Raw genomic sequence first — 141,351 nt, forward strand, 5'->3', positions numbered from 1 at the left:
GATGAAATTGTGACCCCGGGGCTTAGGGATTTTTCAGAAAAATCTTTTTCTGCCGGTTCAGTTGTTGAGGGCTGATTTCTTGTCCTGTGATAAAAAGCCTTCTGTTTCGATCGCCAAACCTCTCAGGGGAGCATTTACAACCGTTTGGCACCATTTTTGAGTGAATGGCCGAAAGTCATATTTTTGATGAAATTGTGACCCCGGGGCTTAGGGATTTTTCAAAAAAATCTTTTTCTGCCGGTTAAGTTGTTGAGGGCTGATTTCTTGTCCTGTGATAAAAAGCCTTCTGTTTTGACTGCCAAACCTTTCAGAGGAGCATTTGCAATCGTTTGGCACCATTTTTGAGTGAATGGCCGAAAGTCAGATTTTTGATGAAATTGTGACCCCGGGGCTTAGGGATTTTTCAAAAAAATCTTTTTCTGCCGGTTAAGTTGTTGAGGGCTGATTTCTTGTCCTGTGATAAAAAGCCTTCTGTTTTGACTGCCAAACCTTTCAGAGGAGCATTTGCAATCGTTTGGCACCATTTTTGAGTGAATGGCCGAAAGTCAGATTTTTGATGAAATTGTGACCCCGGGGCTTAGGGATTTTTCAGAAAAATCTTTTTCTGCCGGTTAAGTTGTTGAGGGCTGATTTCTTGTCCTGTGATAAAAAGCCTTCTGTTTCGATCGCCAAACCTCTCAGGGGAGCATTTACAACCGTTTGGCACCATTTTTGAGTGAATGGCCGAAAGTCAGATTTTTGATGAAATTGTGACCCCGGGGCTTAGGGATTTTTCAGAAAAATCTTTTTCCGCCGGTTAAGTTGTTGAGGGCTGATTTCTTGTCCTGTGATAAAAAGCCTTCTGTTTTGACTGCCAAACCTTTCAGAGGAGCATTTGCAATCGTTTGGCACCATTTTTGAGTGAATGGCCGAAAGTCAGATTTTTGATGAAATTGTGACCCCGGGGCTTAGGGATTTTTCAAAAAAATCTTTTTCTGCCGGTTAAGTTGTTGAGGGCTGATTTCTTGTCCTGTGATAAAAAGCCTTCTGTTTCGATCGCCAAACCTCTCAGGGGAGCATTTACAACCGTTTGGCACCATTTTTGAGTGAATGGCCGAAAGTCAGATTTTTGATGAAATTGTGACCCCGGGGCTTAGGGATTTTTCAGAAAAATCTTTTTCCGCCGGTTAAGTTGTTGAGGGCTGATTTCTTGTCCTGTGATAAAAAGCCTTCTGTTTTGACTGCCAAAGCTTTCAGAGGAGCATTTGCAATCGTTTGGCACCATTTTTGAGTGAATGGCCGAAAGTCAGATTTTTGATGAAATTGTGACCCCGGGGCTTAGGGATTTTTCAAAAAAATCTTTTTCTGCCGGTTAAGTTGTTGAGGGCTGATTTCTTGTCCTGTGATAAAAAGCCTTCTGTTTTGACTGCCAAACCTTTCAGAGGAGCATTTGCAATCGTTTGGCACCATTTTTGAGTGAATGGCCGAAAGTCAGATTTTTGATGAAATTGTGACCCCGGGGCTTAGGGATTTTTCAGAAAAATCTTTTTCTGCCGGTTAAGTTGTTGAGGGCTGATTTCTTGTCCTGTGATTAAAAGCCTTCCGTTTCGATCGCCAAACCTCTCAGGGGAGCATTTACAACCGTTTGGCACCATTTTTGAGTGAATGGCCGAAAGTCAGATTTTTGATGAAATTGTGACCCCGGGAATTAGGGATTTTTCAAAAAAATCTTTTCCTGCCGGTTAAGTTGTTGAGGGCTGATTTCTTGTCCTGTGATAAAAAGCCTTCTGTTTTGACTGCCAAACCTTTCAGAGGAGCATTTGCAATCGTTTGGCACCATTTTTGAGTGAATGGCCGAAAGTCAGATGTTTGATGAAATTGTGACCCCGGGGCTTAGGGATTTTTCAAAAAAATCTTTTTCTGCCGGTTAAGTTGTTGAGGGCTGATTTCTTTTCCTGTGATAAAAAGCCTTGTGTTTCGATCGCCAAACCTCTCAGGGGAGCATTTACAACCGTTTGGCACCATTTTTGAGTGAATGGCCGAAAGTCAGATTTTTGATGAAATTGTGACCCCGGGGATTAGGGATTTTTCAAAAAAATCTTTTTCTGCCGGTTAAGTTGTTGAGGGCTGATTTCTTGTCCTGTGATAAAAAGCCTTCTGTTTTGACTGCCAAACCTTTCAGAGGAGCATTTGCAATCGTTTGGCACCATTTTTGAGTGAATGGCCGAAAGTCATATTTTTGATGAAATTGTGACCCCGGGGCTTAGGGATTTTTCAAAAAAATCTTTTTCTGCCGGTTAAGTTGTTGAGGGCTGATTTCTTTTCCTGTGATAAAAAGCCTTCTGTTTCGATCGCCAAACATCTCAGGGGAGCATTTGCATCCGTTTGGCACCATTTTTGAGTGAATGGCCGAAAGTCAGATTTTTGATGAAATTGTGACCCCGGGGCTTAGGGATTTTTCAAAAAAATCTTTTTCTGCCGGTTAAGTTGTTGAGGGCTCATTTCTTGTCCTGTGATAAAAAGCCTTCTGTTTTGACTGCCAAACCTTTCAGAGGAGCATTTGCAATCGTTTGGCACCATTTTTGAGTGAATGGCCGAAAGTCAGATTTTTGATGAAATTGTGACCCCGGGGCTTAGGGATTTTTCAGAAAAATCTTTTTCTGCCGGTTAAGTTGTTGAGGGCTGATTTCTTGTCCTGTGATAAAAAGCCTTCCGTTTCGATCGCCAAACCTTTCAGAGGAGCATTTGCAACCGTTTGGCACCATTTTTGAGTGAATGGCCGAAACTCAGATTTTTGATGAAATTGTGACCCCGGGGCTTAGGGATTTTTTCAAAAAAATCTTTTTCTGCCGATTAAGTTGTTGAGGGCTGATTTCTTGTCCTGTGATAAAAAGCCTTCTGTTTCGACCACCAAACCTTTCAGGGGAGCATTTGCAACTCTTTGGCACCATTTTTGAGTGAATGGCCGAAAGTCAGATTTTTGATGAAATTGTGACCCCGGGGCTTAGGGATTTTTCAGAAAAATCTTTTTCTGCCGGTTAAGTTGTTGAGGGCTGATTTCTTGTCCTGTGATAAAAAGCCTTCTGTTTTGACTGCCAAACCTTTCAGAGGAGCATTTGCAATCGTTTGGCACCATTTTTGAGTGAATGGCCGAAAGTCAGATTTTTGATGAAATTGTGACCCCGGGGCTTAGGGATTTTTCAAAAAAATCTTTTTCTGCCGGTTAAGTTGTTGAGGGCTGATTTCTTGTCCTGTGATAAAAAGCCTTCTGTTTTGACTGCCAAACCTTTCAGAGGAGCATTTGCAATCGTTTGGCACCATTTTTGAGTGAATGGCCGAAAGTCAGATTTTTGATGAAATTGTGACCCCGGGGCTTAGGGATTTTTCAAAAAAATCTTTTTCTGCCGGTTAAGTTGTTGAGGGCTGATTTCTTGTCCTGTGATTAAAAGCCTTCTGTTTCGACCACTATACCTTTCAGGGGAGCATTTGCAAGCGTTTGGCACCATTTTTGAGTGAATGGCCGAAAGTCAGATTTTTGATGAAATTGTGACCCCGGGGCTTAGGGATTTTTCAAAAAAATCTTTTTCTGCCGGTTAAGTTGTTGAGGGCTGATTTCTTGTCCTGTGATAAAAAGCCTTCTGTTTTGACTGCCAAACCTTTCAGAGGAGCATTTGCAATCGTTTGGCACCATTTTTGAGTGAATGGCCGAAAGTCAGATTTTTGATGAAATTGTGACCCCGGGGCTTAGGGATTTTTCAAAAAAATCTTTTTCTGCCGGTTAAGTTGTTGAGGGCTGATTTCTTGTCCTGTGATAAAAAGCCTTCCGTTTCGATCGCCAAACCTCTCAGGGGAGCATTTACAACCGTTTGGCACCATTTTTGAGTGAATGGCCGAAAGTCAGATTTTTGATGAAATTGTGACCCCGGGGATTAGGGATTTTTCAAAAAAATCTTTTCCTGCCGGTTAAGTTGTTGAGGGCTGATTTCTTGTCCTGTGATAAAAAGCCTTCTGTTTTGACTGCCAAACCTTTCAGAGGAGCATTTGCAATCGTTTGGCACCATTTTTGAGTGAATGGCCGAAAGTCAGATTTTTGATGAAATTGTGACCCCGGGGCTTAGGGATTTTTCAAAAAAATCTTTTTCTGCCGGTTAAGTTGTTGAGGGCTGATTTCTTGTCCTGTGATAAAAAGCCTTCTGTTTCGATCGCCAAACCTCTCAGGGGAGCATTTACAACCGTTTGGCACCATTTTTGAGTGAATGGCCGAAAGTCAGATTTTTGATGAAATTGTGACCCCGGGGCTTAGGGATTTTTTCAAAAAAATCTTTTTCTGCCGATTAAGTTGTCGAGGGCTGATTTCTTGTCCTGTGATTAAAAGCCTTCTGTTTCGACCACCAAACCTCTCAGAGGAGCATTTGCAATCGTTTGGCACCATTTTTGAGTGAATGGCCGAAAGTCAGATTTTTGATGAAATTGTGACCCCGGGTCTTAGGGATTTTTCAAAAAAATCTTTTTCTGCCGGTTAAGTTGTTGAGGGCTGATTTCTTGTCCTGTGATTAAAAGCCTTCTGTTTTCACCGCCAAACCTTTCAGAGGAGCATTTGCAACCGTTTGGCACCATTTTTGAGTGAATGGCCGAAACTCAGATTTTTGATGAAATTGTGACCCCGGGGCTTAGGGATTTTTTCAAAAAAATCTTTTTCTGCCGATTAAGTTGTTGAGGGCTGATTTCTTGTCCTGTGATTAAAAGCCTTCTGTTTCGACCACCAAACCTTTCAGGGGAGCATTTGCAACTCTTTGGCACCATTTTTGAGTGAATGGCCGAAAGTCAGATTTTTGATGAAATTGTGACCCCGGGGCTTAGGGATTTTTCAGAAAAATCTTTTTCTGCCGGTTAAGTTGTTGAGGGCTGATTTCTTGTCCTGTGATAAAAAGCCTTCTGTTTTGACTGCCAAACCTTTCAGAGGAGCATTTGCAATCGTTTGGCACCATTTTTGAGTGAATGGCCGAAAGTCAGATTTTTGATGAAATTGTGACCCCGGGGCTTAGGGATTTTTCAAAAAAATCTTTTTCTGCAGGTTAAGTTGTTGAGGGCTGATTTCTTTTCCTGTGATAAAAAGCCTTCTGTTTCGATCGCCAAACCTCTCAGGGGAGCATTTACAACCGTTTGGCACCATTTTTGAGTGAATGGCCGAAAGTCAGATTTTTGATGAAATTGTGACCCCGGGGATTAGGGATTTTTCAAAAAAATCTTTTCCTGCCGGTTAAGTTGTTGAGGGCTGATTTCTTGTCCTGTGATAAAAAGCCTTCTGTTTTGACTGCCAAACCTTTCAGAGGAGCATTTGCAATCGTTTGGCACCATTTTTGAGTGAATGGCCGAAAGTCAGATTTTTGATGAAATTGTGACCCCGGGGCTTAGGGATTTTTCAGAAAAATCTTTTTCTGCCGGTTAAGTTGTTGAGGGCTGATTTCTTCTCCTGTGATAAAAAGCCTTCTGTTTCGATCGCCAAACCTCTCAGGGGAGCATTTACAACCGTTTGGCACCATTTTTGAGTGAATGGCCGAAAGTCAGATTTTTGATGAAATTGTGACCCCGGGGCTTAGGGATTTTTCAAAAAAATCTTTTTCTGCCGGTTAAGTTGTTGAGGGCTGATTTCTTGTCCTGTGATAAAAAGCCTTCTGTTTTGACTGCCAAACCTTTCAGAGGAGCATTTGCAATCGTTTGGCACCATTTTTGAGTGAATGGCCGAAAGTCAGATTTTTGATGAAATTGTGACCCCGGGGCTTAGGGATTTTTCAGAAAAATCTTTTTCTGCCGGTTAAGTTGTTGAGGGCTGATTTCTTGTCCTGTGATAAAAAGCCTTCTGTTTCGATCGCCAAACCTCTCAGGGGAGCATTTACAACCGTTTGGCACCATTTTTGAGTGAATGGCCGAAAGTCAGATTTTTGATGAAATTGTGACCCCGGGGCTTAGGGATTTTTTCAAAAAAATCTTTTTCTGCCGATTAAGTTGTCGAGGGCTGATTTCTTGTCCTGTGATTAAAAGCCTTCTGTTTCGACCACCAAACCTCTCAGGGGAGCATTTGCAATCCTTTGGCACCATTTTTGAGTGAATGGCCGAAAGTCAGATTTTTGATGAAATTGTGACCCCGGGGCTTAGGGATTTTTTCAAAAAAATCTTTTTCTGCCGATTAAGTTGTTGAGGGCTGATTTCTTGTCCTGTGATTAAAAGCCTTCTGTTTCGACCACCAAACCTTTCAGGGGAGCATTTGCAACTCTTTGGCACCATTTTTGAGTGAATGGCCGAAAGTCAGATTTTTGATGAAATTGTGACCCCGGGGCTTAGGGATTTTTCAGAAAAATCTTTTTCTGCCGGTTAAGTTGTTGAGGGCTGATTTCTTGTCCTGTGATAAAAAGCCTTCTGTTTTGACTGCCAAACCTTTCAGAGGAGCATTTGCAATCGTTTGGCACCATTTTTGAGTGAATGGCCGAAAGTCAGATTTTTGATGAAATTGTGACCCCGGGGCTTAGGGATTTTTCAAAAAAATCTTTTTCTGCAGGTTAAGTTGTTGAGGGCTGATTTCTTTTCCTGTGATAAAAAGCCTTCTGTTTCGATCGCCAAACCTCTCAGGGGAGCATTTACAACCGTTTGGCACCATTTTTGAGTGAATGGCCGAAAGTCAGATTTTTGATGAAATTGTGACCCCGGGGATTAGGGATTTTTCAAAAAAATCTTTTCCTGCCGGTTAAGTTGTTGAGGGCTGATTTCTTGTCCTGTGATAAAAAGCCTTCTGTTTTGACTGCCAAACCTTTCAGAGGAGCATTTGCAATCGTTTGGCACCATTTTTGAGTGAATGGCCGAAAGTCAGATTTTTGATGAAATTGTGACCCCGGGGCTTAGGGATTTTTCAGAAAAATCTTTTTCTGCCGGTTCAGTTGTTGAGGGCTGATTTCTTGTCCTGTGATAAAAAGCCTTCTGTTTCGATCGCCAAACCTCTCAGGGGAGCATTTACAACCGTTTGGCACCATTTTTGAGTGAATGGCCGAAAGTCAGATTTTTGATGAAATTGTGACCCCGGGGCTTAGGGATTTTTCAAAAAAATCTTTTTCTGCCGGTTAAGTTGTTGAGGGCTGATTTCTTGTCCTGTGATAAAAAGCCTTCTGTTTTGACTGCCAAACCTTTCAGAGGAGCATTTGCAATCGTTTGGCACCATTTTTGAGTGAATGGCCGAAAGTCAGATTTTTGATGAAATTGTGACCCCGGGGCTTAGGGATTTTTCAGAAAAATCTTTTTCTGCCGGTTAAGTTGTTGAGGGCTGATTTCTTGTCCTGTGATAAAAAGCCTTCTGTTTCGATCGCCAAACCTCTCAGGGGAGCATTTACAACCGTTTGGCACCATTTTTGAGTGAATGGCCGAAAGTCAGATTTTTGATGAAATTGTGACCCCGGGGCTTAGGGATTTTTTCAAAAAAATCTTTTTCTGCCGATTAAGTTGTCGAGGGCTGATTTCTTGTCCTGTGATTAAAAGCCTTCTGTTTCGACCACCAAACCTCTCAGGGGAGCATTTGCAATCCTTTGGCACCATTTTTGAGTGAATGGCCGAAAGTCAGATTTTTGATGAAATTGTGACCCCGGGGCTTAGGGATTTTTTCAAAAAAATCTTTTTCTGCCGGTTAAGTTGTTGAGGGCTGATTTCTTGTCCTGTGATAAAAAGCCTTCTGTTTTCACCGCCAAACCTTTCAGAGGAGCATTTGCAACCGTTTGGCACCATTTTTGAGTGAATGGCCGAAAGTCAGATTTTTGATGAAATTGTGACCCCGGGGCTTAGGGATTTTTTCAAAAAAATCTTTTTCTGCCGGTTAAGTTGTTGAGGGCTGATTTCTTTTCCTGTGATAAAAAGCCTTGTGTTTCGATCGCCAAACCTCTCAGGGGAGCATTTACAACTCTTTGGCACCATTTTTGAGTGAATGGCCGAAAGTCAGATTTTTGATGAAATTGTGACCCCGGGGCTTAGGGATTTTTCAAAAAAATCTTTTTCTGCCGGTTAAGTTGTTGAGGGCTGATTTCTTGTCCTGTGATAAAAAGCCTTCTGTTTTGACTTCCAAACCTTTCAGAGGAGCATTTGCAATCGTTTGGCACCATTTTTGAGTGAATGGCCGAAAGTCAGATTTTTGATGAAATTGTGACCCCGGGGCTTAGGGATTTTTCAGAAAAATCTTTTTCTGCCGGTTAAGTTGTTGAGGGCTGATTTCTTGTCCTGTGATAAAAAGCCTTCTGTTTCGATCGCCAAACCTCTCAGGGGAGCATTTACAACCGTTTGGCACCATTTTTGAGTGAATGGCCGAAAGTCAGATTTTTGATGAAATTGTGACCCCGGGGCTTAGGGATTTTTTCAAAAAAATCTTTTTCTGCCGATTAAGTTGTCGAGGGCTGATTTCTTGTCCTGTGATTAAAAGCCTTCTGTTTCGACCACCAAACCTCTCAGGGGAGCATTTACAACCGTTTGGCACCATTTTTGAGTGAATGGCCGAAAGTCAGATTTTTGATGAAATTGTGACCCCGGGGCTTAGGGATTTTTCAAAAAAATCTTTTTCTGCCGGTTAAGTTGTTGAGGGCTGATTTCTTGTCCTGTGATTAAAAGCCTTCTGTTTCGACCACCAAACCTTTCAGGGGAGCATTTGCAAGCGTTTGGCACCATTTTTGAGTGAATGGCCGAAAGTCAGATTTTTGATGAAATTGTGACCCCGGGGCTTATGGATTTTTCAGAAAAATCTTTTTCTGCCGGTTAAGTTGTTGAGGGCTGATTTCTTTTCCTGTGATAAAAAGCCTTGTGTTTCGATCGCCAAACCTCTCAGGGGAGCATTTACAACTCTTTGGCACCATTTTTGAGTGAATGGCCGAAAGTCAGATTTTTGATGAAATTGTGACCCCGGGGCTTAGGGATTTTTCAAAAAAATCTTTTTCTGCCGGTTAAGTTGTTGAGGGCTGATTTCTTGTCCTGTGTAAAAAGCCTTCTGTTTTCACAGCCAAACCTTTCAGAGGAGCATTTGCAACCGTTTGGCACCATTTTTGAGTGAATGGCCGAAACTCAGATTTTTGATGAAATTGTGACCCCGGGGCTTAGGGATTTTTTCAAAAAAATCTTTTTCTGCCGGTTAAGTTGTTGAGGGCTGATTTCTTGTCCTGTGATTAAAAGCCTTCTGTTTCGACCACCAAACCTTTCAGGGGAGCATTTGCAACTCTTTGGCACCATTTTTGAGTGAATGGCCGAAAGTCAGATTTTTGATGAAATTGTGACCCCGGGGCTTAGGGATTTTTCAGAAAAATCTTTTTCTGCCGGTTAAGTTGTTGAGGGCTGATTTCTTGTCCTGTGATAAAAAGCCTTCTGTTTTGACTGCCAAACTTTTCAGAGGAGCATTTGCAATCGTTTGGCACCATTTTTGAGTGAATGGCCGAAAGTCAGATTTTTGATGAAATTGTGACCCCGGGGCTTAGGGATTTTTCAAAAAAATCTTTTTCTGCCGGTTAAGTTGTTGAGGGCTGATTTCTTTTCCTGTGATAAAAAGCCTTGTGTTTCGATCGCCAAACCTCTCAGGGGAGCATTTACAACCGTTTGGCACCATTTTTGAGTGAATGGCCGAAAGTCAGATTTTTGATGAAATTGTGACCCCGGGGCTTAGGGATTTTTCAAAAAAATCTTTTTCTGCCGGTTAAGTTGTTGAGGGCTGATTTCTTGTCCTGTGATTAAAAGCCTTCTGTTTCGACCACCAAACCTTTCAGGGGAGCATTTGCAATCGTTTGGCACCATTTTTGAGTGAATGGCCGAAAGTCAGATTTTTGATGAAATTGTGACTCTGGGGCTTAGGGATTTTTCAAAAAAATCTTTTTCTGCCGGTTAAGTTGTTGAGGGCTGATTTCTTGTCCTGTGATAAAAAGCCTTCTGTTTTGACTGCCAAACCTTTTAGAGGAGTATTTGCAATCGTTTGGCACCATTTTTGAGTGAATGGCCGAAAGTCAGATTTTTGATGAAATTGTGACCCCGGGGCTTTGGGATTTTTCAAAAAAAATTTTTTCTGCCGGTTAAGTTGTTGAGGGCTGATTTCTTGTCCTGTGATAAAAAGCCTTCTGTTTTGACTGCCAAACCGTTTAGAGGAGTATTTGCAATCGTTTGGCACCATTTTTGAGTGAATGGCCGAAAGTCAGATTTTTGATGAAATTGTGACCCCAGGGCTTAGGGATTTTTGAAAAAAAATCTTTTTCTGCCGGTTAAGTTGTTGAGGGCTGATTTCTTGTCCTGTGATTAAAATCCTTCTGTTTTGACTGCCAAACCTTTCAGGGGAGCATTTGCAACCATTTGGCACCATTTTTGAGCGAATGGCCGAAAGTCAGATTTTTGATGAAATTGTGACCCCGGGGCTTAGGGATTTTTCAGAAAAATCTTTTTCTGCCGGTTAAGTTGTTGAGGGCTGATTTCTTGTCCTGTGATAAAAAGCCTTCTGTTTCGACCACCAAACCTTTCAGGGGAGCGTTTACAACCGTTTGGCACCATTTTTGAGTGAATGGCCGAAAGTCAGATTTTTGATGAATTTTGACCCCGGGGCTTAGGGATTTTTCAGAAATATCTTTTTCTGCCGGTTAAGTTGTTGAGGGCTGATTTCTTGTCCTGTGATTAAAAGCCTTCTGTTTCGACCACCAAACCTTTCAGAGGAGCATTTGCAATCGTTTGGCACCATTTTTGAGTGAATGGCCGAAAGTCAGATTTTTGATGAAATTGTGACCCCGGGGCTTAGGGATTTTTCAGAAAAATCTTTTTCTGCCGGTTAAGTTGTTGAGGGCTGATTTCTTGTCCTGTGATAAAAAGCCTTCTGTTTTCACCGCCAAACCTTTCAGAGGAGCATTTGCAACCGTTTGGCACCATTTTTGAGTGAATGGCAGAAAGTCAGATTTTTGATGAAATTGTGACCCCAGGGCTTAGGGATTTTTCAGAAAAATCTTTTTCTGCCGGTTAAGTTGTTGAGGGCTGATTTCTTGTCCTGTGATAAAAAGCCTTCTGTTTCGACCACCAAACCTTTCAGGGGAGCATTTGCAACCGTTTGGCACCATTTTTGAGTGAATGGCCGAAAGTCAGATTTTTGATGAAATTGTGACCCCGGGGCTTAGGGATTTTTCAAAAAAATCTTTTTCTGCCGGTTAAGTTGTTGAGGGCTGATTTCTTTTCCTGTGATAAAAAGCCTTGTGTTTCGATCGCCAAACCTCTCAGAGGAGCATTTGCAATCGTTTGGCACCATTTTTGAGTGAATGGCCGAAAGTCAGATTTTTGATGAAATTGTGACCCCGGGGCTTAGGGATTTTTCAGAAAAATCTTTTTCTGCCGGTTAAGTTGTTGAGGGCTGATTTCTTGTCCTGTGATAAAAAGCCTTCTGTTTCGATCGCCAAACCTCTCAGGGTAGCATTTACAACCGTTTGGCACCATTTTTGAGTGAATGGCCGAAAGTCAGATTTTTGATGAAATTGTGACCCCGGGGCTTAGGGATTTTTCAGAAAAATCTTTTTCTGCCGGTTAAGTTGTTGAGGGCTGATTTCTTGTCCTGTGATAAAAAGCCTTCTGTTTTGACTGCCAAACCTTTCAGAGGAGCATTTGCAATCGTTTGGCACCATTTTTGAGTGAATGGCCGAAAGTCATATTTTTGATGAAATTGTGACCCCGGGGCTTAGGGATTTTTCAAAAAAATCTTTTTCTGCCGGTTAAGTTGTTGAGGGCTGATTTCTTGTCCTGTGATAAAAAGCCTTCTTTTTTCACCGCCAAACCTTTCAGAGGAGCATTTGCAACCGTTTGGCACCATTTTTGAGTGAATGGCCGAAACTCAGATTTTTGATGAAATTGTGACCCCGGGGCTTAGGGATTTTTCAAAAAAATCTTTTTCTGCCGGTTAAGTTGTTGAGGGCTGATTTCTTGTCCTGTGATTAAAAGCCTTCTGTTTCGACCACCAAACCTTTCAGGGGAGCATTTGCAAGCGTTTGGCACCATTTTTGAGTGAATGGCCGAAAGTCAGATTTTTGATGAAATTGTGACCCCGGGGCTTAGGCATTTTTCAAAAAAATCTTTTTCTGCCGGTTAAGTTGTTGAGGGCTGATTTCTTGTCCTGTGATAAAAAGCCTTCTGTTTTGACTGCCAAACCTTTCAGAGGAGCATTTGCAATCGTTTGGCACCATTTTTGAGTGAATGGCCGAAAGTCAGATTTTTGATGAAATTGTGACCCCGGGGCTTAGGGATTTTTCAAAAAAATCTTTTTCTGCCGGTTAAGTTGTTGAGGGCTGATTTCTTTTCCTGTGATAAAAAGCCTTCTGTTTCGATCTCCAAACCTCTCAGGGGAGCATTTACAACCGTTTGGCACCATTTTTGAGTGAATGGCCGAAAGTCAGATTTTGGATGAAATTGTGACCCCGGGGCTTAGGGATTTTTCAAAAAAATCTTTTTCTGCCGGTTAAGTTGTTGAGGGCTGATTTCTTGTCCTGTGATAAAAAGCCTTCTGTTTCGACCACCAAACCTTTCAGGGGAGCATTTACAACCGTTTGGCACCATTTTTGAGTGAATGGCCGAAAGTCAGATTTTTGATGAAATTGTGACCCCGGGGCTTAGGGATTTTTCAAAAAAATCTTTTTCTGCCGGTTAAGTTGTTGAGGGCTGATTTCTTGTCCTGTGATAAAAAGCCTTCTGTTTTCACCGCCAAACCTTTCAGAGGAGCATTTGCAACCGTTTGGCACCATTTTTGAGTGAATGGCAGAAAGTCAGATTTTTGATGAAATTGTGACCCCAGGGCTTAGGGATTTTTTCAAAAAAATCTTTTTCTGCCGATTAAGTTGTTGAGGGCTGATTTCTTTTCCTGTGATAAAAAGCCTTGTGTTTCGATCGCCAAACCTTTCAGGGGAGCATTTACAACCGTTTGGCACCATTTTTGAGTGAATGGCCGAAAGTCAGATTTTTGATGAAATTGTGACCCCGGGGCTTAGGGATTTTTCAGAAAAATCTTTTTCTGCCGGTTAAGTTGTTGAGGGCTGATTTCTTGTCCTGTGATAAAAAGCCTTCTGTTTTGACTGCCAAACCTTTCAGAGGAGCATTTGCAATCGTTTGGCACCATTTTTGAGTGAATGGCCGAAAGTCAGATTTTTGATGAAATTGTGACCCCGGGGCTTAGGGATTTTTCAAAAAAATCTTTTTCTGCCGGTTAAGTTGTTGAGAGCTGATTTCTTGTCCTGTGATTAAAAGCCTTCTGTTTCGACCACCAAACCTTTCAGGGGAGCATTTGCAAGCGTTTGGCACCATTTTTGAGTGAATGGCCGAAAGTCAGATTTTTGATGAAATTGTGACCCCGGGGCTTAGGGATTTTTCAAAAAAATCTTTTTCTGCCGGTTAAGTTGTTGAGGGCTGATTTCTTGTCCTGTGATAAAAAGCCTTCTGTTTCGATCGTCAAACCTCTCAGGGGAGCATTTACAACCGTTTGGCACCATTTTTGAGTGAATGGCCGAAAGTCAGATTTTTGATGAAATTGTGACCCCGGGGCTTAGGGATTTTTGAAAAAAAATCTTTTTCTGCCGGTTAAGTTGTTGAGGGCTGATTTCTTGTCCTGTGATTAAAAGCCTTCTGTTTCGACCACCAAACCTTTCAGGGGAGCATTTGCAAGCGTTTGGCACCATTTTTGAGTGAATGGCCGAAAGTCAGATTTTTGATGAAATTGTGACCCCGGGGCTTAGGGATTTTTCAAAAAAAATCTTTTTCTGCCGGTTAAGTTGTTGAGGGCTGATTTCTTGTCCTGTGATTAAAAGCCTTCTGTTTCGACCACCAAACCTTTCAGGGGAGCATTTGCAAGCGTTTGGCACCATTTTTGAGTGAATGGCCGAAAGTCAGATTTTTGATGAAATTGTGACCCCGGGGCTTAGGGATTTTTCAGAAAAATCTTTTTCTGCCGGTTAAGTTGTTGAGAGCTGATTTCTTGTCCTGTGATTAAAAGCCTTCTGTTTCAACCACTAAACCCTTCAGGGGAGCATTTGCAAGCGTTTGGCACCATTTTTGAGTGAATGGCCGAAAGTCAGATTTTTGATGAAATTGTGACCCCGGGGCTTAGGGATTTTTCAGAAAAATCTTTTTCTGCCGGTTAAGTTGTTGAGGGCTGATTTCTTGTCCTGTGATAAAAAGCCTTCTGTTTCGATCGCCAAACCTCTCAGGGGAGCATTTACAACCGTTTGGCACCATTTTTGAGTGAATGGCCGAAAGTCAGATTTTTGATGAAATTGTGACCCCGGGGCTTAGGGATTTTTCAGAAAAATCTTTTTCCGCCGGTTAAGTTGTTGAGGGCTGATTTCTTGTCCTGTGATAAAAAGCCTTCTGTTTTGACTGCCAAACCTTTCAGAGGAGCATTTGCAATCGTTTGGCACCATTTTTGAGTGAATGGCCGAAAGTCAGATTTTTGATGAAATTGTGACCCCGGGGCTTAGGGATTTTTCAAAAAAATCTTTTTCTGCCGGTTAAGTTGTTGAGGGCTGATTTCTTGTCCTGTGATAAAAAGCCTTCTGTTTCGATCGCCAAACCTCTCAGGGGAGCATTTACAACCGTTTGGCACCATTTTTGAGTGAATGGCCGAAAGTCAGATTTTTGATGAAATTGTGACCCCGGGGCTTAGGGATTTTTCAGAAAAATCTTTTTCCGCCGGTTAAGTTGTTGAGGGCTGATTTCTTGTCCTGTGATAAAAAGCCTTCTGTTTTGACTGCCAAACCTTTCAGAGGAGCATTTGCAATCGTTTGGCACCATTTTTGAGTGAATGGCCGAAAGTCAGATTTTTGATGAAATTGTGACCCCGGGGCTTAGGGATTTTTCAGAAAAATCTTTTTCCGCCGGTTAAGTTGTTGAGGGCTGATTTCTTGTCCTGTGATAAAAAGCCTTCTGTTTTGACTGCCAAACCTTTCAGAGGAGCATTTGCAATCGTTTGGCACCATTTTTGAGTGAATGGCCGAAAGTCAGATTTTTGATGAAATTGTGACCCCGGGGCTTAGGGATTTTTCAAAAAAATCTTTTTCTGCCGGTTAAGTTGTTGAGGGCTGATTTCTTGTCCTGTGATAAAAAGCCTTCTGTTTTGACTGCCAAACCTTTCAGAGGAGCATTTGCAATCGTTTGGCACCATTTTTGAGTGAATGGCCGAAAGTCAGATTTTTGATGAAATTGTGACCCCGGGGCTTAGGGATTTTTCAGAAAAATCTTTTTCTGCCGGTTAAGTTGTTGAGGGCTGATTTCTTGTCCTGTGATTAAAAGCCTTCCGTTTCGATCGCCAAACCTCTCAGGGGAGCATTTACAACCGTTTGGCACCATTTTTGAGTGAATGGCCGAAAGTCAGATTTTTGATGAAATTGTGACCCCGGGAATTAGGGATTTTTCAAAAAAATCTTTTCCTGCCGGTTAAGTTGTTGAGGGCTGATTTCTTGTCCTGTGATAAAAAGCCTTCTGTTTTGACTGCCAAACCTTTCAGAGGAGCATTTGCAATCGTTTGGCACCATTTTTGAGTGAATGGCCGAAAGTCAGATGTTTGATGAAATTGTGACCCCGGGGCTTAGGGATTTTTCAAAAAAATCTTTTTCTGCCGGTTAAGTTGTTGAGGGCTGATTTCTTTTCCTGTGATAAAAAGCCTTGTGTTTCGATCGCCAAACCTCTCAGGGGAGCATTTACAACCGTTTGGCACCATTTTTGAGTGAATGGCCGAAAGTCAGATTTTTGATGAAATTGTGACCCCGGGGATTAGGGATTTTTCAAAAAAATCTTTTTCTGCCGGTTAAGTTGTTGAGGGCTGATTTCTTGTCCTGTGATAAAAAGCCTTCTGTTTTGACTGCCAAACCTTTCAGAGGAGCATTTGCAATCGTTTGGCACCATTTTTGAGTGAATGGCCGAAAGTCATATTTTTGATGAAATTGTGACCCCGGGGCTTAGGGATTTTTCAAAAAAATCTTTTTCTGCCGGTTAAGTTGTTGAGGGCTGATTTCTTTTCCTGTGATAAAAAGCCTTCTGTTTCGATCGCCAAACATCTCAGGGGAGCATTTGCATCCGTTTGGCACCATTTTTGAGTGAATGGCCGAAAGTCAGATTTTTGATGAAATTGTGACCCCGGGGCTTAGGGATTTTTCAAAAAAATCTTTTTCTGCCGGTTAAGTTGTTGAGGGCTCATTTCTTGTCCTGTGATAAAAAGCCTTCTGTTTTGACTGCCAAACCTTTCAGAGGAGCATTTGCAATCGTTTGGCACCATTTTTGAGTGAATGGCCGAAAGTCAGATTTTTGATGAAATTGTGACCCCGGGGCTTAGGGATTTTTCAGAAAAATCTTTTTCTGCCGGTTAAGTTGTTGAGGGCTGATTTCTTGTTCTGTGATAAAAAGCCTTCCGTTTCGATCGCCAAACCTTTCAGAGGAGCATTTGCAACCGTTTGGCACCATTTTTGAGTGAATGGCCGAAACTCAGATTTTTGATGAAATTGTGACCCCGGGGCTTAGGGATTTTTTCAAAAAAATCTTTTTCTGCCGATTAAGTTGTTGAGGGCTGATTTCTTGTCCTGTGATAAAAAGCCTTCTGTTTCGACCACCAAACCTTTCAGGGGAGCATTTGCAACTCTTTGGCACCATTTTTGAGTGAATGGCCGAAAGTCAGATTTTTGATGAAATTGTGACCCCGGGGCTTAGGGATTTTTCAGAAAAATCTTTTTCTGCCGGTTAAGTTGTTGAGGGCTGATTTCTTGTCCTGTGATAAAAAGCCTTCTGTTTTGACTGCCAAACCTTTCAGAGGAGCATTTGCAATCGTTTGGCACCATTTTTGAGTGAATGGCCGAAAGTCAGATTTTTGATGAAATTGTGACCCCGGGGCTTAGGGATTTTTCAAAAAAATCTTTTTCTGCCGGTTAAGTTGTTGAGGGCTGATTTCTTGTCCTGTGATAAAAAGCCTTCTGTTTTGACTGCCAAACCTTTCAGAGGAGCATTTGCAATCGTTTGGCACCATTTTTGAGTGAATGGCCGAAAGTCAGATTTTTGATGAAATTGTGACCCCGGGGCTTAGGGATTTTTCAAAAAAATCTTTTTCTGCCGGTTAAGTTGTTGAGGGCTGATTTCTTGTCCTGTGATTAAAAGCCTTCTGTTTCGACCACTATACCTTTCAGGGGAGCATTTGCAAGCGTTTGGCACCATTTTTGAGTGAATGGCCGAAAGTCAGATTTTTGATGAAATTGTGACCCCGGGGCTTAGGGATTTTTCAAAAAAATCTTTTTCTGCCGGTTAAGTTGTTGAGGGCTGATTTCTTGTCCTGTGATAAAAAGCCTTCTGTTTTGACTGCCAAACCTTTCAGAGGAGCATTTGCAATCGTTTGGCACCATTTTTGAGTGAATGGCCGAAAGTCAGATTTTTGATGAAATTGTGACCCCGGGGCTTAGGGATTTTTCAAAAAAATCTTTTTCTGCCGGTTAAGTTGTTGAGGGCTGATTTCTTGTCCTGTGATAAAAAGCCTTCCGTTTCGATCGCCAAACCTCTCAGGGGAGCATTTACAACCGTTTGGCACCATTTTTGAGTGAATGGCCGAAAGTCAGATTTTTGATGAAATTGTGACCCCGGGGATTAGGGATTTTTCAAAAAAATCTTTTCCTGCCGGTTAAGTTGTTGAGGGCTGATTTCTTGTCCTGTGATAAAAAGCCTTCTGTTTTGACTGCCAAACCTTTCAGAGGAGCATTTGCAATCGTTTGGCACCATTTTTGAGTGAATGGCCGAAAGTCAGATTTTTGATGAAATTGTGACCCCGGGGCTTAGGGATTTTTCAAAAAAATCTTTTTCTGCCGGTTAAGTTGTTGAGGGCTGATTTCTTGTCCTGTGATAAAAAGCCTTCTGTTTCGATCGCCAAACCTCTCAGGGGAGCATTTACAACCGTTTGGCACCATTTTTGAGTGAATGGCCGAAAGTCAGATTTTTGATGAAATTGTGACCCCGGGGCTTAGGGATTTTTTCAAAAAAATCTTTTTCTGCCGATTAAGTTGTCGAGGGCTGATTTCTTGTCCTGTGATTAAAAGCCTTCTGTTTCGACCACCAAACCTCTCAGAGGAGCATTTGCAATCGTTTGGCACCATTTTTGAGTGAATGGCCGAAAGTCAGATTTTTGATGAAATTGTGACCCCGGGTCTTAGGGATTTTTCAAAAAAATCTTTTTCTGCCGGTTAAGTTGTTGAGGGCTGATTTCTTGTCCTGTGATTAAAAGCCTTCTGTTTTCACCGCCAAACCTTTCAGAGGAGCATTTGCAACCGTTTGGCACCATTTTTGAGTGAATGGCCGAAACTCAGATTTTTGATGAAATTGTGACCCCGGGGCTTAGGGATTTTTTCAAAAAAATCTTTTTCTGCCGATTAAGTTGTTGAGGGCTGATTTCTTGTCCTGTGATTAAAAGCCTTCTGTTTCGACCACCAAACCTTTCAGGGGAGCATTTGCAACTCTTTGGCACCATTTTTGAGTGAATGGCCGAAAGTCAGATTTTTGATGAAATTGTGACCCCGGGGCTTAGGGATTTTTCAGAAAAATCTTTTTCTGCCGGTTAAGTTGTTGAGGGCTGATTTCTTGTCCTGTGATAAAAAGCCTTCTGTTTTGACTGCCAAACCTTTCAGAGGAGCATTTGCAATCGTTTGGCACCATTTTTGAGTGAATGGCCGAAAGTCAGATTTTTGATGAAATTGTGACCCCGGGGCTTAGGGATTTTTCAAAAAAATCTTTTTCTGCAGGTTAAGTTGTTGAGGGCTGATTTCTTTTCCTGTGATAAAAAGCCTTCTGTTTCGATCGCCAAACCTCTCAGGGGAGCATTTACAACCGTTTGGCACCATTTTTGAGTGAATGGCCGAAAGTCAGATTTTTGATGAAATTGTGACCCCGGGGATTAGGGATTTTTCAAAAAAATCTTTTCCTGCCGGTTAAGTTGTTGAGGGCTGATTTCTTGTCCTGTGATAAAAAGCCTTCTGTTTTGACTGCCAAACCTTTCAGAGGAGCATTTGCAATCGTTTGGCACCATTTTTGAGTGAATGGCCGAAAGTCAGATTTTTGATGAAATTGTGACCCCGGGGCTTAGGGATTTTTCAGAAAAATCTTTTTCTGCCGGTTAAGTTGTTGAGGGCTGATTTCTTGTCCTGTGATAAAAAGCCTTCTGTTTCGATCGCCAAACCTCTCAGGGGAGCATTTACAACCGTTTGGCACCATTTTTGAGTGAATGGCCGAAAGTCAGATTTTTGATGAAATTGTGACCCCGGGGCTTAGGGATTTTTTCAAAAAAATCTTTTTCTGCCGATTAAGTTGTCGAGGGCTGATTTCTTGTCCTGTGATTAAAAGCCTTCTGTTTCGACCACCAAACCTCTCAGGGGAGCATTTGCAACTCTTTGGCACCATTTTTGAGTGAATGGCCGAAAGTCAGATTTTTGATGAAATTGTGACCCCGGGGCTTAGGGATTTTTCAGAAAAATCTTTTTCTGCCGGTTAAGTTGTTGAGGGCTGATTTCTTGTCCTGTGATAAAAAGCCTTCTGTTTTGACTGCCAAACCTTTCAGAGGAGCATTTGCAATCGTTTGGCACCATTTTTGAGTGAATGGCCGAAAGTCAGATTTTTGATGAAATTGTGACCCCGGGGCTTAGGGATTTTTCAAAAAAATCTTTTTCTGCCGGTTAAGTTGTTGAGGGCTGATTTCTTGTCCTGTGATAAAAAGCCTTCTGTTTCGATCGCCAAACCTCTCAGGGTAGCATTTACAACCGTTTGGCACCATTTTTGAGTGAATGGCCGAAAGTCAGATTTTTGATGAAATTGTGACCCCGGGGCTTAGGGATTTTTTCAAAAAAATCTTTTCCTGCCGGTTAAGTTGTTGAGGGCTGATTTCTTGTCCTGTGATTAAAAGCCTTCTGTTTTCACCGCCAAACCTTTCAGAGGAGCATTTGCAACCGTTTGGCACCATTTTTGAGTGAATGGCCGAAAGTCAGATTTTTGATGAAATTGTGACCCCGGGGCTTAGGGATTTTTTCAAAAAAATCTTTTTCTGCCGGTTAAGTTGTTGAGGGCTGATTTCTTTTCCTGTGATAAAAAGCCTTGTGTTTCGATCGCCAAACCTCTCAGGGGAGCATTTACAACTCTTTGGCACCATTTTTGAGTGAATGGCCGAAAGTCAGATTTTTGATGAAATTGTGACCCCGGGGCTTAGGGATTTTTCAAAAAAATCTTTTTCTGCCGGTTAAGTTGTTGAGGGCTGATTTCTTGTCCTGTGATAAAAAGCCTTCTGTTTTGACTTCCAAACCTTTCAGAGGAGCATTTGCAATCGTTTGGCACCATTTTTGAGTGAATGGCCGAAAGTCAGATTTTTGATGAAATTGTGACCCCGGGGCTTAGGGATTTTTCAGAAAAATCTTTTTCTGCCGGTTAAGTTGTTGAGGGCTGATTTCTTGTCCTGTGATAAAAAGCCTTCTGTTTCGATCGCCAAACCTCTCAGGGGAGCATTTACAACCGTTTGGCACCATTTTTGAGTGAATGGCCGAAAGTCAGATTTTTGATGAAATTGTGACCCCGGGGCTTAGGGATTTTTTCAAAAAAATCTTTTTCTGCCGATTAAGTTGTCGAGGGCTGATTTCTTGTCCTGTGATTAAAAGCCTTCTGTTTCGACCACCAAACCTCTCAGGGGAGCATTTACAACCGTTTGGCACCATTTTTGAGTGAATGGCCGAAAGTCAGATTTTTGATGAAATTGTGACCCCGGGGCTTAGGGATTTTTCAAAAAAATCTTTTTCTGCCGGTTAAGTTGTTGAGGGCTGATTTCTTGTCCTGTGTAAAAAGCCTTCTGTTTTCACAGCCAAACCTTTCAGAGGAGCATTTGCAACCGTTTGGCACCATTTTTGAGTGAATGGCCGAAACTCAGATTTTTGATGAAATTGTGACCCCGGGGCTTAGGGATTTTTTCAAAAAAATCTTTTTCTGCCGGTTAAGTTGTTGAGGGCTGATTTCTTGTCCTGTGATTAAAAGCCTTCTGTTTCGACCACCAAACCTTTCAGGGGAGCATTTGCAACTCTTTGGCACCATTTTTGAGTGAATGGCCGAAAGTCAGATTTTTGATGAAATTGTGACCCCGGGGCTTAGGGATTTTTCAGAAAAATCTTTTTCTGCCGGTTAAGTTGTTGAGGGCTGATTTCTTGTCCTGTGATAAAAAGCCTTCTGTTTTGACTGCCAAACTTTTCAGAGGAGCATTTGCAATCGTTTGGCACCATTTTTGAGTGAATGGCCGAAAGTCAGATTTTTGATGAAATTGTGACCCCGGGGCTTAGGGATTTTTCAAAAAAATCTTTTTCTGCCGGTTAAGTTGTTGAGGGCTGATTTCTTTTCCTGTGATAAAAAGCCTTGTGTTTCGATCGCCAAACCTCTCAGGGGAGCATTTACAACCGTTTGGCACCATTTTTGAGTGAATGGCCGAAAGTCAGATTTTTGATGAAATTGTGACCCCGGGGCTTAGGGATTTTTCAAAAAAATCTTTTTCTGCCGGTTAAGTTGTTGAGGGCTGATTTCTTGTCCTGTGATTAAAAGCCTTCTGTTTCGACCACCAAACCTTTCAGGGGAGCATTTGCAATCGTTTGGCACCATTTTTGAGTGAATGGCCGAAAGTCAGATTTTTGATGAAATTGTGACTCTGGGGCTTAGGGATTTTTCAAAAAAATCTTTTTTCTGCCGGTTAAGTTGTTGAGGGCTGATTTCTTGTCCTGTGATAAAAAGCCTTCTGTTTTGACTGCCAAACCTTTTAGAGGAGTATTTGCAATCGTTTGGCACCATTTTTGAGTGAATGGCCGAAAGTCAGATTTTTGATGAAATTGTGACCCCGGGGCTTTGGGATTTTTCAAAAAAATCTTTTTCTGCCGGTTAAGTTGTTGAGGGCTGATTTCTTGTCCTGTGATAAAAAGCCTTCTGTTTTGACTGCCAAACCTTTTAGAGGAGTATTTGCAATCGTTTGGCACCATTTTTGAGTGAATGGCCGAAAGTCAGATTTTTGATGAAATTGTGACCCCAGGGCTTAGGGATTTTTTCAAAAAAATCTTTTTCTGCCGGTTAAGTTGTTGAGGGCTGATTTCTTGTCCTGTGATTAAAATCCTTCTGTTTTGACTGCCAAACCTTTCAGGGGAGCATTTGCAACCATTTGGCACCATTTTTGAGCGAATGGCCGAAAGTCAGATTTTTGATGAAATTGTGACCCCGGGGCTTAGGGATTTTTCAGAAAAATCTTTTTCTGCCGGTTAAGTTGTTGAGGGCTGATTTCTTGTCCTGTGATAAAAAGCCTTCTGTTTCGACCACCAAACCTTTCAGGGGAGCGTTTACAACCGTTTGGCACCATTTTTGAGTGAATGGCCGAAAGTCAGATTTTTGATGAATTTTGACCCCGGGGCTTAGGGATTTTTCAGAAATATCTTTTTCTGCCGGTTAAGTTGTTGAGGGCTGATTTCTTGTCCTGTGATTAAAAGCCTTCTGTTTCGACCACCAAACCTTTCAGAGGAGCATTTGCAATCGTTTGGCACCATTTTTGAGTGAATGGCCGAAAGTCAGATTTTTGATGAAATTGTGACCCCGGGGCTTAGGGATTTTTCAGAAAAATCTTTTTCTGCCGGTTAAGTTGTTGAGGGCTGATTTCTTGTCCTGTGATAAAAAGCCTTCTGTTTCGATCGCCAAACCTCTCAGGGTAGCATTTACAACCGTTTGGCACCATTTTTGAGTGAATGGCCGAAAGTCAGATTTTTGATGAAATTGTGACCCCGGGGCTTAGGGATTTTTCAGAAAAATCTTTTTCTGCCGGTTAAGTTGTTGAGGGCTGATTTCTTGTCCTGTGATAAAAAGCCTTCTGTTTTGACTGCCAAACCTTTCAGAGGAGCATTTGCAATCGTTTGGCACCATTTTTGAGTGAATGGCCGAAAGTCATATTTTTGATGAAATTGTGACCCCGGGGCTTAGGGATTTTTCAAAAAAATCTTTTTCTGCCGGTTAAGTTGTTGAGGGCTGATTTCTTGTCCTGTGATAAAAAGCCTTCTTTTTTCACCGCCAAACCTTTCAGAGGAGCATTTGCAACCGTTTGGCACCATTTTTGAGTGAATGGCCGAAACTCAGATTTTTGATGAAATTGTGACCCCGGGGCTTAGGGATTTTTCAAAAAAATCTTTTTCTGCCGGTTAAGTTGTTGAGGGCTGATTTCTTGTCCTGTGATTAAAAGCCTTCTGTTTCGACCACCAAACCTTTCAGGGGAGCATTTGCAAGCGTTTGGCACCATTTTTGAGTGAATGGCCGAAAGTCAGATTTTTGATGAAATTGTGACCCCGGGGCTTAGGCATTTTTCAAAAAAATCTTTTTCTGCCGGTTAAGTTGTTGAGGGCTGATTTCTTGTCCTGTGATAAAAAGCCTTCTGTTTTGACTGCCAAACCTTTCAGAGGAGCATTTGCAATCGTTTGGCACCATTTTTGAGTGAATGGCCGAAAGTCAGATTTTTGATGAAATTGTGACCCCGGGGCTTAGGGATTTTTCAAAAAAATCTTTTTCTGCCGGTTAAGTTGTTGAGGGCTGATTTCTTTTCCTGTGATAAAAAGCCTTCTGTTTCGATCTTCAAACCTCTCAGGGGAGCATTTACAACCGTTTGGCACCATTTTTGAGTGAATGGCCGAAAGTCAGATTTTGGATGAAATTGTGACCCCGGGGCTTAGGGATTTTTCAAAAAAATCTTTTTCTGCCGGTTAAGTTGTTGAGGGCTGATTTCTTGTCCTGTGATAAAAAGCCTTCTGTTTCGACCACCAAACCTTTCAGGGGAGCATTTACAACCGTTTGGCACCATTTTTGAGTGAATGGCCGAAAGTCAGATTTTTGATGAAATTGTGACCCCGGGGCTTAGGGATTTTTCAAAAAAATCTTTTTCTGCCGGTTAAGTTGTTGAGGGCTGATTTCTTGTCCTGTGATAAAAAGCCTTCTGTTTTCACCGCCAAACCTTTCAGAGGAGCATTTGCAACCGTTTGGCACCATTTTTGAGTGAATGGCAGAAAGTCAGATTTTTGATGAAATTGTGACCCCAGGGCTTAGGGATTTTTTCAAAAAAATCTTTTTCTGCCGGTTAAGTTGTTGAGGGCTGATTTCTTGTCCTGTGATTAAAAGCCTTCTGTTTCGACCACCAAACCTTTCAGGGGAGCATTTGCAAGCGTTTGGCACCATTTTTGAGTGAATGGCCGAAAGTCAGATTTTTGATGAAATTGTGACCCCGGGGCTTAGGGATTTTTCAAAAAAATCTTTTTCTGCCGGTTAAGTTGTTGAGGGCTGATTTCTTGTCCTGTGATAAAAAGCCTTCTGTTTCGATCGTCAAACCTCTCAGGGGAGCATTTACAACCGTTTGGCACCATTTTTGAGTGAATGGCCGAAAGTCAGATTTTTGATGAAATTGTGACCCCGGGGCTTAGGGATTTTTGAAAAAAAATCTTTTTCTGCCGGTTAAGTTGTTGAGGGCTGATTTCTTGTCCTGTGATTAAAAGCCTTCTGTTTCGACCACCAAACCTTTCAGGGGAGCATTTGCAAGCGTTTGGCACCATTTTTGAGTGAATGGCCGAAAGTCAGATTTTTGATGAAATTGTGACCCCGGGGCTTAGGGATTTTTCAAAAAAAATCTTTTTCTGCCGGTTAAGTTGTTGAGGGCTGATTTCTTGTCCTGTGATTAAAAGCCTTCTGTTTCGACCACCAAACCTTTCAGGGGAGCATTTGCAAGCGTTTGGCACCATTTTTGAGTGAATGGCCGAAAGTCAGATTTTTGATGAAATTGTGACCCCGGGGCTTAGGGATTTTTCAGAAAAATCTTTTTCTGCCGGTTAAGTTGTTGAGAGCTGATTTCTTGTCCTGTGATTAAAAGCCTTCTGTTTCAACCACTAAACCCTTCAGGGGAGCATTTGCAAGCGTTTGGCACCATTTTTGAGTGAATGGCCGAAAGTCAGATTTTTGATGAAATTGTGACCCCGGGGCTTAGGGATTTTTCAGAAATATCGTTTTCTGCCGGTTAAGTTGTTGAGGGCTGATTTCTTGTCCTGTGATAAAAAGCCTTCTGTTTTGACTGCCAAAGCTTTCAGAGGAGCATTTGCAATCGTTTGGCACCATTTTTGATTGAATGGCCGAAAGTCAGATTTTTGATGAAATTGTGACCCCGGGGCTTAGGGATTTTTCAAAAAAAACTTTTTTCTGCCGGTTAAGTTGTTGAGGGCTGATTTCTTGTCCTGCGATAAAAAGCCTTCTGTTTTGACTGCCAAACCTTTCAGTTGAGCATTTGCAATCGTTTGGCACCATTTTTGAGTGAATGGCCGAAAGTCAGATTTTTGATGAAATTGTGACCCCGGGGCTTAGGGGTTTTTGAAAAAAAATCTTTTTCTGCCGGTTAAGTTGTTGAGGGCTGATTTCTTGTCCTGTGATTAAAAGCCTTCTGTTTCGATCGCCAAACCTCTCAGGCGAGCATTTACAACTCTTTGGCACCATTTTTGAGTGAATGGCCGAAAGTCAGATTTTTGATGAAATTGTGACCCCGGGGCTTAGGGATTTTTCAAAAACATCTTTTTCTGCCGGTTAAGTTGTTGAGGGCTGATTTCTTTTCCTGTGATAAAAAGTCTTGAGTTTCGATCGCCAAACCTCTCAGGGGAGCATTTACAACTCTTTGGCACCATTTTTGAGTGAATGGCCGAAAGTCAGATTTTTGATGAAATTGTGACCCCGGGGCTTAGGGATTTTTCAGAAAAATCTTTTTCTGCCGCTTAGGTTGTTGAGGGCTGATTTCTTGTCCTGTGATAAAAAGCCTTCTGTTTTGACTGCCAAAGCTTTCAGAGGAGCATTTGCAATCGTTTGCACCATTTTTGAGTGAATGGCCGAAAGTCAGATTTTTGATGAAATTGTGATCCCGGGGCTTAGGGATTTTTCAGAAAAATCTTTTTCTGCCGGTTAAGTTGTTGAGGGCTGATTTCTTGTCCTGTGATAAAAAGCCTTCTGTTTTGACTGCCAAAGCTTTCAGAGGAGCATTTGCAATCGTTTTGCACCATTTTTGAGTGAATGGCCGAAAGTCAGATTTTTGATGAAATTGTGACCCCGGGGCTTAGGGATTTTTCAAAAAAATCTTTTTCTGCCGGTTAAGTTGTTGAGGGCTGATTTCTTTTCCTGTGATAAAAAGCCTTCTGTTTCGATCGCCAAACCTCTCAGGGGAGCATTTAAAACCGTTTGGCACCATTTTTGATTGAATGGCCGAAAGTCAGATTTTTGATGAAATTGTGACCCCGGGGCTTAGGGATTTTTGAAAAAAAATCTTTTTCTGCCGGTTAAGTTGTTGAGGGCTGATTTCTTGTCCTGTGATTAAAAGCCTTCTGTTTCGACCACCAAACCTTTCAGGGGAGCATTTGCAAGCGTTTGGCACCATTTTTGAGTGAATGGCCGAAAGTCAGATTTTTGATGAAATTGTGACCCCGGGGCTTAGGGATTTTTCAAAAAAATCTTTTTCTGCCGGTTAAGTTGTTGAGGGCTGATTTCTTTTCCTGTGATAAAAAGCCTTGTGTTTCGATCGCCAAACCTCTCAGAGGAGCATTTGCAATCGTTTGGCACCATTTTTGAGTGAATGGCCGAAAGTCAGATTTTTGATGAAATTGTGACCCCGGGGCTTAGGGATTTTTCAGAAAAATCTTTTTCTGCCGGTTAAGTTGTTGAGGGCTGATTTCTTGTCCTGTGATAAAAAGCCTTCTGTTTCGATCGCCAAACCTCTCAGGGTAGCATTTACAACCGTTTGGCACCATTTTTGAGTGAATGGCCGAAAGTCAGATTTTTGATGAAATTGTGACCCCGGGAATTAGGGATTTTTCAAAAAAATCTTTTCCTGCCGGTTAAGTTGTTGAGGGCTGATTTCTTGTCCTGTGATAAAAAGCCTTCTGTTTTGACTGCCAAACCTTTCAGAGGAGCATTTGCAATCGTTTGGCACCATTTTTGAGTGAATGGCCGAAAGTCAGATTTTTGATGAAATTGTGACCCCGGGGCTTAGGGATTTTTGAAAAAAAATCTTTTTCTGCCGGTTAAGTTGTTGAGGGCTGATTTCTTTTCCTGTGATAAAAAGCCTTCTGTTTCGATCGCCAAACCTCTCAGGGGAGCATTTACAACCGTTTGGCACCATTTTTGAGTGAATGGCCGAAAGTCAGATTTTGGATGAAATTGTGACCCCGGGGCTTAGGGATTTTTCAAAAAAAATCTTTTTCTGCCGGTTAAGTTGTTGAGGGCTGATTTCTTGTCCTGTGATTAAAAGCCTTCTGTTTCAACCACTAAACCCTTCATGGGAGCATTTGCAAGCGTTTGGCACCATTTTTGAGTGAATGGCCGAAAGTCAGATTTTTGATGAAATTGTGACCCCGGGGCTTAGGGATTTTTCAGAAATATCGTTTTCTGCCGGTTAAGTTGTTGAGGGCTGATTTCTTGTCCTGTGATAAAAAGCCTTCTGTTTTGACTGCCAAAGCTTTCAGAGGAGCATTTGCAATCGTTTGGCACCATTTTTGAGTGAATGGCCGAAAGTCAGATTTTTGATGAAATTGTGACCCCGGGGCTTAGGGATTTTTCAAAAAAAACTTTTTCTGCCGGTTAAGTTGTTGAGGGCTGATTTCTGGCCTGCGATAAAAAGCCTTCTGTTTTGACTGCCAAACCTTTCAGAGGAGCATTTGCAATCGTTTGGCACCATTTTTGAGTGAATGGCCGAAAGTCAGATTTTTGATGAAATTGTGACCCCGGGGCTTAGGGGTTTTTGAAAAAAAATCTTTTTCTGCCGGTTAAGTTGTTGAGGGCTGATTTCTTGTCCTGTGATTAAAAGCCTTCTGTTTCGATCGCCAAACCTCTCAGGCGAGCATTTACAACTCTTTGGCACCATTTTTGAGTGAATGGCCGAAAGTCAGATTTTTGATGAAATTGTGACCCCGGGGCTTAGGGATTTTTCAAAAACATCTTTTTCTGCCGGTTAAGTTGTTGAGGGCTGATTTCTTTTCCTGTGATAAAAAGTCTTGAGTTTCGATCGCCAAACCTCTCAGGGGAGCATTTACAACTCTTTGGCACCATTTTCGAGTGAATGGCCGAAAGTCAGATTTTTGATGAAATTGTGACCCCGGGGCTTAGGGATTTTTCAGAAAAATCTTTTTCTGCCGGTTAGGTTGTTGAGGGCTGATTTCTTGTCCTGTGATAAAAAGCCTTCTGTTTTGACTGCCAAAGCTTTCAGAGGAGCATTTGCAATCGTTTGGCACCATTTTTGAGTGAATGGCCGAAAGTCAGATTTTTGATGAAATTGTGACCCCGGGGCTTAGGGATTTTTCAGAAAAATCTTTTTCTGCCGGTTAAGTTGTTGAGGGCTGATTTCTTGTCCTGTGATAAAAAGCCTTCTGTTTTGACTGCCAAAGCTTTCAGAGGAGCATTTGCAATCGTTTGGCACCATTTTTGAGTGAATGGCCGAAAGTCAGATTTTTGATGAAATTGTGACCCCGGGGCTTAGGGATTTTTCAAAAAAATCTTTTTCTGCCGGTTAAGTTGTTGAGGGCTGATTTCTTTTCCTGTGATAAAAAGCTTTCTGTTTCGATCGCCAAACCTCTCAGGGGAGCATTTAAAACCGTTTGGCACCATTTTTGATTGAATGGCCGAAAGTCATATTTTTGATGAAATTGTGACCCCGGGGCTTAGGGATTTTTGAAAAAAAATCTTTTTCTGCCGGTTAAGTTGTTGAGGGCTGATTTCTTGTCCTGTGATTAAAAGCCTTCTGTTTCGACCACCAAACCTTTCAGGGGAGCATTTGCAAGCACCATTTTTGAGTGAATGGCCGAAAGTCAGATTTTTGATGAAATTGTGACCCCGGGGCTTAGGGATTTTTCAAAAAAATCTTTTTCTGCCGATTAAGTTGTCGAGGGCTGATTTCTTGTCCTGTGATTAAAAGCCTTCTGTTTCGACCACCAAACCACTCAGAGGAGCATTTGCAATCGTTTGGCACCATTTTTGAGTGAATGGCCGAAAGTCATATTTTTGATGAAATTGTGACCCCGGGGCTTAGGGATTTTTCAGAAAAATCTTTTTCTGCCGGTTAAGTTGTTGAGGGCTGATTTCTTGTCCTGTGATAAAAAGCCTTCTGTTTTGACTGCCAAACCTTTCAGAGGAGCATTTGCAATCGTTTGGCACCATTTTTGAGTGAATGGCCGAAAGTCAGATTTTTGATGAAATTGTGACCCCGGGGCTTAGGAATTTTTGAAAAAAAATCTTTTTCTGCCGGTTAAGTTGTTGAGGGCTGATTTCTTTTCCTGTGATAAAAAGCCTTCTGTTTCGATCGCCAAACCTTTCAGGGGAGCATTTACAACTCTTTGGCACCATTTTTGAGTGAATGGCCGAAAGTCAGATTTTTGATGAAATTGTGACCCCGGGGCTTAGGGATTTTTCAGAAAAATCTTTTTCTGCCGGTTAGGTTGTTGAGGGCTGATTTCTTGTCCTGTGATAAAAAGCCTTCTGTTTTGACTGCCAAAGCTTTCAGAGGAGCATTTGCAATCGTTTGGCACCATTTTTGAGTGAATGGCCGAAAGTCAGATTTTTGATGAAATTGTGACCCCGGGGCTTAGGGATTTTTCAAAAAAATCTTTTTCTGCCGGTTAAGTTGTTGAGGGCTGATTTCTTTTCCTGTGATAAAAAGCCTTGTGTTTCGATCGCCAAACCTCTCAGAGGAGCATTTGCAATCGTTTGGCACCATTTTTGAGTGAATGGCCGAAAGTCAGATTTTTGATGAAATTGTGACCCCGGGGCTTAGGGATTTTTCAGAAAAATCTTTTTCTGCCGGTTAAGTTGTTGAGGGCTGATTTCTTGTCCTGTGATAAAAAGCCTTCTGTTTCGATCGCCAAACCTTTCAGGGGAGCATTTGCAACTCTTTGGCACCATTTTTGAGTGAATGGCCGAAAGTCAGATTTTTGATGAAATTGTGACCCCGGGGCTTAGGGATTTTTCAGAAAAATCTTTTTCTGCCGGTTAAGTTGTTGAGGGCTGATTTCTTGTCCTGTGATAAAAAGCCTTCTGTTTTGACTGCCAAACCTTTCAGAGGAGCATTTGCAATCGTTTGGCACCATTTTTGAGTGAATGGCCGAAAGTCATATTTTTGATGAAATTGTGACCCCGGGGCTTAGGGATTTTTCAAAAAAATCTTTTTCTGCCGGTTAAGTTGTTGAGGGCTGATTTCTTGTCCTGTGATAAAAAGCCTTCTTTTTTCACCGCCAAACCTTTCAGAGGAGCATTTGCAACCGTTTGGCACCATTTTTGAGTGAATGGCCGAAACTCAGATTTTTGATGAAATTGTGACCCCGGGGCTTAGGGATTTTTCAAAAAAATCTTTTTCTGCCGGTTAAGTTGTTGAGGGCTGATTTCTTGTCCTGTGATTAAAAGCCTTCTGTTTCGACCACCAAACCTTTCAGGGGAGCATTTGCAAGCGTTTGGCACCATTTTTGAGTGAATGGCCGAAAGTCAGATTTTTGATGAAATTGTGACCCCGGGGCTTAGGGATTTTTCAAAAAAATCTTTTTCTGCCGGTTAAGTTGTTGAGGGCTGATTTCTTTTCCTGTGATAAAAATTCTTCTGTTTCGATCTCCAAACCTCTCAGGGGAGCATTTACAACCGTTTGGCACCATTTTTGAGTGAATGGCCGAAAGTCAGATTTTGGATGAAATTGTGACCCCGGGGCTTAGGGATTTTTCAAAAAAATCTTTTTCTGCCGGTTAAGTTGTTGAGGGCTGATTTCTTGTCCTGTGATAAAAAGCCTTCTGTTTCGACCACCAAACCTTTCAGGGGAGCATTTACAACCGTTTGGCACCATTTTTGAGTGAATGGCCGAAAGTCAGATTTTTGATGAAATTGTGACCCCGGGGCTTAGGGATTTTTCAAAAAAATCTTTTTCTGCCGGTTAAGTTGTTGAGGGCTGATTTCTTGTCCTGTGATAAAAAGCCTTCTGTTTTCACCGCCAAACCTTTCAGAGGAGCATTTGCAACCGTTTGGCACCATTTTTGAGTGAATGGCAGAAAGTCAGATTTTTGATGAAATTGTGACCCCAGGGCTTAGGGATTTTTTCAAAAAAATCTTTTTCTGCCGATTAAGTTGTTGAGGGCTGATTTCTTTTCCTGTGATAAAAAGCCTTGTGTTTCGATCGCCAAACCTTTCAGGGGAGCATTTACAACTCTTTGGCACCATTTTTGAGTGAATGGCCGAAAGTCAGATTTTTGATGAAATTGTGACCCCGGGGCTTAGGGATTTTTCAGAAAAATCTTTTTCTGCCGGTTAAGTTGTTGAGGGCTGATTTCTTGTCCTGTGATAAAAAGCCTTCTGTTTTGACTGCCAAACCTTTCAGAGGAGCATTTGCAATCGTTTGGCACCATTTTTGAGTGAATGGCCGAAAGTCAGATTTTTGATGAAATTGTGACCCCGGGGCTTAGGGATTTTTCAAAAAAATCTTTTTCTGCCGGTTAAGTTGTTGAGAGCTGATTTCTTGTCCTGTGATTAAAAGCCTTCTGTTTCAACCACTAAACCCTTCAGGGGAGCATTTGCAAGCGTTTGGCACCATTTTTGAGTGAATGGCCGAAAGTCAGATTTTTGATGAAATTGTGACCCCGGGGCTTAGGGATTTTTCAGAAATATCGTTTTCTGCCGGTTAAGTTGTTGAGGGCTGATTTCTTGTCCTGTGATAAAAAGCCTTCTGTTTTGACTGCCAAAGCTTTCAGAGGAGCATTTGCAATCGTTTGGCACCATTTTTGATTGAATGGCCGAAAGTCAGATTTTTGATGAAATTGTGACCCCGGGGCTTAGGGATTTTTCAAAAAAAACTTTTTCTGCCGGTTAAGTTGTTGAGGGCTGATTTCTTGTCCTGCGATAAAAAGCCTTCTGTTTTGACTGCCAAACCTTTCAGAGGAGCATTTGCAATCGTTTGGCACCATTTTTGAGTGAATGGCCGAAAGTCAGATTTTTGATGAAATTGTGACCCCGGGGCTTAGGGGTTTTTGAAAAAAAATCTTTTTCTGCCGGTTAAGTTGTTGAGGGCTGATTTCTTGTCCTGTGATTAAAAGCCTTCTGTTTCGATCGCCAAACCTCTCAGGCGAGCATTTACAACTCTTTGGCACCATTTTTGAGTGAATGGCCGAAAGTCAGATTTTTGATGAAATTGTGACCCCGGGGCTTAGGGATTTTTCAAAAACATCTTTTTCTGCCGGTTAAGTTGTTGAGGGCTGATTTCTTTTCCTGTGATAAAAAGTCTTGAGTTTCGATCGCCAAACCTCTCAGGGGAGCATTTACAACTCTTTGGCACCATTTTTGAGTGAATGGCCGAAAGTCAGATTTTTGATGAAATTGTGACCCCGGGGATTAGGGATTTTTCAGAAAAATCTTTTTCTGCCGGTTAAGTTGTTGAGGGCTGATTTCTTTTCCTGTGATAAAAAGCCTTCTGTTTCGATCGCCAAACCTCTCAGGGGAGCATTTAAAACCGTTTGGCACCATTTTTGATTGAATGGCCGAAAGTCAGATTTTTGATGAAATTGTGACCCCGGGGCTTAGGGATTTTTGAAAAAAAATCTTTTTCTGCCGGTTAAGTTGTTGAGGGCTGATTTCTTGTCCTGTGATTAAAAGCCTTCTGTTTCGACCACCAAACCTTTCAGGGGAGCATTTGCAAGCGTTTGGCACCATTTTTGAGTGAATGGCCGAAAGTCAGATTTTTGATGAAATTGTGACCCCGGGGCTTAGGGATTTTTCAAAAAAATCTTTTTCTGCCGGTTAAGTTGTTGAGGGCTGATTTCTTTTCCTGTGATAAAAAGCCTTGTGTTTCGATCGCCAAACCTCTCAGAGGAGCATTTGCAATCGTTTGGCACCATTTTTGAGTGAATGGCCGAAAGTCAGATTTTTGATGAAATTGTGACCCCGGGGCTTAGGGATTTTTCAGAAAAATCTTTTTCTGCCGGTTAAGTTGTTGAGGGCTGATTTCTTGTCCTGTGATAAAAAGCCTTCTGTTTCGATCGCCAAACCTCTCAGGGTAGCATTTACAACCGTTTGGCACCATTTTTGAGTGAATGGCCGAAAGTCAGATTTTTGATGAAATTGTGACCCCGGGGCTTAGGGATTTTTTCAAAAAAATCTTTTTCTGCCGATTAAGTTGTCGAGGGCTGATTTCTTGTCCTGTGATTAAAAGCCTTCTGTTTCGACCACCAAACCTCTCAGAGGAGCATTTGCAATCGTTTGGCACCATTTTTGAGTGAATGGCCGAAAGTCATATTTTTGATGAAATTGTGACCCCGGGGCTTAGGGATTTTTCAAAAAAATCTTTTTCTGCCGGTTAAGTTGTTGAGGGCTGATTTCTTGTCCTGTGATAAAAAGCCTTCTGTTTTCACCGCCAAACCCTTCAGAGGAGCATTTGCAACCGTTTGGCACCATTTTTGAGTGAATGGCCGAAACTCAGATTTTTGATGAAATTGTGACCCCGGGGCTTAGGGATTGTTTCAAAAAAATCTTTTTCTGCCGATTAAGTTGTTGAGGGCTGATTTCTTGTCCTGTGATTAAAAGACTTCTGTTTCGACCACCAAACCTTTCAGGGGAGCATTTGCAACTCTTTGGCACCATTTTTGAGTGAATGGCCGAAAGTCAGATTTTTGATGAAATTGTGACCCCGGGGATTAGGGATTTTTCAGAAAAATCTTTTTCTGCCGGTTAAGTTGTTGAGGGCTGATTTCTTGTCCTGTGATAAAAAGCCTTCTGTTTTGACTGCCAAACCTTTCAGAGGAGCATTTGCAATCGTTTGGCACCATTTTTGAGTGAATGGCCGAAAGTCAGATTTTTGATGAAATTGTGACCCCGGGGCTTAGGAAATTTTGAAAAAAAATCTTTTTCTGCCGGTTAAGTTGTTGAGGGCTGATTTCTTTTCCTGTGATAAAAAGCCTTCTGTTTCGATCGCCAAACCTCTCAGGGTAGCATTTACAACCGTTTGGCACCATTTTTGAGTGAATGGCCGAAAGTCAGATTTTTGATGAAATTGTGACCCCGGGGCTTAGGGATTTTTTCAAAAAAATCTTTTTCTGCCGATTAAGTTGTCGAAGGCTGATTTCTTGTCCTGTGATTAAAAGCCTTCTGTTTCGACCACCAAACCTCTCAGAGGAGCATTTGCAATCGTTTGGCACCATTTTTGAGTGAATGGCCGAAAGTCATATTTTTGATGAAATTGTGACCCCGGGGCTTAGGGATTTTTCAGAAAAATCTTTTTCTGCCGGTTAAGTTGTTGAGGGCTGATTTCTTGTCCTGTGATAAAAAGCCTTCTGTTTTGACTGCCAAACCTTTCAGAGGAGCATTTGCAATCGTTTGGCACCATTTTTGAGTGAATGGCCGAAAGTCAGATTTTTGATGAAATTGTGACCCCGGGGCTTAGGAAATTTTGAAAAAAAATCTTTTTCTGCCGGTTAAGTTGTTGAGGGCTGATTTCTTTTCCTGTGATAAAAAGCCTTCTGTTTCGATCGCCAAACCTCTCAGGGTAGCATTTACAACCGTTTGGCACCATTTTTGAGTGAATGGCCGAAAGTCAGATTTTTGATGAAATTGTGACCCCGGGGCTTAGGGATTTTTTCAAAAAAATCTTTTTCTGCCGATTAAGTTGTCGAAGGCTGATTTCTTGTCCTGTGATTAAAAGCCTTCTGTTTCGACCACCAAACCTCTCAGAGGAGCATTTGCAATCGTTTGGCACCATTTTTGAGTGAATGGCCGAAAGTCATATTTTTGATGAAATTGTGACCCCGGGGCTTAGGGATTTTTCAAAAAAATCTTTTTCTGCCGGTTAAGTTGTTGAGGGCTGATTTCTTGTCCTGTGATAAAAAGCCTTCTGTTTTCACCGCCAAACCTTTCAGAGGAGCATTTGCAACCGTTTGGCACCATTTTTGAGTGAATGGCCGAAACTCAGATTTTTGATGAAATTGTGACCCCGGGGCTTAGGGATTTTTTCAAAAAAATCTTTTTCTGCCGATTAAGTTGTTGAGGGCTGATTTCTTGTCCTGTGATTAAAAGCCTTCTGTTTCGACCACCAAACCTTTCAGGGGAGCATTTGCAACTCTTTGGCACCATTTTTGAGTGAATGGCCGAAAGTCAGATTTTTGATGAAATTGTGACCCCGGGGCTTAGGGATTTTTCAGAAAAATCTTTTTCTGCCGGTTAAGTTGTTGAGGGCTGATTTCTTGTCCTGTGATAAAAAGCCTTCTGTTTTGACTGCCAAACCTTTCAGAGGAGCATTTGCAATCGTTTGGCACCATTTTTGAGTGAATGGCCGAAAGTCAGATTTTTGATGAAATTGTGACCCCGGGGCTTAGGGATTTTTCAAAAAAATCTTTTTCTGCCGGTTAAATTGTTGAGGGCTGATTTCTTGTCCTGTGATTAAAAGCCTTCTGTTTCGACCACCAAACCTTTCAGGGGAGCATTTGCAAGCGTTTGGCACCATTTTTGAGTGAATGGCCGAGAGTCAGATTTTTGATGAAATTGTGACTCCGGGGCTTAGGGATTTTTCAAAAAAATCTTTTTCTGCCGGTTAAGTTGTTGAGGGCTGATTTCTTGTCCTGTGATAAAAAGCCTTCTGTTTCGACCACCAAACCTTTCAGGGGAGCATTTGCAACCGTTTGGCACCATTTTTGAGTGAATGGCCGAAAGTCAGATTTTTGATGAAATTGTGACCCCGGAGCTTAGGGATTTTTCAAAAAAATCTTTTTCTGCCGCTTAAGTTGTTGAGGGCTGATTTCTTGTCCTGTGATTAAAAGCCTTCTGTTTCGATCGCCAAACCTCTCAGGGGAGCATTTACAACTCTTTGGCACCATTTTTGAGTGAATGGCCGAAATTCAGATTTTTGATGAAATTGTGACCCCGGGGCTTAGGGATTTTTCAAAAAAATCTTTTTCTGCCGGTTAAGTTGTTGAGGGCTGATTTCTTGTCCTGTGATAAAAAGCCTTCTGTTTCGACCACCAAACCTTTCAGGGGAGCATTTGCAACCGTTTGGCACCATTTTTGAGTGAATGGCCGAGAGTCAGATTTTTGATGAAATTGTGACCCCGGGGCTTAGGGATTTTTCAAAAAAATCTTTTTCTGCCGGTTAAGTTGTTGAGGGCTGATTTCTTGTCCTGTGATAAAAAGCCTTCTGTTTTGACTGCCAAAGCTTTCAGAGGAGCATTTGCAATCGTTTGGCACCATTTTTGAGTGAATGGCCGAAAGTCAGATTTTTGATGAAATTGTGACCCCGGGGCTTAGGGATTTTTCAAAAAAAATCTTTTTCTGCCGGTTAAGTTGTTGAGGGCTGATTTTTTGTCCTGTGATTAAAAGCCTTCTGTTTCGACCACCAAACCTTTCAGGGGAGCATTTGCAAGCGTTTGGCACCATTTTTGAGTGAATGGCCGAAAGTCAGATTTTTGATGAAATTGTGACCCCGGGGCTTAGGGATTTTTCAGAAATATCGTTTTCTGCCGGTTAAGTTGTTGAGGGCTGATTTCTTGTCCTGTGATAAAAAGCCTTCTGTTTTGACTGCCAAAGCTTTCAGAGGAGCATTTGCAATCGTTTGGCACCATTTTTGAGTGAATGGCCGAAAGTCAGATTTTTGATGAAATTGTGACCCCGGGGCTTAGGGATTTTTGAAAAAAAATCTTTTTCTGCCGGTTAAGTTGTTGAGGGCTGATTTCTTGTCCTGTGATTAAAAGCCTTCTGTTTGGACCACCAAACCTTTCAGGGGAGTATTTGCAAGCGTTTGGCACCATTTTTGAGTGAATGGCCGAAAGTCAGATTTTTGATGAAATTGTGACCCCGGGGCTTAGGGATTTTTCAAAAAAAATCTTTTTCTGCCGGTTAAGTTGTTGAGGGCTGATTTCTTGTCCTGTGATTAAAAGCCTTCTGTTTCAACCACTAAACCCTTCAGGGGAGCATTTGCAAGCGTTTGGCACCATTTTTGAGTGAATGGCCGAAAGTCAGATTTTGGATGAAATTGTGACCCCGGGGCTTAGGGATTTTTCAAAAAAATCTTTTTCTGCCGGTTAAGTTGTTGAGGGCTGATTTCTTTTCCTGTGATAAAAAGCCTTGTGTTTCGATCGCCAAACCTCTCAGAGGAGCATTTGCAATCGTTTGGCACCATTTTTGAGTGAATGGCCGAAAGTCATATTTTTGATGAAATTGTGACCCCGGGGCTTAGGGATTTTTCAGAAAAATCTTTTTCTGCCGGTTAAGTTGTTGAGGGCTGATTTCTTGTCCTGTGATAAAAAGCCTTCTGTTTTGACTGCCAAACCTTTCAGAGGAGCATTTGCAATCGTTTGGCACCATTTTTGAGTGAATGGCCGAAAGTCAGATTTTTGATGAAATTGTGACCCCGGGGCTTAGGAATTTTTGAAAAAAAATCTTTTTCTGCCGGTTAAGTTGTTGAGGGCTGATTTCTTTTCCTGTGATAAAAAGCCTTCTGTTTCGATCGCCAAACCTTTCAGGGGAGCATTTACAACTCTTTGGCACCATTTTTGAGTGAATGGCCGAAAGTCAGATTTTTGATGAAATTGTGACCCCGGGGCTTAGGGATTTTTCAGAAAAATCTTTTTCTGCCGGTTAGGTTGTTGAGGGCTGATTTCTTGTCCTGTGATAAAAAGCCTTCTGTTTTGACTGCCAAAGCTTTCAGAGGAGCATTTGCAATCGTTTGGCACCATTTTTGAGTGAATGGCCGAAAGTCAGATTTTTGATGAAATTGTGACCCCGGGGCTTAGGGATTTTTCAAAAAAATCTTTTTCTGCCGGTTAAGTTGTTGAGGGCTCATTTCTTTTCCTGTGATAAAAAGCCTTGTGTTTCGATCGCCAAACCTCTCAGAGGAGCATTTGCAATCGTTTGGCACCATTTTTGAGTGAATGGCCGAAAGTCAGATTTTTGATGAAATTGTGACCCCGGGGCTTAGGGATTTTTCAGAAAAATCTTTTTCTGCCGGTTAAGTTGTTGAGGGCTGATTTCTTGTCCTGTGATAAAAAGCCTTCTGTTTCGATCGCCAAACCTTTCAGGGGAGCATTTGCAACTCTTTGGCACCATTTTTGAGTGAATGGCCGAAAGTCAGATTTTTGATGAAATTGTGACCCCGGGGCTTAGGGATTTTTCAGAAAAATCTTTTTCTGCCGGTTAAGTTGTTGAGGGCTGATTTCTTGTCCTGTGATAAAAAGCCTTCTGTTTTGACTGCCAAAGCTTTCAGAGGAGCATTTGCAATCGTTTGGCACCATTTTTGAGTGAATGGCCGAAAGTCAGATTTTTGATGAAATTGTGACCCCGGGGCTTAGGGATTTTTCAAAAAAAATCTTTTTCTGCCGGTTAAGTTGTTGAGGGCTGATTTTTTGTCCTGTGATTAAAAGCCTTCTGTTTCGACCACCAAACCTTTCAGGGGAGCATTTGCAAGCGTTTGGCACCATTTTTGAGTGAATGGCCGAAAGTCAGATTTTTGATGAAATTGTGACCCCGGGGCTTAGGGATTTTTCAGAAATATCGTTTTCTGCCGGTTAAGTTGTTGAGGGCTGATTTCTTGTCCTGTGATAAAAAGCCTTCTGTTTTGACTGCCAAAGCTTTCAGAGGAGCATTTGCAATCGTTTGGCACCATTTTTGAGTGAATGGCCGAAAGTCAGATTTTTGATGAAATTGTGACCCCGGGGCTTAGGGATTTTTGAAAAAAAATCTTTTTCTGCCGGTTAAGTTGTTGAGGGCTGATTTCTTGTCCTGTGATTAAAAGCCTTCTGTTTGGACCACCAAACCTTTCAGGGGAGTATTTGCAAGCGTTTGGCACCATTTTTGAGTGAATGGCCGAAAGTCAGATTTTTGATGAAATTGTGACCCCGGGGCTTAGGGATTTTTCAAAAAAAATCTTTTTCTGCCGGTTAAGTTGTTGAGGGCTGATTTCTTGTCCTGTGATTAAAAGCCTTCTGTTTCAACCACTAAACCCTTCAGGGGAGCATTTGCAAGCGTTTGGCACCATTTTTGAGTGAATGGCCGAAAGTCAGATTTTGGATGAAATTGTGACCCCGGGGCTTAGGGATTTTTCAAAAAAATCTTTTTCTGCCGGTTAAGTTGTTGAGGGCTGATTTCTTTTCCTGTGATAAAAAGCCTTGTGTTTCGATCGCCAAACCTCTCAGAGGAGCATTTGCAATCGTTTGGCACCATTTTTGAGTGAATGGCCGAAAGTCATATTTTTGATGAAATTGTGACCCCGGGGCTTAGGGATTTTTCAGAAAAATCTTTTTCTGCCGGTTAAGTTGTTGAGGGCTGATTTCTTGTCCTGTGATAAAAAGCCTTCTGTTTTGACTGCCAAACCTTTCAGAGGAGCATTTGCAATCGTTTGGCACCATTTTTGAGTGAATGGCCGAAAGTCAGATTTTTGATGAAATTGTGACCCCGGGGCTTAGGAATTTTTGAAAAAAAATCTTTTTCTGCCGGTTAAGTTGTTGAGGGCTGATTTCTTTTCCTGTGATAAAAAGCCTTCTGTTTCGATCGCCAAACCTTTCAGGGGAGCATTTACAACTCTTTGGCACCATTTTTGAGTGAATGGCCGAAAGTCAGATTTTTGATGAAATTGTGACCCCGGGGCTTAGGGATTTTTCAGAAAAATCTTTTTCTGCCGGTTAGGTTGTTGAGGGCTGATTTCTTGTCCTGTGATAAAAAGCCTTCTGTTTTGACTGCCAAAGCTTTCAGAGGAGCATTTGCAATCGTTTGGCACCATTTTTGAGTGAATGGCCGAAAGTCAGATTTTTGATGAAATTGTGACCCCGGGGCTTAGGGATTTTTCAAAAAAATCTTTTTCTGCCGGTTAAGTTGTTGAGGGCTCATTTCTTTTCCTGTGATAAAAAGCCTTGTGTTTCGATCGCCAAACCTCTCAGAGGAGCATTTGCAATCGTTTGGCACCATTTTTGAGTGAATGGCCGAAAGTCAGATTTTTGATGAAATTGTGACCCCGGGGCTTAGGGATTTTTCAGAAAAATCTTTTTCTGCCGGTTAAGTTGTTGAGGGCTGATTTCTTGTCCTGTGATAAAAAGCCTTCTGTTTCGATCGCCAAACCTTTCAGGGGAGCATTTGCAACTCTTTGGCACCATTTTTGAGTGAATGGCCGAAAGTCAGATTTTTGATGAAATTGTGACCCCGGGGCTTAGGGATTTTTCAGAAAAATCTTTTTCTGCCGGTTAAGTTGTTGAGGGCTGATTTCTTGTCCTGTGATAAAAAGCCTTCTGTTTTGACTGCCAAACCTTTCAGAGGAGCATTTGCAATCGTTTGGCACCATTTTTGAGTGAATGGCCGAAAGTCATATTTTTGATGAAATTGTGACCCCGGGGCTTAGGGATTTTTCAAAAAAATCTTTTTCTGCCGGTTAAGTTGTTGAGGGCTGATTTCTTGTCCTGTGATAAAAAGCCTTCTTTTTTCACCGCCAAACCTTTCAGAGGAGCATTTGCAACCGTTTGGCACCATTTTTGAGTGAATGGCCGAAACTCAGATTTTTGATGAAATTGTGACCCCGGGGCTTAGGGATTTTTCAAAAAAATCTTTTTCTGCCGGTTAAGTTGTTGAGGGCTGATTTCTTGTCCTGTGATTAAAAGCCTTCTGTTTCGACCACCAAACCTTTCAGGGGAGCATTTGCAAGCGTTTGGCACCATTTTTGAGTGAATGGCCGAAAGTCAGATTTTTGATGAAATTGTGACCCCGGGGCTTAGGGATTTTTCAAAAAAATCTTTTTCTGCCGGTTAAGTTGTTGAGGGCTGATTTCTTTTCCTGTGATAAAAAGCCTTCTGTTTCGATCTCCAAACCTCTCAGGGGAGCATTTACAACCGTTTGGCACCATTTTTGAGTGAATGGCCGAAAGTCAGATTTTGGATGAAATTGTGACCCCGGGGCTTAGGGATTTTTCAAAAAAATCTTTTTCTGCCGGTTAAGTTGTTGAGGGCTGATTTCTTGTCCTGTGATAAAAAGCCTTCTGTTTCGACCACCAAACCTTTCAGGGGAGCATTTACAACCGTTTGGCACCATTTTTGAGTGAATGGCCGAAAGTCAGATTTTTGATGAAATTGTGACCCCGGGGCTTAGGGATTTTTCAAAAAAATCTTTTTCTGCCGGTTAAGTTGTTGAGGGCTGATTTCTTGTCCTGTGATAAAAAGCCTTCTGTTTTCACCGCCAAACCTTTCAGAGGAGCATTTGCAACCGTTTGGCACCATTTTTGAGTGAATGGCAGAAAGTCAGATTTTTGATGAAATTGTGACCCCAGGGCTTAGGGATTTTTTCAAAAAAATCTTTTTCTGCCGATTAAGTTGTTGAGGGCTGATTTCTTTTCCTGTGATAAAAAGCCTTGTGTTTCGATCGCCAAACCTTTCAGGGGAGCATTTACAACTCTTTGGCACCATTTTTGAGTGAATGGCCGAAAGTCAGATTTTTGATGAAATTGTGACCCCGGGGCTTAGGGATTTTTCAGAAAAATCTTTTTCTGCCGGTTAAGTTGTTGAGGGCTGATTTCTTGTCCTGTGATAAAAAGCCTTCTGTTTTGACTGCCAAACCTTTCAGAGGAGCATTTGCAATCGTTTGGCACCATTTTTGAGTGAATGGCCGAAAGTCAGATTTTTGATGAAATTGTGACCCCGGGGCTTAGGGATTTTTCAAAAAAATCTTTTTCTGCCGGTTAAGTTGTTGAGAGCTGATTTCTTGTCCTGTGATTAAAAGCCTTCTGTTTCAACCACTAAACCCTTCAGGGGAGCATTTGCAAGCGTTTGGCACCATTTTTGAGTGAATGGCCGAAAGTCAGATTTTTGATGAAATTGTGACCCCGGGGCTTAGGGATTTTTCAGAAATATCGTTTTCTGCCGGTTAAGTTGTTGAGGGCTGATTTCTTGTCCTGTGATAAAAAGCCTTCTGTTTTGACTGCCAAAGCTTTCAGAGGAGCATTTGCAATCGTTTGGCACCATTTTTGATTGAATGGCCGAAAGTCAGATTTTTGATGAAATTGTGACCCCGGGGCTTAGGGATTTTTCAAAAAAAACTTTTTCTGCCGGTTAAGTTGTTGAGGGCTGATTTCTTGTCCTGCGATAAAAAGCCTTCTGTTTTGACTGCCAAACCTTTCAGAGGAGCATTTGCAATCGTTTGGCACCATTTTTGAGTGAATGGCCGAAAGTCAGATTTTTGATGAAATTGTGACCCCGGGGCTTAGGGGTTTTTGAAAAAAAATCTTTTTCTGCCGGTTAAGTTGTTGAGGGCTGATTTCTTGTCCTGTGATTAAAAGCCTTCTGTTTCGATCGCCAAACCTCTCAGGCGAGCATTTACAACTCTTTGGCACCATTTTTGAGTGAATGGCCGAAAGTCAGATTTTTGATGAAATTGTGACCCCGGGGCTTAGGGATTTTTCAAAAACATCTTTTTCTGCCGGTTAAGTTGTTGAGGGCTGATTTCTTTTCCTGTGATAAAAAGTCTTGAGTTTCGATCGCCAAACCTCTCAGGGGAGCATTTACAACTCTTTGGCACCATTTTTGAGTGAATGGCCGAAAGTCAGATTTTTGATGAAATTGTGACCCCGGGGATTAGGGATTTTTCAGAAAAATCTTTTTCTGCCGGTTAAGTTGTTGAGGGCTGATTTCTTTTCCTGTGATAAAAAGCCTTCTGTTTCGATCGCCAAACCTCTCAGGGGAGCATTTAAAACCGTTTGGCACCATTTTTGATTGAATGGCCGAAAGTCAGATTTTTGATGAAATTGTGACCCCGGGGCTTAGGGATTTTTGAAAAAAAATCTTTTTCTGCCGGTTAAGTTGTTGAGGGCTGATTTCTTGTCCTGTGATTAAAAGCCTTCTGTTTCGACCACCAAACCTTTCAGGGGAGCATTTGCAAGCGTTTGGCACCATTTTTGAGTGAATGGCCGAAAGTCAGATTTTTGATGAAATTGTGACCCCGGGGCTTAGGGATTTTTCAGAAAAATCTTTTTCTGCCGGTTAAGTTGTTGAGGGCTGATTTCTTGTCCTGTGATAAAAAGCCTTCTGTTTCGATCGCCAAACCTCTCAGGGTAGCATTTACAACCGTTTGGCACCATTTTTGAGTGAATGGCCGAAAGTCAGATTTTTGATGAAATTGTGACCCCGGGGCTTAGGGATTTTTTCAAAAAAATCTTTTTCTGCCGATTAAGTTGTCGAGGGCTGATTTCTTGTCCTGTGATTAAAAGCCTTCTGTTTCGACCACCAAACCTCTCAGAGGAGCATTTGCAATCGTTTGGCACCATTTTTGAGTGAATGGCCGAAAGTCATATTTTTGATGAAATTGTGACCCCGGGGCTTAGGGATTTTTCAAAAAAATCTTTTTCTGCCGGTTAAGTTGTTGAGGGCTGATTTCTTGTCCTGTGATAAAAAGCCTTCTGTTTTCACCGCCAAACCCTTCAGAGGAGCATTTGCAACCGTTTGGCACCATTTTTGAGTGAATGGCCGAAACTCAGATTTTTGATGAAATTGTGACCCCGGGGCTTAGGGATTGTTTCAAAAAAATCTTTTTCTGCCGATTAAGTTGTTGAGGGCTGATTTCTTGTCCTGTGATTAAAAGACTTCTGTTTCGACCACCAAACCTTTCAGGGGAGCATTTGCAACTCTTTGGCACCATTTTTGAGTGAATGGCCGAAAGTCAGATTTTTGATGAAATTGTGACCCCGGGGATTAGGGATTTTTCAGAAAAATCTTTTTCTGCCGGTTAAGTTGTTGAGGGCTGATTTCTTGTCCTGTGATAAAAAGCCTTCTGTTTTGACTGCCAAACCTTTCAGAGGAGCATTTGCAATCGTTTGGCACCATTTTTGAGTGAATGGCCGAAAGTCAGATTTTTGATGAAATTGTGACCCCGGGGCTTAGGAAATTTTGAAAAAAAATCTTTTTCTGCCGGTTAAGTTGTTGAGGGCTGATTTCTTTTCCTGTGATAAAAAGCCTTCTGTTTCGATCGCCAAACCTCTCAGGGTAGCATTTACAACCGTTTGGCACCATTTTTGAGTGAATGGCCGAAAGTCAGATTTTTGATGAAATTGTGACCCCGGGGCTTAGGGATTTTTTCAAAAAAATCTTTTTCTGCCGATTAAGTTGTCGAAGGCTGATTTCTTGTCCTGTGATTAAAAGCCTTCTGTTTCGACCACCAAACCTCTCAGAGGAGCATTTGCAATCGTTTGGCACCATTTTTGAGTGAATGGCCGAAAGTCAGATTTTTGATGAAATTGTGACCCCGGGGATTAGGGATTTTTCAGAAAAATCTTTTTCTGCCGGTTAAGTTGTTGAGGGCTGATTTCTTGTCCTGTGATAAAAAGCCTTCTGTTTTGACTGCCAAACCTTTCAGAGGAGCATTTGCAATCGTTTGGCACCATTTTTGAGTGAATGGCCGAAAGTCAGATTTTTGATGAAATTGTGACCCCGGGGCTTAGGAAATTTTGAAAAAAAATCTTTTTCTGCCGGTTAAGTTGTTGAGGGCTGATTTCTTTTCCTGTGATAAAAAGCCTTCTGTTTCGATCGCCAAACCTCTCAGGGTAGCATTTACAACCGTTTGGCACCATTTTTGAGTGAATGGCCGAAAGTCAGATTTTTGATGAAATTGTGACCCCGGGGCTTAGGGATTTTTTCAAAAAAATCTTTTTCTGCCGATTAAGTTGTCGAAGGCTGATTTCTTGTCCTGTGATTAAAAGCCTTCTGTTTCGACCACCAAACCTCTCAGAGGAGCATTTGCAATCGTTTGGCACCATTTTTGAGTGAATGGCCGAAAGTCATATTTTTGATGAAATTGTGACCCCGGGGCTTAGGGATTTTTCAAAAAAATCTTTTTCTGCCGGTTAAGTTGTTGAGGGCTGATTTCTTGTCCTGTGATAAAAAGCCTTCTGTTTTCACCGCCAAACCTTTCAGAGGAGCATTTGCAACCGTTTGGCACCATTTTTGAGTGAATGGCCGAAACTCAGATTTTTGATGAAATTGTGACCCCGGGGCTTAGGGATTTTTTCAAAAAAATCTTTTTCTGCCGATTAAGTTGTTGAGGGCTGATTTCTTGTCCTGTGATTAAAAGCCTTCTGTTTCGACCACCAAACCTTTCAGGGGAGCATTTGCAACTCTTTGGCACCATTTTTGAGTGAATGGCCGAAAGTCAGATTTTTGATGAAATTGTGACCCCGGGGCTTAGGGATTTTTCAGAAAAATCTTTTTCTGCCGGTTAAGTTGTTGAGGGCTGATTTCTTGTCCTGTGATAAAAAGCCTTCTGTTTTGACTGCCAAACCTTTCAGAGGAGCATTTGCAATCGTTTGGCACCATTTTTGAGTGAATGGCCGAAAGTCAGATTTTTGATGAAATTGTGACCCCGGGGCTTAGGGATTTTTCAAAAAAATCTTTTTCTGCCGGTTAAGTTGTTGAGGGCTGATTTCTTTTCCTGTGATAAAAAGCCTTCTGTTTCGATCGCCAAACCTCTCAGGGGAGCATTTACAACCGTTTGGCACCATTTTTGAGTGAATGGCCGAAAGTCAGATTTTGGATGAAATTGTGACCCCGGGGCTTAGGGATTTTTCAAAAAAATCTTTTTCTGCCGGTTAAATTGTTGAGGGCTGATTTCTTGTCCTGTGATTAAAAGCCTTCTGTTTCGACCACCAAACCTTTCAGGGGAGCATTTGCAAGCGTTTGGCACCATTTTTGAGTGAATGGCCGAGAGTCAGATTTTTGATGAAATTGTGACTCCGGGGCTTAGGGATTTTTCAAAAAAATCTTTTTCTGCCGGTTAAGTTGTTGAGGGCTGATTTCTTGTCCTGTGATAAAAAGCCTTCTGTTTCGACCACCAAACCTTTCAGGGGAGCATTTGCAACCGTTTGGCACCATTTTTGAGTGAATGGCCGAAAGTCAGATTTTTGATGAAATTGTGACCCCGGAGCTTAGGGATTTTTCAAAAAAATCTTTTTCTGCCGCTTAAGTTGTTGAGGGCTGATTTCTTGTCCTGTGATTAAAAGCCTTCTGTTTCGATCGCCAAACCTCTCAGGGGAGCATTTACAACTCTTTGGCACCATTTTTGAGTGAATGGCCGAAATTCAGATTTTTGATGAAATTGTGACCCCGGGGCTTAGGGATTTTTCAAAAAAATCTTTTTCTGCCGGTTAAGTTGTTGAGGGCTGATTTCTTGTCCTGTGATAAAAAGCCTTCTGTTTCGACCACCAAACCTTTCAGGGGAGCATTTGCAACCGTTTGGCACCATTTTTGAGTGAATGGCCGAGAGTCAGATTTTTGATGAAATTGTGACCCCGGGGCTTAGGGATTTTTCAAAAAAATCTTTTTCTGCCGGTTAAGTTGTTGAGGGCTGATTTCTTGTCCTGTGATAAAAAGCCTTCTGTTTTGACTGCCAAAGCTTTCAGAGGAGCATTTGCAATCGTTTGGCACCATTTTTGAGTGAATGGCCGAAAGTCAGATTTTTGATGAAATTGTGACCCCGGGGCTTAGGGATTTTTCAAAAAAAATCTTTTTCTGCCGGTTAAGTTGTTGAGGGCTGATTTTTTGTCCTGTGATTAAAAGCCTTCTGTTTCGACCACCAAACCTTTCAGGGGAGCATTTGCAAGCGTTTGGCACCATTTTTGAGTGAATGGCCGAAAGTCAGATTTTTGATGAAATTGTGACCCCGGGGCTTAGGGATTTTTCAGAAATATCGTTTTCTGCCGGTTAAGTTGTTGAGGGCTGATTTCTTGTCCTGTGATAAAAAGCCTTCTGTTTTGACTGCCAAAGCTTTCAGAGGAGCATTTGCAATCGTTTGGCACCATTTTTGAGTGAATGGCCGAAAGTCAGATTTTTGATGAAATTGTGACCCCGGGGCTTAGGGATTTTTGAAAAAAAATCTTTTTCTGCCGGTTAAGTTGTTGAGGGCTGATTTCTTGTCCTGTGATTAAAAGCCTTCTGTTTGGACCACCAAACCTTTCAGGGGAGCATTTGCAAGCACCATTTTTGAGTGAATGGCCGAAAGTCAGATTTTTGATGAAATTGTGACCCCGGGGCTTAGGGATTTTTCAAAAAAATCTTTTTCTGCCGATTAAGTTGTCGAGGGCTGATTTCTTGTCCTGTGATTAAAAGCCTTCTGTTTCGACCACCAAACCACTCAGAGGAGCATTTGCAATCGTTTGGCACCATTTTTGAGTGAATGGCCGAAAGTCATATTTTTGATGAAATTGTGACCCCGGGGCTTAGGGATTTTTCAGAAAAATCTTTTTCTGCCGGTTAAGTTGTTGAGGGCTGATTTCTTGTCCTGTGATAAAAAGCCTTCTGTTTTGACTGCCAAACCTTTCAGAGGAGCATTTGCAATCGTTTGGCACCATTTTTGAGTGAATGGCCGAAAGTCAGATTTTTGATGAAATTGTGACCCCGGGGCTTAGGAATTTTTGAAAAAAAATCTTTTTCTGCCGGTTAAGTTGTTGAGGGCTGATTTCTTTTCCTGTGATAAAAAGCCTTCTGTTTCGATCGCCAAACCTTTCAGGGGAGCATTTACAACTCTTTGGCACCATTTTTGAGTGAATGGCCGAAAGTCAGATTTTTGATGAAATTGTGACCCCGGGGCTTAGGGATTTTTCAGAAAAATCTTTTTCTGCCGGTTAGGTTGTTGAGGGCTGATTTCTTGTCCTGTGATAAAAAGCCTTCTGTTTTGACTGCCAAAGCTTTCAGAGGAGCATTTGCAATCGTTTGGCACCATTTTTGAGTGAATGGCCGAAAGTCAGATTTTTGATGAAATTGTGACCCCGGGGCTTAGGGATTTTTCAAAAAAATCTTTTTCTGCCGGTTAAGTTGTTGAGGGCTGATTTCTTTTCCTGTGATAAAAAGCCTTGTGTTTCGATCGCCAAACCTCTCAGAGGAGCATTTGCAATCGTTTGGCACCATTTTTGAGTGAATGGCCGAAAGTCAGATTTTTGATGAAATTGTGACCCCGGGGCTTAGGGATTTTTCAGAAAAATCTTTTTCTGCCGGTTAAGTTGTTGAGGGCTGATTTCTTGTCCTGTGATAAAAAGCCTTCTGTTTCGATCGCCAAACCTTTCAGGGGAGCATTTGCAACTCTTTGGCACCATTTTTGAGTGAATGGCCGAAAGTCAGATTTTTGATGAAATTGTGACCCCGGGGCTTAGGGATTTTTCAGAAAAATCTTTTTCTGCCGGTTAAGTTGTTGAGGGCTGATTTCTTGTCCTGTGATAAAAAGCCTTCTGTTTTGACTGCCAAACCTTTCAGAGGAGCATTTGCAATCGTTTGGCACCATTTTTGAGTGAATGGCCGAAAGTCATATTTTTGATGAAATTGTGACCCCGGGGCTTAGGGATTTTTCAAAAAAATCTTTTTCTGCCGGTTAAGTTGTTGAGGGCTGATTTCTTGTCCTGTGATAAAAAGCCTTCTTTTTTCACCGCCAAACCTTTCAGAGGAGCATTTGCAACCGTTTGGCACCATTTTTGAGTGAATGGCCGAAACTCAGATTTTTGATGAAATTGTGACCCCGGGGCTTAGGGATTTTTCAAAAAAATCTTTTTCTGCCGGTTAAGTTGTTGAGGGCTGATTTCTTGTCCTGTGATTAAAAGCCTTCTGTTTCGACCACCAAACCTTTCAGGGGAGCATTTGCAAGCGTTTGGCACCATTTTTGAGTGAATGGCCGAAAGTCAGATTTTTGATGAAATTGTGACCCCGGGGCTTAGGGATTTTTCAAAAAAATCTTTTTCTGCCGGTTAAGTTGTTGAGGGCTGATTTCTTTTCCTGTGATAAAAAGCCTTCTGTTTCGATCTCCAAACCTCTCAGGGGAGCATTTACAACCGTTTGGCACCATTTTTGAGTGAATGGCCGAAAGTCAGATTTTGGATGAAATTGTGACCCCGGGGCTTAGGGATTTTTCAAAAAAATCTTTTTCTGCCGGTTAAGTTGTTGAGGGCTGATTTCTTGTCCTGTGATAAAAAGCCTTCTGTTTCGACCACCAAACCTTTCAGGGGAGCATTTACAACCGTTTGGCACCATTTTTGAGTGAATGGCCGAAAGTCAGATTTTTGATGAAATTGTGACCCCGGGGCTTAGGGATTTTTCAAAAAAATCTTTTTCTGCCGGTTAAGTTGTTGAGGGCTGATTTCTTGTCCTGTGATAAAAAGCCTTCTGTTTTCACCGCCAAACCTTTCAGAGGAGCATTTGCAACCGTTTGGCACCATTTTTGAGTGAATGGCAGAAAGTCAGATTTTTGATGAAATTGTGACCCCAGGGCTTAGGGATTTTTTCAAAAAAATCTTTTTCTGCCGATTAAGTTGTTGAGGGCTGATTTCTTTTCCTGTGATAAAAAGCCTTGTGTTTCGATCGCCAAACCTTTCAGGGGAGCATTTACAACTCTTTGGCACCATTTTTGAGTGAATGGCCGAAAGTCAGATTTTTGATGAAATTGTGACCCCGGGGCTTAGGGATTTTTCAGAAAAATCTTTTTCTGCCGGTTAAGTTGTTGAGGGCTGATTTCTTGTCCTGTGATAAAAAGCCTTCTGTTTTGACTGCCAAACCTTTCAGAGGAGCATTTGCAATCGTTTGGCACCATTTTTGAGTGAATGGCCGAAAGTCAGATTTTTGATGAAATTGTGACCCCGGGGCTTAGGGATTTTTCAAAAAAATCTTTTTCTGCCGGTTAAGTTGTTGAGAGCTGATTTCTTGTCCTGTGATTAAAAGCCTTCTGTTTCAACCACTAAACCCTTCAGGGGAGCATTTGCAAGCGTTTGGCACCATTTTTGAGTGAATGGCCGAAAGTCAGATTTTTGATGAAATTGTGACCCCGGGGCTTAGGGATTTTTCAGAAATATCGTTTTCTGCCGGTTAAGTTGTTGAGGGCTGATTTCTTGTCCTGTGATAAAAAGCCTTCTGTTTTGACTGCCAAAGCTTTCAGAGGAGCATTTGCAATCGTTTGGCACCATTTTTGATTGAATGGCCGAAAGTCAGATTTTTGATGAAATTGTGACCCCGGGGCTTAGGGATTTTTCAAAAAAAACTTTTTCTGCCGGTTAAGTTGTTGAGGGCTGATTTCTTGTCCTGCGATAAAAAGCCTTCTGTTTTGACTGCCAAACCTTTCAGAGGAGCATTTGCAATCGTTTGGCACCATTTTTGAGTGAATGGCCGAAAGTCAGATTTTTGATGAAATTGTGACCCCGGGGCTTAGGGGTTTTTGAAAAAAAATCTTTTTCTGCCGGTTAAGTTGTTGAGGGCTGATTTCTTGTCCTGTGATTAAAAGCCTTCTGTTTCGATCGCCAAACCTCTCAGGCGAGCATTTACAACTCTTTGGCACCATTTTTGAGTGAATGGCCGAAAGTCAGATTTTTGATGAAATTGTGACCCCGGGGCTTAGGGATTTTTCAAAAACATCTTTTTCTGCCGGTTAAGTTGTTGAGGGCTGATTTCTTTTCCTGTGATAAAAAGTCTTGAGTTTCGATCGCCAAACCTCTCAGGGGAGCATTTACAACTCTTTGGCACCATTTTTGAGTGAATGGCCGAAAGTCAGATTTTTGATGAAATTGTGACCCCGGGGATTAGGGATTTTTCAGAAAAATCTTTTTCTGCCGGTTAAGTTGTTGAGGGCTGATTTCTTTTCCTGTGATAAAAAGCCTTCTGTTTCGATCGCCAAACCTCTCAGGGGAGCATTTAAAACCGTTTGGCACCATTTTTGATTGAATGGCCGAAAGTCAGATTTTTGATGAAATTGTGACCCCGGGGCTTAGGGATTTTTGAAAAAAAATCTTTTTCTGCCGGTTAAGTTGTTGAGGGCTGATTTCTTGTCCTGTGATTAAAAGCCTTCTGTTTCGACCACCAAACCTTTCAGGGGAGCATTTGCAAGCGTTTGGCACCATTTTTGAGTGAATGGCCGAAAGTCAGATTTTTGATGAAATTGTGACCCCGGGGCTTAGGGATTTTTCAAAAAAATCTTTTTCTGCCGGTTAAGTTGTTGAGGGCTGATTTCTTTTCCTGTGATAAAAAGCCTTGTGTTTCGATCGCCAAACCTCTCAGAGGAGCATTTGCAATCGTTTGGCACCATTTTTGAGTGAATGGCCGAAAGTCAGATTTTTGATGAAATTGTGACCCCGGGGCTTAGGGATTTTTCAGAAAAATCTTTTTCTGCCGGTTAAGTTGTTGAGGGCTGATTTCTTGTCCTGTGATAAAAAGCCTTCTGTTTCGATCGCCAAACCTCTCAGGGTAGCATTTACAACCGTTTGGCACCATTTTTGAGTGAATGGCCGAAAGTCAGATTTTTGATGAAATTGTGACCCCGGGGCTTAGGGATTTTTTCAAAAAAATCTTTTTCTGCCGATTAAGTTGTCGAGGGCTGATTTCTTGTCCTGTGATTAAAAGCCTTCTGTTTCGACCACCAAACCTCTCAGAGGAGCATTTGCAGTCGTTTGGCACCATTTTTGAGTGAATGGCCGAAAGTCATATTTTTGATGAAATTGTGACCCCGGGGCTTAGGGATTTTTCAAAAAAATCTTTTTCTGCCGGTTAAGTTGTTGAGGGCTGATTTCTTGTCCTGTGATAAAAAGCCTTCTGTTTTCACCGCCAAACCCTTCAGAGGAGCATTTGCAACCGTTTGGCACCATTTTTGAGTGAATGGCCGAAACTCAGATTTTTGATGAAATTGTGACCCCGGGGCTTAGGGATTGTTTCAAAAAAATCTTTTTCTGCCGATTAAGTTGTTGAGGGCTGATTTCTTGTCCTGTGATTAAAAGACTTCTGTTTCGACCACCAAACCTTTCAGGGGAGCATTTGCAACTCTTTGGCACCATTTTTGAGTGAATGGCCGAAAGTCAGATTTTTGATGAAATTGTGACCCCGGGGATTAGGGATTTTTCAGAAAAATCTTTTTCTGCCGGTTAAGTTGTTGAGGGCTGATTTCTTGTCCTGTGATAAAAAGCCTTCTGTTTTGACTGCCAAACCTTTCAGAGGAGCATTTGCAATCGTTTGGCACCATTTTTGAGTGAATGGCCGAAAGTCAGATTTTTGATGAAATTGTGACCCCGGGGCTTAGGAAATTTTGAAAAAAAATCTTTTTCTGCCGGTTAAGTTGTTGAGGGCTGATTTCTTTTCCTGTGATAAAAAGCCTTCTGTTTCGATCGCCAAACCTCTCAGGGTAGCATTTACAACCGTTTGGCACCATTTTTGAGTGAATGGCCGAAAGTCAGATTTTTGATGAAATTGTGACCCCGGGGCTTAGGGATTTTTTCAAAAAAATCTTTTTCTGCCGATTAAGTTGTCGAAGGCTGATTTCTTGTCCTGTGATTAAAAGCCTTCTGTTTCGACCACCAAACCTCTCAGAGGAGCATTTGCAATCGTTTGGCACCATTTTTGAGTGAATGGCCGAAAGTCAGATTTTTGATGAAATTGTGACCCCGGGGATTAGGGATTTTTCAGAAAAATCTTTTTCTGCCGGTTAAGTTGTTGAGGGCTGATTTCTTGTCCTGTGATAAAAAGCCTTCTGTTTTGACTGCCAAACCTTTCAGAGGAGCATTTGCAATCGTTTGGCACCATTTTTGAGTGAATGGCCGAAAGTCAGATTTTTGATGAAATTGTGACCCCGGGGCTTAGGAAATTTTGAAAAAAAATCTTTTTCTGCCGGTTAAGTTGTTGAGGGCTGATTTCTTTTCCTGTGATAAAAAGCCTTCTGTTTCGATCGCCAAACCTCTCAGGGTAGCATTTACAACCGTTTGGCACCATTTTTGAGTGAATGGCCGAAAGTCAGATTTTTGATGAAATTGTGACCCCGGGGCTTAGGGATTTTTTCAAAAAAATCTTTTTCTGCCGATTAAGTTGTCGAAGGCTGATTTCTTGTCCTGTGATTAAAAGCCTTCTGTTTCGACCACCAAACCTCTCAGAGGAGCATTTGCAATCGTTTGGCACCATTTTTGAGTGAATGGCCGAAAGTCATATTTTTGATGAAATTGTGACCCCGGGGCTTAGGGATTTTTCAAAAAATCTTTTTCTGCCGGTTAAGTTGTTGAGGGCTGATTTCTTGTCCTGTGATAAAAAGCCTTCTGTTTTCACCGCCAAACCTTTCAGAGGAGCATTTGCAACCGTTTGGCACCATTTTTGAGTGAATGGCCGAAACTCAGATTTTTGATGAAATTGTGACCCCGGGGCTTAGGGATTTTTTCAAAAAAATCTTTTTCTGCCGATTAAGTTGTTGAGGGCTGATTTCTTGTCCTGTGATTAAAAGCCTTCTGTTTCGACCACCAAACCTTTCAGGGGAGCATTTGCAACTCTTTGGCACCATTTTTGAGTGAATGGCCGAAAGTCAGATTTTTGATGAAATTGTGACCCCGGGGCTTAGGGATTTTTCAGAAAAATCTTTTTCTGCCGGTTAAGTTGTTGAGGGCTGATTTCTTGTCCTGTGATAAAAAGCCTTCTGTTTTGACTGCCAAACCTTTCAGAGGAGCATTTGCAATCGTTTGGCACCATTTTTGAGTGAATGGCCGAAAGTCAGATTTTTGATGAAATTGTGACCCCGGGGCTTAGGGATTTTTCAAAAAAATCTTTTTCTGCCGGTTAAGTTGTTGAGGGCTGATTTCTTTTCCTGTGATAAAAAGCCTTCTGTTTCGATCGCCAAACCTCTCAGGGGAGCATTTACAACCGTTTGGCACCATTTTTGAGTGAATGGCCGAAAGTCAGATTTTGGATGAAATTGTGACCCCGGGGCTTAGGGATTTTTCAAAAAAATCTTTTTCTGCCGGTTAAATTGTTGAGGGCTGATTACTTGTCCTGTGATTAAAAGCCTTCTGTTTCGACCACCAAACCTTTCAGGGGAGCATTTGCAAGCGTTTGGCACCATTTTTGAGTGAATGGCCGAGAGTCAGATTTTTGATGAAATTGTGACTCCGGGGCTTAGGGATTTTTCAAAAAAATCTTTTTCTGCCGGTTAAGTTGTTGAGGGCTGATTTCTTGTCCTGTGATAAAAAGCCTTCTGTTTCGACCACCAAACCTTTCAGGGGAGCATTTGCAACCGTTTGGCACCATTTTTGAGTGAATGGCCGAAAGTCAGATTTTTGATGAAATTGTGACCCCGGAGCTTAGGGATTTTTCAAAAAAATCTTTTTCTGCCGCTTAAGTTGTTGAGGGCTGATTTCTTGTCCTGTGATTAAAAGCCTTCTGTTTCGATCGCCAAACCTCTCAGGGGAGCATTTACAACTCTTTGGCACCATTTTTGAGTGAATGGCCGAAATTCAGATTTTTGATGAAATTGTGACCCCGGGGCTTAGGGATTTTTCAAAAAAATCTTTTTCTGCCGGTTAAGTTGTTGAGGGCTGATTTCTTGTCCTGTGATAAAAAGCCTTCTGTTTCGACCACCAAACCTTTCAGGGGAGCATTTGCAACCGTTTGGCACCATTTTTGAGTGAATGGCCGAGAGTCAGATTTTTGATGAAATTGTGACCCCGGGGCTTAGGGATTTTTCAAAAAAATCTTTTTCTGCCGGTTAAGTTGTTGAGGGCTGATTTCTTGTCCTGTGATAAAAAGCCTTCTGTTTTGACTGCCAAAGCTTTCAGAGGAGCATTTGCAATCGTTTGGCACCATTTTTGAGTGAATGGCCGAAAGTCAGATTTTTGATGAAATTGTGACCCCGGGGCTTAGGGATTTTTCAAAAAAAATCTTTTTCTGCCGGTTAAGTTGTTGAGGGCTGATTTTTTGTCCTGTGATTAAAAGCCTTCTGTTTCGACCACCAAACCTTTCAGGGGAGCATTTGCAAGCGTTTGGCACCATTTTTGAGTGAATGGCCGAAAGTCAGATTTTTGATGAAATTGTGACCCCGGGGCTTAGGGATTTTTCAGAAATATCGTTTTCTGCCGGTTAAGTTGTTGAGGGCTGATTTCTTGTCCTGTGATAAAAAGCCTTCTGTTTTGACTGCCAAAGCTTTCAGAGGAGCATTTGCAATCGTTTGGCACCATTTTTGAGTGAATGGCCGAAAGTCAGATTTTTGATGAAATTGTGACCCCGGGGCTTAGGGATTTTTGAAAAAAAATCTTTTTCTGCCGGTTAAGTTGTTGAGGGCTGATTTCTTGTCCTGTGATTAAAAGCCTTCTGTTTGGACCACCAAACCTTTCAGGGGAGTATTTGCAAGCGTTTGGCACCATTTTTGAGTGAATGGCCGAAAGTCAGATTTTTGATGAAATTGTGACCCCGGGGCTTAGGGATTTTTCAAAAAAAATCTTTTTCTGCCGGTTAAGTTGTTGAGGGCTGATTTCTTGTCCTGTGATTAAAAGCCTTCTGTTTCAACCACTAAACCCTTCAGGGGAGCATTTGCAAGCGTTTGGCACCATTTTTGAGTGAATGGCCGAAAGTCAGATTTTGGATGAAATTGTGACCCCGGGGCTTAGGGATTTTTCAAAAAAATCTTTTTCTGCCGGTTAAGTTGTTGAGGGCTGATTTCTTTTCCTGTGATAAAAAGCCTTGTGTTTCGATCGCCAAACCTCTCAGAGGAGCATTTGCAATCGTTTGGCACCATTTTTGAGTGAATGGCCGAAAGTCATATTTTTGATGAAATTGTGACCCCGGGGCTTAGGGATTTTTCAGAAAAATCTTTTTCTGCCGGTTAAGTTGTTGAGGGCTGATTTCTTGTCCTGTGATAAAAAGCCTTCTGTTTTGACTGCCAAACCTTTCAGAGGAGCATTTGCAATCGTTTGGCACCATTTTTGAGTGAATGGCCGAAAGTCAGATTTTTGATGAAATTGTGACCCCGGGGCTTAGGAATTTTTGAAAAAAAATCTTTTTCTGCCGGTTAAGTTATTGAGGGCTGATTTCTTTTCCTGTGATAAAAAGCCTTCTGTTTCGATCGCCAAACCTTTCAGGGGAGCATTTACAACTCTTTGGCACCATTTTTGAGTGAATGGCCGAAAGTCAGATTTTTGATGAAATTGTGACCCCGGGGCTTAGGGATTTTTCAGAAAAATCTTTTTCTGCCGGTTAGGTTGTTGAGGGCTGATTTCTTGTCCTGTGATAAAAAGCCTTCTGTTTTGACTGCCAAAGCTTTCAGAGGAGCATTTGCAATCGTTTGGCACCATTTTTGAGTGAATGGCCGAAAGTCAGATTTTTGATGAAATTGTGACCCCGGGGCTTAGGGATTTTTCAAAAAAATCTTTTTCTGCCGGTTAAGTTGTTGAGGGCTGATTTCTTTTCCTGTGATAAAAAGCCTTGTGTTTCGATCGCCAAACCTCTCAGAGGAGCATTTGCAATCGTTTGGCACCATTTTTGAGTGAATGGCCGAAAGTCAGATTTTTGATGAAATTGTGACCCCGGGGCTTAGGGATTTTTCAGAAAAATCTTTTTCTGCCGGTTAAGTTGTTGAGGGCTGATTTCTTGTCCTGTGATAAAAAGCCTTCTGTTTCGATCGCCAAACCTTTCAGGGGAGCATTTGCAACTCTTTGGCACCATTTTTGAGTGAATGGCCGAAAGTCAGATTTTTGATGAAATTGTGACCCCGGGGCTTAGGGATTTTTCAGAAAAATCTTTTTCTGCCGGTTAAGTTGTTGAGGGCTGATTTCTTGTCCTGTGATAAAAAGCCTTCTGTTTTGACTGCCAAACCTTTCAGAGGAGCATTTGCAATCGTTTGGCACCATTTTTGAGTGAATGGCCGAAAGTCATATTTTTGATGAAATTGTGACCCCGGGGCTTAGGGATTTTTCAAAAAAATCTTTTTCTGCCGGTTAAGTTGTTGAGGGCTGATTTCTTGTCCTGTGATAAAAAGCCTTCTTTTTTCACCGCCAAACCTTTCAGAGGAGCATTTGCAACCGTTTGGCACCATTTTTGAGTGAATGGCCGAAACTCAGATTTTTGATGAAATTGTGACCCCGGGGCTTAGGGATTTTTCAGAAAAATCTTTTTCTGCCGGTTAAGTTGTTGAGGGCTGATTTCTTGTCCTGTGATAAAAAGCCTTCTGTTTCGATCGCCAAACCTCTCAGGGTAGCATTTACAACCGTTTGGCACCATTTTTGAGTGAATGGCCGAAAGTCAGATTTTTGATGAAATTGTGACCCCGGGGCTTAGGGATTTTTTCAAAAAAATCTTTTTCTGCCGATTAAGTTGTCGAGGGCTGATTTCTTGACCTGTGATTAAAAGCCTTCTGTTTCGACCACCAAACCTCTCAGAGGAGCATTTGCAATCGTTTGGCACCATTTTTGAGTGAATGGCCGAAAGTCATATTTTTGATGAAATTGTGACCCCGGGGCTTAGGGATTTTTCAAAAAAATCTTTTTCTGCCGGTTAAGTTGTTGAGGGCTGATTTCTTGTCCTGTGATAAAAAGCCTTCTGTTTCGACCACCAAACCTTTCAGGGGAGCATTTACAACCGTTTGGCACCATTTTTGAGTGAATGGCCGAAAGTCAGATTTTTGATGAAATTGTGACCCCGGGGCTTAGGGATTTTTCAAAAAAATCTTTTTCTGCCGGTTAAGTTGTTGAGGGCTGATTTCTTGTCCTGTGATAAAAAGCCTTCTGTTTTCACCGCCAAACCTTTCAGAGGAGCATTTGCAACCATTTGGCACCATTTTTGAGTGAATGGCAGAAAGTCAGATTTTTGATGAAATTGTGACCCCAGGGCTTAGGGATTTTTTCAAAAAAATCTTTTTCTGCCGATTAAGTTGTTGAGGGCTGATTTCTTTTCCTGTGATAAAAAGCCTTGTGTTTCGATCGCCAAACCTTTCAGGGGAGCATTTACAACTCTTTGGCACCATTTTTGAGTGAATGGCCGAAAGTCAGATTTTTGATGAAATTGTGACCCCGGGGCTTAGGGATTTTTCAGAAAAATCTTTTTCTGCCGGTTAAGTTGTTGAGGGCTGATTTCTTGTCCTGTGATAAAAAGCCTTCTGTTTTGACTGCCAAACCTTTCAGAGGAGCATTTGCAATCGTTTGGCACCATTTTTGAGTGAATGGCCGAAAGTCAGATTTTTGATGAAATTGTGACCCCGGGGCTTAGGGATTTTTCAAAAAAATCTTTTTCTGCCGGTTAAGTTGTTGAGAGCTGATTTCTTGTCCTGTGATTAAAAGCCTTCTGTTTCAACCACTAAACCCTTCAGGGGAGCATTTGCAAGCGTTTGGCACCATTTTTGAGTGAATGGCCGAAAGTCAGATTTTTGATGAAATTGTGACCCCGGGGCTTAGGGATTTTTCAGAAATATCGTTTTCTGCCGGTTAAGTTGTTGAGGGCTGATTTCTTGTCCTGTGATAAAAAGCCTTCTGTTTTGACTGCCAAACCTTTCAGAGGAGCATTTGCAATCGTTTGGCACCATTTTTGATTGAATGGCCGAAAGTCAGATTTTTGATGAAATTGTGACCCCGGGGCTTAGGGGTTTTTGAAAAAAAATCTTTTTCTGCCGGTTAAGTTGTTGAGGGCTGATTTCTTGTCCTGTGATTAAAAGCCTTCTGTTTCGATCGCCAAACCTCTCAGGCGAGCATTTACAACTCTTTGGCACCATTTTTGAGTGAATGGCCGAAAGTCAGATTTTTGATGAAATTGTGACCCCGGGGCTTAGGGATTTTTCAAAAACATCTTTTTCTGCCGGTTAAGTTGTTGAGGGCTGATTTCTTTTCCTGTGATAAAAAGTCTTGAGTTTCGATCGCCAAACCTCTCAGGGGAGCATTTACAACTCTTTGGCACCATTTTTGAGTGAATGGCCGAAAGTCAGATTTTTGATGAAATTGTGACCCCGGGGATTAGGGATTTTTCAGAAAAATCTTTTTCTGCCGGTTAAGTTGTTGAGGGCTGATTTCTTTTCCTGTGATAAAAAGCCTTCTGTTTCGATCGCCAAACCTCTCAGGGGAGCATTTAAAACCGTTTGGCACCATTTTTGATTGAATGGCCGAAAGTCAGATTTTTGATGAAATTGTGACCCCGGGGCTTAGGGATTTTTGAAAAAAAATCTTTTTCTGCCGGTTAAGTTGTTGAGGGCTGATTTCTTGTCCTGTGATTAAAAGCCTTCTGTTTCGACCACCAAACCTTTCAGGGGAGCATTTGCAAGCGTTTGGCACCATTTTTGAGTGAATGGCCGAAAGTCAGATTTTTGATGAAATTGTGACCCCGGGGCTTAGGGATTTTTCAAAAAAATCTTTTTCTGCCGGTTAAGTTGTTGAGGGCTGATTTCTTTTCCTGTGATAAAAAGCCTTGTGTTTCGATCGCCAAACCTCTCAGAGGAGCATTTGCAATCGTTTGGCACCATTTTTGAGTGAATGGCCGAAAGTCAGATTTTTGATGAAATTGTGACCCCGGGGCTTAGGGATTTTTCAGAAAAATCTTTTTCTGCCGGTTAAGTTGTTGAGGGCTGATTTCTTGTCCTGTGATAAAAAGCCTTCTGTTTCGATCGCCAAACCTCTCAGGGTAGCATTTACAACCGTTTGGCACCATTTTTGAGTGAATGGCCGAAAGTCAGATTTTTGATGAAATTGTGACCCCGGGGCTTAGGGATTTTTTCAAAAAAATCTTTTTCTGCCGATTAAGTTGTCGAGGGCTGATTTCTTGTCCTGTGATTAAAAGCCTTCTGTTTCGACCACCAAACCTCTCAGAGGAGCATTTGCAATCGTTTGGCACCATTTTTGAGTGAATGGCCGAAAGTCATATTTTTGATGAAATTGTGACCCCGGGGCTTAGGGATTTTTCAAAAAAATCTTTTTCTGCCGGTTAAGTTGTTGAGGGCTGATTTCTTGTCCTGTGATAAAAAGCCTTCTGTTTTCACCGCCAAACCCTTCAGAGGAGCATTTGCAACCGTTTGGCACCATTTTTGAGTGAATGGCCGAAACTCAGATTTTTGATGAAATTGTGACCCCGGGGCTTAGGGATTGTTTCAAAAAAATCTTTTTCTGCCGATTAAGTTGTTGAGGGCTGATTTCTTGTCCTGTGATTAAAAGACTTCTGTTTCGACCACCAAACCTTTCAGGGGAGCATTTGCAACTCTTTGGCACCATTTTTGAGTGAATGGCCGAAAGTCAGATTTTTGATGAAATTGTGACCCCGGGGATTAGGGATTTTTCAGAAAAATCTTTTTCTGCCGGTTAAGTTGTTGAGGGCTGATTTCTTGTCCTGTGATAAAAAGCCTTCTGTTTTGACTGCCAAACCTTTCAGAGGAGCATTTGCAATCGTTTGGCACCATTTTTGAGTGAATGGCCGAAAGTCAGATTTTTGATGAAATTGTGACCCCGGGGCTTAGGAAATTTTGAAAAAAAATCTTTTTCTGCCGGTTAAGTTGTTGAGGGCTGATTTCTTTTCCTGTGATAAAAAGCCTTCTGTTTCGATCGCCAAACCTCTCAGGGTAGCATTTACAACCGTTTGGCACCATTTTTGAGTGAATGGCCGAAAGTCAGATTTTTGATGAAATTGTGACCCCGGGGCTTAGGGATTTTTTCAAAAAAATCTTTTTCTGCCGATTAAGTTGTTGAGGGCTGATTTCTTGTCCTGTGATTAAAAGCCTTCTGTTTCGACCACCAAACCTCTCAGAGGAGCATTTGCAATCGTTTGGCACCATTTTTGAGTGAATGGCCGAAAGTCAGATTTTTGATGAAATTGTGACCCCGGGGATTAGGGATTTTTCAGAAAAATCTTTTTCTGCCGGTTAAGTTGTTGAGGGCTGATTTCTTGTCCTGTGATAAAAAGCCTTCTGTTTTGACTGCCAAACCTTTCAGAGGAGCATTTGCAATCGTTTGGCACCATTTTTGAGTGAATGGCCGAAAGTCAGATTTTTGATGAAATTGTGACCCCGGGGCTTAGGAAATTTTGAAAAAAAATCTTTTTCTGCCGGTTAAGTTGTTGAGGGCTGATTTCTTTTCCTGTGATAAAAAGCCTTCTGTTTCGATCGCCAAACCTCTCAGGGTAGCATTTACAACCGTTTGGCACCATTTTTGAGTGAATGGCCGAAAGTCAGATTTTTGATGAAATTGTGACCCCGGGGCTTAGGGATTTTTTCAAAAAAATCTTTTTCTGCCGATTAAGTTGTCGAAGGCTGATTTCTTGTCCTGTGATTAAAAGCCTTCTGTTTCGACCACCAAACCTCTCAGAGGAGCATTTGCAATCGTTTGGCACCATTTTTGAGTGAATGGCCGAAAGTCATATTTTTGATGAAATTGTGACCCCGGGGCTTAGGGATTTTTCAAAAAAATCTTTTTCTGCCGGTTAAGTTGTTGAGGGCTGATTTCTTGTCCTGTGATAAAAAGCCTTCTGTTTTCACCGCCAAACCTTTCAGAGGAGCATTTGCAACCGTTTGGCACCATTTTTGAGTGAATGGCCGAAACTCAGATTTTTGATGAAATTGTGACCCCGGGGCTTAGGGATTTTTTCAAAAAAATCTTTTTCTGCCGATTAAGTTGTTGAGGGCTGATTTCTTGTCCTGTGATTAAAAGCCTTCTGTTTCGACCACCAAACCTTTCAGGGGAGCATTTGCAACTCTTTGGCACCATTTTTGAGTGAATGGCCGAAAGTCAGATTTTTGATGAAATTGTGACCCCGGGGCTTAGGGATTTTTCAGAAAAATCTTTTTCTGCCGGTTAAGTTGTTGAGGGCTGATTTCTTGTCCTGTGATAAAAAGCCTTCTGTTTTGACTGCCAAACCTTTCAGAGGAGCATTTGCAATCGTTTGGCACCATTTTTGAGTGAATGGCCGAAAGTCAGATTTTTGATGAAATTGTGACCCCGGGGCTTAGGGATTTTTCAAAAAAATCTTTTTCTGCCGGTTAAGTTGTTGAGGGCTGATTTCTTTTCCTGTGATAAAAAGCCTTCTGTTTCGATCGCCAAACCTCTCAGGGGAGCATTTACAACCGTTTGGCACCATTTTTGAGTGAATGGCCGAAAGTCAGATTTTGGATGAAATTGTGACCCCGGGGCTTAGGGATTTTTCAAAAAAATCTTTTTCTGCCGGTTAAATTGTTGAGGGCTGATTTCTTGTCCTGTGATTAAAAGCCTTCTGTTTCGACCACCAAACCTTTCAGGGGAGCATTTGCAAGCGTTTGGCACCATTTTTGAGTGAATGGCCGAGAGTCAGATTTTTGATGAAATTGTGACTCCGGGGCTTAGGGATTTTTCAAAAAAATCTTTTTCTGCCGGTTAAGTTGTTGAGGGCTGATTTCTTGTCCTGTGATAAAAAGCCTTCTGTTTCGACCACCAAACCTTTCAGGGGAGCATTTGCAACCGTTTGGCACCATTTTTGAGTGAATGGCCGAAAGTCAGATTTTTGATGAAATTGTGACCCCGGAGCTTAGGGATTTTTCAAAAAAATCTTTTTCTGCCGCTTAAGTTGTTGAGGGCTGATTTCTTGTCCTGTGATTAAAAGCCTTCTGTTTCGATCGCCAAACCTCTCAGGGGAGCATTTACAACTCTTTGGCACCATTTTTGAGTGAATGGCCGAAATTCAGATTTTTGATGAAATTGTGACCCCGGGGCTTAGGGATTTTTCAAAAAAATCTTTTTCTGCCGGTTAAGTTGTTGAGGGCTGATTTCTTGTCCTGTGATAAAAAGCCTTCTGTTTCGACCACCAAACCTTTCAGGGGAGCATTTGCAACCGTTTGGCACCATTTTTGAGTGAATGGCCGAGAGTCAGATTTTTGATGAAATTGTGACCCCGGGGCTTAGGGATTTTTCAAAAAAATCTTTTTCTGCCGGTTAAGTTGTTGAGGGCTGATTTCTTGTCCTGTGATAAAAAGCCTTCTGTTTTGACTGCCAAAGCTTTCAGAGGAGCATTTGCAATCGTTTGGCACCATTTTTGAGTGAATGGCCGAAAGTCAGATTTTTGATGAAATTGTGACCCCGGGGCTTAGGGATTTTTCAAAAAAAATCTTTTTCTGCCGGTTAAGTTGTTGAGGGCTGATTTTTTGTCCTGTGATTAAAAGCCTTCTGTTTCGACCACCAAACCTTTCAGGGGAGCATTTGCAAGCGTTTGGCACCATTTTTGAGTGAATGGCCGAAAGTCAGATTTTTGATGAAATTGTGACCCCGGGGCTTAGGGATTTTTCAGAAATATCGTTTTCTGCCGGTTAAGTTGTTGAGGGCTGATTTCTTGTCCTGTGATAAAAAGCCTTCTGTTTTGACTGCCAAAGCTTTCAGAGGAGCATTTGCAATCGTTTGGCACCATTTTTGAGTGAATGGCCGAAAGTCAGATTTTTGATGAAATTGTGACCCCGGGGCTTAGGGATTTTTGAAAAAAAATCTTTTTCTGCCGGTTAAGTTGTTGAGGGCTGATTTCTTGTCCTGTGATTAAAAGCCTTCTGTTTGGACCACCAAACCTTTCAGGGGAGTATTTGCAAGCGTTTGGCACCATTTTTGAGTGAATGGCCGAAAGTCAGATTTTTGATGAAATTGTGACCCCGGGGCTTAGGGATTTTTCAAAAAAAATCTTTTTCTGCCGGTTAAGTTGTTGAGGGCTGATTTCTTGTCCTGTGATTAAAAGCCTTCTGTTTCAACCACTAAACCCTTCAGGGGAGCATTTGCAAGCGTTTGGCACCATTTTTGAGTGAATGGCCGAAAGTCAGATTTTTGATGAAATTGTGACCCCGGGGCTTAGGGATTTTTCAGAAATATCGTTTTCTGCCGGTTAAGTTGTTGAGGGCTGATTTCTTGTCCTGTGATAAAAAGCCTTCTGTTTTGACTGCCAAAGCTTTCAGAGGAGCATTTGCAATCGTTTGGCACCATTTTTGAGTGAATGGCCGAAAGTCAGATTTTTGATGAAATTGTGACCCCGGGGCTTAGGGATTTTTCAAAAAAAACTTTTTCTGCCGGTTAAGTTGTTGAGGGCTGATTTCTGGCCTGCGATAAAAAGCCTTCTGTTTTGACTGCCAAACCTTTCAGAGGAGCATTTGCAATTGTTTGGCACCATTTTTGAGTGAATGGCCGAAAGTCAGATTTTTGATGAAATTGTGACCCCGGGGCTTAGGGGTTTTTGAAAAAAAATCTTTTTCTGCCGGTTAAGTTGTTGAGGGCTGATTTCTTGTCCTGTGATTAAAAGCCTTCTGTTTCGATCGCCAAACCTCTCAGGCGAGCATTTACAACTCTTTGGCACCATTTTTGAGTGAATGGCCGAAAGTCAGATTTTTGATGAAATTGTGACCCCGGGGCTTAGGGATTTTTCAAAAACATCTTTTTCTGCCGGTTAAGTTGTTGAGGGCTGATTTCTTTTCCTGTGATAAAAAGTCTTGAGTTTCGATCGCCAAACCTCTCAGGGGAGCATTTACAACTCTTTGGCACCATTTTCGAGTGAATGGCCGAAAGTCAGATTTTTGATGAAATTGTGACCCCGGGGCTTAGGGATTTTTCAGAAAAATCTTTTTCTGCCGGTTAGGTTGTTGAGGGCTGATTTCTTGTCCTGTGATAAAAAGCCTTCTGTTTTGACTGCCAAAGCTTTCAGAGGAGCATTTGCAATCGTTTGGCACCATTTTTGAGTGAATGGCCGAAAGTCAGATTTTTGATGAAATTGTGACCCCGGGGCTTAGGGATTTTTCAGAAAAATCTTTTTCTGCCGGTTAAGTTGTTGAGGGCTGATTTCTTGTCCTGTGATAAAAAGCCTTCTGTTTTGACTGCCAAAGCTTTCAGAGGAGCATTTGCAATCGTTTGGCACCATTTTTGAGTGAATGGCCGAAAGTCAGATTTTTGATGAAATTGTGACCCCGGGGCTTAGGGATTTTTCAAAAAAATCTTTTTCTGCCGGTTAAGTTGTTGAGGGCTGATTTCTTTTCCTGTGATAAAAAGCTTTCTGTTTCGATCGCCAAACCTCTCAGGGGAGCATTTAAAACCGTTTGGCACCATTTTTGATTGAATGGCCGAAAGTCATATTTTTGATGAAATTGTGACCCCGGGGCTTAGGGATTTTTGAAAAAAAATCTTTTTCTGCCGGTTAAGTTGTTGAGGGCTGATTTCTTGTCCTGTGATTAAAAGCCTTCTGTTTCGACCACCAAACCTTTCAGGGGAGCATTTGCAAGCGTTTGGCACCATTTTTGAGTGAATGGCCGAAAGTCAGATTTTTGATGAAATTGTGACCCCGGGGCTTAGGGATTTTTCAAAAAAATCTTTTTCTGCCGATTAAGTTGTCGAGGGCTGATTTCTTGTCCTGTGATTAAAAGCCTTCTGTTTCGACCACCAAACCACTCAGAGGAGCATTTGCAATCGTTTGGCACCATTTTTGAGTGAATGGCCGAAAGTCATATTTTTGATGAAATTGTGACCCCGGGGCTTAGGGATTTTTCAGAAAAATCTTTTTCTGCCGGTTAAGTTGTTGAGGGCTGATTTCTTGTCCTGTGATAAAAAGCCTTCTGTTTTGACTGCCAAACCTTTCAGAGGAGCATTTGCAATCGTTTGGCACCATTTTTGAGTGAATGGCCGAAAGTCAGATTTTTGATGAAATTGTGACCCCGGGGCTTAGGAATTTTTGAAAAAAAATCTTTTTCTGCCGGTTAAGTTGTTGAGGGCTGATTTCTTTTCCTGTGATAAAAAGCCTTCTGTTTCGATCGCCAAACCTTTCAGGGGAGCATTTACAACTCTTTGGCACCATTTTTGAGTGAATGGCCGAAAGTCAGATTTTTGATGAAATTGTGACCCCGGGGCTTAGGGATTTTTCAGAAAAATCTTTTTCTGCCGGTTAGGTTGTTGAGGGCTGATTTCTTGTCCTGTGATAAAAAGCCTTCTGTTTTGACTGCCAAAGCTTTCAGAGGAGCATTTGCAATCGTTTGGCACCATTTTTGAGTGAATGGCCGAAAGTCAGATTTTTGATGAAATTGTGACCCCGGGGCTTAGGGATTTTTCAGAAAAATCTTTTTCTGCCGGTTAAGTTGTTGAGGGCTGATTTCTTGTCCTGTGATAAAAAGCCTTCTGTTTTGACTGCCAAAGCTTTCAGAGGAGCATTTGCAATCGTTTGGCACCATTTTTGAGTGAATGGCCGAAAGTCAGATTTTTGATGAAATTGTGACCCCGGGGCTTAGGGATTTTTCAAAAAAATCTTTTTCTGCCGGTTAAGTTGTTGAGGGCTGATTTCTTTTCCTGTGATAAAAAGCCTTCTGTTTCGATCACCAAACCTCTCAGGGGAGCATTTAAAACCGTTTGGCACATTTTTGATTGAATGGCCGAAAGTCAGATTTTTGATGAAATTGTGACCCCGGGGCTTAGGGATTTTTCAAAAAAATCTTTTTCTGCCGGTTAAGTTGTTGAGGGCTGATTTCTTTTCCTGTGATAAAAAGCCTTGTGTTTCGATCGCCAAACCTCTCAGAGGAGCATTTGCAATCGTTTGGCACCATTTTTGAGTGAATGGCCGAAAGTCAGATTTTTGATGAAATTGTGACCCCGGGGCTTAGGGATTTTTCAGAAAAATCTTTTTCTGCCGGTTAAGTTGTTGAGGGCTGATTTCTTGTCCTGTGATAAAAAGCCTTCTGTTTCGATCGCCAAACCTCTCAGGGTAGCATTTACAACCGTTTGGCACCATTTTTGAGTGAATGGCCGAAAGTCATATTTTTGATGAAATTGTGACCCCGGGGCTTAGGGATTTTTTCAAAAAAATCTTTTTCTGCCGATTAAGTTGTCGAGGGCTGATTTCTTGTCCTGTGATTAAAAGCCTTCTGTTTCGACCACCAAACCTCTCAGAGGAGCATTTGCAATCGTTTGGCACCATTTTTGAGTGAATGGCCGAAAGTCATATTTTTGATGAAATTGTGACCCCGGGGCTTAGGGATTTTTCAAAAAAATCTTTTTCTGCCGGTTAAGTTGTTGAGGGCTGATTTCTTGTCCTGTGATAAAAAGCCTTCTGTTTTCACCGCCAAACCTTTCAGAGGAGCATTTGCAACCGTTTGGCACCATTTTTGAGTGAATGGCCGAAACTCAGATTTTTGATGAAATTGTGACCCCGGGGCTTAGGAATTTTTGAAAAAAAATCTTTTTCTGCCGGTTAAGTTGTTGAGGGCTGATTTCTTTTCCTGTGATAAAAAGCCTTCTGTTTCGATCGCCAAACCTTTCAGGGGAGCATTTACAACTCTTTGGCACCATTTTTGAGTGAATGGCCGAAAGTCAGATTTTTGATGAAATTGTGACCCCGGGGCTTAGGGATTTTTCAGAAAAATCTTTTTCTGCCGGTTAGGTTGTTGAGGGCTGATTTCTTGTCCTGTGATAAAAAGCCTTCTGTTTTGACTGCCAAAGCTTTCAGAGGAGCATTTGCAATCGTTTGGCACCATTTTTGAGTGAATGGCCGAAAGTCAGATTTTTGATGAAATTGTGACCCCGGGGCTTAGGGATTTTTCAGAAAAATCTTTTTCTGCCGGTTAAGTTGTTGAGGGCTGATTTCTTGTCCTGTGATAAAAAGCCTTCTGTTTTGACTGCCAAAGCTTTCAGAGGAGCATTTGCAATCGTTTGGCACCATTTTTGAGTGAATGGCCGAAAGTCAGATTTTTGATGAAATTGTGACCCCGGGGCTTAGGGATTTTTCAAAAAAATCTTTTTCTGCCGGTTAAGTTGTTGAGGGCTGATTTCTTTTCCTGTGATAAAAAGCCTTCTGTTTCGATCACCAAACCTCTCAGGGGAGCATTTAAAACCGTTTGGCACATTTTTGATTGAATGGCCGAAAGTCAGATTTTTGATGAAATTGTGACCCCGGGGCTTAGGGATTTTTCAAAAAAATCTTTTTCTGCCGGTTAAGTTGTTGAGGGCTGATTTCTTTTCCTGTGATAAAAAGCCTTGTGTTTCGATCGCCAAACCTCTCAGAGGAGCATTTGCAATCGTTTGGCACCATTTTTGAGTGAATGGCCGAAAGTCAGATTTTTGATGAAATTGTGACCCCGGGGCTTAGGGATTTTTCAGAAAAATCTTTTTCTGCCGGTTAAGTTGTTGAGGGCTGATTTCTTGTCCTGTGATAAAAAGCCTTCTGTTTCGATCGCCAAACCTCTCAGGGTAGCATTTACAACCGTTTGGCACCATTTTTGAGTGAATGGCCGAAAGTCATATTTTTGATGAAATTGTGACCCCGGGGCTTAGGGATTTTTTCAAAAAAATCTTTTTCTGCCGATTAAGTTGTCGAGGGCTGATTTCTTGTCCTGTGATTAAAAGCCTTCTGTTTCGACCACCAAACCTCTCAGAGGAGCATTTGCAATCGTTTGGCACCATTTTTGAGTGAATGGCCGAAAGTCATATTTTTGATGAAATTGTGACCCCGGGGCTTAGGGATTTTTCAAAAAAATCTTTTTCTGCCGGTTAAGTTGTTGAGGGCTGATTTCTTGTCCTGTGATAAAAAGCCTTCTGTTTTCACCGCCAAACCTTTCAGAGGAGCATTTGCAACCGTTTGGCACCATTTTTGAGTGAATGGCCGAAACTCAGATTTTTGATGAAATTGTGACCCCGGGGCTTAGGGATTGTTTCAAAAAAATCTTTTTCTGCCGATTAAGTTGTTGAGGGCTGATTTCTTGTCCTGTGATTAAAAGACTTCTGTTTCGACCACCAAACCTTTCAGGGGAGCATTTGCAACTCTTTGGCACCATTTTTGAGTGAATGGCCGAAAGTCAGATTTTTGATGAAATTGTGACCCCGGGGCTTAGGGATTTTTCAGAAAAATCTTTTTCTGCCGGTTAAGTTGTTGAGGGCTGATTTCTTTTCCTGTGATAAAAAGCCTTCTGTTTCGATCGCCAAACCTCTCAGGGGAGCATTTACAACCGTTTGGCACCATTTTTGAGTGAATGGCCGAAAGTCAGATTTTGGATGAAATTGTGACCCCGGGGCTTAGGGATTTTTCAAAAAAATCTTTTTCTGCCGGTTAAGTTGTTGAGGGCTGATTTCTTGTCCTGTGATTAAAAGCCTTCTGTTTCGACCACCAAACCTTTCAGGGGAGCATTTGCAAGCGTTTGGCACCATTTTTGAGTGAATGGCCGAGAGTCAGATTTTTGATGAAATTGTGACTCCGGGGCTTAGGGATTTTTCAAAAAAATCTTTTTCTGCCGGTTAAGTTGTTGAGGGCTGATTTCTTGTCCTGTGATAAAAAGCCTTCTGTTTCGACCACCAAACCTTTCAGGGGAGCATTTGCAACCGTTTGGCACCATTTTTGAGTGAATGGCCGAAAGTCAGATTTTTGATGAAATTGTGACCCCGGGGCTTAGGGATTTTTCAAAAAAATCTTTTTCTGCCGCTTAAGTTGTTGAGGGCTGATTTCTTGTCCTGTGATTAAAAGCCTTCTGTTTCGATCGCCAAACCTCTCAGGGGAGCATTTACAACTCTTTGGCACCATTTTTGAGTGAATGGCCGAAAGTCAGATTTTGGATGAAATTGTGACCCCGGGGCTTAGGGATTTTTCAAAAAAATCTTTTTCTGCCGGTTAAGTTGTTGAGGGCTGATTTCTTGTCCTGTGATAAAAAGCCTTCTGTTTCGACCACCAAACCTTTCAGGGGAGCATTTGCAACCGTTTGGCACCATTTTTGAGTGAATGGCCGAAAGTCAGATTTTGGATGAAATTGTGACCCCGGGGCTTAGGGATTTTTCAGAAAAATCTTTTTCTGCCGGTTAAGTTGTTGAGGGCTGATTTCTTTTCCTGTGATAAAAAGTCTTGAGTTTCGATCGCCAAACCTCTCAGGGGAGCATTTGCAAGCGTTTGGCACCATTTTTGAGTGAATGGCCGAAAGTCAGATTTTGGATGAAATTGTGACCCCGGGGCTTAGGGATTTTTCAAAAAAAATCTTTTTCTGCCGGTTAAGTTGTTGAGGGCTGATTTCTTGTCCTGTGATTAAAAGCCTTCTGTTTCGACCATCAAACCTTTCAGGGGAGCATTTGCAAGCGTTTGGCACCATTTTTGAGTGAATGGCCGAAAGTCAGATTTTTGATGAAATTGTGACCCCGGGGCTTAGGGATTTTTCAAAAAAATCTTTTTCTGCCGGTTAAGTTGTTGAGGGCTGATTTCTTGTCCTGTGATAAAAAGCCTTCTGTTTCGATCGTCAAACCTCTCAGGGGAGCATTTACAACCGTTTGGCACCATTTTTGAGTGAATGGCCGAAAGTCAGATTTTTGATGAAATTGTGACCCCGGGGCTTAGGGATTTTTGAAAAAAAATCTTTTTCTGCCGGTTAAGTTGTTGAGGGCTGATTTCTTGTCCTGTGATTAAAAGCCTTCTGTTTCGACCACCAAACCTTTCAGGGGAGCATTTGCAAGCGTTTGGCACCATTTTTGAGTGAATGGCCGAAAGTCAGATTTTTGATGAAATTGTGACCCCGGGGCTTAGGGATTTTTCAAAAAAAATCTTTTTCTGCCGGTTAAGTTGTTGAGGGCTGATTTCTTGTCCTGTGATTAAAAGCCTTCTGTTTCGACCACCAAACCTTTCAGGGGAGCATTTGCAAGCGTTTGGCACCATTTTTGAGTGAATGGCCGAAAGTCAGATTTTTGATGAAATTGTGACCCCGGGGCTTAGGGATTTTTCAGAAAAATCTTTTTCTGCCGGTTAAGTTGTTGAGAGCTCATTTCTTGTCCTGTGATTAAAAGCCTTCTGTTTCAACCACTAAACCCTTCAGGGGAGCATTTGCAAGCGTTTGGCACCATTTTTGAGTGAATGGCCGAAAGTCAGATTTTTGATGAAATTGTGACCCCGGGGCTTAGGGATTTTTCAGAAATATCGTTTTCTGGCGGTTAAGTTGTTGAGGGCTGATTTCTTGTCCTGTGATAAAAAGCCTTCTGTTTTGACTGCCAAAGCTTTCAGAGGAGCATTTGCAATCGTTTGGCACCATTTTTGATTGAATGGCCGAAAGTCAGATTTTTGATGAAATTGTGACCCCGGGGCTTAGGGATTTTTCAAAAAAAACTTTTTCTGCCGGTTAAGTTGTTGAGGGCTGATTTCTTGTCCTGCGATAAAAAGCCTTCTGTTTTGACTGCCAAACCTTTCAGAGGAGCATTTGCAATCGTTTGGCACCATTTTTGAGTGAATGGCCGAAAGTCAGATTTTTGATGAAATTGTGACCCCGGGGCTTAGGGATTTTTGAAAAAAAATCTTTTTCTGCCGGTTAAGTTGTTGAGGGCTGATTTCTTGTCCTGTGATTAAAAGCCTTCTGTTTCGACCACCAAACCTTTCAGGGGAGCATTTGCAAGCGTTTGGCACCATTTTTGAGTGAATGGCCGAAAGTCAGATTTTTGATGAAATTGTGACCCCGGGGCTTAGGGATTTTTCAAAAAAATCTTTTTCTGCCGGTTAAGTTGTTGAGGGCTGATTTGTTTTCCTGTGATAAAAAGCCTTGTGTTTCGATCGCCAAACCTCTCAGAGGAGCATTTGCAATCGTTTGGCACCATTTTTGAGTGAATGGCCGAAAGTCAGATTTTTGATGAAATTGTGACCCCGGGGCTTAGGGATTTTTTCAAAAAAATCTTTTTCTGCCGATTAAGTTGTCGAGGGCTGATTTCTTGTCCTGTGATTAAAAGCCTTCTGTTTCGACCACCAAACCTCTCACAGGGGCATTTGCAATCGTTTGGCACCATTTTTGATTGAATGGCCGAAAGTCATATTTTTGATGAAATTGTGACCCCGGGGCTTAGGGATTTTTGAAAAAAAATCTTTTTCTGCCGGTTAAGTTGTTGAGGGCTGATTTCTTGTCCTGTGATTAAAAGCCTTCTGTTTCGACCACCAAACCTTTCAGGGGAGCATTTGCAAGCGTTTGGCACCATTTTTGAGTGAATGGCCGAAAGTCAGATTTTGGATGAAATTGTGACCCCGGGGCTTAGGGATTTTTCAAAAAAATCTTTTTCTGCCGGTTAAGTTGTTGAGGGCTGATTTCTTTTCCTGTGATAAAAAGCCTTCTGTTTTGACTGCCAAACCTTTCAGAGGAGCATTTGCAATCGTTTGGCACCATTTTTGAGTGAATGGCCGAAAGTCAGATTTTTGATGAAATTAAGACCCCGGGGCTTAGGAATTTTTTCAAAAAAATCTTTTTCTGCCGATTAAGTTGTTGAGGGCTGATTTCTTTTCCTGTGATAAAAAGCCTTCTGTTTCGATCGCCAAACCTTTCAGGGGAGCATTTACAACTCTTTGGCACCATTTTTGAGTGAATGGCCGAAAGTCAGATTTTTGATGAAATTGTGACCCCGGGGCTTAGGGATTTTTCAGAAAAATCTTTTTCTGCCGGTTAGGTTGTTGAGGGCTGATTTCTTGTCCTGTGATAAAAAGCCTTCTGTTTTGACTGCCAAAGCTTTCAGAGGAGCATTTGCAATCGTTTGGCACCATTTTTGAGTGAATGGCCGAAAGTCAGATTTTTGATGAAATTGTGACCCCGGGGCTTAGGGATTTTTCAGAAAAATCTTTTTCTGCCGGTTAAGTTGTTGAGGGCTGATTTCTTGTCCTGTGATAAAAAGCCTTCTGTTTTGACTGCCAAAGCTTTCAGAGGAGCATTTGCAATCGTTTGGCACCATTTTTGAGTGAATGGCCGAAAGTCAGATTTTTGATGAAATTGTGACCCCGGGGCTTAGGGATTTTTCAAAAAAATCTTTTTCTGCCGGTTAAGTTGTTGAGGGCTGATTTCTTTTCCTGTGATAAAAAGCCTTCTGTTTCGATCACCAAACCTCTCAGGGGAGCATTTAAAACCGTTTGGCACATTTTTGATTGAATGGCCGAAAGTCAGATTTTTGATGAAATTGTGACCCCGGGGCTTAGGGATTTTTCAAAAAAATCTTTTTCTGCCGGTTAAGTTGTTGAGGGCTGATTTCTTTTCCTGTGATAAAAAGCCTTGTGTTTCGATCGCCAAACCTCTCAGAGGAGCATTTGCAATCGTTTGGCACCATTTTTGAGTGAATGGCCGAAAGTCAGATTTTTGATGAAATTGTGACCCCGGGGCTTAGGGATTTTTCAGAAAAATCTTTTTCTGCCGGTTAAGTTGTTGAGGGCTGATTTCTTGTCCTGTGATAAAAAGCCTTCTGTTTCGATCGCCAAACCTCTCAGGGTAGCATTTACAACCGTTTGGCACCATTTTTGAGTGAATGGCCGAAAGTCATATTTTTGATGAAATTGTGACCCCGGGGCTTAGGGATTTTTTCAAAAAAATCTTTTTCTGCCGATTAAGTTGTCGAGGGCTGATTTCTTGTCCTGTGATTAAAAGCCTTCTGTTTCGACCACCAAACCTCTCAGAGGAGCATTTGCAATCGTTTGGCACCATTTTTGAGTGAATGGCCGAAAGTCATATTTTTGATGAAATTGTGACCCCGGGGCTTAGGGATTTTTCAAAAAAATCTTTTTCTGCCGGTTAAGTTGTTGAGGGCTGATTTCTTGTCCTGTGATAAAAAGCCTTCTGTTTTCACCGCCAAACCTTTCAGAGGAGCATTTGCAACCGTTTGGCACCATTTTTGAGTGAATGGCCGAAACTCAGATTTTTGATGAAATTGTGACCCCGGGGCTTAGGGATTGTTTCAAAAAAATCTTTTTCTGCCGATTAAGTTGTTGAGGGCTGATTTCTTGTCCTGTGATTAAAAGACTTCTGTTTCGACCACCAAACCTTTCAGGGGAGCATTTGCAACTCTTTGGCACCATTTTTGAGTGAATGGCCGAAAGTCAGATTTTTGATGAAATTGTGACCCCGGGGCTTAGGGATTTTTCAGAAAAATCTTTTTCTGCCGGTTAAGTTGTTGAGGGCTGATTTCTTGTCCTGTGATAAAAAGCCTTCTGTTTTGACTGCCAAACCTTTCAGAGGAGCATTTGCAATCGTTTGGCACCATTTTTGAGTGAATGGCCGAAAGTCAGATTTTTGATAAAATTGTGACCCCGGGGCTTAGGAATTTTTGAAAAAAAATCTTTTTCTGCCGGTTAAGTTGTTGAGGGCTGATTTCTTTTCCTGTGATAAAAAGCCTTCTGTTTCGATCGCCAAACCTCTCAGGGGAGCATTTACAACCGTTTGGCACCATTTTTGAGTGAATGGCCGAAAGTCAGATTTTGGATGAAATTGTGACCCCGGGGCTTAGGGATTTTTCAAAAAAATCTTTTTCTGCCGGTTAAGTTGTTGAGGGCTGATTTCTTGTCCTGTGATTAAAAGCCTTCTGTTTCGACCACCAAACCTTTCAGGGGAGCATTTGCAAGCGTTTGGCACCATTTTTGAGTGAATGGCCGAGAGTCAGATTTTTGATGAAATTGTGACTCCGGGGCTTAGGGATTTTTCAAAAAAATCTTTTTCTGCCGGTTAAGTTGTTGAGGGCTGATTTCTTGTCCTGTGATAAAAAGCCTTCTGTTTCGACCACCAAACCTTTCAGGGGAGCATTTGCAACCGTTTGGCACCATTTTTGAGTGAATGGCCGAAAGTCAGATTTTTGATGAAATTGTGACCCCGGGGCTTAGGGATTTTTCAAAAAAATCTTTTTCTGCCGGTTAAGTTGTTGAGGGCTGATTTCTTGTCCTGTGATAAAAAGCCTTCTGTTTCGACCACCAAACCTTTCAGGGGAGCATTTGCAACCGTTTGGCACCATTTTTGAGTGAATGGCCGAAAGTCAGATTTTGGATGAAATTGTGACCCCGGGGCTTAGGGATTTTTCAGAAAAATCTTTTTCTGCCGGTTAAGTTGTTGAGGGCTGATTTCTTTTCCTGTGATAAAAAGTCTTGAGTTTCGATCGCCAAACCTCTCAGGGGAGCATTTACAACTCTTTGGCACCATTTTTGAGTGAATGGCCGAAAGTCAGATTTTGGATGAAATTGTGACCCCGGGGCTTAGGGATTTTTCAAAAAAAATCTTTTTCTGCCGGTTAAGTTGTTGAGGGCTGATTTCTTGTCCTGTGATTAAAAGCCTTCTGTTTCGACCATCAAACCTTTCAGGGGAGCATTTGCAAGCGTTTGGCACCATTTTTGAGTGAATGGCCGAAAGTCAGATTTTTGATGAAATTGTGACCCCGGGGCTTAGGGATTTTTCAAAAAAATCTTTTTCTGCCGGTTAAGTTGTTGAGGGCTGATTTCTTGTCCTGTGATAAAAAGCCTTCTGTTTCGATCGTCAAACCTCTCAGGGGAGCATTTACAACCGTTTGGCACCATTTTTGAGTGAATGGCCGAAACTCAGATTTTTGATGAAATTGTGACCCCGGGGCTTAGGGATTGTTTCAAAAAAATCTTTTTCTGCCGATTAAGTTGTTGAGGGCTGATTTCTTGTCCTGTGATAAAAAGCCTTCTGTTTTCACCGCCAAACCTTTCAGAGGAGCATTTGCAACCGTTTGGCACCATTTTTGAGTGAATGGCCGAAACTCAGATTTTTGATGAAATTGTGACCCCGGGGCTTAGGGATTGTTTCAAAAAAATCTTTTTCTGCCGATTAAGTTGTTGAGGGCTGATTTCTTGTCCTGTGATTAAAAGACTTCTGTTTCGACCACCAAACCTTTCAGGGGAGCATTTGCAACTCTTTGGCACCATTTTTGAGTGAATGGCCGAAAGTCAGATTTTTGATGAAATTGTGACCCCGGGGCTTAGGGATTTTTCAGAAAAATCTTTTTCTGCCGGTTAAGTTGTTGAGGGCTGATTTCTTGTCCTGTGATAAAAAGCCTTCTGTTTTGACTGCCAAACCTTTCAGAGGAGCATTTGCAATCGTTTGGCACCATTTTTGAGTGAATGGCCGAAAGTCAGATTTTTGATAAAATTGTGACCCCGGGGCTTAGGAATTTTTGAAAAAAAATCTTTTTCTGCCGGTTAAGTTGTTGAGGGCTGATTTCTTTTCCTGTGATAAAAAGCCTTCTGTTTCGATCGCCAAACCTCTCAGGGGAGCATTTACAACCGTTTGGCACCATTTTTGAGTGAATGGCCGAAAGTCAGATTTTGGATGAAATTGTGACCCCGGGGCTTAGGGATTTTTCAAAAAAATCTTTTTCTGCCGGTTAAGTTGTTGAGGGCTGATTTCTTGTCCTGTGATTAAAAGCCTTCTGTTTCGACCACCAAACCTTTCAGGGGAGCATTTGCAAGCGTTTGGCACCATTTTTGAGTGAATGGCCGAGAGTCAGATTTTTGATGAAATTGTGACTCCGGGGCTTAGGGATTTTTCAAAAAAATCTTTTTCTGCCGGTTAAGTTGTTGAGGGCTGATTTCTTGTCCTGTGATAAAAAGCCTTCTGTTTCGACCACCAAACCTTTCAGGGGAGCATTTGCAACCGTTTGGCACCATTTTTGAGTGAATGGCCGAAAGTCAGATTTTTGATGAAATTGTGACCCCGGGGCTTAGGGATTTTTCAAAAAAATCTTTTTCTGCCGCTTAAGTTGTTGAGGGCTGATTTCTTGTCCTGTGATTAAAAGCCTTCTGTTTCGATCGCCAAACCTCTCAGGGGAGCATTTACAACTCTTTGGCACCATTTTTGAGTGAATGGCCGAAAGTCAGATTTTGGATGAAATTGTGACCCCGGGGCTTAGGGATTTTTCAAAAAAATCTTTTTCTGCCGGTTAAGTTGTTGAGGGCTGATTTCTTGTCCTGTGATAAAAAGCCTTCTGTTTCGACCACCAAACCTTTCAGGGGAGCATTTGCAACCGTTTGGCACCATTTTTGAGTGAATGGCCGAAAGTCAGATTTTGGATGAAATTGTGACCCCGGGGCTTAGGGATTTTTCAGAAAAATCTTTTTCTGCCGGTTAAGTTGTTGAGGGCTGATTTCTTTTCCTGTGATAAAAAGTCTTGAGTTTCGATCGCCAAACCTCTCAGGGGAGCATTTACAACTCTTTGGCACCATTTTTGAGTGAATGGCCGAAAGTCAGATTTTGGATGAAATTGTGACCCCGGGGCTTAGGGATTTTTCAAAAAAAATCTTTTTCTGCCGGTTAAGTTGTTGAGGGCTGATTTCTTGTCCTGTGATTAAAAGCCTTCTGTTTCGACCATCAAACCTTTCAGGGGAGCATTTGCAAGCGTTTGGCACCATTTTTGAGTGAATGGCCGAAAGTCAGATTTTTGATGAAATTGTGACCCCGGGGCTTAGGGATTTTTCAAAAAAATCTTTTTCTGCCGGTTAAGTTGTTGAGGGCTGATTTCTTGTCCTGTGATAAAAAGCCTTCTGTTTCGATCGTCAAACCTCTCAGGGGAGCATTTACAACCGTTTGGCACCATTTTTGAGTGAATGGCCGAAAGTCAGATTTTTGATGAAATTGTGACCCCGGGGCTTAGGGATTTTTGAAAAAAAATCTTTTTCTGCCGGTTAAGTTGTTGAGGGCTGATTTCTTGTCCTGTGATTAAAAGCCTTCTGTTTCGACCACCAAACCTTTCAGGGGAGCATTTGCAAGCGTTTGGCACCATTTTTGAGTGAATGGCCGAAAGTCAGATTTTTGATGAAATTGTGACCCCGGGGCTTAGGGATTTTTCAAAAAAAATCTTTTTCTGCCGGTTAAGTTGTTGAGGGCTGATTTCTTGTCCTGTGATTAAAAGCCTTCTGTTTCGACCACCAAACCTTTCAGGGGAGCATTTGCAAGCGTTTGGCACCATTTTTGAGTGAATGGCCGAAAGTCAGATTTTTGATGAAATTGTGACCCCGGGGCTTAGGGATTTTTCAGAAAAATCTTTTTCTGCCGGTTAAGTTGTTGAGAGCTCATTTCTTGTCCTGTGATTAAAAGCCTTCTGTTTCAACCACTAAACCCTTCAGGGGAGCATTTGCAAGCGTTTGGCACCATTTTTGAGTGAATGGCCGAAAGTCAGATTTTTGATGAAATTGTGACCCCGGGGCTTAGGGATTTTTCAGAAATATCGTTTTCTGGCGGTTAAGTTGTTGAGGGCTGATTTCTTGTCCTGTGATAAAAAGCCTTCTGTTTTGACTGCCAAAGCTTTCAGAGGAGCATTTGCAATCGTTTGGCACCATTTTTGATTGAATGGCCGAAAGTCAGATTTTTGATGAAATTGTGACCCCGGGGCTTAGGGATTTTTCAAAAAAAACTTTTTCTGCCGGTTAAGTTGTTGAGGGCTGATTTCTTGTCCTGCGATAAAAAGCCTTCTGTTTTGACTGCCAAACCTTTCAGAGGAGCATTTGCAATCGTTTGGCACCATTTTTGAGTGAATGGCCGAAAGTCAGATTTTTGATGAAATTGTGACCCCGGGGCTTAGGGATTTTTGAAAAAAAATCTTTTTCTGCCGGTTAAGTTGTTGAGGGCTGATTTCTTGTCCTGTGATTAAAAGCCTTCTGTTTCGACCACCAAACCTTTCAGGGGAGCATTTGCAAGCGTTTGGCACCATTTTTGAGTGAATGGCCGAAAGTCAGATTTTTGATGAAATTGTGACCCCGGGGCTTAGGGATTTTTCAAAAAAATCTTTTTCTGCCGGTTAAGTTGTTGAGGGCTGATTTGTTTTCCTGTGATAAAAAGCCTTGTGTTTCGATCGCCAAACCTCTCAGAGGAGCATTTGCAATCGTTTGGCACCATTTTTGAGTGAATGGCCGAAAGTCAGATTTTTGATGAAATTGTGACCCCGGGGCTTAGGGATTTTTTCAAAAAAATCTTTTTCTGCCGATTAAGTTGTCGAGGGCTGATTTCTTGTCCTGTGATTAAAAGCCTTCTGTTTCGACCACCAAACCTCTCAGAGGAGCATTTGCAATCGTTTGGCACCATTTTTGATTGAATGGCCGAAAGTCATATTTTTGATGAAATTGTGACCCCGGGGCTTAGGGATTTTTGAAAAAAAATCTTTTTCTGCCGGTTAAGTTGTTGAGGGCTGATTTCTTGTCCTGTGATTAAAAGCCTTCTGTTTCGACCACCAAACCTTTCAGGGGAGCATTTGCAAGCGTTTGGCACCATTTTTGAGTGAATGGCCGAAAGTCAGATTTTGGATGAAATTGTGACCCCGGGGCTTAGGGATTTTTCAAAAAAATCTTTTTCTGCCGGTTAAGTTGTTGAGGGCTGATTTCTTTTCCTGTGATAAAAAGCCTTCTGTTTTGACTGCCAAACCTTTCAGAGGAGCATTTGCAATCGTTTGGCACCATTTTTGAGTGAATGGCCGAAAGTCAGATTTTTGATGAAATTGTGACCCCGGGGCTTAGGAATTTTTGAAAAAAAATCTTTTTCTGCCGGTTAAGTTGTTGAGGGCTGATTTCTTTTCCTGTGATAAAAAGCCTTCTGTTTCGATCGCCAAACCTTTCAGGGGAGCATTTACAACTCTTTGGCACCATTTTTGAGTGAATGGCCGAAAGTCAGATTTTTGATGAAATTGTGACCCCGGGGCTTAGGGATTTTTCAGAAAAATCTTTTTCTGCCGGTTAGGTTGTTGAGGGCTGATTTCTTGTCCTGTGATAAAAAGCCTTCTGTTTTGACTGCCAAAGCTTTCAGAGGAGCATTTGCAATCGTTTGGCACCATTTTTGAGTGAATGGCCGAAAGTCAGATTTTTGATGAAATTGTGACCCCGGGGCTTAGGGATTTTTCAGAAAAATCTTTTTCTGCCGGTTAAGTTGTTGAGGGCTGATTTCTTGTCCTGTGATAAAAAGCCTTCTGTTTTGACTGCCAAAGCTTTCAGAGGAGCATTTGCAATCGTTTGGCACCATTTTTGAGTGAATGGCCGAAAGTCAGATTTTTGATGAAATTGTGACCCCGGGGCTTAGGGATTTTTCAAAAAAATCTTTTTCTGCCGGTTAAGTTGTTGAGGGCTGATTTCTTTTCCTGTGATAAAAAGCCTTCTGTTTCGATCACCAAACCTCTCAGGGGAGCATTTAAAACCGTTTGGCACATTTTTGATTGAATGGCCGAAAGTCAGATTTTTGATGAAATTGTGACCCCGGGGCTTAGGGATTTTTCAAAAAAATCTTTTTCTGCCGGTTAAGTTGTTGAGGGCTGATTTCTTTTCCTGTGATAAAAAGCCTTGTGTTTCGATCGCCAAACCTCTCAGAGGAGCATTTGCAATCGTTTGGCACCATTTTTGAGTGAATGGCCGAAAGTCAGATTTTTGATGAAATTGTGACCCCGGGGCTTAGGGATTTTTCAGAAAAATCTTTTTCTGCCGGTTAAGTTGTTGAGGGCTGATTTCTTGTCCTGTGATAAAAAGCCTTCTGTTTCGATCGCCAAACCTCTCAGGGTAGCATTTACAACCGTTTGGCACCATTTTTGAGTGAATGGCCGAAAGTCATATTTTTGATGAAATTGTGACCCCGGGGCTTAGGGATTTTTTCAAAAAAATCTTTTTCTGCCGATTAAGTTGTCGAGGGCTGATTTCTTGTCCTGTGATTAAAAGCCTTCTGTTTTCACCGCCAAACCTTTCAGAGGAGCATTTGCAACCGTTTGGCACCATTTTTGAGTGAATGGCCGAAACTCAGATTTTTGATGAAATTGTGACCCCGGGGCTTAGGGATTGTTTCAAAAAAATCTTTTTCTGCCGATTAAGTTGTTGAGGGCTGATTTCTTGTCCTGTGATTAAAAGACTTCTGTTTCGACCACCAAACCTTTCAGGGGAGCATTTGCAACTCTTTGGCACCATTTTTGAGTGAATGGCCGAAAGTCAGATTTTTGATGAAATTGTGACCCCGGGGCTTAGGGATTTTTCAGAAAAATCTTTTTCTGCCGGTTAAGTTGTTGAGGGCTGATTTCTTGTCCTGTGATAAAAAGCCTTCTGTTTTGACTGCCAAACCTTTCAGAGGAGCATTTGCAATCGTTTGGCACCATTTTTGAGTGAATGGCCGAAAGTCAGATTTTTGATAAAATTGTGACCCCGGGGCTTAGGAATTTTTGAAAAAAAATCTTTTTCTGCCGGTTAAGTTGTTGAGGGCTGATTTCTTTTCCTGTGATAAAAAGCCTTCTGTTTCGATCGCCAAACCTCTCAGGGGAGCATTTACAACCGTTTGGCACCATTTTTGAGTGAATGGCCGAAAGTCAGATTTTGGATGAAATTGTGACCCCGGGGCTTAGGGATTTTTCAAAAAAATCTTTTTCTGCCGGTTAAGTTGTTGAGGGCTGATTTCTTGTCCTGTGATTAAAAGCCTTCTGTTTCGACCACCAAACCTTTCAGGGGAGCATTTGCAAGCGTTTGGCACCATTTTTGAGTGAATGGCCGAGAGTCAGATTTTTGATGAAATTGTGACTCCGGGGCTTAGGGATTTTTCAAAAAAATCTTTTTCTGCCGGTTAAGTTGTTGAGGGCTGATTTCTTGTCCTGTGATAAAAAGCCTTCTGTTTCGACCACCAAACCTTTCAGGGGAGCATTTGCAACCGTTTGGCACCATTTTTGAGTGAATGGCCGAAAGTCAGATTTTTGATGAAATTGTGACCCCGGGGCTTAGGGATTTTTCAAAAAAATCTTTTTCTGCCGGTTAAGTTGTTGAGGGCTGATTTCTTGTCCTGTGATAAAAAGCCTTCTGTTTCGACCACCAAACCTTTCAGGGGAGCATTTGCAACCGTTTGGCACCATTTTTGAGTGAATGGCCGAAAGTCAGATTTTGGATGAAATTGTGACCCCGGGGCTTAGGGATTTTTCAGAAAAATCTTTTTCTGCCGGTTAAGTTGTTGAGGGCTGATTTCTTTTCCTGTGATAAAAAGTCTTGAGTTTCGATCGCCAAACCTCTCAGGGGAGCATTTACAACTCTTTGGCACCATTTTTGAGTGAATGGCCGAAAGTCAGATTTTGGATGAAATTGTGACCCCGGGGCTTAGGGATTTTTCAAAAAAAATCTTTTTCTGCCGGTTAAGTTGTTGAGGGCTGATTTCTTGTCCTATGATTAAAAGCCTTCTGTTTCGACCATCAAACCTTTCAGGGGAGCATTTGCAAGCGTTTGGCACCATTTTTGAGTGAATGGCCGAAAGTCAGATTTTTGATGAAATTGTGACCCCGGGGCTTAGGGATTTTTCAAAAAAATCTTTTTCTGCCGGTTAAGTTGTTGAGGGCTGATTTCTTGTCCTGTGATAAAAAGCCTTCTGTTTCGATCGTCAAACCTCTCAGGGGAGCATTTACAACCGTTTGGCACCATTTTTGAGTGAATGGCCGAAACTCAGATTTTTGATGAAATTGTGACCCCGGGGCTTAGGGATTGTTTCAAAAAAATCTTTTTCTGCCGATTAAGTTGTTGAGGGCTGATTTCTTGTCCTGTGATAAAAAGCCTTCTGTTTTCACCGCCAAACCTTTCAGAGGAGCATTTGCAACCGTTTGGCACCATTTTTGAGTGAATGGCCGAAACTCAGATTTTTGATGAAATTGTGACCCCGGGGCTTAGGGATTGTTTCAAAAAAATCTTTTTCTGCCGATTAAGTTGTTGAGGGCTGATTTCTTGTCCTGTGATTAAAAGACTTCTGTTTCGACCACCAAACCTTTCAGGGGAGCATTTGCAACTCTTTGGCACCATTTTTGAGTGAATGGCCGAAAGTCAGATTTTTGATGAAATTGTGACCCCGGGGCTTAGGGATTTTTCAGAAAAATCTTTTTCTGCCGGTTAAGTTGTTGAGGGCTGATTTCTTGTCCTGTGATAAAAAGCCTTCTGTTTTGACTGCCAAACCTTTCAGAGGAGCATTTGCAATCGTTTGGCACCATTTTTGAGTGAATGGCCGAAAGTCAGATTTTTGATAAAATTGTGACCCCGGGGCTTAGGAATTTTTGAAAAAAAATCTTTTTCTGCCGGTTAAGTTGTTGAGGGCTGATTTCTTTTCCTGTGATAAAAAGCCTTCTGTTTCGATCGCCAAACCTCTCAGGGGAGCATTTACAACCGTTTGGCACCATTTTTGAGTGAATGGCCGAAAGTCAGATTTTGGATGAAATTGTGACCCCGGGGCTTAGGGATTTTTCAAAAAAATCTTTTTCTGCCGGTTAAGTTGTTGAGGGCTGATTTCTTGTCCTGTGATTAAAAGCCTTCTGTTTCGACCACCAAACCTTTCAGGGGAGCATTTGCAAGCGTTTGGCACCATTTTTGAGTGAATGGCCGAGAGTCAGATTTTTGATGAAATTGTGACTCCGGGGCTTAGGGATTTTTCAAAAAAATCTTTTTCTGCCGGTTAAGTTGTTGAGGGCTGATTTCTTGTCCTGTGATAAAAAGCCTTCTGTTTCGACCACCAAACCTTTCAGGGGAGCATTTGCAACCGTTTGGCACCATTTTTGAGTGAATGGCCGAAAGTCAGATTTTTGATGAAATTGTGACCCCGGGGCTTAGGGATTTTTCAAAAAAATCTTTTTCTGCCGGTTAAGTTGTTGAGGGCTGATTTCTTGTCCTGTGATAAAAAGCCTTCTGTTTCGACCACCAAACCTTTCAGGGGAGCATTTGCAACCGTTTGGCACCATTTTTGAGTGAATGGCCGAAAGTCAGATTTTGGATGAAATTGTGACCCCGGGGCTTAGGGATTTTTCAGAAAAATCTTTTTCTGCCGGTTAAGTTGTTGAGGGCTGATTTCTTTTCCTGTGATAAAAAGTCTTGAGTTTCGATCGCCAAACCTCTCAGGGGAGCATTTACAACTCTTTGGCACCATTTTTGAGTGAATGGCCGAAAGTCAGATTTTGGATGAAATTGTGACCCCGGGGCTTAGGGATTTTTCAAAAAAAATCTTTTTCTGCCGGTTAAGTTGTTGAGGGCTGATTTCTTGTCCTGTGATTAAAAGCCTTCTGTTTCGACCATCAAACCTTTCAGGGGAGCATTTGCAAGCGTTTGGCACCATTTTTGAGTGAATGGCCGAAAGTCAGATTTTTGATGAAATTGTGACCCCGGGGCTTAGGGATTTTTCAAAAAAATCTTTTTCTGCCGGTTAAGTTGTTGAGGGCTGATTTCTTGTCCTGTGATAAAAAGCCTTCTGTTTCGATCGTCAAACCTCTCAGGGGAGCATTTACAACCGTTTGGCACCATTTTTGAGTGAATGGCCGAAAGTCAGATTTTTGATGAAATTGTGACCCCGGGGCTTAGGGATTTTTGAAAAAAAATCTTTTTCTGCCGGTTAAGTTGTTGAGGGCTGATTTCTTGTCCTGTGATTAAAAGCCTTCTGTTTCGACCACCAAACCTTTCAGGGGAGCATTTGCAAGCGTTTGGCACCATTTTTGAGTGAATGGCCGAAAGTCAGATTTTTGATGAAATTGTGACCCCGGGGCTTAGGGATTTTTCAAAAAAAATCTTTTTCTGCCGGTTAAGTTGTTGAGGGCTGATTTCTTGTCCTGTGATTAAAAGCCTTCTGTTTCGACCACCAAACCTTTCAGGGGAGCATTTGCAAGCGTTTGGCACCATTTTTGAGTGAATGGCCGAAAGTCAGATTTTTGATGAAATTGTGACCCCGGGGCTTAGGGATTTTTCAGAAAAATCTTTTTCTGCCGGTTAAGTTGTTGAGAGCTCATTTCTTGTCCTGTGATTAAAAGCCTTCTGTTTCAACCACTAAACCCTTCAGGGGAGCATTTGCAAGCGTTTGGCACCATTTTTGAGTGAATGGCCGAAAGTCAGATTTTTGATGAAATTGTGACCCCGGGGCTTAGGGATTTTTCAGAAATATCGTTTTCTGGCGGTTAAGTTGTTGAGGGCTGATTTCTTGTCCTGTGATAAAAAGCCTTCTGTTTTGACTGCCAAAGCTTTCAGAGGAGCATTTGCAATCGTTTGGCACCATTTTTGATTGAATGGCCGAAAGTCAGATTTTTGATGAAATTGTGACCCCGGGGCTTAGGGATTTTTCAAAAAAAACTTTTTCTGCCGGTTAAGTTGTTGAGGGCTGATTTCTTGTCCTGCGATAAAAAGCCTTCTGTTTTGACTGCCAAACCTTTCAGAGGAGCATTTGCAATCGTTTGGCACCATTTTTGAGTGAATGGCCGAAAGTCAGATTTTTGATGAAATTGTGACCCCGGGGCTTAGGGATTTTTGAAAAAAAATCTTTTTCTGCCGGTTAAGTTGTTGAGGGCTGATTTCTTGTCCTGTGATTAAAAGCCTTCTGTTTCGACCACCAAACCTTTCAGGGGAGCATTTGCAAGCGTTTGGCACCATTTTTGAGTGAATGGCCGAAAGTCAGATTTTTGATGAAATTGTGACCCCGGGGCTTAGGGATTTTTCAAAAAAATCTTTTTCTGCCGGTTAAGTTGTTGAGGGCTGATTTGTTTTCCTGTGATAAAAAGCCTTGTGTTTCGATCGCCAAACCTCTCAGAGGAGCATTTGCAATCGTTTGGCACCATTTTTGAGTGAATGGCCGAAAGTCAGATTTTTGATGAAATTGTGACCCCGGGGCTTAGGGATTTTTTCAAAAAAATCTTTTTCTGCCGATTAAGTTGTCGAGGGCTGATTTCTTGTCCTGTGATTAAAAGCCTTCTGTTTCGACCACCAAACCTCTCAGAGGAGCATTTGCAATCGTTTGGCACCATTTTTGAGTGAATGGCCGAAAGTCATATTTTTGATGAAATTGTGACCCCGGGGCTTAGGGATTTTTCAAAAAAATCTTTTTCTGCCGGTTAAGTTGTTGAGTGCTGATTTCTTGTCCTGTGATTAAAAGCCTTCTGTTTCGACCACCAAACCTTTCAGGGGAGCATTTGCAAGCGTTTGGCACCATTTTTGAGTGAATGGCCGAGAGTCAGATTTTTGATGAAATTGTGACTCCGGGGCTTAGGGATTTTTCAAAAAAATCTTTTTCTGCCGGTTAAGTTGTTGAGGGCTGATTTCTTGTCCTGTGATAAAAAGCCTTCTGTTTCGACCACCAAACCTTTCAGGGGAGCATTTGCAACCGTTTGGCACCATTTTTGAGTGAATGGCCGAAAGTCAGATTTTTGATGAAATTGTGACCCCGGGGCTTAGGGATTTTTCAAAAAAATCTTTTTCTGCCGCTTAAGTTGTTGAGGGCTGATTTCTTGTCCTGTGATTAAAAGCCTTCTGTTTCGATCGCCAAACCTCTCAGGGGAGCATTTACAACTCTTTGGCACCATTTTTGAGTGAATGGCCGAAAGTCAGATTTTTGATGAAATTGTGACCCCGGGGCTTAGGGATTTTTCAGAAAAATCTTTTTCTGCCGGTTAAGTTGTTGAGGGCTGATTTCTTGTCCTGTGATAAAAAGCCTTCTGTTTTGACCGCCAAAGCTTTCAGAGGAGCATTTACAACCGTTTGGCACCATTTTTGAGTGAATGGCCGAAAGTCAGATTTTTGATGAAATTGTGACCCCGGGGCTTAGGGATTTTTGAAAAAAAATCTTTTTCTGCCGGTTAAGTTGTTGAGGGCTGATTTCTTGTCCTGTGATTAAAAGCCTTCTGTTTCGACCACCAAACCTTTCAGGGGAGCATTTGCAAGCGTTTGGCACCATTTTTGAGTGAATGGCCGAAAGTCAGATTTTTGATGAAATTGTGACCCCGGGGCTTAGGGATTTTTCAGAAAAATCTTTTTCTGCCGGTTAAGTTGTTGAGAGCTGATTTCTTGTCCTGTGATTAAAAGCCTTCTGTTTCAACCACTAAACCCTTCAGGGGAGCATTTGCAAGCGTTTGGCACCATTTTTGAGTGAATGGCCGAAAGTCAGATTTTTGATGAAATTGTGACCCCGGGGCTTAGGGATTTTTCAGAAAAATCTTTTTCTGCCGGTTAAGTTGTTGAGAGCTGATTTCTTGTCCTGTGATTAAAAGCCTTCTGTTTCAACCACTAAACCCTTCAGGGGAGCATTTGCAAGCGTTTGGCACCATTTTTGAGTGAATGGCCGAAAGTCAGATTTTTGATGAAATTGTGACCCCGGGGCTTAGGGATTTTTCAGAAATATCGTTTTCTGCCGGTTAAGTTGTTGAGGGCTGATTTCTTGTCCTGTGATAAAAAGCCTTCTGTTTTGACTGCCAAAGCTTTCAGAGGAGCATTTGCAATCGTTTGGCACCATTTTTGATTGAATGGCCGAAAGTCAGATTTTTGATGAAATTGTGACCCCGGGGCTTAGGGATTTTTCAAAAAAAACTTTTTCTGCCGGTTAAGTTGTTGAGGGCTGATTTCTTGTCCTGCGATAAAAAGCCTTCTGTTTTGACTGCCAAACCTTTCAGAGGAGCATTTGCAATCGTTTGGCACCATTTTTGAGTGAATGGCCGAAAGTCAGATTTTTGATGAAATTGTGACCCCGGGGCTTAGGGGTTTTTGAAAAAAAATCTTTTTCTGCCGGTTAAGTTGTTGAGGGCTGATTTCTTGTCCTGTGATTAAAAGCCTTCTGTTTCGATCGCCAAACCTCTCAGGCGAGCATTTACAACTCTTTGGCACCATTTTTGAGTGAATGGCCGAAAGTCAGATTTTTGATGAAATTGTGACCCCGGGGCTTAGGGATTTTTCAAAAACATCTTTTTCTGCCGGTTAAGTTGTTGAGGGCTGATTTCTTTTCCTGTGATAAAAAGTCTTGAGTTTCGATCGCCAAACCTCTCAGGGTAGCATTTACAACTCTTTGGCACCATTTTTGAGTGAATGGCCGAAAGTCAGATTTTTGATGAAATTGTGACCCCGGGGCTTAGGGATTTTTCAGAAAAATCTTTTTCTGCCGGTTAGGTTGTTGAGGGCTGATTTCTTGTCCTGTGATAAAAAGCCTTCTGTTTTGACTGCCAAAGCTTTCAGAGGAGCATTTGCAATCGTTTGGCACCATTTTTGATTGAATGGCCGAAAGTCAGATTTTTGATGAAATTGTGACCCCGGGGCTTAGGGATTTTTCAGAAAAATCTTTTTCTGCCGGTTAAGTTGTTGAGGGCTGATTTCTTGTCCTGTGATAAAAAGCCTTCTGTTTTGACTGCCAAACCTTTCAGAGGAGCATTTGCAATCGTTTGGCACCATTTTTGAGTGAATGGCCGAAAGTCAGATTTTTGATGAAATTGTGACCCCGGGGCTTAGGGATTTTTCAAAAAAATCTTTTTCTGCCGGTTAAGTTGTTGAGGGCTGATTTCTTTTCCTGTGATAAAAAGCCTTCTGTTTCGATCGCCAAACCTCTCAGGGGAGCATTTAAAACCGTTTGGCACCATTTTTGATTGAATGGCCGAAAGTCAGATTTTTGATGAAGTTGTGACCCCGGGGCTTAGGGATTTTTGAAAAAAAATCTTTTTCTGCCGGTTAAGTTGTTGAGGGCTGATTTCTTGTCCTGTGATTAAAAGCCTTCTGTTTCGACCACCAAACCTTTCAGGGGAGCATTTGCAAGCGTTTGGCACCATTTTTGAGTGAATGGCCGAAAGTCAGATTTTTGATGAAATTGTGACCCCGGGGCTTAGGGATTTTTCAAAAAAATCTTTTTCTGCCGGTTAAGTTGTTGAGGGCTGATTTCTTTTCCTGTGATAAAAAGCCTTGTGTTTCGATCGCCAAACCTCTCAGAGGAGCATTTGCAATCGTTTGGCACCATTTTTGAGTGAATGGCCGAAAGTCAGATTTTTGATGAAATTGTGACCCCGGGGCTTAGGGATTTTTCAGAAAAATCTTTTTCTGCCGGTTAAGTTGTTGAGGGCTGATTTCTTGTCCTGTGATAAAAAGCCTTCTGTTTCGATCGCCAAACCTCTCAGGGTAGCATTTACAACCGTTTGGCACCATTTTTGAGTGAATGGCCGAAAGTCAGATTTTTGATGAAATTGTGACCCCGGGGCTTAGGGATTTTTTCAAAAAAATCTTTTTCTGCCGATTAAGTTGTCGAGGGCTGATTTCTTGTCCTGTGATTAAAAGCCTTCTGTTTCGACCACCAAACCTCTCAGAGGAGCATTTGCAATCGTTTGGCACCATTTTTGAGTGAATGGCCGAAAGTCAGATTTTTGATGAAATTGTGACCCCGGGGCTTAGGGATTTTTCAAAAAAATCTTTTTCTGCCGGTTAAGTTGTTGAGGGCTGATTTCTTGTCCTGTGATAAAAAGCCTTCTGTTTTCACCGCCAAACCTTTCAGAGGAGCATTTGCAACCGTTTGGCACCATTTTTGAGTGAATGGCCGAAACTCAGATTTTTGATGAAATTGTGACCCCGGGGCTTAGGGATTTTTTCAAAAAAATCTTTTTCTGCCGATTAAGTTGTTGAGGGCTGATTTCTTGTCCTGTGATTAAAAGACTTCTGTTTCGACCACCAAACCTTTCAGGGGAGCATTTGCAACTCTTTGGCACCATTTTTGAGTGAATGGCCGAAAGTCAGATTTTTGATGAAATTGTGACCCCGGGGCTTAGGGATTTTTCAGAAAAATCTTTTTCTGCCGGTTAAGTTGTTGAGGGCTGATTTCTTGTCCTGTGATAAAAAGCCTTCTGTTTTGACTGCCAAACCTTTCAGAGGAGCATTTGCAATCGTTTGGCACCATTTTTGAGTGAATGGCCGAAAGTCAGATTTTTGATGAAATTGTGACCCCGGGGCTTAGGAATTTTTGAAAAAAAATCTTTTTCTGCCGGTTAAGTTGTTGAGGGCTGATTTCTTTTCCTGTGATAAAAAGCCTTCTGTTTCGATCGCCAAACCTCTCAGGGTAGCATTTACAACCGTTTGGCACCATTTTTGAGTGAATGGCCGAAACTCAGATTTTTGATGAAATTGTGACCCCCGGGCTTAGGGATTTTTTCAAAAAAATCTTTTTCTGCCGATTAAGTTGTTGAGGGCTGATTTCTTGTCCTGTGATTAAAAGCCTTCTGTTTCGACCACCAAACCTTTCAGGGGAGCATTTGCAATCGTTTGGCACCATTTTTGAGTGAATGGCCGAAAGTGAGATTTTTGATGAAATTGTGACCCCGGGGCTTAGGGATTTTTCAGAAAAATCTTTTTCTGCCGGTTAAGTTGTTGAGGGCTGATTTCTTGTCCTGTGATAAAAAGCCTTCTGTTTTGACTGCCAAACCTTTCAGAGGAGCATTTGCAATCGTTTGGCACCATTTTTGAGTGAATGGCCGAAAGTCAGATTTTTGATGAAATTGTGACCTCGGGGCTTAGGGATTTTTCAAAAAAATCTTTTTCTGCCGGTTAAGTTGTTGAGGGCTGATTTCTTGTCCTGTGATAAAAAGCCTTCTGTTTCGACCACCAAACCTTTCAGGGGAGCATTTGCAACCGTTTGGCACCATTTTTGAGTGAATGGCCGAAAGTCAGATTTTTGATGAAATTGTGACCCCGGGGCTTAGGGATTTTTCAAAAAAATCTTTTTCTGCCGCTTAAGTTGTTGAGGGCTGATTTCTTGTCCTGTGATTAAAAGCCTTCTGTTTCGATCGCCAAACCTCTCAGGGGAGCATTTACAACTCTTTGGCACCATTTTTGAGTGAATGGCCGAAAGTCAGATTTTTGATGAAATTGTGACCCCGGGGCTTAGGGATTTTTCAAAAAAATCTTTTTCTGCCGGTTAAGTTGTTGAGGGCTGATTTCTTGTCCTGTGATAAAAAGCCTTCTGTTTCGACCACCAAACCTTTCAGGGGAGCATTTGCAACCGTTTGGCACCATTTTTGAGTGAATGGCCGAAAGTCAGATTTTTGATGAAATTGTGACCCCGGGGCTTAGGGATTTTTCAAAAAAATCTTTTTCTGCCGGTTAAGTTGTTGAGGGCTGATTTCTTGACCTGTGATAAAAAGCCTTCTGTTTTGACTGCCAAACCTTTCAGAGGAGCATTTGCAATCGTTTGGCACCATTTTTGAGTGAATGGCCGAAAGTCAGATTTTTGATGAAATTGTGACCCCGGGGCTTAGGGATTTTTCAGAAAAATCTTTTTATGCCGGTTAAGTTGTTGAGGGCTGATTTCTTGTCCTGTGATAAAAAGCCTTCTGTTTTGACTGCCAAAGCTTTCAGAGGAGCATTTGCAATCGTTTGGCACCATTTTTGAGTGAATGGCCGAAAGTCAGATTTTGGATGAAATTGTGACCCCGGGGCTTAGGGATTTTTCAAAAAAATCTTTTTCTGCCGGTTAAGTTGTTGAGGGCTGATTTCTTTTCCTGTGATAAAAAGTCTTCTGTTTCGACCACCAAACCTCTCAGAGGAGCATTTGCAATCGTTTGGCACCATTTTTGAGTGAATGGCCGAAAGTCATATTTTTGATGAAATTGTGACCCCGGGGCTTAGGGATTTTTCAAAAAAATCTTTTTCTGCCGGTTAAGTTGTTGAGGGCTGATTTCTTGTCCTGTGATAAAAAGCCTTCTGTTTTCACCGCCAAACCTTTCAGAGGAGCATTTGCAACCGTTTGGCACCATTTTTGAGTGAATGGCCGAAACTCAGATTTTTGATGAAATTGTGACCCCGGGGCTTAGGGATTGTTTCAAAAAAATCTTTTTCTGCCGATTAAGTTGTTGAGGGCTGATTTCTTGTCCTGTGATTAAAAGACTTCTGTTTCGACCACCAAACCTTTCAGGGGAGCATTTGCAACTCTTTGGCACCATTTTTGAGTGAATGGCCGAAAGTCAGATTTTTGATGAAATTGTGACCCCGGGGCTTAGGGATTTTTCAGAAAAATCTTTTTCTGCCGGTTAAGTTGTTGAGGGCTGATTTCTTGTCCTGTGATAAAAAGCCTTCTGTTTTGACTGCCAAACCTTTCAGAGGAGCATTTGCAATCGTTTGGCACCATTTTTGAGTGAATGGCCGAAAGTCAGATTTTTGATGAAATTGTGACCCCGGGGCTTAGGGATTTTTCAAAAAAATCTTTTTCTGCCGGTTAAGTTGTTGAGGGCTGATTTCTTTTCCTGTGATAAAAAGCCTTGTGTTTCGATCGCCAAACCTCTCAGAGGAGCATTTGCAATCGTTTGGCACCATTTTTGAGTGAATGGCCGAAAGTCAGATTTTTGATGAAATTGTGACCCCGGGGCTTAGGGATTTTTCAGAAAAATCTTTTTCTGCCGGTTAAGTTGTTGAGGGCTGATTTCTTGTCCTGTGATAAAAAGCCTTCTGTTTCGATCGCCAAACCTCTCAGGGTAGCATTTACAACCGTTTGGCACCATTTTTGAGTGAATGGCCGAAAGTCAGATTTTTGATGAAATTGTGACCCCGGGGCTTAGGGATTTTTTCAAAAAAATCTTTTTCTGCCGATTAAGTTGTCGAGGGCTGATTTCTTGTCCTGTGATTAAAAGCCTTCTGTTTCGACCACCAAACCTCTCAGAGGAGCATTTGCAATCGTTTGGCACCATTTTTGAGTGAATGGCCGAAAGTCAGATTTTTGATGAAATTGTGACCCCGGGGCTTAGGGATTTTTCAAAAAAATCTTTTTCTGCCGGTTAAGTTGTTGAGGGCTGATTTCTTGTCCTGTGATAAAAAGCCTTCTGTTTTCACCGCCAAACCTTTCAGAGGAGCATTTGCAACCGTTTGGCACCATTTTTGAGTGAATGGCCGAAACTCAGATTTTTGATGAAATTGTGACCCCGGGGCTTAGGGATTGTTTCAAAAAAATCTTTTTCTGCCGATTAAGTTGTTGAGGGCTGATTTCTTGTCCTGTGATTAAAAGACTTCTGTTTCGACCACAAAACCTTTCAGGGGAGCATTTGCAACTCTTTGGCACCATTTTTGAGTGAATGGCCGAAAGTCAGATTTTTGATGAAATTGTGACCCCGGGGCTTAGGGATTTTTCAGAAAAATCTTTTTCTGCCGGTTAAGTTGTTGAGGGCTGATTTCTTGTCCTGTGATTAAAAGCCTTCTGTTTCGACCACCAAACCTCTCAGAGGAGCATTTGCAATCGTTTGGCACCATTTTTGAGTGAATGGCCGAAAGTCATATTTTTGATGAAATTGTGACCCCGGGGCTTAGGGATTTTTCAAAAAAATCTTTTTCTGCCGGTTAAGTTGTTGAGGGCTGATTTCTTTTCCTGTGATAAAAAGCCTTCTGTTTCGATCGCCAAACCTCTCAGGGGAGCATTTAAAACCGTTTGGCACCATTTTTGATTGAATGGCCGAAAGTCAGATTTTTGATGAAATTGTGACCCCGGGGCTTAGGGATTTTTCAAAAAAATCTTTTTCTGCCGGTTAAGTTGTTGAGGGCTGATTTCTTTTCCTGTGATAAAAAGCCTTGTGTTTCGATCGCCAAACCTCTCAGAGGAGCATTTGCAATCGTTTGGCACCATTTTTGAGTGAATGGCCGAAAGTCAGATTTTTGATGAAATTGTGACCCCGGGGCTTAGGGATTTTTCAGAAAAATCTTTTTCTGCCGGTTAAGTTGTTGAGGGCTGATTTCTTGTCCTGTGATAAAAAGCCTTCTGTTTCGATCGCCAAACCTCTCAGGGTAGCATTTACAACCGTTTGGCACCATTTTTGAGTGAATGGCCGAAAGTCAGATTTTTGATGAAATTGTGACCCCGGGGCTTAGGGATTTTTTCAAAAAAATCTTTTTCTGCCGATTAAGTTGTCGAGGGCTGATTTCTTGTCCTGTGATTAAAAGCCTTCTGTTTCGACCACCAAACCTCTCAGAGGAGCATTTGCAATCGTTTGGCACCATTTTTGAGTGAATGGCCGAAAGTCAGATTTTTGATGAAATTGTGACCCCGGGGCTTAGGGATTTTTCAAAAAAATCTTTTTCTGCCGGTTAAGTTGTTGAGGGCTGATTTCTTGTCCTGTGATAAAAAGCCTTCTGTTTTCACCGCCAAACCTTTCAGAGGAGCATTTGCAACCGTTTGGCACCATTTTTGAGTGAATGGCCGAAACTCAGATTTTTGATGAAATTGTGACCCCGGGGCTTAGGGATTGTTTCAAAAAAATCTTTTTCTGCCGATTAAGTTGTTGAGGGCTGATTTCTTGTCCTGTGATTAAAAGACTTCTGTTTCGACCACAAAACCTTTCAGGGGAGCATTTGCAACTCTTTGGCACCATTTTTGAGTGAATGGCCGAAAGTCAGATTTTTGATGAAATTGTGACCCCGGGGCTTAGGGATTTTTCAGAAAAATCTTTTTCTGCCGGTTAAGTTGTTGAGGGCTGATTTCTTGTCCTGTGATAAAAAGCCTTCTGTTTTGACTGCCAAACCTTTCAGAGGAGCATTTGCAATCGTTTGGCACCATTTTTGAGTGAATGGCCGAAAGTCAGATTTTTGATGAAATGGTGACCCCGGGGCTTAGGAATTTTTGAAAAAAAATCTTTTTCTGCCGGTTAAGTTGTTGAGGGCTGATTTCTTTTCCTGTGATAAAAAGCCTTCTGTTTCGATCGCCAAACCTCTCAGGGTAGCATTTACAACCGTTTGGCACCATTTTTGAGTGAATGGCCGAAAGTCAGATTTTTGATGAAATTGTGACCCCGGGGCTTAGGGATTTTTGAAAAAAAATCTTTTTCTGCCGGTTAAGTTGTTGAGGGCTGATTTCTTGTCCTGTGATTAAAAGCCTTCTGTTTCGATCGCCAAACCTCTCAGGCGAGCATTTACAACTCTTTGGCACCATTTTTGAGTGAATGGCCGAAAGTCAGATTTTTGATGAAATTGTGACCCCGGGGCTTAGGGATTTTTCAAAAACATCTTTTTCTGCCGGTTAAGTTGTTGAGGGCTGATTTCTTTTCCTGTGATAAAAAGTCTTGAGTTTCGATCGCCAAACCTCTCAGGGGAGCATTTACAACTCTTTGGCACCATTTTTGAGTGAATGGCCGAAAGTCAGATTTTTGATGAAATTGTGACCCCGGGGCTTAGGGATTTTTCAGAAAAATCTTTTTCTGCCGGTTAAGTTGTTGAGGGCTGATTTCTTGTCCTGTGATAAAAAGCCTTCTGTTTCGATCGCCAAACCTCTCAGGGTAGCATTTACAACCGTTTGGCACCATTTTTGAGTGAATGGCCGAAAGTCAGATTTTTGATGAAATTGTGACCCCGGGGCTTAGGGATTTTTTCAAAAAAATCTTTTTCTGCCGATTAAGTTGTCGAGGGCTGATTTCTTGTCCTGTGATTAAAAGCCTTCTGTTTCGACCACCAAACCTCTCAGAGGAGCATTTGCAATCGTTTGGCACCATTTTTGAGTGAATGGCCGAAAGTCATATTTTTGATGAAATTGTGACCCCGGGGCTTAGAGATTTTTCAAAAAAATCTTTTTCTGCCGGTTAAGTTGTTGAGGGCTGATTTCTTGTCCTGTGATAAAAAGCCTTCTGTTTTCACCGCCAAACCTTTCAGAGGAGCATTTGCAACCGTTTGGCACCATTTTTGAGTGAATGGCCGAAACTCAGATTTTTGATGAAATTGTGACCCCGGGGCTTAGGGATTGTTTCAAAAAAATCTTTTTCTGCCGATTAAGTTGTTGAGGGCTGATTTCTTGTCCTGTGATTAAAAGCCTTCTGTTTCGATCGCCAAACCTCTCAGGCGAGCATTTACAACTCTTTGGCACCATTTTTGAGTGAATGGCCGAAAGTCAGATTTTTGATGAAATTGTGACCCCGGGGCTTAGGGATTTTTCAAAAACATCTTTTTCTGCCGGTTAAGTTGTTGAGGGCTGATTTCTTTTCCTGTGATAAAAAGTCTTGAGTTTCGATCGCCAAACCTCTCAGGGGAGCATTTACAACTCTTTGGCACCATTTTTGAGTGAATGGCCGAAAGTCAGATTTTTGATGAAATTGTGACCCCGGGGCTTAGGGATTTTTCAGAAAAATCTTTTTCTGCCGGTTAAGTTGTTGAGGGCTGATTTCTTGTCCTGTGATAAAAAGCCTTCTGTTTCGATCGCCAAACCTCTCAGGGTAGCATTTACAACCGTTTGGCACCATTTTTGAGTGAATGGCCGAAAGTCAGATTTTTGATGAAATTGTGACCCCGGGGCTTAGGGATTTTTTCAAAAAAATCTTTTTCTGCCGATTAAGTTGTCGAGGGCTGATTTCTTGTCCTGTGATTAAAAGCCTTCTGTTTCGACCACCAAACCTCTCAGAGGAGCATTTGCAATCGTTTGGCACCATTTTTGAGTGAATGGCCGAAAGTCATATTTTTGATGAAATTGTGACCCCGGGGCTTAGAGATTTTTCAAAAAAATCTTTTTCTGCCGGTTAAGTTGTTGAGGGCTGATTTCTTGTCCTGTGATAAAAAGCCTTCTGTTTTCACCGCCAAACCTTTCAGAGGAGCATTTGCAACCGTTTGGCACCATTTTTGAGTGAATGGCCGAAACTCAGATTTTTGATGAAATTGTGACCCCGGGGCTTAGGGATTGTTTCAAAAAAATCTTTTTCTGCCGATTAAGTTGTTGAGGGCTGATTTCTTGTCCTGTGATTAAAAGACTTCTGTTTCGACCACCAAACCTTTCAGGGGAGCATTTGCAACTCTTTGGCACCATTTTTGAGTGAATGGCCGAAAGTCAGATTTTGGATGAAATTGTGACCCCGGGGCTTAGGGATTTTTCAGAAAAATCTTTTTCTGCCGGTTAAGTTGTTGAGGGCTGATTTCTTGTACTGTGATAAAAAGCCTTCTGTTTTGACTGCCAAACCTTTCAGAGGAGCATTTGCAATCGTTTGGCACCATTTTTGAGTGAATGGCCGAAAGTCAGATTTTTGATGAAATTGTGACCCCGGGGCTTAGGAAATTTTGAAAAAAAATCTTTTTCTGCCGGTTAAGTTGTTGAGGGCTGATTTCTTTTCCTGTGATAAAAAGCCTTCTGTTTCGATCGCCAAACCTCTCAGGGTAGCATTTACAACCGTTTGGCACCATTTTTGAGTGAATGGCCGAAAGTCAGATTTTTGATGAAATTGTGACCCCGGGGCTTAGGGATTTTTTCAAAAAAATCTTTTTCTGCCGATTAAGTTGTCGAGGGCTGATTTCTTGTCCTGTGATTAAAAGCCTTCTGTTTCGACCACCAAACCTCTCAGAGGAGCATTTGCAATCGTTTGGCACCATTTTTGAGTGAATGGCCGAAAGTCAGATTTTTGATGAAATTGTGACCCCGGGGCTTAGGGATTTTTCAAAAAAATCTTTTTCTGCCGGTTAAGTTGTTGAGGGCTGATTTCTTGTCCTGTGATAAAAAGCCTTCTGTTTTCACCGCCAAACCTTTCAGAGGAGCATTTGCAACCGTTTGGCACCATTTTTGAGTGAATGGCCGAAACTCAGATTTTTGATGAAATTGTGACCCCGGGGCTTAGGGATTTTTTCAAAAAAATCTTTTTCTGCCGATTAAGTTGTTGAGGGCTGATTTCTTTTCCTGTGATAAAAAGCCTTCTGTTTCGATCGCCAAACCTCTCAGGGGAGCATTTACAGCCGTTTGGCACCATTTTTGAGTGAATGGCCGAAAGTCAGATTTTGGATGAAATTGTGACCCCGGGGCTTAGGGATTTTTCAAAAAAATCTTTTTCTGCCGGTTAAGTTGTTGAGGGCTGATTTCTTGTCCTGTGATTAAAAGCCTTCTGTTTCGACCTCCAAACCTTTCAGGGGAGCATTTGCAAGCGTTTGGCACCATTTTTGAGTGAATGGCCGAGAGTCAGATTTTTGATGAAATTGTGACTCCGGGGCTTAGGGATTTTTCAAAACAATCTTTTTCTGCCGGTTAAGTTGTTGAGGGCTGATTTCTTGTCCTGTGATAAAAAGCCTTCTGTTTCGACCACCAAACCTTTCAGGGGAGCATTTGCAACCGTTTGGCACCATTTTTGAGTGAATGGCCGAAAGTCAGATTTTTGATGAAATTGTGACCCCGGGGCTTAGGGATTTTTCAAAAAAATCTTTTTCTGCCGCTTAAGTTGTTGAGGGCTGATTTCTTGTCCTGTGATTAAAAGCCTTCTGTTTCGATCGCCAATCCTCTCAGGGGAGCATTTACAACTCTTTGGCACCATTTTTGAGTGAATGGCCGAAATTCAGATTTTTGATGAAATTGTGACCCCGGGGCTTAGGGATTTTTCAAAAAAATCTTTTTCTGCCGGTTAAGTTGTTGAGGGCTGATTTCTTGTCCTGTGATAAAAAGCCTTCTGTTTCGACCACCAAACCTTTCAGGGGAGCATTTGCAACCGTTTGGCACCATTTTTGAGTGAATGGCCGAAAGTAAGATTTTGGATGAAATTGTGACCCCGGGGCTTAGGGATTTTTCAAAAAAATCTTTTTCTGCCGGTTAAGTTGTTGAGGGCTGATTTCTTGTCCTGTGATAAAAAGCCTTCTGTTTTGACTGCCAAAGCTTTCAGAGGAGCATTTGCAATCGTTTGGCACCATTTTTGAGTGAATGGCCGAAAGTCAGATTTTTGATGAAATTGTGACCCCGGGGCTTAGGGATTTTTCAAAAAAAATCTTTTTCTGCCGGTTAAGTTGTTGAGGGCTGATTTCTTGTCCTGTGATTAAAAGCCTTCTGTTTCGACCACCAAACCTTTCAGGGGAGCATTTGCAAGCGTTTGGCACCATTTTTGAGTGAATGGCCGAAAGTCAGATTTTTGATGAAATTGTGACCCCGGGGCTTAGGGATTTTTCAAAAAAATCTTTTTCTGCCGGTTAAGTTGTTGAGGGCTGATTTCTTGTCCTGTGATAAAAAGCCTTCTGTTTCGATCGTCAAACCTCTCAGGGGAGCATTTGCAATCGTTTGGCACCATTTTTGAGTGAATGGCCGAAAGTCAGATTTTTGATGAAATTGTGACCCCGGGGCTTAGGGATTTTTCAGAAAAATCTTTTTCTGCCGGTTAAGTTGTTGAGGGCTGATTTCTTGTCCTGTGATAAAAAGCCTTCTGTTTCGATCGCCAAACCTCTCAGGGTAGCATTTACAACCGTTTGGCACCATTTTTGAGTGAATGGCCGAAAGTCAGATTTTTGATGAAATTGTGACCCCGGGGCTTAGGGATTTTTTCAAAAAAATCTTTTTCTGCCGATTAAGTTGTCGAGGGCTGATTTCTTGTCCTGTGATTAAAAGCCTTCTGTTTCGACCACCAAACCTCTCAGAGGAGCATTTGCAATCGTTTGGCACCATTTTTGAGTGAATGGCCGAAAGTCAGATTTTTGATGAAATTGTGACCCCGGGGCTTAGGGATTTTTCAAAAAAATCTTTTTCTGCCGGTTAAGTTGTTGAGGGCTGATTTCTTGTCCTGTGATAAAAAGCCTTCTGTTTTCACCGCCAAACCTTTCAGAGGAGCATTTGCAACCGTTTGGCACCATTTTTGAGTGAATGGCCGAAACTCAGATTTTTGATGAAATTGTGACCCCGGGGCTTAGGGATTGTTTCAAAAAAATCTTTTTCTGCCGATTAAGTTGTTGAGGGCTGATTTCTTGTCCTGTGATTAAAAGACTTCTGTTTCGACCACAAAACCTTTCAGGGGAGCATTTGCAACTCTTTGGCACCATTTTTGAGTGAATGGCCGAAAGTCAGATTTTTGATGAAATTGTGACCCCGGGGCTTAGGGATTTTTCAGAAAAATCTTTTTCTGCCGGTTAAGTTGTTGAGGGCTGATTTCTTGTCCTGTGATAAAAAGCCTTCTGTTTTGACTGCCAAACCTTTCAGAGGAGCATTTGCAATCGTTTGGCACCATTTTTGAGTGAATGGCCGAAAGTCAGATTTTTGATGAAATGGTGACCCCGGGGCTTAGGAATTTTTGAAAAAAAATCTTTTTCTGCCGGTTAAGTTGTTGAGGGCTGATTTCTTTTCCTGTGATAAAAAGCCTTCTGTTTCGATCGCCAAACCTCTCAGGGGAGCATTTACAACCGTTTGGCACCATTTTTGAGTGAATGGCCGAAAGTCAGATTTTTGATGAAATTGTGACCCCGGGGCTTAGGGATTTTTGAAAAAAAATCTTTTTCTGCCGGTTAAGTTGTTGAGGGCTGATTTCTTGTCCTGTGATTAAAAGCCTTCTGTTTCGATCGCCAAACCTCTCAGGCGAGCATTTACAACTCTTTGGCACCATTTTTGAGTGAATGGCCGAAAGTCAGATTTTTGATGAAATTGTGACCCCGGGGCTTAGGGATTTTTCAAAAACATCTTTTTCTGCCGGTTAAGTTGTTGAGGGCTGATTTCTTTTCCTGTGATAAAAAGTCTTGAGTTTCGATCGCCAAACCTCTCAGGGGAGCATTTACAACTCTTTGGCACCATTTTTGAGTGAATGGCCGAAAGTCAGATTTTTGATGAAATTGTGACCCCGGGGCTTAGGGATTTTTCAGAAAAATCTTTTTCTGCCGGTTAAGTTGTTGAGGGCTGATTTCTTGTCCTGTGATAAAAAGCCTTCTGTTTCGATCGCCAAACCTCTCAGGGTAGCATTTACAACCGTTTGGCACCATTTTTGAGTGAATGGCCGAAAGTCAGATTTTTGATGAAATTGTGACCCCGGGGCTTAGGGATTTTTTCAAAAAAATCTTTTTCTGCCGATTAAGTTGTCGAGGGCTGATTTCTTGTCCTGTGATTAAAAGCCTTCTGTTTCGACCACCAAACCTCTCAGAGGAGCATTTGCAATCGTTTGGCACCATTTTTGAGTGAATGGCCGAAAGTCATATTTTTGATGAAATTGTGACCCCGGGGCTTAGAGATTTTTCAAAAAAATCTTTTTCTGCCGGTTAAGTTGTTGAGGGCTGATTTCTTGTCCTGTGATAAAAAGCCTTCTGTTTTCACCGCCAAACCTTTCAGAGGAGCATTTGCAACCGTTTGGCACCATTTTTGAGTGAATGGCCGAAACTCAGATTTTTGATGAAATTGTGACCCCGGGGCTTAGGGATTGTTTCAAAAAAATCTTTTTCTGCCGATTAAGTTGTTGAGGGCTGATTTCTTGTCCTGTGATTAAAAGCCTTCTGTTTCGATCGCCAAACCTCTCAGGCGAGCATTTACAACTCTTTGGCACCATTTTTGAGTGAATGGCCGAAAGTCAGATTTTTGATGAAATTGTGACCCCGGGGCTTAGGGATTTTTCAAAAACATCTTTTTCTGCCGGTTAAGTTGTTGAGGGCTGATTTCTTTTCCTGTGATAAAAAGTCTTGAGTTTCGATCGCCAAACCTCTCAGGGGAGCATTTACAACTCTTTGGCACCATTTTTGAGTGAATGGCCGAAAGTCAGATTTTTGATGAAATTGTGACCCCGGGGCTTAGGGATTTTTCAGAAAAATCTTTTTCTGCCGGTTAAGTTGTTGAGGGCTGATTTCTTGTCCTGTGATAAAAAGCCTTCTGTTTCGATCGCCAAACCTCTCAGGGTAGCATTTACAACCGTTTGGCACCATTTTTGAGTGAATGGCCGAAAGTCAGATTTTTGATGAAATTGTGACCCCGGGGCTTAGGGATTTTTTCAAAAAAATCTTTTTCTGCCGATTAAGTTGTCGAGGGCTGATTTCTTGTCCTGTGATTAAAAGCCTTCTGTTTCGACCACCAAACCTCTCAGAGGAGCATTTGCAATCGTTTGGCACCATTTTTGAGTGAATGGCCGAAAGTCATATTTTTGATGAAATTGTGACCCCGGGGCTTAGAGATTTTTCAAAAAAATCTTTTTCTGCCGGTTAAGTTGTTGAGGGCTGATTTCTTGTCCTGTGATAAAAAGCCTTCTGTTTTCACCGCCAAACCTTTCAGAGGAGCATTTGCAACCGTTTGGCACCATTTTTGAGTGAATGGCCGAAACTCAGATTTTTGATGAAATTGTGACCCCGGGGCTTAGGGATTGTTTCAAAAAAATCTTTTTCTGCCGATTAAGTTGTTGAGGGCTGATTTCTTGTCCTGTGATTAAAAGACTTCTGTTTCGACCACCAAACCTTTCAGGGGAGCATTTGCAACTCTTTGGCACCATTTTTGAGTGAATGGCCGAAAGTCAGATTTTGGATGAAATTGTGACCCCGGGGCTTAGGGATTTTTCAGAAAAATCTTTTTCTGCCGGTTAAGTTGTTGAGGGCTGATTTCTTGTACTGTGATAAAAAGCCTTCTGTTTTGACTGCCAAACCTTTCAGAGGAGCATTTGCAATCGTTTGGCACCATTTTTGAGTGAATGGCCGAAAGTCAGATTTTTGATGAAATTGTGACCCCGGGGCTTAGGAAATTTTGAAAAAAAATCTTTTTCTGCCGGTTAAGTTGTTGAGGGCTGATTTCTTTTCCTGTGATAAAAAGCCTTCTGTTTCGATCGCCAAACCTCTCAGGGTAGCATTTACAACCGTTTGGCACCATTTTTGAGTGAATGGCCGAAAGTCAGATTTTTGATGAAATTGTGACCCCGGGGCTTAGGGATTTTTTCAAAAAAATCTTTTTCTGCCGATTAAGTTGTCGAGGGCTGATTTCTTGTCCTGTGATTAAAAGCCTTCTGTTTCGACCACCAAACCTCTCAGAGGAGCATTTGCAATCGTTTGGCACCATTTTTGAGTGAATGGCCGAAAGTCAGATTTTTGATGAAATTGTGACCCCGGGGCTTAGGGATTTTTCAAAAAAATCTTTTTCTGCCGGTTAAGTTGTTGAGGGCTGATTTCTTGTCCTGTGATAAAAAGCCTTCTGTTTTCACCGCCAAACCTTTCAGAGGAGCATTTGCAACCGTTTGGCACCATTTTTGAGTGAATGGCCGAAACTCAGATTTTTGATGAAATTGTGACCCCGGGGCTTAGGGATTTTTTCAAAAAAATCTTTTTCTGCCGATTAAGTTGTTGAGGGCTGATTTCTTGTCCTGTGATTAAAAGCCTTCTGTTTCGACCACCAAACCTTTCAGGGGAGCATTTGCAACTCTTTGGCACCATTTTTGAGTGAATGGCCGAAAGTCAGATTTTTGATGAAATTGTGACCCCGGGGCTTAGGGATTTTTCAGAAAAATCTTTTTCTGCCGGTTAAGTTGTTGAGGGCTGATTTCTTGTCCTGTGATAAAAAGCCTTCTGTTTTGACTGCCAAACCTTTCAGAGGAGCATTTGCAATCGTTTGGCACCATTTTTGAGTGAATGGCCGAAAGTCAGATTTTTGATGAAATTGTGACCCCGGGGCTTAGGGATTTTTCAAAAAAATCTTTTTCTGCCGGTTAAGTTGTTGAGGGCTGATTTCTTTTCCTGTGATAAAAAGCCTTCTGTTTCGATCGCCAAACCTCTCAGGGGAGCATTTACAGCCGTTTGGCACCATTTTTGAGTGAATGGCCGAAAGTCAGATTTTGGATGAAATTGTGACCCCGGGGCTTAGGGATTTTTCAAAAAAATCTTTTTCTGCCGGTTAAGTTGTTGAGGGCTGATTTCTTGTCCTGTGATTAAAAGCCTTCTGTTTCGACCTCCAAACCTTTCAGGGGAGCATTTGCAAGCGTTTGGCACCATTTTTGAGTGAATGGCCGAGAGTCAGATTTTTGATGAAATTGTGACTCCGGGGCTTAGGGATTTTTCAAAACAATCTTTTTCTGCCGGTTAAGTTGTTGAGGGCTGATTTCTTGTCCTGTGATAAAAAGCCTTCTGTTTCGACCACCAAACCTTTCAGGGGAGCATTTGCAACCGTTTGGCACCATTTTTGAGTGAATGGCCGAAAGTCAGATTTTTGATGAAATTGTGACCCCGGGGCTTAGGGATTTTTCAAAAAAATCTTTTTCTGCCGCTTAAGTTGTTGAGGGCTGATTTCTTGTCCTGTGATTAAAAGCCTTCTGTTTCGATCGCCAATCCTCTCAGGGGAGCATTTACAACTCTTTGGCACCATTTTTGAGTGAATGGCCGAAATTCAGATTTTTGATGAAATTGTGACCCCGGGGCTTAGGGATTTTTCAAAAAAATCTTTTTCTGCCGGTTAAGTTGTTGAGGGCTGATTTCTTGTCCTGTGATAAAAAGCCTTCTGTTTCGACCACCAAACCTTTCAGGGGAGCATTTGCAACCGTTTGGCACCATTTTTGAGTGAATGGCCGAAAGTAAGATTTTGGATGAAATTGTGACCCCGGGGCTTAGGGATTTTTCAAAAAAATCTTTTTCTGCCGGTTAAGTTGTTGAGGGCTGATTTCTTGTCCTGTGATAAAAAGCCTTCTGTTTTGACTGCCAAAGCTTTCAGAGGAGCATTTGCAATCGTTTGGCACCATTTTTGAGTGAATGGCCGAAAGTCAGATTTTTGATGAAATTGTGACCCCGGGGCTTAGGGATTTTTCAAAAAAAATCTTTTTCTGCCGGTTAAGTTGTTGAGGGCTGATTTCTTGTCCTGTGATTAAAAGCCTTCTGTTTCGACCACCAAACCTTTCAGGGGAGCATTTGCAAGCGTTTGGCACCATTTTTGAGTGAATGGCCGAAAGTCAGATTTTTGATGAAATTGTGACCCCGGGGCTTAGGGATTTTTCAAAAAAATCTTTTTCTGCCGGTTAAGTTGTTGAGGGCTGATTTCTTGTCCTGTGATAAAAAGCCTTCTGTTTCGATCGTCAAACCTCTCAGGGGAGCATTTACAACCGTTTGGCACCATTTTTGAGTGAATGGCCGAAAGTCAGATTTTTGATGAAATTGTGACCCCGGGGCTTAGGGATTTTTGAAAAAAAATCTTTTTCTGCCGGTTAAGTTGTCGAGGGCTGATTTCTTGTCCTGTGATTAAAAGCCTTCTGTTTCGACCACCAAACCTTTCAGGGGAGTATTTGCAAGCGTTTGGCACCATTTTTGAGTGAATGGCCGAAAGTCATATTTTTGATGAAATTGTGACCCCGGGGCTTAGGGATTTTTCAAAAAAATCTTTTTCTGCCGGTTAAGTTGTTGAGGGCTGATTTCTTGTCCTGTGATAAAAAGCCTTCTGTTTTCACCGCCAAACCTTTCAGAGGAGCATTTGCAACCGTTTGGCACCATTTTTGAGTGAATGGCCGAAACTCAGATTTTTGATGAAATTGTGACCCCGGGGCTTAGGGATTTTTTCAAAAAAATCTTTTTCTGCCGATTAAGTTGTTGAGGGCTGATTTCTTGTCCTGTGATTAAAAGCCTTCTGTTTCGACCAGCAAACCTTTCAGGGGAGCATTTGCAACTCTTTGGCACCATTTTTGAGTGAATGGCCGAAAGTCATATTTTTGATGAAATTGTGACCCCGGGGCTTAGGGATTTTTCAGAAAAATCTTTTTCTGCCGGTTAAGTTGTTGAGGGCTGATTTCTTGTCCTGTGATAAAAAGCCTTCTGTTTTGACTGCCAAACCTTTCAGAGGAGCATTTGCAATCGTTTGGCACCATTTTTGAGTGAATGGCCGAAAGTCAGATTTTTGATGAAATTGTGACCCCGGGGCTTAGGGATTTTTCAAAAAAATCTTTTTCTGCCGGTTAAGTTGTTGAGGGCTGATTTCTTGTCCTGTGATAAAAAGCCTTCTGTTTCGATCGCCAAACCTCTCAGGGGAGCATTTACAGCCGTTTGGCACCATTTTTGAGTGAATGGCCGAAAGTCAGATTTTGGATGAAATTGTGACCCCGGGGCTTAGGGATTTTTGAAAAAAAATCTTTTTCTGCCGGTTAAGTTGTTGAGGGCTGATTTCTTTTCCTGTGATAAAAAGCCTTCTGTTTCGATCGCCAAACCTCTCAGGGTAGCATTTACAACCGTTTGGCACCATTTTTGAGTGAATGGCCGAAAGTCAGATTTTTGATGAAATTGTGACCCCGGGGCTTAGGGATTTTTGAAAAAAAATCTTTTTCTGCCGGTTAAGTTGTTGAGGGCTGATTTCTTGTCCTGTGATTAAAAGCCTTCTGTTTCGATCGCCAAACCTCTCAGGCGAGCATTTACAACTCTTTGGCACCATTTTTGAGTGAATGGCCGAAAGTCAGATTTTTGATGAAATTGTGACCCCGGGGCTTAGGGATTTTTCAAAAACATCTTTTTCTGCCGGTTAAGTTGTTGAGGGCTGATTTCTTTTCCTGTGATAAAAAGTCTTGAGTTTCGATCGCCAAACCTCTCAGGGGAGCATTTACAACTCTTTGGCACCATTTTTGAGTGAATGGCCGAAAGTCAGATTTTTGATGAAATTGTGACCCCGGGGCTTAGGGATTTTTCAGAAAAATCTTTTTCTGCCGGTTAAGTTGTTGAGGGCTGATTTCTTGTCCTGTGATAAAAAGCCTTCTGTTTCGATCGCCAAACCTCTCAGGGTAGCATTTACAACCGTTTGGCACCATTTTTGAGTGAATGGCCGAAAGTCAGATTTTTGATGAAATTGTGACCCCGGGGCTTAGGGATTTTTCAAAAAAATCTTTTTCTGCCGGTTAAGTTGTTGAGGGCTGATTTCTTGTCCTGTGATAAAAAGCCTTCTGTTTTCACCGCCAAACCTTTCAGAGGAGCATTTGCAACCGTTTGGCACCATTTTTGAGTGAATGGCCGAAACTCAGATTTTTGATGAAATTGTGACCCCGGGGCTTAGGGATTGTTTCAAAAAAATCTTTTTCTGCCGATTAAGTTGTTGAGGGCTGATTTCTTGTCCTGTGATTAAAAGACTTCTGTTTCGACCACCAAACCTTTCAGGGGAGCATTTGCAACTCTTTGGCACCATTTTTGAGTGAATGGCCGAAAGTCAGATTTTTGATGAAATTGTGACCCCGGGGCTTAGGAAATTTTGAAAAAAAATCTTTTTCTGCCGGTTAAGTTGTTGAGGGCTGATTTCTTTTCCTGTGATAAAAAGCCTTCTGTTTCGATCGCCAAACCTCTCAGGGTAGCATTTACAACCGTTTGGCACCATTTTTGAGTGAATGGCCGAAAGTCAGATTTTTGATGAAATTGTGACCCCGGGGCTTAGGGATTTTTTCAAAAAAATCTTTTTCTGCCGATTAAGTTGTCGAGGGCTGATTTCTTGTCCTGTGATTAAAAGCCTTCTGTTTCGACCACCAAACCTCTCAGAGGAGCATTTGCAATCGTTTGGCACCATTTTTGAGTGAATGGCCGAAAGTCATATTTTTGATGAAATTGTGACCCCGGGGCTTAGGGATTTTTCAAAAAAATCTTTTTCTGCCGGTTAAGTTGTTGAGGGCTGATTTCTTGTCCTGTGATAAAAAGCCTTCTGTTTTCACCGCCAAACCTTTCAGAGGAGCATTTGCAACCGTTTGGCACCATTTTTGAGTGAATGGCCGAAACTCAGATTTTTGATGAAATTGTGACCCCGGGGCTTAGGGATTTTTTCAAAAAAATCTTTTTCTGCCGATTAAGTTGTTGAGGGCTGATTTCTTGTCCTGTGATTAAAAGCCTTCTGTTTCGACCACCAAACCTTTCAGGGGAGCATTTGCAACTCTTTGGCACCATTTTTGAGTGAATGGCCGAAAGTCAGATTTTTGATGAAATTGTGACCCCGGGGCTTAGGGATTTTTCAGAAAAATCTTTTTCTGCCGGTTAAGTTGTTGAGGGCTGATTTCTTGTCCTGTGATAAAAAGCCTTCTGTTTTGACTGCCAAACCTTTCAGAGGAGCATTTGCAATCGTTTGGCACCATTTTTGAGTGAATGGCCGAAAGTCAGATTTTTGATGAAATTGTGACCCCGGGGCTTAGGGATTTTTCAAAAAAATCTTTTTCTGCCGGTTAAGTTGTTGAGGGCTGATTTCTTTTCCTGTGATAAAAAGCCTTCTGTTTCGATCGCCAAACCTCTCAGGGGAGCATTTACAGCCGTTTGGCACCATTTTTGAGTGAATGGCCGAAAGTCAGATTTTGGATGAAATTGTGACCCCGGGGCTTAGGGATTTTTCAAAAAAATCTTTTTCTGCCGGTTAAGTTGTTGAGGGCTGATTTCTTGTCTTGTGATTAAAAGCCTTCTGTTTCGACCTCCAAACCTTTCAGGGGAGCATTTGCAAGCGTTTGGCACCATTTTTGAGTGAATGGCCGAGAGTCAGATTTTTGATGAAATTGTGACTCCGGGGCTTAGGGATTTTTCAAAACAATCTTTTTCTGCCGGTTAAGTTGTTGAGGGCTGATTTCTTGTCCTGTGATAAAAAGCCTTCTGTTTCGACCACCAAACCTTTCAGGGGAGCATTTGCAACCGTTTGGCACCATTTTTGAGTGAATGGCCGAAAGTCAGATTTTTGATGAAATTGTGACCCCGGGGCTTAGGGATTTTTCAAAAAAATCTTTTTCTGCCGCTTAAGTTGTTGAGGGCTGATTTCTTGTCCTGTGATTAAAAGCCTTCTGTTTCGATCGCCAAACCTCTCAGGGGAGCATTTACAACTCTTTGGCACCATTTTTGAGTGAATGGCCGAAATTCAGATTTTTGATGAAATTGTGACCCCGGGGCTTAGGGATTTTTCAAAAAAATCTTTTTCTGCCGGTTAAGTTGTTGAGGGCTGATTTCTTGTCCTGTGATAAAAAGCCTTCTGTTTCGACCACCAAACCTTTCAGGGGAGCATTTGCAACCGTTTGGCACCATTTTTGAGTGAATGGCCGAAAGTCAGATTTTGGATGAAATTGTGACCCCGGGGCTTAGGGATTTTTCAAAAAAATCTTTTTCTGCCGGTTAAGTTGTTGAGGGCTGATTTCTTGTCCTGTGATAAAAAGCCTTCTGTTTTGACTGCCAAAGCTTTCAGAGGAGCATTTGCAATCGTTTGGCACCATTTTTGAGTGAATGGCCGAAAGTCAGATTTTTGATGAAATTGTGACCCCGGGGCTTAGGGATTTTTCAAAAAAAATCTTTTTCTGCCGGTTAAGTTGTTGAGGGCTGATTTCTTGTCCTGTGATTAAAAGCCTTCTGTTTCGACCACCAAACCTTTCAGGGGAGCATTTGCAAGCGTTTGGCACCATTTTTGAGTGAATGGCCGAAAGTCAGATTTTTGATGAAATTGTGACCCCGGGGCTTAGGGATTTTTCAAAAAAATCTTTTTCTGCCGGTTAAGTTGTTGAGGGCTGATTTCTTGTCCTGTGATAAAAAGCCTTCTGTTTCGATCGTCAAACCTCTCAGGGGAGCATTTACAACCGTTTGGCACCATTTTTGAGTGAATGGCCGAAAGTCAGATTTTTGATGAAATTGTGACCCCGGGGCTTAGGGATTTTTTCAAAAAAATCTTTTTCTGCCGGTTAAGTTGTCGAGGGCTGATTTCTTGTCCTGTGATTAAAAGCCTTCTGTTTCGATCGTCAAACCTCTCAGGGGAGCATTTACAACCGTTTGGCACCATTTTTGAGTGAATGGCCGAAAGTCAGATTTTTGATGAAATTGTGACCCCGGGGCTTAGGGATTTTTCAAAAAAATCTTTTTCTGCCGCTTAAGTTGTTGAGGGCTGATTTCTTGTCCTGTGATTAAAAGCCTTCTGTTTCGATCGCCAATCCTCTCAGGGGAGCATTTACAACTCTTTGGCACCATTTTTGAGTGAATGGCCGAAATTCAGATTTTTGATGAAATTGTGACCCCGGGGCTTAGGGATTTTTCAAAAAAATCTTTTTCTGCCGGTTAAGTTGTTGAGGGCTGATTTCTTGTCCTGTGATAAAAAGCCTTCTGTTTCGACCACCAAACCTTTCAGGGGAGCATTTGCAACCGTTTGGCACCATTTTTGAGTGAATGGCCGAAAGTAAGATTTTGGATGAAATTGTGACCCCGGGGCTTAGGGATTTTTCAAAAAAATCTTTTTCTGCCGGTTAAGTTGTTGAGGGCTGATTTCTTGTCCTGTGATAAAAAGCCTTCTGTTTTGACTGCCAAAGCTTTCAGAGGAGCATTTGCAATCGTTTGGCACCATTTTTGAGTGAATGGCCGAAAGTCAGATTTTTGATGAAATTGTGACCCCGGGGCTTAGGGATTTTTCAAAAAAAATCTTTTTCTGCCGGTTAAGTTGTTGAGGGCTGATTTCTTGTCCTGTGATTAAAAGCCTTCTGTTTCGACCACCAAACCTTTCAGGGGAGCATTTGCAAGCGTTTGGCACCATTTTTGAGTGAATGGCCGAAAGTCAGATTTTTGATGAAATTGTGACCCCGGGGCTTAGGGATTTTTCAAAAAAATCTTTTTCTGCCGGTTAAGTTGTTGAGGGCTGATTTCTTGTCCTGTGATAAAAAGCCTTCTGTTTCGATCGTCAAACCTCTCAGGGGAGCATTTACAACCGTTTGGCACCATTTTTGAGTGAATGGCCGAAAGTCAGATTTTTGATGAAATTGTGACCCCGGGGCTTAGGGATTTTTGAAAAAAAATCTTTTTCTGCCGGTTAAGTTGTCGAGGGCTGATTTCTTGTCCTGTGATTAAAAGCCTTCTGTTTCGACCACCAAACCTTTCAGGGGAGTATTTGCAAGCGTTTGGCACCATTTTTGAGTGAATGGCCGAAAGTCATATTTTTGATGAAATTGTGACCCCGGGGCTTAGGGATTTTTCAAAAAAATCTTTTTCTGCCGGTTAAGTTGTTGAGGGCTGATTTCTTGTCCTGTGATAAAAAGCCTTCTGTTTTCACCGCCAAACCTTTCAGAGGAGCATTTGCAACCGTTTGGCACCATTTTTGAGTGAATGGCCGAAACTCAGATTTTTGATGAAATTGTGACCCCGGGGCTTAGGGATTTTTTCAAAAAAATCTTTTTCTGCCGATTAAGTTGTTGAGGGCTGATTTCTTGTCCTGTGATTAAAAGCCTTCTGTTTCGACCAGCAAACCTTTCAGGGGAGCATTTGCAACTCTTTGGCACCATTTTTGAGTGAATGGCCGAAAGTCATATTTTTGATGAAATTGTGACCCCGGGGCTTAGGGATTTTTCAGAAAAATCTTTTTCTGCCGGTTAAGTTGTTGAGGGCTGATTTCTTGTCCTGTGATAAAAAGCCTTCTGTTTTGACTGCCAAACCTTTCAGAGGAGCATTTGCAATCGTTTGGCACCATTTTTGAGTGAATGGCCGAAAGTCAGATTTTTGATGAAATTGTGACCCCGGGGCTTAGGGATTTTTCAAAAAAATCTTTTTCTGCCGGTTAAGTTGTTGAGGGCTGATTTCTTGTCCTGTGATAAAAAGCCTTCTGTTTCGATCGCCAAACCTCTCAGGGGAGCATTTACAGCCGTTTGGCACCATTTTTGAGTGAATGGCCGAAAGTCAGATTTTGGATGAAATTGTGACCCCGGGGCTTAGGGATTTTTGAAAAAAAATCTTTTTCTGCCGGTTAAGTTGTTGAGGGCTGATTTCTTTTCCTGTGATAAAAAGCCTTCTGTTTCGATCGCCAAACCTCTCAGGGTAGCATTTACAACCGTTTGGCACCATTTTTGAGTGAATGGCCGAAAGTCAGATTTTTGATGAAATTGTGACCCCGGGGCTTAGGGATTTTTGAAAAAAAATCTTTTTCTGCCGGTTAAGTTGTTGAGGGCTGATTTCTTGTCCTGTGATTAAAAGCCTTCTGTTTCGATCGCCAAACCTCTCAGGCGAGCATTTACAACTCTTTGGCACCATTTTTGAGTGAATGGCCGAAAGTCAGATTTTTGATGAAATTGTGACCCCGGGGCTTAGGGATTTTTCAAAAACATCTTTTTCTGCCGGTTAAGTTGTTGAGGGCTGATTTCTTTTCCTGTGATAAAAAGTCTTGAGTTTCGATCGCCAAACCTCTCAGGGGAGCATTTACAACTCTTTGGCACCATTTTTGAGTGAATGGCCGAAAGTCAGATTTTTGATGAAATTGTGACCCCGGGGCTTAGGGATTTTTCAGAAAAATCTTTTTCTGCCGGTTAAGTTGTTGAGGGCTGATTTCTTGTCCTGTGATAAAAAGCCTTCTGTTTCGATCGCCAAACCTCTCAGGGTAGCATTTACAACCGTTTGGCACCATTTTTGAGTGAATGGCCGAAAGTCAGATTTTTGATGAAATTGTGACCCCGGGGCTTAGGGATTTTTCAAAAAAATCTTTTTCTGCCGGTTAAGTTGTTGAGGGCTGATTTCTTGTCCTGTGATAAAAAGCCTTCTGTTTTCACCGCCAAACCTTTCAGAGGAGCATTTGCAACCGTTTGGCACCATTTTTGAGTGAATGGCCGAAACTCAGATTTTTGATGAAATTGTGACCCCGGGGCTTAGGGATTGTTTCAAAAAAATCTTTTTCTGCCGATTAAGTTGTTGAGGGCTGATTTCTTGTCCTGTGATTAAAAGACTTCTGTTTCGACCACCAAACCTTTCAGGGGAGCATTTGCAACTCTTTGGCACCATTTTTGAGTGAATGGCCGAAAGTCAGATTTTTGATGAAATTGTGACCCCGGGGCTTAGGAAATTTTGAAAAAAAATCTTTTTCTGCCGGTTAAGTTGTTGAGGGCTGATTTCTTTTCCTGTGATAAAAAGCCTTCTGTTTCGATCGCCAAACCTCTCAGGGTAGCATTTACAACCGTTTGGCACCATTTTTGAGTGAATGGCCGAAAGTCAGATTTTTGATGAAATTGTGACCCCGGGGCTTAGGGATTTTTTCAAAAAAATCTTTTTCTGCCGATTAAGTTGTCGAGGGCTGATTTCTTGTCCTGTGATTAAAAGCCTTCTGTTTCGACCACCAAACCTCTCAGAGGAGCATTTGCAATCGTTTGGCACCATTTTTGAGTGAATGGCCGAAAGTCATATTTTTGATGAAATTGTGACCCCGGGGCTTAGGGATTTTTCAAAAAAATCTTTTTCTGCCGGTTAAGTTGTTGAGGGCTGATTTCTTGTCCTGTGATAAAAAGCCTTCTGTTTTCACCGCCAAACCTTTCAGAGGAGCATTTGCAACCGTTTGGCACCATTTTTGAGTGAATGGCCGAAACTCAGATTTTTGATGAAATTGTGACCCCGGGGCTTAGGGATTTTTTCAAAAAAATCTTTTTCTGCCGATTAAGTTGTTGAGGGCTGATTTCTTGTCCTGTGATTAAAAGCCTTCTGTTTCGACCACCAAACCTTTCAGGGGAGCATTTGCAACTCTTTGGCACCATTTTTGAGTGAATGGCCGAAAGTCAGATTTTTGATGAAATTGTGACCCCGGGGCTTAGGGATTTTTCAGAAAAATCTTTTTCTGCCGGTTAAGTTGTTGAGGGCTGATTTCTTGTCCTGTGATAAAAAGCCTTCTGTTTTGACTGCCAAACCTTTCAGAGGAGCATTTGCAATCGTTTGGCACCATTTTTGAGTGAATGGCCGAAAGTCAGATTTTTGATGAAATTGTGACCCCGGGGCTTAGGGATTTTTCAAAAAAATCTTTTTCTGCCGGTTAAGTTGTTGAGGGCTGATTTCTTTTCCTGTGATAAAAAGCCTTCTGTTTCGATCGCCAAACCTCTCAGGGGAGCATTTACAGCCGTTTGGCACCATTTTTGAGTGAATGGCCGAAAGTCAGATTTTTGATGAAATTGTGACCCCGGGGCTTAGGGATTTTTCAAAAAAATCTTTTTCTGCCGCTTAAGTTGTTGAGGGCTGATTTCTTGTCCTGTGATTAAAAGCCTTCTGTTTCGATCGCCAAACCTCTCAGGGGAGCATTTACAACTCTTTGGCACCATTTTTGAGTGAATGGCCGAAATTCAGATTTTTGATGAAATTGTGACCCCGGGGCTTAGGGATTTTTCAAAAAAATCTTTTTCTGCCGGTTAAGTTGTTGAGGGCTGATTTCTTGTCCTGTGATAAAAAGCCTTCTGTTTCGACCACCAAACCTTTCAGGGGAGCATTTGCAACCGTTTGGCACCATTTTTGAGTGAATGGCCGAAATTCAGATTTTGGATGAAATTGTGACCCCGGGGCTTAGGGATTTTTCAAAAAAATCTTTTTCTGCCGGTTAAGTTGTTGAGGGCTGATTTCTTGTCCTGTGATAAAAAGCCTTCTGTTTCGACCACCAAACCTTTCAGGGGAGCATTTGCAACCGTTTGGCACCATTTTTGAGTGAATGGCCGAAAGTCAGATTTTGGATGAAATTGTGACCCCGGGGCTTAGGGATTTTTCAAAAAAATCTTTTTCTGCCGGTTAAGTTGTTGAGGGCTGATTTCTTGTCCTGTGATAAAAAGCCTTCTGTTTTGACTGCCAAAGCTTTCAGAGGAGCATTTGCAATCGTTTGGCACCATTTTTGAGTGAATGGCCGAAAGTCAGATTTTTGATGAAATTGTGACCCCGGGGCTTAGGGATTTTTCAAAAAAAATCTTTTTCTGCCGGTTAAGTTGTTGAGGGCTGATTTCTTGTCCTGTGATTAAAAGCCTTCTGTTTCGACCACCAAACCTTTCAGGGGAGCATTTGCAAGCGTTTGGCACCATTTTTGAGTGAATGGCCGAAAGTCAGATTTTTGATGAAATTGTGACCCCGGGGCTTAGGGATTTTTCAAAAAAATCTTTTTCTGCCGGTTAAGTTGTTGAGGGCTGATTTCTTGTCCTGTGATAAAAAGCCTTCTGTTTCGATCGTCAAACCTCTCAGGGGAGCATTTACAACCGTTTGGCACCATTTTTGAGTGAATGGCCGAAAGTCAGATTTTTGATGAAATTGTGACCCCGGGGCTTAGGGATTTTTTCAAAAAAATCTTTTTCTGCCGGTTAAGTTGTCGAGGGCTGATTTCTTGTCCTGTGATTAAAAGCCTTCTGTTTCGACCACCAAACCTTTCAGGGGAGTATTTGCAAGCGTTTGGCACCATTTTTGAGTGAATGGCCGAAAGTCAGATTTTGGATGAAATTGTGACCCCGGGGCTTAGGGATTTTTCAAAAAAATCTTTTTCTGCCGGTTAAGTTGTTGAGGGCTGATTTCTTGTCCTGTGATAAAAAGCCTTCTGTTTTCACCGCCAAACGTTTCAGAGGAGCATTTGCAACCGTTTGGCACCATTTTTGAGTGAATGGCCGAAACTCAGATTTTTGATGAAATTGTGACCCCGGGGCTTAGGGATTTTTTCAAAAAAATCTTTTTCTGCCGATTAAGTTGTTGAGGGCTGATTTCTTGTCCTGTGATTAAAAGCCTTCTGTTTCGACCAGCAAACCTTTCAGGGGAGCATTTGCAACTCTTTGGCACCATTTTTGAGTGAATGGCCGAAAGTCATATTTTTGATGAAATTGAGACCCAGGGGCTTAGGGATTTTTCAGAAAAATCTTTTTCTGCCGGTTAAGTTGTTGAGGGCTGATTTCTTGTCCTGTGATAAAAAGCCTTCTGTTTTGACTGCCAAACCTTTCAGAGGAGCATTTGCAATCGTTTGGCACCATTTTTGAGTGAATGGCCGAAAGTCAGATTTTTGATGAAATTGTGACCCCGGGGCTTAGGGATTTTTCAAAAAAATCTTTTTCTGCCGGTTAAGTTGTTGAGGGCTGATTTCTTTTCCTGTGATAAAAAGCCTTCTGTTTCGATCGCCAAACCTCTCAGGGGAGCATTTACAGCCGTTTGGCACCATTTTTGAGTGAATGGCCGAAAGTCAGATTTTGGATGAAATTGTGACCCCGGGGCTTAGGGATTTTTCAAAAAAATCTTTTTCTGCCGGTTAAGTTGTTGAGGGCTGATTTCTTGTCCTGTGATTAAAAGCCTGCTGTTTCGACCACCAAACCTTTCAGGGGAGCATTTGCAAGCGTTTGGCACCATTTTTGAGTGAATGGCCGAGAGTCAGATTTTTGATGAAATTGTGACTCCGGGGCTTAGGGATTTTTCAAAAAAATCTTTTTCTGCCGGTTAAGTTGTTGAGGGCTGATTTCTTGTCCTGTGATAAAAAGCCTTCTGTTTCGACCACCAAACCTTTCAGGGGAGCATTTGCAACCGTTTGGCACCATTTTTGAGTGAATGGCCGAAAGTCAGATTTTTGATGAAATTGTGACCCCGGGGCTTAGGGATTTTTCAAAAAAATCTTTTTCTGCCGCTTAAGTTGTTGAGGGCTGATTTCTTGTCCTGTGATTAAAAGCCTTCTGTTTCGATCGCCAAACCTCTCAGGGGAGCATTTACAACTCTTTGGCACCATTTTTGAGTGAATGGCCGAAATTCAGATTTTTGATGAAATTGTGACCCCGGGGCTTAGGGATTTTTCAAAAAAATCTTTTTCTGCCGGTTAAGTTGTTGAGGGCTGATTTCTTGTCCTGTGATAAAAAGCCTTCTGTTTCGACCACCAAACCTTTCAGGGGAGCATTTGCAACCGTTTGGCACCATTTTTGAGTGAATGGCCGAAAGTCAGATTTTGGATGAAATTGTGACCCCGGGGCTTAGGGATTTTTCAAAAAAATCTTTTTCTGCCGGTTAAGTTGTTGAGGGCTGATTTCTTGTCCTGTGATAAAAAGCCTTCTGTTTTGACTGCCAAAGCTTTCAGAGGAGCATTTGCAATCGTTTGGCACCATTTTTGAGTGAATGGCCGAAAGTCAGATTTTTGATGAAATTGTGACCCCGGGGCTTAGGGATTTTTCAAAAAAAATCTTTTTCCTCCGGTTAAGTTGTTGAGGGCTGATTTCTTGTCCTGTGATTAAAAGCCTTCTGTTTCGACCACCAAACCTTTCAGGGGAGCATTTGCAAGCGTTTGGCACCATTTTTGAGTGAATGGCCGAAAGTCAGATTTTTGATGAAATTGTGACCCCGGGGCTTAGGGATTTTTCAAAAAAATCTTTTTCTGCCGGTTAAGTTGTTGAGGGCTGATTTCTTGTCCTGTGATAAAAAGCCTTCTGTTTCGATCGTCAAACCTCTCAGGGGAGCATTTACAACCGTTTGGCACCATTTTTGAGTGAATGGCCGAAAGTCAGATTTTTGATGAAATTGTGACCCCGGGGCTTAGGGATTTTTGAAAAAAAATCTTTTTCTGCCGGTTAAGTTGTTGAGGGCTGATTTCTTGTCCTGTGATTAAAAGCCTTCTGTTTCGACCACCAAACCTTTCAGGGGAGTATTTGCAAGCGTTTGGCACCATTTTTGAGTGAATGGCCGAAAGTCAGATTTTTGATGAAATTGTGACCCCTGGGCTTAGGGATTTTTCAAAAAAAATCTTTTTCTGCCGGTTAAGTTGTTGAGGGCTGATTTCTTGTCCTGTGATTAAAAGCCTTCTGTTTCGACCACCAAACCTTTCAGGGGAGCATTTGCAAGCGTTTGGCACCATTTTTGAGTGAATGGCCGAAAGTCAGATTTTTGATGAAATTGTGACCCCGGGGCTTAGGGATTTTTCAGAAAAATCTTTTTCTGCCGGTTAAGTTGTTGAGAGCTGATTTCTTGTCCTGTGATTAAAAGCCTTCTGTTTCAACCACTAAACCCTTCAGGGGAGCATTTGCAAGCGTTTGGCACCATTTTTGAGTGAATGGCCGAAAGTCAGATTTTTGATGAAATTGTGACCCCGGGGCTTAGGGATTTTTCAGAAATATCGTTTTCTGCCGGTTAAGTTGTTGAGGGCTGATTTCTTGTCCTGTGATAAAAAGCCTTCTGTTTTGACTGCCAAAGCTTTCAGAGGAGCATTTGCAATCGTTTGGCACCATTTTTGATTGAATGGCCGAAAGTCAGATTTTTGATGAAATTGTGACCCCGGGGCTTAGGGGTTTTTGAAAAAAAATCTTTTTCTGCCGGTTAAGTTGTTGAGGGCTGATTTCTTGTCCTGTGATTAAAAGCCTTCTGTTTCGATCGCCAAACCTCTCAGGCGAGCATTTACAACTCTTTGGCACCATTTTTGAGTGAATGGCCGAAAGTCAGATTTTTGATGAAATTGTGACCCCGGGGCTTAGGGATTTTTCAAAAACATCTTTTTCTGCCGGTTAAGTTGTTGAGGGCTGATTTCTTTTCCTGTGATAAAAAGTCTTGAGTTTCGATCGCCAAACCTCTCAGGGGAGCATTTACAACTCTTTGGCACCATTTTTGAGTGAATGGCCGAAAGTCAGATTTTTGATGAAATTGTGACCCCGGGGCTTAGGGATTTTTCAGAAAAATCTTTTTCTGCCGGTTAGGTTGTTGAGGGCTGATTTCTTGTCCTGTGATAAAAAGCCTTCTGTTTTGACTGCCAAAGCTTTCAGAGGAGCATTTGCAATCGTTTGGCACCATTTTTGAGTGAATGGCCGAAAGTCAGATTTTTGATGAAATTGTGACCCCGGGGCTTAGGGATTTTTCAAAAAAAATCTTTTTCCTCCGGTTAAGTTGTTGAGGGCTGATTTCTTGTCCTGTGATTAAAAGCCTTCTGTTTCGACCACCAAACCTTTCAGGGGAGCATTTGCAAGCGTTTGGCACCATTTTTGAGTGAATGGCCGAAAGTCAGATTTTTGATGAAATTGTGACCCCGGGGCTTAGGGATTTTTCAAAAAAATCTTTTTCTGCCGGTTAAGTTGTTGAGGGCTGATTTCTTGTCCTGTGATAAAAAGCCTTCTGTTTCGATCGTCAAACCTCTCAGGGGAGCATTTACAACCGTTTGGCACCATTTTTGAGTGAATGGCCGAAAGTCAGATTTTTGATGAAATTGTGACCCCGGGGCTTAGGGATTTTTGAAAAAAAATCTTTTTCTGCCGGTTAAGTTGTTGAGGGCTGATTTCTTGTCCTGTGATTAAAAGCCTTCTGTTTCGACCACCAAACCTTTCAGGGGAGTATTTGCAAGCGTTTGGCACCATTTTTGAGTGAATGGCCGAAAGTCAGATTTTTGATGAAATTGTGACCCCTGGGCTTAGGGATTTTTCAAAAAAAATCTTTTTCTGCCGGTTAAGTTGTTGAGGGCTGATTTCTTGTCCTGTGATTAAAAGCCTTCTGTTTCGACCACCAAACCTTTCAGGGGAGCATTTGCAAGCGTTTGGCACCATTTTTGAGTGAATGGCCGAAAGTCAGATTTTTGATGAAATTGTGACCCCGGGGCTTAGGGATTTTTCAGAAAAATCTTTTTCTGCCGGTTAAGTTGTTGAGAGCTGATTTCTTGTCCTGTGATTAAAAGCCTTCTGTTTCAACCACTAAACCCTTCAGGGGAGCATTTGCAAGCGTTTGGCACCATTTTTGAGTGAATGGCCGAAAGTCAGATTTTTGATGAAATTGTGACCCCGGGGCTTAGGGATTTTTCAGAAATATCGTTTTCTGCCGGTTAAGTTGTTGAGGGCTGATTTCTTGTCCTGTGATAAAAAGCCTTCTGTTTTGACTGCCAAAGCTTTCAGAGGAGCATTTGCAATCGTTTGGCACCATTTTTGATTGAATGGCCGAAAGTCAGATTTTTGATGAAATTGTGACCCCGGGGCTTAGGGGTTTTTGAAAAAAAATCTTTTTCTGCCGGTTAAGTTGTTGAGGGCTGATTTCTTGTCCTGTGATTAAAAGCCTTCTGTTTCGATCGCCAAACCTCTCAGGCGAGCATTTACAACTCTTTGGCACCATTTTTGAGTGAATGGCCGAAAGTCAGATTTTTGATGAAATTGTGACCCCGGGGCTTAGGGATTTTTCAGAAAAATCTTTTTCTGCCGGTTAGGTTGTTGAGGGCTGATTTCTTGTCCTGTGATAAAAAGTCTTGAGTTTCGATCGCCAAACCTCTCAGGGGAGCATTTACAACTCTTTGGCACCATTTTTGAGTGAATGGCCGAAAGTCAGATTTTTGATGAAATTGTGACCCCGGGGCTTAGGGATTTTTCAGAAAAATCTTTTTCTGCCGGTTAGGTTGTTGAGGGCTGATTTCTTGTCCTGTGATAAAAAGCCTTCTGTTTTGACTGACAAAGCTTTCAGAGGAGCATTTGCAATCGTTTGGCACCATTTTTGAGTGAATGGCCGAAAGTCAGATTTTTGATGAAATTGTGACCCCGGGGCTTAGGGATTTTTCAGAAAAATCTTTTTCTGCCGGTTAAGTTGTTGAGGGCTGATTTCTTGTCCTGTGATAAAAAGCCTTCTGTTTTGACTGCCAAAGCTTTCAGAGGAGCATTTGCAATCGTTTGGCACCATTTTTGAGTGAATGGCCGAAAGTCAGATTTTTGATGAAATTGTGACCCCGGGGCTTAGGGATTTTTCAAAAAAATCTTTTTCTGCCGGTTAAGTTGTTGAGGGCTGATTTCTTTTCCTGTGATAAAAAGCTTTCTGTTTCGATCGCCAAACCTCTCAGGGGAGCATTTAAAACCGTTTGGCACCATTTTTGATTGAATGGCCGAAAGTCATATTTTTGATGAAATTGTGACCCCGGGGCTTAGGGATTTTTGAAAAAAAATCTTTTTCTGCCGGTTAAGTTGTTGAGGGCTGATTTCTTGTCCTGTGATTAAAAGCCTTCTGTTTCGACCACCAAACCTTTCAGGGGAGCATTTGCAAGCGTTTGGCACCATTTTTGAGTGAATGGCCGAAAGTCAGATTTTTGATGAAATTGTGACCCCGGGGCTTAGGGATTTTTCAAAAAAATCTTTTTCTGCCGATTAAGTTGTCGAGGGCTGATTTCTTGTCCTGTGATTAAAAGCCTTCTGTTTCGACCACCAAACCTCTCAGAGGAGCATTTGCAATCGTTTGGCACCATTTTTGAGTGAATGGCCGAAAGTCATATTTTTGATGAAATTGTGACCCCGGGGCTTAGGGATTTTTCAGAAAAATCTTTTTCTGCCGGTTAAGTTGTTGAGGGCTGATTTCTTGTCCTGTGATAAAAAGCCTTCTGTTTTGACTGCTAAACCTTTCAGAGGAGCATTTGCAATCGTTTGGCACCATTTTTGAGTGAATGGCCGAAAGTCAGATTTTTGATGAAATTGTGACCCCGGGGCTTAGGAATTTTTGAAAAAAAATCTTTTTCTGCCGGTTAAGTTGTTGAGGGCTGATTTCTTTTCCTGTGATAAAAAGCCTTCTGTTTCGATCGCCAAACCTCTCAGGGTAGCATTTACAACCGTTTGGCACCAATTTTGAGTGAATGGCCGAAAGTCAGATTTTTGATGAAATTGTGACCCCGGGGCTTAGGGATTTTTGAAAAAAAATCTTTTTCTGCCGGTTAAGTTGTTGAGGGCTGATTTCTTGTCTTGTGATTAAAAGCCTTATGTTTCGACCACCAAACCTTTCAGGGGAGCATTTGCAATCGTTTGGCACCATTTTTGAGTGAATGGCCGAAAGTCATATTTTTGATGAAATTGTGACCCCGGGGCTTAGGGATTTTTCAGAAAAATCTTTTTCTGCCGGTTAGGTTGTTGAGGGCTGATTTCTTGTCCTGTGATAAAAAGCCTTCTGTTTTGACTGCCAAAGCTTTCAGAGGAGCATTTGCAATCGTTTGGCACCATTTTTGAGTGAATGGCCGAAAGTCAGATTTTTGATGAAATTGTGACCCCGGGGCTTAGGGATTTTTCAGAAAAATCTTTTTCTGCCGGTTAAGTTGTTGAGGGCTGATTTCTTGTCCTGTGATAAAAAGCCTTCTGTTTTGACTGCCAAAGCTTTCAGAGGAGCATTTGCAATCGTTTGGCACCATTTTTGAGTGAATGGCCGAAAGTCAGATTTTTGATGAAATTGTGACCCCGGGGCTTAGGGATTTTTCAAAAAAATCTTTTTCTGCCGGTTAAGTTGTTGAGGGCTGATTTCTTTTCCTGTGATAAAAAGCCTTCTGTTTCGATCGCCAAACCTCTCAGGGGAGCATTTAAAACCGTTTGGCACCATTTTTGATTGAATGGCCGAAAGTCAGATTTTTGATGAAATTGTGACCCCGGGGCTTAGGGATTTTTGAAAAAAAATCTTTTTCTGCCGGTTAAGTTGTTGAGGGCTGATTTCTTGTCCTGTGATTAAAAGCCTTCTGTTTCGACCACCAAACCTTTCAGGGGAGCATTTGCAAGCGTTTGGCACCATTTTTGAGTGAATGGCCGAAAGTCAGATTTTTGATGAAATTGTGACCCCGGGGCTTAGGGATTTTTCAAAAAAATCTTTTTCTGCCGGTTAAGTTGTTGAGGGCTGATTTCTTTTCCTGTGATAAAAAGCCTTGTGTTTCGATCGCCAAACCTCTCAGAGGAGCATTTGCAATCGTTTGGCACCATTTTTGAGTGAATGGCCGAAAGTCAGATTTTTGATGAAATTGTGACCCCGGGGCTTAGGGATTTTTCAGAAAAATCTTTTTCTGCCCGTTAAGTTGTTGAGGGCTGATTTCTTGTCCTGTGATAAAAAGCCTTCTGTTTCGATCGCCAAACCTCTCAGGGTAGCATTTACAACCGTTTGGCACCATTTTTGAGTGAATGGCCGAAAGTCAGATTTTTGATGAAATTGTGACCCCGGGGCTTAGGGATTTTTTCAAAAAAATCTTTTTCTGCCGATTAAGTTGTCGAGGGCTGATTTCTTGTCCTGTGATTAAAAGCCTTCTGTTTCGACCACCAAACCTCTCAGAGGAGCATTTGCAATCGTTTGGCACCATTTTTGAGTGAATGGCCGAAAGTCATATTTTTGATGAAATTGTGACCCCGGGGCTTAGGGATTTTTCAAAAAAATCTTTTTCTGCCGGTTAAGTTGTTGAGGGCTGATTTCTTGTCCTGTGATAAAAAGCCTTCTGTTTTCACCGCCAAACCGTTCAGAGGAGCATTTGCAACCGTTTGGCACCATTTTTGAGTGAATGGCCGAAACTCAGATTTTTGATGAAATTGTGACCCCGGGGCTAAGGGATTGTTTCAAAAAAATCTTTTTCTGCCGATTAAGTTGTTGAGGGCTGATTTCTTGTCCTGTGATTAAAAGACTTCTGTTTCGACCACCAAACCTTTCAGGGGAGCATTTGCAACTCTTTGGCACCATTTTTGAGTGAATGGCCGAAAGTCAGATTTTTGATGAAATTGTGACCCCGGGGCTTAGGGATTTTTCAGAAAAATCTTTTTCTGCCGGTTAAGTTGTTGAGGGCTGATTTCTTGTCCTGTGATAAAAAGCCTTCTGTTTTGACTGCCAAACCTTTCAGAGGAGCATTTGCAATCGTTTGGCACCATTTTTGAGTGAATGGCCGAAAGTCAGATTTTTGATGAAATTGTGACCCCGGGGCTTAGGAATTTTTGAAAAAAGTCTTTTTCTGCCGGTTAAGTTGTTGAGGGCTGATTTCTTTTCCTGTGATAAAAAGCCTTCTGTTTCGATCGCCAAACCTCTCAGGGTAGCATTTACAACCGTTTGGCACCATTTTTGAGTGAATGGCCGAAAGTCAGATTTTTGATGAAATTGTGACCCCGGGGCTTAGGGATTTTTTCAAAAAAATCTTTTTCTGCCGATTAAGTTGTCGAGGGCTGATTTCTTGTCCTGTGATTAAAAGCCTTCTGTTTCGACCACCAAACCTCTCAGAGGAGCATTTGCAATCGTTTGGCACCATTTTTGAGTGAATGGCCGAAAGTCATATTTTTGATGAAATTGTGACCCCGGGGCTTAGGGATTTTTCAAAAAAATCTTTTTCTGCCGGTTAAGTTGTTGAGGGCTGATTTCTTGTCCTGTGATAAAAAGCCTTCTGTTTTCACCGCCAAACCTTTCAGAGGAGCATTTGCAACCGTTTGGCACCATTTTTGAGTGAATGGCCGAAACTCAGATTTTTGATGAAATTGTGACCCTCGGGCTTAGGGATTTTTTCAAAAAAATCTTTTTCTGCCGATTAAGTTGTTGAGGGCTGATTTCTTGTCCTGTGATTAAAAGCCTTCTGTTTCGACCACCAAACCTTTCAGGGGAGCATTTGCAACTCTTTGGCACCATTTTTGAGTTAATGGCCGAAAGTCAGATTTTTGATGAAATTGTGACCCCGGGGCTTAGGGATTTTTCAGAAAAATCTTTTTCTGCCGGTTAAGTTGTTGAGGGCTGATTTCTTGTCCTGTGATAAAAAGCCTTCTGTTTTGACTGCCAAACCTTTCAGAGGAGCATTTGCAATCGTTTGGCACCATTTTTGAGTGAATGGCCGAAAGTCAGATTTTGGATGAAATTGTGACCCCGGGGCTTAGGGATTTTTCAAAAAAATCTTTTTCTGCCGCTTAAGTTGTTGAGGGCTGATTTCTTGTCCTGTGATTAAAAGCCTTCTGTTTCGACCACCAAACCTTTCAGGGGAGCATTTGCAAGCGTTTGGCACCATTTTTGAGTGAATGGCCGAGAGTCAGATTTTTGATGAAATTGTGACTCCGGGGCTTAGGGATTTTTCAAAAAAATCTTTTTCTGCCGCTTAAGTTGTTGAGGGCTGATTTCTTGTCCTGTGATAAAAAGCCTTCTGTTTCGACCACCAAACCTTTCAGGGGAGCATTTGCAACCGTTTGGCACCATTTTTGAGTGAATGGCCGAAAGTCAGATTTTTGATGAAATTGTGACCCCGGGGCTTAGGGATTTTTCAGAAAAATCTTTTTCTGCCGGTTAAGTTGTTGAGGGCTGATTTCTTGTCCTGTGATAAAAAGCCTTCTGTTTTGACTGCCAAACCTTTCAGAGGAGCATTTGCAATCGTTTGGCACCATTTTTGAGTGAATGGCCGAAAGTCAGATTTTTGATGAAATGGTGACCCCGGGGCTTAGGGATTTTTCAAAAAAATCTTTTTCTGCCGGTTAAGTTGTTGAGGGCTGATTTCTTGTCCTGTGATTAAAAGCCTTCTGTTTCGACCACCAAACCTTTCAGGGGAGCATTTGCAAGCGTTTGGCACCATTTTTGAGTGAATGGCCGAGAGTCAGATTTTTGATGAAATTGTGACTCCGGGGCTTAGGGATTTTTCAAAAAAATCTTTTTCTGCCGCTTAAGTTGTTGAGGGCTGATTCCTTGTCCTGTGATAAAAAGCCTTCTGTTTCGACCACCAAACCTTTCAGGGGAGCATTTGCAACCGTTTGGCACCATTTTTGAGTGAATGGCCGAAAGTCAGATTTTTGATGAAATTGTGACCCCGGGGCTTAGGGATTTTTCAAAAAAATCTTTTTCTGCCGCTTAAGTTGTTGAGGGCTGATTTCTTGTCCTGTGATTAAAAGCCTTCTGTTTCGATCGCCAAACCTCTCAGGGGAGCATTTACAACTCTTTGGCACCATTTTTGAGTGAATGGCCGAAAGTCAGATTTTTGATGAAATTGTGACCCCGGGGCTTAGGGATTTTTCAAAAAAAATCTTTTTCTGCCGGTTAAGTTGTTGAGGGCTGATTTCTTGTCCTGTGATTAAAAGCCTTCTGTTTCGACCACCAAACCTTTCAGGGGAGCATTTGCAAGCGTTTGGCACCATTTTTGAGTGAATGGCCGAAAGTCAGATTTTTGATGAAATTGTGACCCCGGGGCTTAGGGATTTTTCAAAAAAATCTTTTTCTGCCGGTTAAGTTGTTGAGGGCTGATTTCTTGTCCTGTGATAAAAAGCCTTCTGTTTCGATCGTCAAACCTCTCAGGGGAGCATTTACAACCGTTTGGCACCATTTTTGAGTGAATGGCCGAAAGTCAGATTTTTGATGAAATTGTGACCCCGGGGCTTAGGGATTTTTCAAAAAAAATCTTTTTCTGCCGATTAAGTTGTTGAGGGCTGATTTCTTGTCCTGTGATAAAAAGCCTTCTGTTTCGACCACCAAACCTCTCAGAGGAGCATTTGCAATCGTTTGGCACCATTTTTGAGTGAATGGCCGAAAGTCAGATTTTTGATGAAATTGTGACCCCGGGGCTTAGGGATTTTTCAGAAAAATCTTTTTCTGCCGGTTAAGTTGTTGAGGGCTGATTTCTTGTCCTGTGATAAAAAGCCTTCTGTTTTGACTGCCAAAGCTTTCAGAGGAGCATTTGCAATCGTTTGGCACCATTTTTGAGTGAATGGCCGAAAGTCAGATTTTTGATGAAATTGTGACCCCGGGGCTTAGGGATTTTTCAAAAAAATCTTTTTCTGCCGGTTAAGTTGTTGAGGGCTGATTTCTTTTCCTGTGATAAAAAGCTTTCTGTTTCGATCGCCAAACCTCTCAGGGGAGCATTTAAAACCGTTTGGCACCATTTTTGATTGAATGGCCGAAAGTCATATTTTTGATGAAATTGTGACCCCGGGGCTTAGGGATTTTTGAAAAAAAATCTTTTTCTGCCGGTTAAGTTGTTGAGGGCTGATTTCTTGTCCTGTGATTAAAAGCCTTCTGTTTCGACCACCAAACCTTTCAGGGGAGCATTTGCAAGCGTTTGGCACCATTTTTGAGTGAATGGCCGAAAGTCAGATTTTTGATGAAATTGTGACCCCGGGGCTTAGGGATTTTTCAAAAAAATCTTTTTCTGCCGATTAAGTTGTCGAGGGCTGATTTCTTGTCCTGTGATTAAAAGCCTTCTGTTTCGACCACCAAACCTCTCAGAGGAGCATTTGCAATCGTTTGGCACCATTTTTGAGTGAATGGCCGAAAGTCATATTTTTGATGAAATTGTGACCCCGGGGCTTAGGGATTTTTCAGAAAAATCTTTTTCTGCCGGTTAAGTTGTTGAGGGCTGATTTCTTGTCCTGTGATAAAAAGCCTTCTGTTTTGACTGCTAAACCTTTCAGAGGAGCATTTGCAATCGTTTGGCACCATTTTTGAGTGAATGGCCGAAAGTCAGATTTTTGATGAAATTGTGACCCCGGGGCTTAGGAATTTTTGAAAAAAAATCTTTTTCTGCCGGTTAAGTTGTTGAGGGCTGATTTCTTTTCCTGTGATAAAAAGCCTTCTGTTTCGATCGCCAAACCTCTCAGGGTAGCATTTACAACCGTTTGGCACCAATTTTGAGTGAATGGCCGAAAGTCAGATTTTTGATGAAATTGTGACCCTGGGGCTTAGGGATTTTTGAAAAAAAATCTTTTTCTGCCGGTTAAGTTGTTGAGGGCTGATTTCTTGTCTTGTGATTAAAAGCCTTCTGTTTCGACCACCAAACCTTTCAGGGGAGCATTTGCAAGCGTTTGGCACCATTTTTGAGTGAATGGCCGAAAGTCAGATTTTTGATGAAATTGTGACCCCGGGGCTTAGGGATTTTTCAGAAAAATCTTTTTCTGCCGGTTAGGTTGTTGAGGGCTGATTTCTTGTCCTGTGATAAAAAGCCTTCTGTTTTGACTGCCAAAGCTTTCAGAGGAGCATTTGCAATCGTTTGGCACCATTTTTGAGTGAATGGCCGAAAGTCAGATTTTTGATGAAATTGTGACCCCGGGGCTTAGGGATTTTTCAAAAAAATCTTTTTCTGCCGGTTAAGTTGTTGAGGGCTGATTTCTTTTCCTGTGATAAAAAGCCTTCTGTTTCGATCGCCAAACCTCTCAGGGGAGCATTTAAAACCGTTTGGCACCATTTTTGATTGAATGGCCGAAAGTCAGATTTTTGATGAAATTGTGACCCCGGGGCTTAGGGATTTTTGAAAAAAAATCTTTTTCTGCCGGTTAAGTTGTTGAGGGCTGATTTCTTGTCCTGTGATTAAAAGCCTTCTGTTTCGACCACCAAACCTTTCAGGGGAGCATTTGCAAGCGTTTGGCACCATTTTTGAGTGAATGGCCGAAAGTCAGATTTTTGATGAAATTGTGACCCCGGGGCTTAGGGATTTTTCAAAAAAATCTTTTTCTGCCGGTTAAGTTGTTGAGGGCTGATTTCTTTTCCTGTGATAAAAAGCCTTGTGTTTCGATCGCCAAACCTCTCAGAGGAGCATTTGCAATCGTTTGGCACCATTTTTGAGTGAATGGCCGAAAGTCAGATTTTTGATGAAATTGTGACCCCGGGGCTTAGGGATTTTTCAGAAAAATCTTTTTCTGCCCGTTAAGTTGTTGAGGGCTGATTTCTTGTCCTGTGATAAAAAGCCTTCTGTTTCGATCGCCAAACCTCTCAGGGTAGCATTTACAACCGTTTGGCACCATTTTTGAGTGAATGGCCGAAAGTCAGATTTTTGATGAAATTGTGACCCCGGGGCTTAGGGATTTTTTCAAAAAAATCTTTTTCTGCCGATTAAGTTGTCGAGGGCTGATTTCTTGTCCTGTGATTAAAAGCCTTCTGTTTCGACCACCAAACCTCTCAGAGGAGCATTTGCAATCGTTTGGCACCATTTTTGAGTGAATGGCCGAAAGTCATATTTTTGATGAAATTGTGACCCCGGGGCTTAGGGATTTTTCAAAAAAATCTTTTTCTGCCGGTTAAGTTGTTGAGGGCTGATTTCTTGTCCTGTGATAAAAAGCCTTCTGTTTTCACCGCCAAACCGTTCAGAGGAGCATTTGCAACCGTTTGGCACCATTTTTGAGTGAATGGCCGAAACTCAGATTTTTGATGAAATTGTGACCCCGGGGCTAAGGGATTGTTTCAAAAAAATCTTTTTCTGCCGATTAAGTTGTTGAGGGCTGATTTCTTGTCCTGTGATTAAAAGACTTCTGTTTCGACCACCAAACCTTTCAGGGGAGCATTTGCAACTCTTTGGCACCATTTTTGAGTGAATGGCCGAAAGTCAGATTTTTGATGAAATTGTGACCCCGGGGCTTAGGGATTTTTCAGAAAAATCTTTTTCTGCCGGTTAAGTTGTTGAGGGCTGATTTCTTGTCCTGTGATAAAAAGCCTTCTGTTTTGACTGCCAAACCTTTCAGGGGAGCATTTGCAATCGTTTGGCACCATTTTTGAGTGAATGGCCGAAAGTCAGATTTTTGATGAAATTGTGACCCCGGGGCTTAGGAATTTTTGAAAAAAGTCTTTTTCTGCCGGTTAAGTTGTTGAGGGCTGATTTCTTTTCCTGTGATAAAAAGCCTTGTGTTTCGATCGCCAAACCTCTCAGAGGAGCATTTGCAATCGTTTGGCACCATTTTTGAGTGAATGGCCGAAAGTCAGATTTTTGATGAAATTGTGACCCCGGGGCTTAGGGATTTTTTCAAAAAAATCTTTTTCTGCCGCTTAAGTTGTTGAGGGCTGATTTCTTGTCCTGTGATAAAAAGCCTTCTGTTTCGACCACCAAACCTTTCAGGGGAGCATTTGCAACCGTTTGGCACCATTTTTGAGTGAATGGCCGAAAGTCAGATTTTGGATGAAATTGTGACCCCGGGGCTTAGGGATTTTTCAAAAAAATCTTTTTCTGCCGCTTAAGTTGTTGAGGGCTGATTTCTTGTCCTGTGATTAAAAGCCTTCTGTTTCGACCACCAAACCTTTTAAGGTTAGCATTTGCAAGCGTTTGGCACCATTTTTGAGTGAATGGCCGAGAGTCAGATTTTTGATGAAATTGTGACTCCGGGGCTTAGGGATTTTTCAAAAAAATCTTTTTCTGCCGCTTAAGTTGTTGAGGGCTGATTTCTTGTCCTGTGATAAAAAGCCTTCTGTTTCGACCACCAAACCTTTCAGGGGAGCATTTGCAACCGTTTGGCACCATTTTTGAGTGAATGGCCGAAAGTCAGATTTTTGATGAAATTGTGACCCCGGGGCTTAGGGATTTTTCAGAAAAATCTTTTTCTGCCGGTTAAGTTGTTGAGGGCTGATTTCTTGTCCTGTGATAAAAAGCCTTCTGTTTTGACTGCCAAACCTTTCAGAGGAGCATTTGCAATCGTTTGGCACCATTTTTGAGTGAATGGCCGAAAGTCAGATTTTTGATGAAATGGTGACCCCGGGGCTTAGGGATTTTTCAAAAAAATCTTTTTCTGCCGGTTAAGTTGTTGAGGGCTGATTTCTTGTCCTGTGATTAAAAGCCTTCTGTTTCGACCACCAAACCTTTCAGGGGAGCATTTGCAAGCGTTTGGCACCATTTTTGAGTGAATGGCCGAGAGTCAGATTTTTGATGAAATTGTGACTCCGGGGCTTAGGGATTTTTCAAAAAAATCTTTTTCTGCCGCTTAAGTTGTTGAGGGCTGATTCCTTGTCCTGTGATAAAAAGCCTTCTGTTTCGACCACCAAACCTTTCAGGGGAGCATTTGCAACCGTTTGGCACCATTTTTGAGTGAATGGCCGAAAGTCAGATTTTTGATGAAATTGTGACCCCGGGGCTTAGGGATTTTTCAAAAAAATCTTTTTCTGCCGCTTAAGTTGTTGAGGGCTGATTTCTTGTCCTGTGATTAAAAGCCTTCTGTTTCGATCGCCAAACCTCTCAGGGGAGCATTTACAACTCTTTGGCACCATTTTTGAGTGAATGGCCGAAAGTCAGATTTTTGATGAAATTGTGACCCCGGGGCTTAGGGATTTTTCAAAAAAAATCTTTTTCTGCCGGTTAAGTTGTTGAGGGCTGATTTCTTGTCCTGTGATTAAAAGCCTTCTGTTTCGACCACCAAACCTTTCAGGGGAGCATTTGCAAGCGTTTGGCACCATTTTTGAGTGAATGGCCGAAAGTCAGATTTTTGATGAAATTGTGACCCCGGGGCTTAGGGATTTTTCAAAAAAATCTTTTTCTGCCGGTTAAGTTGTTGAGGGCTGATTTCTTGTCCTGTGATAAAAAGCCTTCTGTTTCGATCGTCAAACCTCTCAGGGGAGCATTTACAACCGTTTGGCACCATTTTTGAGTGAATGGCCGAAAGTCAGATTTTTGATGAAATTGTGACCCCGGGGCTTAGGGATTTTTCAAAAAAAATCTTTTTCTGCCGATTAAGTTGTCGAGGGCTGATTTCTTGTCCTGTGATAAAAAGCCTTCTGTTTCGACCACCAAACCTCTCAGAGGAGCATTTGCAATCGTTTGGCACCATTTTTGAGTGAATGGCCGAAAGTCAGATTTTTGATGAAATTGTGACCCCGGGGCTTAGGGATTTTTCAGAAAAATCTTTTTCTGCCGGTTAAGTTGTTGAGGGCTGATTTCTTGTCCTGTGATAAAAAGCCTTCTGTTTTGACTGCGAAAGCTTTCAGAGGAGCATTTGCAATCGTTTGGCACCATTTTTGAGTGAATGGCCGAAAGTCAGATTTTTGATGAAATTGTGACCCCGGGGCTTAGGGATTTTTCAAAAAAATCTTTTTCTGCCGGTTAAGTTGTTGAGGGCTGATTTCTTTTCCTGTGATAAAAAGCTTTCTGTTTCGATCGCCAAACCTCTCAGGGGAGCATTTAAAACCGTTTGGCACCATTTTTGATTGAATGGCCGAAAGTCATATTTTTGATGAAATTGTGACCCCGGGGCTTAGGGATTTTTGAAAAAAAATCTTTTTCTGCCGGTTAAGTTGTTGAGGGCTGATTTCTTGTCCTGTGATTAAAAGCCTTCTGTTTCGACCACCAAACCTTTCAGGGGAGCATTTGCAAGCGTTTGGCACCATTTTTGAGTGAATGGCCGAAACTCAGATTTTTGATGAAATTGTGACCCCGGGGCTTAGGGATTTTTCAAAAAAATCTTTTTCTGCCGATTAAGTTGTCGAGGGCTGATTTCTTGTCCTGTGATTAAAAGCCTTCTGTTTCGACCACCAAACCTCTCAGAGGAGCATTTGCAATCGTTTGGCACCATTTTTGAGTGAATGGCCGAAAGTCATATTTTTGATGAAATTGTGACCCCGGGGCTTAGGGATTTTTCAGAAAAATCTTTTTCTGCCGGTTAAGTTGTTGAGGGCTGATTTCTTGTCCTGTGATAAAAAGCCTTCTGTTTTGACTGCCAAACCTTTCAGAGGAGCATTTGCAATCGTTTGGCACCATTTTTGAGTGAATGGCCGAAAGTCAGATTTTTGATGAAATTGTGACCCCGGGGCTTAGGAATTTTTGAAAAAAAATCTTTTTCTGCCGGTTAAGTTGTTGAGGGCTGATTTCTTTTCCTGTGATAAAAAGCCTTCTGTTTCGATCGCCAAACCTCTCAGGGTAGCATTTACAACCGTTTGGCACCAATTTTGAGTGAATGGCCGAAAGTCAGATTTTTGATGAAATTGTGACCCCGGGGCTTAGGGATTTTTGAAAAAAAATCTTTTTCTGCCGGTTAAGTTGTTGAGGGCTGATTTCTTGTCTTGTGATTAAAAGCCTTCTGTTTCGACCACCAAACCTTTCAGGGGAGCATTTGCAAGCGTTTGGCACCATTTTTGAGTGAATGGCCGAAAGTCAGATTTTTGATGAAATTGTGACCCCGGGGCTTAGGGATTTTTCAGAAAAATCTTTTTCTGCCGGTTAGGTTGTTGAGGGCTGATTTCTTGTCCTGTGATAAAAAGCCTTCTGTTTTGACTGCCAAAGCTTTCAGAGGAGCATTTGCAATCGTTTGGCACCATTTTTGAGTGAATGGCCGAAAGTCAGATTTTTGATGAAATTGTGACCCCGGGGCTTAGGGATTTTTCAGAAAAATCTTTTTCTGCCGGTTAAGTTGTTGAGGGCTGATTTCTTGTCCTGTGATAAAAAGCCTTCTGTTTTGACTGCCAAAGCTTTCAGAGGAGCATTTGCAATCGTTTGGCACCATTTTTGAGTGAATGGCCGAAAGTCAGATTTTTGATGAAATTGTGACCCCGGGGCTTAGGGATTTTTCAAAAAAATCTTTTTCTGCCGGTTAAGTTGTTGAGGGCTGATTTCTTTTCCTGTGATAAAAAGCCTTCTGTTTCGATCGCCAAACCTCTCAGGGGAGCATTTAAAACCGTTTGGCACCATTTTTGATTGAATGGCCGAAAGTCAGATTTTTGATGAAATTGTGACCCCGGGGCTTAGGGATTTTTGAAAAAAAATCTTTTTCTGCCGGTTAAGTTGTTGAGGGCTGATTTCTTGTCCTGTGATTAAAAGCCTTCTGTTTCGACCACCAAACCTTTCAGGGGAGCATTTGCAAGCGTTTGGCACCATTTTTGAGTGAATGGCCGAAAGTCAGATTTTTGATGAAATTGTGACCCCGGGGCTTAGGGATTTTTCAGAAAAATCTTTTTCTGCCCGTTAAGTTGTTGAGGGCTGATTTCTTGTCCTGTGATAAAAAGCCTTCTGTTTCGATCGCCAAACCTCTCAGGGTAGCATTTACAACCGTTTGGCACCATTTTTGAGTGAATGGCCGAAAGTCAGATTTTTGATGAAATTGTGACCCCGGGGCTTAGGGATTGTTTCAAAAAAATCTTTTTCTGCCGATTAAGTTGTTGAGGGCTGATTTCTTGTCCTGTGATTAAAAGACTTCTGTTTCGACCACCAAAGCTTTCAGAGGAGCATTTGCAATCGTTTGGCACCATTTTTGAGTGAATGGCCGAAAGTCAGATTTTTGATGAAATTGTGACCCCGGGGCTTAGGGATTTTTCAGAAAAATCTTTTTCTGCCGGTTAAGTTGTTGAGGGCTGATTTCTTGTCCTGTGATAAAAAGCCTTCTGTTTTGACTGCCAAAGCTTTCAGAGGAGCATTTGCAATCGTTTGGCACCATTTTTGAGTGAATGGCCGAAAGTCAGATTTTTGATGAAATTGTGACCCCGGGGCTTAGGGATTTTTCAAAAAAATCTTTTTCTGCCGGTTAAGTTGTTGAGGGCTGATTTCTTTTCCTGTGATAAAAAGCCTTCTGTTTCGATCGCCAAACCTCTCAGGGGAGCATTTAAAACCGTTTGGCACCATTTTTGATTGAATGGCCGAAAGTCAGATTTTTGATGAAATTGTGACCCCGGGGCTTAGGGATTTTTGAAAAAAAATCTTTTTCTGCCGGTTAAGTTGTTGAGGGCTGATTTCTTGTCCTGTGATTAAAAGCCTTCTGTTTCGACCACCAAACCTTTCAGGGGAGCATTTGCAAGCGATTGGCACCATTTTTGAGTGAATGGCCGAAAGTCAGATTTTTGATGAAATTGTGACCCCGGGGCTTAGGGATTTTTCAGAAAAATCTTTTTCTGCCCGTTAAGTTGTTGAGGGCTGATTTCTTGTCCTGTGATAAAAAGCCTTCTGTTTCGATCGCCAAACCTCTCAGGGTAGCATTTACAACCGTTTGGCACCATTTTTGAGTGAATGGCCGAAAGTCAGATTTTTGATGAAATTGTGACCCCGGGGCTTAGGGATTGTTTCAAAAAAATCTTTTTCTGCCGATTAAGTTGTTGAGGGCTGATTTCTTGTCCTGTGATTAAAAGACTTCTGTTTCGACCACCAAACCTTTCAGGGGAGCATTTGCAACTCTTTGGCACCATTTTTGAGTGAATGGCCGAAAGTCAGATTTTTGATGAAATTGTGACCCCGGGGCTTAGGGATTTTTCAGAAAAATCTTTTTCTGCCGGTTAAGTTGTTGAGGGCTGATTTCTTGTCCTGTGATAAAAAGCCTTCTGTTTTGACTGCCAAACCTTTCAGAGGAGCATTTGCAATCGTTTGGCACCATTTTTGAGTGAATGGCCGAAAGTCAGATTTTTGATGAAATGGTGACCCCGGGGCTTAGGAATTTTTGAAAAAAAATCTTTTTCTGCCGGTTAAGTTGTTGAGGGCTGATTTCTTTTCCTGTGATAAAAAGCCTTCTGTTTCGATCGCCAAACCTCTCAGGGTAGCATTTACAACCGTTTGGCACCATTTTTGAGTGAATGGCCGAAAGTCAGATTTTTGATGAAATTGTGACCCCGGGGCTTAGGGATTTTTTCAAAAAAATCTTTTTCTGCCGATTAAGTTGTCGAGGGCTGATTTCTTGTCCTGTGATTAAAAGCCTTCTGTTTCGACCACCAAACCTCTCAGAGGAGCATTTGCAATCGTTTGGCACCATTTTTGAGTGAATGGCCGAAAGTCATATTTTTGATGAAATTGTGACCCCGGGGCTTAGGGATTTTTCAAAAAAATCTTTTTCTGCCGGTTAAGTTGTTGAGGGCTGATTTCTTGTCCTGTGATAAAAAGCCTTCTGTTTTCACCGCCAAACCGTTCAGAGGAGCATTTGCAACCGTTTGGCACCATTTTTGAGTGAATGGCCGAAACTCAGATTTTTGATGAAATTGTGACCCCGGGGCTTAGGGATTTTTTCAGAAAAATCTTTTTCTGCCGGTTAGGTTGTTGAGGGCTGATTTCTTGTCCTGTGATAAAAAGCCTTCTGTTTTGACTGCCAAAGCTTTCAGAGGAGCATTTGCAATCGTTTGGCACCATTTTTGAGTGAATGGCCGAAAGTCAGATTTTTGATGAAATTGTGACCCCGGGGCTTAGGGATTTTTCAGAAAAATCTTTTTCTGCCGGTTAAGTTGTTGAGGGCTGATTTCTTGTCCTGTGATAAAAAGCCTTCTGTTTTGACTGCCAAACCTTTCAGAGGAGCATTTGCAATCGTTTGGCACCATTTTTGAGTGAATGGCCGAAAGTCAGATTTTTGATGAAATGGTGACCCCGGGGCTTAGGGATTTTTCAAAAAAATCTTTTTCTGCCGGTTAAGTTGTTGAGGGCTGATTTCTTTTCCTGTGATAAAAAGCCTTCTGTTTCGATCGCCAAACCTCTCAGGGGAGCATTTACAACCGTTTGGCACCATTTTTGAGTGAATGGCCGAAAGTCAGATTTTGGATGAAATTGTGACCCCGGGGCTTAGGGATTTTTCAAAAAAATCTTTTTCTGCCGGTTAAGTTGTTGAGGGCTGATTTTTTGTCCTGTGATTAAAAGCCTTCTGTTTCGACCACCAAACCTTTCAGGGGAGCATTTGCAAGCGTTTGGCACCATTTTTGAGTGAATGGCCGAGAGTCATATTTTTGATGAAATTGTGACTCCGGGGCTTAGGGATTTTTCAAAAAAATCTTTTTCTGCCGGTTTAGTTGTTGAGGGCTGATTTCTTGTCCTGTGATAAAAAGCCTTCTGTTTCGACCACCAAACCTTTCAGGGGAGCATTTGCAACCGTTTGGCACCATTTTTGAGTGAATGGCCGAAAGTCAGATTTTTGATGAAATTGTGACCCCGGGGCTTAGGGATTTTTCAAAAAAATCTTTTTCTGCCGCTTAAGTTGTTGAGGGCTGATTTCTTGTCCTGTGATTAAAAGCCTTCTGTTTCGATCGCCAAACCTCTCAGGGGAGCATTTACAACCGTTTGGCACCATTTTTGAGTGAATGGCCGAAAGTCAGATTTTTGATGAAATTGTGACCCCGGGGCTTAGGGATTTTTCAAAAAAATCTTTTTCTGCCGGTTAAGTTGTTGAGGGCTGATTTCTTGTCCTGTGATAAAAAGCCTTCTGTTTCGACCACCAAACCTTTCAGGGGAGCATTTGCAACCGTTTGGCACCATTTTTGAGTGAATGGCCGAAAGTCAGATTTTGGATGAAATTGTGACCCCGGGGCTTAGGGATTTTTCAAAAAAATCTTTTTCTGCCGGTTAAGTTGTTGAGGGCTGATTTCTTGTCCTGTGATAAAAAGCCTTCTGTTTTGACTGCCAAAGCTTTCAGAGGAGCATTTGCAATCGTTTGGCACCATTTTTGAGTGAATGGCCGAAAGTCAGATTTTGGATGAAATTGTGACCCCGGGGCTTAGGGATTTTTCAGAAAAATCTTTTTCTGCCGGTTAAGTTGTTGAGGGCTGATTTCTTGTCCTGTGATAAAAAGCCTTCTGTTTCGATCGTCAAACCTCTCAGGGGAGCATTTACAACCGTTTGGCACCATTTTTGAGTGAATGGCCGAAAGTCAGATTTTTGATGAAATTGTGACCCCGGGGCTTAGGGATTTTTGAAAAAAAATCTTTTTCTGCCGGTTAAGTTGTTGAGGGCTGATTTCTTGTCCTGTGATTAAAAGCCTTCTGTTTCGACCACCAAACCTTTCAGGGGAGCATTTGCAAGCGTTTGGCACCATTTTTGAGTGAATGGCCGAAAGTCAGATTTTTGATGAAATTGTGACCCCGGGGCTTAGGGATTTTTCAAAAAAAATCTTTTTCTGCCGGTTAAGTTGTTGAGGGCTGATTTCTTGTCCTGTGATTAAAAGCCTTCTGTTTCGACCACCAAACCTTTCAGGGGAGCATTTGCAAGCGTTTGGCACCATTTTTGAGTGAATGGCCGAAAGTCAGATTTTTGATGAAATTGTGACCCCGGGGCTTAGGGATTTTTCAGAAAAATCTTTTTCTGCCGGTTAAGTTGTTGAGAGCTGATTTCTTGTCCTGTGATTAAAAGCCTTCTGTTTCAACCACTAAACCCTTCAGGGGAGCATTTGCAAGCGTTTGGCACCATTTTTGAGTGAATGGCCGAAAGTCAGATTTTTGATGAAATTGTGACCCCGGGGCTTAGGGATTTTTTCAAAAAAATCTTTTTCTGCCGATTAAGTTGTTGAGGGCTGATTTCTTGTCCTGTGATTAAAAGACTTCTGTTTCGACCACCAAACCTTTCAGGGGAGCATTTGCAACTCTTTGGCACCATTTTTGAGTGAATGGCCGAAAGTCAGATTTTTGATGAAATTGTGACCCCGGGGCTTAGGGATTTTTCAAAAAAAACTTTTTCTGCCGGTTAAGTTGTTGAGGGCTGATTTCTTGTCCTGCGATAAAAAGCCTTCTGTTTTGACTGCCAAACCTTTCAGAGGAGCATTTGCAATCGTTTGGCACCATTTTTGAGTGAATGGCCGAAAGTCAGATTTTTGATGAAATTGTGACCCCGGGGCTTAGGGGTTTTTGAAAAAAAATCTTTTTCTGCCGGTTAAGTTGTTGAGGGCTGATTTCTTGTCCTGTGATTAAAAGCCTTCTGTTTCGATCGCCAAACCTCTCAGGCGAGCATTTACAACTCTTTGGCACCATTTTTGAGTGAATGGCCGAAAGTCAGATTTTTGATGAAATTGTGACCCCGGGGCTTAGGGATTTTTCAAAAACATCTTTTTCTGCCGGTTAAGTTGTTGAGGGCTGATTTCTTTTCCTGTGATAAAAAGTCTTGAGTTTCGATCGCCAAACCTCTCAGGGGAGCATTTACAACTCTTTGGCACCATTTTTGAGTGAATGGCCGAAAGTCAGATTTTTGATGAAATTGTGACCCCGGGGCTTAGGGATTTTTCAGAAAAATCTTTTTCTGCCGGTTAGGTTGTTGAGGGCTGATTTCTTGTCCTGTGATAAAAAGCCTTCTGTTTTGACTGCCAAAGCTTTCAGAGGAGCATTTGCAATCGTTTGGCACCATTTTTGAGTGAATGGCCGAAAGTCAGATTTTTGATGAAATTGTGACCCCGGGGCTTAGGGATTTTTCAGAAAAATCTTTTTCTGCCGGTTAAGTTGTTGAGGGCTGATTTCTTGTCCTGTGATAAAAAGCCTTCTGTTTTGACTGCCAAAGCTTTCAGAGGAGCATTTGCAATCGTTTGGCACCATTTTTGAGTGAATGGCCGAAAGTCAGATTTTTGATGAAATTGTGACCCCGGGGCTTAGGGATTTTTCAAAAAAATCTTTTTCTGCCGGTTAAGTTGTTGAGGGCTGATTTCTTTTCCTGTGATAAAAAGCCTTCTGTTTCGATCGCCAAACCTCTCAGGGGAGCATTTAAAACCGTTTGGCACCATTTTTGATTGAATGGCCGAAAGTCAGATTTTTGATGAAATTGTGACCCCGGGGCTTAGGGATTTTTGAAAAAAAATCTTTTTCTGCCGGTTAAGTTGTTGAGGGCTGATTTCTTGTCCTGTGATTAAAAGCCTTCTGTTTCGACCACCAAACCTTTCAGGGGAGCATTTGCAAGCGTTTGGCACCATTTTTGAGTGAATGGCCGAAAGTCAGATTTTTGATGAAATTGTGACCCCGGGGCTTAGGGATTTTTCAAAAAAATCTTTTTCTGCCGGTTAAGTTGTTGAGGGCTGATTTCTTTTCCTGTGATAAAAAGCCTTGTGTTTCGATCGCCAAACCTCTCAGAGTAGCATTTGCAATCGTTTGGCACCATTTTTGAGTGAATGGCCGAAAGTCAGATTTTTGATGAAATTGTGACCCCGGGGCTTAGGGATTTTTCAGAAAAATCTTTTTCTGCCGGTTAAGTTGTTGAGGGCTGATTTCTTGTCCTGTGATAAAAAGCCTTCTGTTTCGATCGCCAAACCTCTCAGGGTAGCATTTACAACCGTTTGGCACCATTTTTGAGTGAATGGCCGAAAGTCAGATTTTTGATGAAATTGTGACCCCGGGGCTTAGGGATTTTTTCAAAAAAATCTTTTTCTGCCGATTAAGTTGTCGAGGGCTGATTTCTTGTCCTGTGATTAAAAGCCTTCTGTTTCGACCACCAAACCTCTCAGAGGAGCATTTGCAATCGTTTGGCACCATTTTTGAGTGAATGGCCGAAAGTCATATTTTTGATGAAATTGTGACCCCGGGGCTTAGGGATTTTTCAAAAAAATCTTTTTCTGCCGGTTAAGTTGTTGAGGGCTGATTTCTTGTCCTGTGATAAAAAGCCTTCTGTTTTCACCGCCAAACCTTTCAGAGGAGCATTTGCAACCGTTTGGCACCATTTTTGAGTGAATGGCCGAAAGTCAGATTTTTGATGAAATTGTGACCCCGGGGCTTAGGGAGTTTTTCAAAAAAATCTTTTTCTGCCGATTAAGTTGTTGAGGGCTGATTTCTTGTCCTGTGATTAAAAGCCTTCTGTTTCGACCACCAAACCTTTCAGGGGAGCATTTGCAACTCTTTGGCACCATTTTTGAGTGAATGGCCGAAAGTCAGATTTTTGATGAAATTGTGACCCCGGGGCTTAGGGATTTTTCAAAAAAAACTTTTTCTGCCGGTTAAGTTGTTGAGGGCTGATTTCTTGTCCTGCGATAAAAAGCCTTCTGTTTTGACTGCCAAACCTTTCAGAGGAGCATTTGCAATCGTTTGGCACCATTTTTGAGTGAATGGCCGAAAGTCAGATTTTTGATGAAATTGTGACCCCGGGGCTTAGGGGTTTTTGAAAAAAAATCTTTTTCTGCCGGTTAAGTTGTTGAGGGCTGATTTCTTGTCCTGTGATTAAAAGCCTTCTGTTTCGATCGCCAAACCTCTCAGGCGAGCATTTACAACTCTTTGGCACCATTTTTGAGTGAATGGCCGAAAGTCAGATTTTTGATGAAATTGTGACCCCGGGGCTTAGGGATTTTTCAAAAACATCTTTTTCTGCCGGTTAAGTTGTTGAGGGCTGATTTCTTTTCCTGTGATAAAAAGTCTTGAGTTTCGATCGCCAAACCTCTCAGGGGAGCATTTACAACTCTTTGGCACCATTTTTGAGTGAATGGCCGAAAGTCAGATTTTTGATGAAATTGTGACCCCGGGGCTTAGGGATTTTTCAGAAAAATCTTTTTCTGCCGGTTAAGTTGTTGAGGGCTGATTTCTTGTCCTGTGATAAAAAGCCTTCTGTTTTGACTGCCAAAGCTTTCAGAGGAGCATTTGCAATCGTTTGGCACCATTTTTGAGTGAATGGCCGAAAGTCAGATTTTTGATGAAATTGTGACCCCGGGGCTTAGGGATTTTTCAGAAAAATCTTTTTCTGCCGGTTAAGTTGTTGAGGGCTGATTTCTTGTCCTGTGATAAAAAGCCTTCTGTTTCGATCGCCAAACCTCTCAGGGGAGCATTTAAAACCGTTTGGCACCATTTTTGATTGAATGGCCGAAAGTCAGATTTTTGATGAAATTGTGACCCCGGGGCTTAGGGATTTTTGAAAAAAAATCTTTTTCTGCCGGTTAAGTTGTTGAGGGCTGATTTCTTGTCCTGTGATTAAAAGCCTTCTGTTTCGACCACCAAACCTTTCAGGGGAGCATTTGCAAGCGTTTGGCACCATTTTTGAGTGAATGGCCGAAAGTCAGATTTTTGATGAAATTGTGACCCCGGGGCTTAGGGATTTTTCAAAAACATCTTTTTCTGCCGGTTAAGTTGTTGAGGGCTGATTTCTTTTCCTGTGATAAAAAGTCTTGAGTTTCGATCGCCAAACCTCTCAGGGGAGCATTTACAACTCTTTGGCACCATTTTTGAGTGAATGGCCGAAAGTCAGATTTTTGATGAAATTGTGACCCCGGGGCTTAGGGATTTTTCAGAAAAATCTTTTTCTGCCGGTTAAGTTGTTGAGGGCTGATTTCTTGTCCTGTGATAAAAAGCCTTCTGTTTTGACTGCCAAAGCTTTCAGAGGAGCATTTGCAATCGTTTGGCACCATTTTTGAGTGAATGGCCGAAAGTCAGATTTTTGATGAAATTGTGACCCCGGGGCTTAGGGATTTTTCAAAAAAATCTTTTTCTGCCGGTTAAGTTGTTGAGGGCTGATTTCTTTTCCTGTGATAAAAAGCCTTCTGTTTCGATCGCCAAACCTCTCAGGGGAGCATTTAAAACCGTTTGGCACCATTTTTGATTGAATGGCCGAAAGTCAGATTTTTGATGAAATTGTGACCCCGGGGCTTAGGGATTTTTGAAAAAAAATCTTTTTCTGCCGGTTAAGTTGTTGAGGGCTGATTTCTTGTCCTGTGATTAAAAGCCTTCTGTTTCGACCACCAAACCTTTCAGGGGAGCATTTGCAAGCGTTTGGCACCATTTTTGAGTGAATGGCCGAAAGTCAGATTTTTGATGAAATTGTGACCCCGGGGCTTAGGGATTTTTCAAAAAAATCTTTTTCTGCCGGTTAAGTTGTTGAGGGCTGATTTCTTGTCCTGTGATAAAAAGCCTTGTGTTTCGATCGCCAAACCTCTCAGAGGAGCATTTGCAATCGTTTGGCACCATTTTTGAGTGAATGGCCGAAAGTCAGATTTTTGATTAAATTGTGACCCCGGGGCTTAGGGATTTTTCAGAAAAATCTTTTTCTGCCGGTTAAGTTGTTGAGGGCTTATTTCTTGTCCTGTGATAAAAAGCCTTCTGTTTCGATCGCCAAACCTCTCAGGGTAGCATTTACAACCGTTTGGCACCATTTTTGAGTGAATGGCCGAAACTCAGATTTTTGATGAAATTGTGACCCCGGGGCTTAGGGATTTTTTCAAAAAAATCTTTTTCTGCCGATTAAGTTGTCGAGGGCTGATTTCTTGTCCTGTGATTAAAAGCCTTCTGTTTCGACCACCAAACCTCTCAGAGGAGCATTTGCAATCGTTTGGCACCATTTTTGAGTGAATGGCCGAAAGTCATATTTTTGATGAAATTGTGACCCCGGGGCTTAGGGATTTTTGAAAAAAAATCTTTTTCTGCCGGTTAAGTTGTTGAGGGCTGATTTCTTGTCCTGTGATTAAAAGCCTTCTGTTTCGACCACCAAACCTTTCAGGGGAGCATTTGCAAGCGTTTGGCACCATTTTTGAGTGAATGGCCGAAAGTCAGATTTTTGATGAAATTGTGACCCCGGGGCTTAGGGATTTTTCAAAAACATCTTTTTCTGCCGGTTAAGTTGTTGAGGGCTGATTTCTTTTCCTGTGATAAAAAGTCTTGAGTTTCGATCGCCAAACCTCTCAGGGGAGCATTTACAACTCTTTGGCACCATTTTTGAGTGAATGGCCGAAAGTCAGATTTTTGATGAAATTGTGACCCCGGGGCTTAGGGATTTTTCAGAAAAATCTTTTTCTGCCGGTTAAGTTGTTGAGGGCTGATTTCTTGTCCTGTGATAAAAAGCCTTCTGTTTTGACTGCCAAAGCTTTCAGAGGAGCATTTGCAATCGTTTGGCACCATTTTTGAGTGAATG

The sequence above is a fragment of the Podarcis cretensis genome, assembly GCF_951804945.1.
Source record: "Podarcis cretensis genome assembly, chromosome: 7".
Taxonomy (NCBI): domain Eukaryota; kingdom Metazoa; phylum Chordata; class Lepidosauria; order Squamata; family Lacertidae; genus Podarcis; species Podarcis cretensis.